We start from the raw sequence: 144,179 nt of genomic DNA on the forward strand, positions 1-144,179 counted from the left end.
AATAGTGATTTTAAATGGTAGAGGTTCAATCACAGTATTTCCTATGGTGTGGTCCACTTGAGCTTTGGATATGCTTCCTTTTTGTTCTTTAGACCTCAAATTATCTGTTAACATGGATGAATGGAGTGGATAAAATAAATAAATAACAATGGACCCCACAGAGTTTACTCTGGTAAGGGTAACGAGTAACTCACCTAAATGTAGTGGAGAAGGGTTTCCTTAAAACATTCATAATCATATATTGGGCCTGCCTAAATGTGATTCACATATCCAACCCACTCATTATGTGTGTCCCCTTTAGGTTATGAGATATCTCAAAAATCATCTGTATACGAAACTCAAGTGGGCCATACCATCCAATACTATGTGAAGACATCCTAAAAAATATAAAAGCACTTGGTGGGGCCCACATGAGTTTAAGGGCAATATCCATTTGGAGAGATCATTTTACGGCAATATCCAAAGAATGAGTTAAATCCAAATCTCCAGTGGACCCTAGCACAAAAAACAGTGGGACAGTGACGCCCACCATTAAAAACTTCTAAAGGTAACAAAAGTTTTATATCAAGATGATATTTGTGTTTTCCCATATTTCATGTATTTTTAACTTTTCAATAGGTTGGATTTCAAATAAACATTACGATGGCCCTTAAGATAGTTTCAACGGTGGGAATCACTCTCCTCGCTGTTTTCTGTGGTGGGGTTCACTACAGATTTTTATCTGCCTCATTCTTTGGCTCATGACTTAAAATGATATCTCAAAATGGATGGACGGTGTGGATATAATAAATAAATCATAGTGGGGCCCACAAAACTTGGTGTCGTCACCGTAGGGCGTTCAAGAGGGAAACGGATTGGCTACTCCCCCTGACACGAGCCCCGTGGCTGGTGGTCGGTACTCTATGGGTCCCACCATGATGTATGTGTTTTATCCATGCCGTCCATCCATTTTTACATATCATATTAGGGCTTGATACAAAAAATGAGAGGGATATAAATCTCAGGTGGACCACACCACATGAAAACAATAGTGATTGGATATCCGCGATTAAAACCCCCCTAAGGCCCACTGTACTTTTTATTTGACATCTAATCAGTTGATTAGGTCATATAGGCCCAGATAAAGGGAAAAAAATTATCAGATTGATCCAAAACTTTTATGGCCCCCCAAAATTTTTTAATGGCCAACGCTCATTCAACACTGTTTCCTATAATGTGGTCCAGTTGAGATTGGGATATACCTCATTTTTTATCTCATACCATAAAATGATATGGAAAAATAGATGGACGATAGGGATGAAACACATACATTATGGTGGGGCCCACAGAGCACTGACCACCAACCCTTGGCGCTGGTGTCAGGGCGAGTAGCCAATCTGTTTCCTAAGAGAGACTTGAAGTCTCTCTCTCTATCCTCTCTCACTCTCGCGCCCTCTCTGTCTCTCTATCTCTCAGTCCTCTCTCATTCTCGCGCACCCTCTCTCTCGCGCATCCTCTCTCTGTCTCTCTGTCTCTCTCGGTCCTCTCTCTCTCTCTCACGCACCCTCTCTCTCTGTCTCTCTTGGTCCTCTCTTTCTCTCACGCATCCTCTCCCTTCTCTTTGTCTCTCTCGCATCCTCTCTCTCTCTCTCTCTCTCTCTCTCTCTCTCTCTCTCCTCATAGCTCGGGAACCCTATTTTCAACTTGGACTCGTGATTGGGGCTCCAACTCAAACAGGAACTTGTTCTCTTCCTCTAAAGCTCGGTTGACCATGAGGTATCTCTCTCTCTCTCTCTCTCAATCTCTCTCAATCTCAATATCGATTGAAACGATTTGGGGATTTGGGGATTTAGGGATTTAGGGATTTGGGGATTTGAGGATTTAGGGATTTGGGGATTTAGGGCCATGATTGATCAGGCTAGAGACCCAAACACCAGCCAGCTAGCTGGTGTGAAAATTCTGTGGGACTCCATCCATCCATCCATTTTGTGGGCCTCCATCCATCCATTTTGTGTGCCCATGAATCAGAGGATAGGATTGTTCAACCAATCTAATTACAGGACAGTGATTTAGCAACTGTGGTCTACAATTTAGTTGGTTTAACTCCAATCATGCTAGTAAGACGAGTTTTGGTGAGTGCATTTACAGTATCATAAGCTGCATGAGTATTATATATGTTATCCATCAAAGAATATACATGTGGTATGCATTATCTCAAGTTAAACAGTCCAAATTGTGGGACCCACTGCAGACAGGTCAATATTATCCACCATGTGCGTATCATCCCTCAAAATCTATCAACATATATATACCCTTCTGTTTCATAATATGCATGTGGAATTAGCAAACCTTAATTTTTCTAACTATAGATGAGAGAAGCATATTTGGGTGGTGATCCCAAGTGCTAGGTGGCCCACCATGATGTGTGTGTTTTATCCTTGACATCAATCCATTTTGAAGCATATCAAGAGTTCAAATGGGCCACAAGATAAGAAAGGGCGCCCACCATTAAAAACTTCTTGGCCATAAAAGTTTTGCATCAAACTGATATTTGTGTTTTCTCTTTAATCTAGGTCTTTGTATCCAGGTTTGTGTGACCTTTTTAACAAGTTGGATGGCAAATAAAAATTATGGTGCGCCCTTGGAAGTTTTAAAGTTCGGGTGTCATTATCCCCACTGTTTCCTAGGTGGTCCACTTGAGCTTTTGATCTGTTTCATTTTTGTTTCTGATTGTTTATGCTATAATATATTTCTTTCTATTTAATAGCAATTTCAGTATAACCTATTTATTCCTTGATTGCTAAGTACACATTTGACTTTAAGATATTACATTCTAGAGTTTTTCTTTCAAGTAAAAGTTTGTTAGAAATGTTTGTTTACTTAGCATTGTATTTCTGTTCTCAGTATGGAGATAAAATGTGTATATTGTTTCATTGCCTTCTGTTGCCTAAAATTGTCCTTGCAATCCTTAATGAGCTTGTATATTATATTTTTTGTCTTAAATTATTATTGTGATTAGTTAGTTTATAGTTGTGACTTATAATTGTGATTTGTAAGTTAGATAATTAGTTACCCATTTGAGGATTTCTATAGGGTCATACATAGATATAGTGTATTTTTGGTGGCATAGAAATCGTTCAAATTGTCCCATTTTGGACAGTTCAAGGTTAAATGGATAGTATGCTTTTATATAATCTATTTAAATGCTCATGCCTGATCCGCGGTCCATCTCCTCGTTTCTCTCTGGATCTATTTCTTTCGTTCTGTATCCAATACCAAATATTTATACATTACTTTAGATATTTGACATCGGAACGTAACATAAGATCAACTTATCTAGAGAGGCATGGAGAGATGCTGCCGGATTTTCGGTGTGGACTAACAAATGGGAATATGAAAGTATTACAATCTATCCAATCTTGGATGGGTAACTAATTTAGGATTTAATTGAGTAGGGGTCCCTTGAAGGTGGGAACCACTGTTATGATCATAATGAGTAGCTGTCCATTTCCTATGGATAGCAATATGGGTGGCCTGGCCATTTGGACAGGCCCATGTTTATGTATTAGCTCAAAATTAATGGAGTAGACCCAGATGTGCGTCGGAGCTATCCAAATATTGAGCGAGGGTCCTTGAAAGGTAGGAACTGTTGTTATGACCATGATGAAGAAAACCATTTCCTATGAACAACATTGGAATGGCCTGGCTAGTTAAACAGGCCGTGTTTATGTATTAGCTCGAATTTGTTGGAGTAGGTCGAGTAATAAATAAATTTTAAGGCTTTATCCCAAAAATGAGTTAGATCTAAGTCGCAGGTGGACCACAAAATTCAAGAAAAAATAGTGATTGAATTTCCACCTATAACCTAAACTTAAAACTTAACCTAAACCTTAACCTAAACCTATATAACCTAAACCTAAACTTAAACCTATAACTTAAACCTAAACCTATAACCTAAACCTAAACCTAAACATATAACTTATAACCTAAACCTAAACCTAAACTTATAACCTATAACTTAAACTACCTATAACCTACACTTATAACCTAAACCTATAACCTACAACATTAATATAAACCTATAACCTACAAAATTAACCTAAACCTATACTTATAACCTATAACCTACAACATTAACCTAAACCTATACCTATAACCTAAACCTATTCTCAAATCCCAAAACCTATAACCTAAACCTAAACCTAAACCTTAACCTATAACCTATAACCTAAACACCTAAACCTATAACCTAAACTCGAACATAAACCTGAACCCAAACCTGAACCTGAATTCCTAAACCTAAACCTAAACATATAACCTATAACATAAGCCTATACCTAAACTTAAAACCTAAACCTAAACTTAAACCTATAACTTAAACCTAAACCTATAACCTAAACATAAACCTGAACCTAAACCTATAAAACCTAAACCTAAACCTATAACCTATAACCTAAACCTAAACCTAAACTTATAACCTATAACTTAAACCACCTATAACCTACACTTATAACCTAAATTTATAACCTATACTTATAACCTATAACCTATAGCATTAACCTAAACCTAAACCTATAACCTTAACCTATAACCTAAACTCAATTCCCTAAACCTTAACCTATAACCTAACCTAAACCTAAACCTATAACCTACACTTATAACCTACACCTAAACCTGTAACATAAACCTATAACCTTAACTTAAACATAAAACCTAAACATAAACCTAAAACATAAATGCATTCTCAATTCCCTACTATAACCTACAACATTAAACTAAACCTATACTTATAACCTAAACCTATTCTCAAATCCCAAAACCTATAACCTAAACCTAAACCTTAACCTAAACCTAAACCTATAACTTAAACCTATAACCTATAACCTAAACCTAAACCTAAAACCCAAAGAAATATCCGGTCTGGTCAATGAGTGTACCACGGAATATATCGACGATGACTCAGATGAAAGATTACACCATCTCAAACAAATTCCGGAGCTGATGGAGATATATAACCATGGAAAACTTGATATGGAAGATGTAGCTTTGTCACTTGCACATCTAAATGGAGTCCCGAGAGACCAGATTTCTCCTATTGTGACTGACATGTTGGCGATAACAATGTCGACTGCTTCACGCAACATGACATATGCTTCTGAAGCGTACAATAACTTACGCAGGGAGTACTTCGGATAGTTTACCTAAAAGTTGTTTCGTATTATAATGAAATAGGTGTATTTAATATAGAATAAAAATGTGTAATGGAATTTCCAAGGGTTATAGATTAAAGTTTACAGTTTTATTATATTCTGCTTGCATTATAGTATAATGGTCTAAGCATATTTTAATCATCTTTCTAAGCATAAGCACAACTGCATTGTACCATTAACACTACTTGTATAATGTTTTAGTATATTTCACTTGTATTGACATTGTTTAAATTTATAAGTTCGGAGCTCGCACATATTCAGTGATGGCACCAGGTGGGAGACTACGTCATTCACACACTAGATCTACCCCTTTTACCCATGATGTGACGGAGACAGCATCGCCGTCACATGTTGCATCATAGGCGTATGATCTCTCAGTCACGCATACACCGGGCATTGCATGTAAATCTAGACATATATTTCTTTTAATGACTTCTGTTTATGTTTAGACTTACATATTTCTTTTGCAACAGTATCGTCGACCAGCCGACGAGGACGTGGACCCATGCGTGGGTTGCTTTTAGAGCGACTTACGCGTGAGGTTAGGGTGATGGTAGAGTTCCCACAGGACTGTATGTAATACCCCGAAAATTGGGGTCAAGCTGAAGCTCAACTCCCAAGTTCCAACACATCACTTATGTAACATAGATAATGATGATTAAATATTATCCATATTAGTGCATTAAACATAAGTGAGATTATACTAAAGTAGCATATTATACTCCAGAGATAATTACGTTAAGCAAGCGGAAGACTGAGATAAGTATAAAATGTATAGAAGTGGTTATAAACCCCCAGAGTATGATCATGTCACCAGGCTGAATATATATACATGTTTATTCCAAAATATACAAAATGACAAAGTGTAATATCCAGGTAATTCGTATCCCTATAAACCCGTCGATCAGTACATGGTCTACATAAACCCGCCTAATAACTGCATATAGGAGAACTCCTCATCGTCGTAAAAGTCAGGCTCCGCTTTGTAAGCATTACTATTACCTGTAGCTAAAACAGAGTCTGGTTGATGTTTTAAAACACCGTCCCAGAGTGGGAGTGAGTGATCAACTCAGTGGTACTATAAGGCAAAGGTTAACATGTTATCAATTCAATCAAGCAGTAATGATAAAGCAGTACAATACTCATGTCCTAAGTACTCTTGTTAATGTAGGAATAATATGTTATAATGATGCATGCCCTCGCCTGCACTCCCTCAGTGACACCATCTCACGGTCGCACATGCTACTCCCTCTGTGCTCTTTCACGCCAAAGGCACATGCAATGCTGCGCATGCTCGTGTTAGTCAAGTTCTTGATTAAGCTTAGTCATACAGCAAATTCGAGAAGCTAAGGTACCTCCCTTTATATCATTTACCCAAACGATGATCAATCTAGGGTCGTCAATCCTAGTTAGTCACATACGATAGGCAAGTTATAAGGCAACATCACCCCTGATTTAAAAGCAGTGGATAGGTAAGTTCAGGTTGCTACAGGAGGCTCGTCACCTCAGCGTAAGCCTAGTTTATACTCGAGGTCACTACGAAAAGTCTCGTCACCTTAACGTAGGCTGACAGCTCGATTACAGTGTCCCATACACCACCATATTCAGCTTACGAGTTTAGATTGCTCACTGGTCACTATGTGGAGGCTCGTCACCCCAACGTAGGCCGACAGATCAACCATGGAGTACCATACACCACCATGTTTGACTCATGAGTCTTAGCGGATTGTAGTACCAAAGTTAAACGGGCTTTACATTGGTAAATGGTACCTTAGATTCAAGTAGTAGTGTCTATATATGGTCAACACACAATAGGCCAATCGGGTTATTTGACAAGTTTGATTAGTATAAGCGCATGCTAAATTAATCGACATGGAGCGCATACGCACTCCTCGTGGCCTAACCACTGCCGATAATCACCGTACGACTCAGATTCATCGAACGTATCCGTTGTGGTGAGGTCAGTTCGACCACTCAATCAGAAACCATTATCGATTGCCTGGACTACGTAGTAGTCCCAATCATACTCAAATACAATAGGCATTCATATATGATAGTCAAACAACATTTAACAACTAATTCAAATACAATTCTCATTCGGGCATGTTAACAACCATATTACACATGTTATCATACATAGGCGTTTCATTCATAAATCACGTAGTAGCAAGATAGATTACATGAAGAAAACTGTAACTATAGATAAGGTAATTGAGAATCCTATCTCCACACCCTCATTAATTATATTTCAACAAGCAATTTCTCAATCAGACATTTTATCAAACACTTAGACTACATATCACAACATACATGTAATAAATTAGTTATAACACATACTATGACAAATCCTTTCAAATAAGAGTTGTCATATGTACAATAAACATGAATCCTAGATTAATAGTCATGGGTAGCATAAATCATAATTTCCTATCCATTCAAACATTTCAACAAACACATGGAATGCATTTTAATATACAACTTAGTTTACATATACATGATATATCAAAAACTTCGTAACTAAGATCATATGGCAGCAATCAAGTTAGACATAAATTATTATCTGACATTGAAAGCCTTGAAAACCATAACCTAAATGTTTATAGTCCGCACCTTTTGTCAGTATGCTTGTTACGAACTCGATTCGTACACCACGTCCTTGTCTACGGCACTACAGCTACCTAAACATTGAAATAGGTTAGCTATTTTACTGGTTTCTCTATTTGGATTCCTAAAACAGATTAGGTTTAGGATTTCTTACCCAAAAATGGAGTTGGATTCGACGGTGTAGCGACGCTGGGGTGGTGATTCAATACGAGGAGCAGTGGGAATGAATCCCAGTAACGATCTCCTTCACTCACTCTCCTCCTCATTCCTTTCTCCTCTTTTCTCTTTTCTCTCTCCTAGGGTTAGAAAATTTCATATAAAATGAGAGAGGGGTGGATTAAGGCCCTTATATAATCCCAGAAGTGGTGTCAATGGCCCCAGGGCCATGGTATACTTAGGGTATAGCCAAAGGATGGCTGTTTTGGGTTAACGGAGCTCATCTAGAGGTCCATCACTCGCATACGGTCTAGAGAAAGTTCTCCGACCATGGATCTAAGCTAGGTTAAGATTTTGATCTGATCGGATTAGTGGATCGATCGTGGAGGACCTATTTCAATTCAACGGTCATCATCTCTCGATCAGGGCCATAAGTATACCAATGGGTGCAGATAAATTTTTCTGATCCAAGGGTGTAGTTGGGTCAGAATCTGACGGTCTGAAACTTTAAATTTGGCCTGCAAGCAAACGGCCCAATTCACTTAAGTTTAAGTTCATTTCCTGAAGATATTCGCGTTTCTTACACACTTCGCTTCAGGCTCAAGTTGTATGTTTCTAGATACTATTTGGACTCAGTTTTCATGATGGTTGTCAAGCCCAGTAAGGTGGTCATAACTTCACAGTTTCGCAGTCATCGGACTTTCAATGCGCGGTCCAGGCCCGATACGGAGTTTCAATGTGCTCCCGAGAGCAACTGGGTTTTGAGATTGATCCTAGGCTTCTAGGTAATGTTGGGTTCGCGATTCTATTAGTTTTGGGTCTTGTGGTTTATATAAATAGTGGTTCAAGATAATTCTCTGATTAATTTAACTTAGTACTTAACTAATTTTCGTCTAATTTCTAATGAATTCGATCATTAATGATTTCTGCCTGAGGTGATACTCAGGTTTTTGTACAGATTTTTTCAAGAATTTTTTCAGGACGTTACATTGTATTAGACCTGTTGGGAACAATGTCATATTGTTTATGTCGGAGGTTGGTGTCTTATGCCGATCTTTGATCCCCCCTCACCACCCCCGTTGGGCGGACGTGACAGATGATGTGCGGCAGCTCATCCGTCAATGACTTCAAGTAAATTATAGTAAATTAAAATTTATTTTATAAAAGTTCATTTACAATTAAGTTATTTTGTTAATAAGTTTATTGTCTTAATCTATTATTTACGAAACTGCAGGATAAATTTGACTTGAATTTGAGTGTTTCGTACATTTCCCATGCCGTCGACGACATGGTCAAGGAGCGGTTCAAGGAGTACCGCGGTGACTTACACAAGCAGTACAAGTGGTGCGTGAGCCACGAGGAGGGTATATAGTCTGCACCGCCGCATGTGACCCATGATACTGGCGGATTGTCTACGAGAGATTTTCGTCTGAGTCTTTAGATAATATTTATATATTTTCAATATCTTAAGGTAACAATTAAATTCACAAATAATAATAATGTATTATGAATAATGTGTTCAGAAGTGGAGCAAAATAAATTCTGACAACAGGGGAAAGTTAGAAGTGAACCACGTAGCTGGTTCAAAGTCATTTGTACGACTTCGTCACGACATGGTAAGAAATTACTGGTAATTAATAAGTTGATATATTCTTTTCATGCATTTATATTAACTCTATTATCCTTTCAATTACGCAGTGAGATTCCATCACTGACCAAGAGCTAGGACTAGTAGACCTCTACAGAGGGACTCACTGTCAACAGGCAACGGGATCATAGGTACATCCTACAGCTAGCTAAAATTGGGTAAAAATTCTTACATTAAAAAATTTAATTACATTAAATTATAATAATGTCATTTGTTATGAAAATTCATATGTTTTCATTATAGGTGGCGATAAACACCTTACGCAGTCAGCCTACTCCCAATGGTACTCAACGGAGTGAGCCAGAGATCCTGAGTGAAGTGTTTAGCACCCGTTCTGGATATGTGCGTGGGCTTGGCCATGGTGCCAAGCTCATGGCACCCGCTAAAGCTGCCTTCAGCCGATCTATCGTCATTGGCGACAACGCCGTACATCGAGCTGATATCGCAGAGAGAGAGGTTCAGCAGCTACAGGTCGTCGTCCAATGACATCAGAGAGCAGCTAGAGAGGCAGAGTGACCAGCTAGAGAGGAAGAGGGAGGAGCAGGCGACGCAGAGGGAGGAGCAGGAGAGGAGGATAGAGGAGTTGGCAAGGCAGAGGGAGGAGCAGGAGAGGAAGATGGAGGAGTTGATGAGGCAGAGGGAGAAGCAGGAGAGGAGGAGGATGGAGGAGCAGGCAAGGTAGAGGGAGGAGTAGGAGAGGATGATGGAGGAGATGCGGGTGGAGCATGAGCGACGGATGGCGAAAATGTTTCAGGCTCTCACTACACACTTACCCACCGATGCCCCACCACCTCCGCATTCATCTTTGTGATTTTTTGTATTTTTATTTATGATGTTAAACTTATATGTATTTATGCGTGAATGAATGTGATGTGGATAAGATTGTTTGTGTTTAGATGAATGTAGTTTATGCTTGGATGGATTTACTAGTTTGGGTTTAGATGGATTTGAATGTGAATGTGATGAAATATATTATATAACAGGTGTATATCAAGAAGAATATGATGAAATATATTGTAACATGTGTATATCAGGAATTTTGTGCTGGAATATTAAAAAAAAAAAGAGGAGATTTTTACCTACAAAACTTTTCGTAGGTAAAAGTTTTGTAAATATTTTTACCTACGAAGATTTGCGTAGGTAAAAGTATCGTGAAATATTTTTACCTACAAACATTTTCGTAGGTAAAAGTTTTTACTTATTTTTTACCAACGAAATAATTCGTCGGTATAAGTTTTTTAAATATTTTTTCCTACGAAAAAAACATCGATAAAAGTTTCTTACTTATTTTTACCGACGAAAAAATTCGTTGGTAAAAGTTTTGTAAATATTATAAGTTTTACACTTATTTTTTACCGACGAAAAATTCGTCGGTAAAAGTTTTGTAAATATTTTTACCTACGAAAAAAATCATCGGTAAAAGTTTTTTGCTTATTTTTTATTGACGAAAAAATTCGTCGGTAAAAATCTTGCCATTGCCGACGATGGAAATTTTCATCGGTAAAAACCTTTTGCATCGGTCTTTTACTGACGAATTTACTGACGAAATTTTTCGTCGGTAAAACTTTTTACCTACGCAAAAATCACTTTTAGCAACGAAAATTTTCGTCGGTAAAAGTGGGTTTTCTTGTAGTGACTACTCAAAAGCTCAAGGACTTACGTGCCCCAAGAGGGTCTCTACCTAGAGCACATTACGTCCATTATATAATATTTGAATCACTAGTTGTGATACATCTTATACATCACTTGCACTTATAGAGAATATAATTGAATCATATGAATATAACTGAATCTGAATCATAAAGAACATCAACTGAATTATGGAGGTTTTGGAATGGCAAGACACATGCCCAAGCCATAAAGATAGATAGCACGAGGCCAACGTAATAAAAAGAAGAGTGACAATGGTCAACTCAACAAAAGTGGCAATGGCCAACATAATAAGAAAAGAGTGACAATGGTCAACTCAATAATATGAAGAGTGGCAATGGCCAACTCAAATAAAGAGACGAGTGGCAGGGCCAACTCAATAAATTAACGAGGCAGGGGCAGGATTGTATTTATAGCCTCACATAAATTCAGAGAAATCCCTTGTAATTGACATAATGTTATAATCCCAACAAGGCCAATAATGATAATGATAATAACCAAATCAATTGATAGAATAATTCCTAAAAACATATAAATAAGAGAGGCAAGATAATTCACACATTAGAGGTATGAAAAGGCAAGATAATTCACATCATTGAAGGCAAGTTAATTCACATCATTAAAAGTATGAAAAGGCATGAAAAGACAGGAGAAATATAATAACTTAAATCAGTGTAAGCTTAAAGGATAAAACCCTCACCTATCAATCTTGACTTCTTCCTAACGTTGTTATATTAGTGCCCTTACGCTCCAAATTTCAATCCGGTCAAGCCTGTTTCTAAATAAACCTTTTATTACGTTATCTTGAATAATCCTAGTTCTTAAATTGTAAAGTCTAGAACCCTTACCTTTGATCTCTATGGGACTAGGGATTAGAGGATCTTACTGATGATCCCGAAATCTATGGTTGATGCGTCGTCTTGGATGAACTGAGCTCGCAACAACGATTTGGAAAGAAAGATCTCTGATTTCCCTTCTCTCTCTCCTTTTCTTCTTCCCCTTCCTTTCTCTCTCTCATTTTCTTCCCCTTCCTTTCTCTCCCATTTCTTTCTCCTTTTCCTTTCTTTCTTTCCTTCTTCTCTTTCTCTTTCTCTTCCTTTCTTTTCTCTTTGTTGCTAGACGGCTGACCAGGATCACTCCAACCGAACAGATCTAGACATTACCCTCATGCTAGATCCTCTCCTCTCTCTTTCTGGCTTCTTTTCCTCTTATTGTTTATTTTTATAGAGGTTTATAGTCGGTCATTGTAGGCTAAAGAGTCCCAGTCCTTCTAGACTGAGAGGTGCGCATGACGGGTTCGCACTTGGTGCGGTAGGACGTGGTTTGATTCATTCCAGCTTCCTACGTGATGGATCTTCTTCCGTTAGGTTCTTTTAATCTTGTGTTGATCCTAATGGCCTAGTGAGTGATCGTTTTGGATCTTAAGATTATGGCCAGCGAGGTGTGTATGATCAAGCTTCCAACGAGGAAGATGACTTTAGCTATAATGGCAAATTTCTTTCCATCCTTTCTCCCCTTGAACTATTTCTCCTGGATGGGTCGGATTGGTCCAAGGAAGCTTGGGACAGGTCGTGATCAAAGACCCAGATTGTTTCATGTGGTGGATCTAGTAAAAACGTGCAACTGCTCATTCCTTACGCGGTTTTCACAACCGGGAGCGTATCTTTTGGAATTCCTAGTGTTGCGGGGACTCACCAGGATTTCCGGTGGCTTGGGTTATAGTCGGATTCTCCTTTGGTGAGGGTTTAACGGTTTAGATTTGCTAACTTGAGCAAATACGTGGAGTTTTCGATGGAAGGAACCTTGGTGCGTACGCATCCTTCGGAAGCTATAACAACGTGTGAAACTTCCGTTTCCTGACTAATTTTAATGATCAAGTGGGGCCCAATATGTTGGGTTTTTGAAGAATCCACTTCGTCCATCATCTTTGCAAGGTCATGCCTAGCTATGGCGTCATATATGGGACAAATCTGAGTCTCAGGTAGGCCACAACACATTTCACAATCGGACCCTACCAAAACTCTAACGTGTCTGTTTAAGCAACGTAACATTTATACATATTGGTCATGGCATAAGGTGGGGTCCACTGTGATGCTTGGTGAGCAATCCACTCCGTTCACCGTCTTTGTCCCCTTATGCTAGGACAAGGGGTAAGAGATGGGGAAGTTTCTTAAACCAGGTGGGCCGCACCATCTAAATAAGTGGAGATTAATACTCACACCTTTGGTATCAGTTGAACAGTGTCATGCATGGTGTTAGTTTTATTTACAAAATTGTCATCAATTTCTCAATCACCTTCTGGCGTCAGTTATGTTAGATTGCACTATCCAAATGTCCTAAAACTTGGCGGGTATCCATTATTTTTTGTGCTCTTATTCATTGGTCCAGTTTAGGTCCCGATCTCCCAAGGATGTTCAGGATGTTCTTTTAAATGGCTAACACACTCCGTGCTTCAGGACCGAGGTTGTACACATCTAATTGAAATGTTACCCGGTGGTTTGAACATATAACCTAAGATCTTCAAAATGACTGGATCATCCTAATATTCTGATGGCCCGTTTGGGGGATCGAAACGCAATGGGCGGTCAAATGACATGTTAAAAATGTGGAAACTTAATGGTTGGTACTCTAACAATGTATATAGGTATATGTACGATCAGTTTCGTAAATGGATAGACATAATGTGGGTTTCTAGAGTGATTAGGGGTAAAGTATGTATATCATCAAATTAGAGTGTCTTATTCACATGTGTAGGTTTCTCAGATTGTAGTTTTGATGATGGGTTAAGCATATTCATAGGTGATGAATAAGATGAACGGATCAAAATCTTGATCTAATAAGTGCACGAATGGATGTAGAGGTAAAGTAGCTAATTTGCTACGATCTAAGGGCTGAAATTCGACGTATATGATTAATTTATGACAATTAGGGCTGGTATGAAATTTCACATGGAATGGATTGTGGGAACTAGGGGTGCACAAGGTTCGGTTCGGTCCGGTTTTGGGGTGAAACCGGAACAAACCGTTCCCTATGGTTCTAGGATTTTTGGAACTGGAACCGGACCGTGAAAACCGATTCGGTTCTAGATCGATTCCACAGTTCTGGGCTTTTTAAACTCCGGCCCAATTACAGTGGGACCTAGGAAGTTTTTAACAGTGGGTGTTCAATGAGAACTGTTTCCTGTGGACGGCGTGGATGTGCACCACATACATCAAAGTGGGCCCCACAATGAGGGAAACACCCACTAACGTGTTACTCGGGTGCCACCTAATTCGCTTCTTTATCAGGAAGAAACATCCCACCTTGATTTTAAAATAAGATCTTCCTACGTGAGAGCATCCTTGAAGGGATCCCATTGTCCGATCACCAAACATGGGCGCCACTCCTACAAACTCAAGGACTTGACTTCTAACGGAAAGGATCTTAGATTGAGAGAGAGAGAGAGAGGGACTGAGGGAGGGTGAGAGAGAGAGAGAGGGCAGGGCCGCAGGCAGGGGTTTAATGCTTAACGAGAGTGGCGAGAGGGGCGAGAGGGCAGGGTGCGCTAAAGCCTAAAGGAGTTAGGGAACTTAGGGTTTTTTATTTTTTATTTTAAACAAAAGCTCAGATCCACGGTTTGGATCCACGGTTCGGTTCAACAGTTTGGTTCGGTTCTGCAAGACCCTAAACCGGAACCGATCCGTAATCAACGGTTTTGGAAATTTTGGAACCGAAACCGGACCGTTAACACCCTAGAACCGGACCAAACTGGACCGATCCAATGGTTTCGGTCTGGTTACATGGTTCCAATGGTTAGATGTGCACCCCTAGTGAGAACTATGTGATCTAGAATTCAAGGGTCTAGGCCAATGGCATTTTCGTAATTATTATTGGTCGGTGAGTTTTGGAAGTCTAATTGTTCCACATGGTTGTAAACACGTTTCTAAGTAATTTTTATAGAAGAACTTATGTCAAAATAATTATGAATAGGGAGTTATTCGTCTATTCATTTAAGGGGAGACACATATGTTAAATCACATGATGGAGAGTCTTATTTTGAGATCGACGGTCAGATGGCTTAATTTATGAATGGAGATTATTCCTAACGATTAGGTTTGTATCAGGGTAAGGATGTAAGGCTAAAATAGTTGGGTTAGTATCGTGCACACGTATACGTTTTGTTGAATCTTATGTAACGCTTGAGAACTTTCAATACTCGGGTATTGAAAAGTTTAGGGCGTTACACAGCTAACCACTTTGACGATCAAATGGATCGAATACTCCTAGGCTGATTACGTAACAAAGGAACGACAGACTAGACAGTACGGGAATCCTCGTAAAGCCGCACCAATGCACAGAGGCCCTACTTTTCAGACTACCCTCCAGTGTTATTAACCTGACATGAAAGGGTTGTGATTGGTGACCATAATGCCGCACCAACACGTAAGGACAATCTCAACGTTTTCCTCAGCCCTCATGATATGTGCAAGTCATCTGTCAGCTGACAATGATACAATGGTAGACAATAGATTCAAATCACTATCCTTTTTTACCAGAAGGGTGGGGTGTTCACTTGCTTTGGCCTTCGATTGCTTGCAACTTCGGCCAAAGAGGGGCATCTGTAGACACCCCACCCAGGCTAACATCTTGAAAAGGCAAGGACAATCCAGACCATGATCAATAACCCAAACCCCAAGTCCTAATCAAAGCCCTAATCCGAATTCAAACCCTAACTCAAACCCAAAACCCCGCAACCTAACCCCTTAGAGCCAGATCAGCATGACATACGCCCAGTGAGCCAAAAAACCCGAACCAGCACACCACACAAGAACCACACGTTTGGGCCCAGCCCGGGCGGTAGTTTAACTACCGCTGGCGGTACTCCAATAACTTCTGCTCGCGGGGTGCGTGTGTCCTCCGAGCAACAGTTGTCACAACGTCCGAAAGTCGACTTTCTTTCAGAATTACCCCTCCAGCCGACCCTATGTACCCTTTTACCAACACCAAGGCTAATGAGAGTGTGCCACATGGTGTCCCTCTCTCATCAACCAATCTCAAACTGCCACATCAGCATTTACCTCTATCAAACCCAGCAATTACTACATTGCCATTGAAGAAAGTTATAAACAGCCCTTTCCTCTTCACATTTCAACAACAACTTCCACTTTCCAAGTGTGAGAGAGAGAGAGGGGGGAGAGAAGAAGAGAGTGAGAGTGAGGGTGAGAGAGAGCTCCCAAGCCTCCAAGATCAGATTTTTGTAGACATTTCTTAGCCTCATCCTAACATTCTCAATCCCAAGTCTAGTCCGGATTGATTATGGTGCAACCCATGTCTTACCCTACTCAAGTTCAAGCCAAAGATCTTTTCATTTTATATACAAGCATTCATCACGACATCTATTCCCTTCTCAACCCCCATGCTCCTCTAGATTGCTAGTGAATGTATGATCTTTGACTTGCCGTATATCAAATCCTGCCACATCAAAAACTCTTAGTAGTCTAGTCCATTTTTCTTACCTCTTTACATAAGCATCATCACATCCGCCTTCTAGACACACCATTGGACGTATGCTCTATGGCTTGTCAAAATCTCAGATCTTGCCGCATCAGAAATCCGCGTGTATGCCAAGTCCCATTTCGACCACAACATCCATCATCCCTTGGGATTATTTTTCCACGCCAAGTAGAGAACGTACCTTTATACGGGCAGAGAGGGTGCCTAACACCTTCCCTCTTTGTAACCGAGGTCCCTTACCCGGAATCCCGGATCGTAGACCAAGAGTCAATCTAAGATAGGGGAGTCTTCGGATTTCTCCAACCTTACATATTTCACAGGTTCTAACCGACTGCAGGATTCTGAGATTTATTGGCTAGTGGTGAATCCAACATTCACAAATGAGCCCACTAACTCCCACCTTTCACCCAAAAAAAATATTTAAATCAACGTGGGCACCGATTTCCAGCGTTCATAGTTTCCTAATCTCGATTAAGATGTGGCTTAGTATCGCATTTTCGATTTCTTTTCATTTAAACTGGGAATGAGTCGAGCCAAGTGTATCTCGGGAAGATCTTAAGGTCACGCTTCTCAACAATATTAGTAGGTAATTTGACACATAAGGTGATGATTTCTTTCCATTGAGCTTTTCGCTTTCCCATTAGCTTAACTGATAGTTTATGTTTTAATTTCAGCAGATAAATGATATCTCTATTTCATGATTAAGTGTGTTAGTTGTTGGGATTGATTTCCAAATTATATGCTCAACATTTATCTTGCATAAAAATTTTATGATACACTTGTAAATCTTCTCATGTTTGTGGATTGATTATGGATTACTTGTGGAACTTAAATTGGTACATCTATCAGTGGGAAACATACATACATACATATATGTATATATACATACATACATACATACATACCCACATACATACATACATACATATATATATATATGTATATATATATATATATATATATCTGTGTGTGTGTACATCCAGACTTGGGATGTAACTTGATTGATTGAGATTATAATGGACCATCGACTTAGTGACCATTTTGAATGATGGGTTAAATGGAATAATGATGTGGGCTTACCATACATGAATCATTATGTCGATGTGACTATTGGGGATGATTTTTTTATCACATCAATTTGATATTTGCCTCATGTGGCTTCGATCTGATATTTTCCTTATGTAGCTTCGATTTGATATTTGCCCTATGTGGCTTCGATTTGATGTTTTCTGTATGTAGCTTCGATTTGATATTTGCCCTATGTGGCTTCGACTTAGTAATTGCCCTAAGTGACTTGATGAATTATTTTTATATAATCATACGACAGTAAGTTCTACTTACTGAACTATGATTGGCCACTAGTCGATGAGGTTAACATTAAATATCCTAATGATGAAGTCTTTTGAGTCAGGGATAGTGGTATGAGACACTGTGCCCAAGTTGTCGGCCTATGTTGGGTGATGAGCCCCCCGTAGTAACCTTTGAGCTTTCTTAAATTAGCTATTTGCAGTTAGAATAATAACGGTTGGGCTAATCATTCATTCATAGCATATGGGTGATAACGAGTGGCTAATTTTGGATGTTATAGCACGTACCCTTAACGTGGTATCATTTCGCTACCTCCCAGATTATCGACTATCAACCCATGTATGTGATGTACTTTGAGCTTTGTCACTATACTTGTACATGATGTACGCACGTGATGTGCTTACGCTAGTGACTGGCCATATGCATGGGTAGAGGTGGGCATGTCGGGTCCGATCCGGTGGATCCGACCTGATCAGACCCGATCCGACCCGTTCCAAACCGAACCGATGGTCTGGATCGGTGCAGATCGAGTGCATTCATCCAGATCCGATTATTTTTGGGTCGGGTTCGGATAGGCCAATCTGAAAACCCAAACCGAAAGGATCCAGACCGACCCGACCCGACCCGATCCGGAGCAGGTAGTCGGGTGGTATAAGTGTTGTTTTTTTACCCTAAATCGTTTACTTCTCCCCTCTTTTCTTACCCTACCGAACGAACGAGCAGTACGTCGCTGCCTGCCCAATCTTCTTCATCTCCTCTTCTTCTTCAAAGTCCGAAGATCCCGATCTTCTTACTCTTCTCTGCTCGACGCCGATATCCCGCTCGTCCGGCCATCCATCCCTGGTCCAATCACCAAAAATCTCCAAAGTTGACTGATTCCACTCCTTTACCATCCACACGTTTGACGTTTGCCTCAAATCAAAAGGTCGAGATTATCCCTTCAAAGGGACCAGAGGCTACACTGAATCGGCTCTAAAGACTAACGCTGCATTGATCCATACCAAAACGGTCCCCACTAGTCAAAACAGAAAACGGATTACGTAATGAGTTACTCAGTACGCTCGTATCGTACTGAGTAAACTTAGTTGAGCCCACCGTGAATGTATGTGTTTAATCCACGCCATCCATACGATTTTTCAACTCATTTAAGGGGATGAACCCAAAATTTAAGAATATCCAAACCTCAAGTGTATCATACCACAGGAAACAGTGGTAGTAATGATTTTTCACCGTTGAAACCTTTCTGGGCCCCACAGTGATGTTTACTTGCCATCCAACCTGTTCATAAGATCTTACAGACATGGATGAAAGGAAAACACAAATATAAGCTTGATAAAAAACTTCTATGGCCCATAAGAATTTTTCAACGGTGGACGCTCAATTCACACTGTTTCCTATAGTGTGGTCAATTCAAGCTTGGGATATGATTCATCTTTTGGCTCAAGCACTAAAATTATCAGGTAAAATGGATGGAGAGAGTGGATTAAATATATAAATCATGGTGATCCTCGAAGAGTTTAGTCAGTACGCTAAGCGTACTGAGTTACTCAGTACGCAATCCACTTCCATTTGAAGGAGTAATTATAGCTGTGTACATTTCCTAACCATAGTTATTGTATAGTTGTTGTACGTGTCGTGTGAGGATGACTAGTGACACTCCTCGAGCTCTGAGTTGTACGAACGGTTCAAAGGATATCAAAGTTATATGGGCCCCACAGTGATGTATTTATTATATCTACACCGTTCATATATTTTTAGAGATCATCATAGAGCATTATCCAAAAAATGAATAATATCCAAAGATCATCTAGACCACACCAAAAATAAAAGAAGAGATAATGATTTTCACCGTTAAATAATTGGTGTGGTCCACTTGATAGTTAAATCTGTCTTATTTTTCGTCTCAAGCCCTAAGACAAGCTTGCCAAATGAATGGACAGTTTGGATATAACACATACCTCGTGATCAGACCCACCAATGCAAAGCCAATGTGCATGTAAACAATACACAGATGCACTTACGTGCCGTGCACGTTAACACCTATGCCTCGAGCACTGAGTTGTACGAACGGCTGAAATGAAATCAAAATTACATGGCCCACAATTATGTATTTAGTATATCCATACCATTTATCGATTTTTTGGGATCATTTTAGAGCATTTGAAAAAAAAATTAACCATATCTAGAGCTCAAATGGACCACACCGAAAATAATAGCGAGGATAATGATTTTCACCATTAAAAACATTCAATCTGAATCGCACCCAACCTGATCCAAATCAGTTTTTCTAACCGAGTCGGATTCGGTTCGGGTCAGGCTAACCATACATTGGATCTGTTCGAGTCAACTGCCTCGGACTTGGTTCCAGATCGGACCGAGTTCGGATCAGCTTATAAAGATTTCGGACCGAACCAAGTTGGACCGAATCCAATCCGACTCGGTCCGATGCCCAGCTCTATGCATGGGCTTCACCCAAATTTCGATTGGATGAGCATCCCCAGGTCGATGTGCACTCATGCATCCATGCATTTAAATGAGACTGCATCTTGTAATGTTTTGAATGCCTTATTGCTTAAAATTATGCTTGACTAATGCGACGGTGTGTAATCTTGAGGAGAATTCACACTAAGCTGACCACTCATTCATCGAATATATAACCGCACAAGTAGTGCATGCGACTTAAATGATATTCATATTCAGATTGATGAGGAGAATGGTACGATTATCAAGGATGCATGGATGTATCAGCCAAGAGAAGCTGCGCGATCTTGCGGCTCAAGTTTATATGCATTTTATTATTTCTCATGTTTTAAATTATGTATTTCTTATATTTGTTAACATAGAGACATTGGTTTGTATAAGTCATTTGGGCAACCGCTCGTAAATTCTGAATGTATATGCAATTTCCTCTATGCCTGAATTGTTAATCTTCCACTAAGTTACTAACTCTGAAAAAGATAAGAAAGGAAAAAAGAAAAATATTTGAAATTTGGCTATTTTTAAAGGTTATCATTCAGATTTTTTGGAAAACGAGTCATATACTTGGGTTTCAAAAATTGGGGCGTTACACATATATACATCCATGCCAATCGAACATACATGCAAGCATGCGTACAAGTAAGTCAGCCTCAATAGAAAATGGAATGCACATATGGAATTAAAAAATTGTTATATGAGTGCACTCTCATGCACTAGATATATGTGTTCTTAAGAAGTAAACCTTGTGTATAAAATTGTCATGGGATGACCGATTGTAGAATCGTGTACCCTTATCACGAATAGTTCGAAGGACTAATACAGTAAGAAGGCCAGTCGTGAATATGCAAATATTGGAAGTAGGTTTACGGATCAAAATGTGAAATATAATACTCACGATGTGGTCATAAATACTATGGATTTAATTTCTACAAAGAGCATATTGTTGAAACATAACATTTTCTTTATTGTTTGAAGCAGTATTGTATAGATTACACCGTTCATCTCTTACAATGGGCATGTATGCAATATATGGTCAGAGATATATCTCAGTAAATGCTTGAGGTATCATTGGTTCGAAATCATTGCATGCATATATAGTCACTACAAGGGTGGAATATTTGAAGGCTGCTCAATTTCATCCACTGACACTAACCCTTGGATCCTCCCAAAATAAATAGATGAATTATATATATATATATATATATATATATATATATATATATATATATATTAATTATATACTTGCCCGTGGATGGAGAAAAAAAGAGGAAGAGACCCTTACCCTCTTAAGCGAAGTTTGCAAGTCACCTTAAGCTTTTCGTATGTATGGATTTGTGATGTAGCCAATAGCTTTCAAAAAATTAGGGGTGGGATGTATGGCTGACAGTTTTTGGGATTTCAGAGGCCGGTTCTCATTTGGCCATAAAGATATAAATCGGTGACAAACAAGAAAAATGATGCTAGTTCGGTGGGGAGAAGGTGGAATGAATGATATAATAAATTAAAGAACACAGTTGACGCACTTTTGCATTAAAGGCGTTAGGAGTATGTAAGAAATACAACAGTCATATCGAATGACCAAGATATTCATTAAGAGAGCATGAGATACGACGAGATATCACCTCTTTATAGTAACGTGGCGGGATTGCATTCAACAACGCTTTTTACAATTTGTCGTCAATGTAAACCAAACAACCTCTTTCATGTAATAATTATTTGTATACAATGCTATACAACAATATATGGTGGATCCAAACATGCCCTAATATATATTCTCTTATATACATTGATCAATAAAATAATACGCATATAATTTTTCATAATGTGGTCCTAAAGTTCATATTGTATCAAAGCCTTGATTGAGACTATAAATCCTTCAATATATTTACCATTTGTGTCCTTATTAACTCACATTTTTTAACCAGTGTAAGTCATTCATCTTCTGATTACTACTATTCTGGGTTCATCTAATCTGCTTGGTGGAAACCATTTGCTTTGTCAAATCTACACAATGGAAGTCATCTCCTTTATTTAAACTACTTTGGCAGAGCGCATATGCTCTGATTTTCTTTACCGAATATGGCAAAACAATCTTTAATCAATGTATTCTGATGGTTTTTCATTCTACTACCATGTCTAACCACCATTGCCTGTGTTGTTTTTGTCTATGATTCCCAAGCTCATCAACAGATTTGTCCCCTTCATCTTCAATCACCTATGCCCAACTGTCATCTTTATTCTCCCTAAACACATCCATTGGAAAACCTTTGTCATTATTGCATATTCTTATGGTAAGATTCTTTTATGATAACCTCTGTTGCCGCCTTTTATATTTGTTTATAATTGTTTTCTATCATATTCATCTATGTGTTCTTCATCTCCGCCCTGCAATTATTGTGCCCTAAAAAGCCAACACTCATGTTATAGAGTCTATGTTCATCAATGTATATGGAACTTCATGTAATATATTGCTTGTGCAGGTATATTAAAGGGATTCCTTAGGTTGTCCATGAGAACTTGTGATTGAATACCATGAGCACATGCCGATTGATAATTGTGGGCATGAATATCATCACCCTATTTAACCATGACCACTAGAAGGTTGCAGGATTGCAGGACTAACTTGTATTTATTGATGACGTTGCTATATTGTGTGAAAGAATCGATGTCAAGTCTGGATGGAAGATATCTACCGTCAGGTGTAATAATGAGTTGGCATGCCATGACCCCAACATATGAGTGCCATAGCCTCGGCATAGGAGTGCAAATGTGCCATGAGAATAGACTCTTATTGGTGGACCTATTGGACACCTATATTGATGGATCATTTCGTCACTAGATAAATAAACCCATCACACCTGGACTAGAGTGACTTGTGAATGTACAAGCATTTGCAGATCCAATCCTTATTCCCAAGAATGTGTGAGGAGTTTAAGGTTTTAGTGGTGTGTGCTTTGATTCACTTCATGATGTTATACTAGTGGGTCACATGCATGTAGAGCTAGGTTCATGCATCAGGGTCCAATTGATGCTTGCATAATTCAACATGAGTTCCATTTGTTTATCCTAAACATGTTCATTCATAAATTGATTTTATGGTTTGGATCATCCATCAAGTTTTTTTAAAAAAAAATACAACTAACATATTTAGAATTTTTTAATGACTAAATGAGTATTTTCGACCATTGAAATTTAGCTATAACCATTAAATCAATATTAATGCGATATCCGATAGTTATAATATATAGATTAATCCTTTAAACTTGTCCCTAAGATACATTCTTTCGTATACATTGGTCAATAAAATAATACTCATGCAATTTTTTCACATTGTATCAGAGCCTTAGTTTAGATCATAAATCTTCCAATATATTTATTATTTGTGTCCCCATTAACTCACACTTTTAAACCTGTACGAGTCATTCATCTTCTGATTACTATTATTTTGGCTCAATTTTATCTATTTGGTAGAAACCATTTGCTTCATCAAATCTACACAATAGAAGCTACCTCCTTTATTTAAACTGCTTTGGCATAGCACATAAAGGTGTACACGAGTTGAACCAAGTCAAGCTTGGCACAGCTCGACTCAGCTCGGCCACTAGCTAACCCCAGCTCGAACTGGGCTCAGCTTAATCCTCGAGCCTAATTAGCCAACTCGGATCGGTTCAGTCAGCAGCTCAGGCCAGTTTGAGCCAAGTTTAAGCAAAGATCGAGCCTATGCCGCATTTTCACAAACACATGGAATGCACTTTCATTTTCTAACTGTACGTAAAATAACAACAACTGCTTACAGGTATTTCAGCAAACACCTTGCATACAACATCAAAATTAAGAAAAAATGGTATTTGTTTCATATACATACCTTCCTTGCCACCAGCCAACACTTTGTTGGGTCATTTCAACAAACAATTGGTGAGCAACATCAATATCAAAGTAATCGAGTCACTGAACTGTTCGATCCGAGTTCGATTCGAGTTGGGTTCGATTCTGAGTCAAGTCAAGCTTAGGCAAGCTTAAACTCGGTTCAAAATTTTTTCGAGCTCAAAAAATCAGCTCGACTCAACTTGAACTCAGTTTCGAACTATGTCGAATCGAGCTTTTTCGAGTCGAGTCGAGCGTGCTAACCGAGCTAACTCGGTTCGTGTACAACCCTAAGAGCGCATATGCTTTGACTTTCTTCATCGAATCTGGCAAAACAATATATGATCCATGTTTTCTAATGATTTTTCATTCCACCACCATTAGGGGTGTACATCGAGTCGAAGTGAGTCGAGCTGGCCTCAACTCGACTCGACTCGACAGTGGTTGACCTTAGCTCGAACTCGCCTTGGCTCGGTCCTCGAGCCTGACTAACCAGCTCAGTTGGGTTCAATTAGCAGCTCGAGCCGAGTTCGCCATTGAGGCATTTCCACAAACACCTGAACTACAACTTCAAAATCCCACTGTTTTACAAACAAAGGCAATAATTTTACAGGTATTTTCTCAAACACCTTCTAAGTAACATAAAAAGCAAAAAAAAAAAAAAAAAAAAGAGAAAAAGATATTTGTTTCATGTACATACCTTCCTTACCACCAGCCAAACCTTCCTTACCACCAATCACATTTCGTTGAGTCATTTTATCAAACAGTTGGTGAGCAACATCAATGACAAAGTAACCGAGTCACCGAACTTGTTCGATCCGAGTTCGATTCGAGCTGGATTCGATCCGAGTTGAGTTGAGCTGGGGCTTGCTCGAACTCATTTTCGAGCTTAAAAAATCATCTCGACTCGGCTCGAACTCAGCTTCGAACCGAGTCAAATCGAGCTTTTTTGAGTCGAGTCGAGCGAGCTAACCGAGCTAGCTCGGTTCATGTACACCCCTAACCATCATGCCCAACCACCATTGCCTCCATCGTTTTTGTCTTTGATCCCCTAAGCCCATCAATGGATCTATCATTGTCATCTTCGACCACCCATGTTCATCCGTCATCTCCATTCTCGTAAACACATTCATTGGAAATCTTTTGCCATCGCTCATCTTCTCGCGACAAGATCCTTTCATGATAACCTCTATTGTTGCCTTTTATATTTGTTCAAAACTGTTTCTATCACCTCCATTATTATGTCTGTTCTCTTCGCCTTGTCATTGTTGTGCCTTAAAAGGCCAATGCTCATGTTGTAGACCCTGTTTTTATTATATTGTGATTCTTTCATTCACCCAATAATATACATGAAACTTAACCTAATATATGAAATTGCACAGTAGTCTAACACAACACTACGTAATGTGCGGAAGCTTGACAGAGCTTGTAATTATAGCCAAGTCATAAGGGGGAGGGTGAATATAACCACTCAAAAATAATTAGCACTTAGTCTTCCAAGCCAAGTGGATCCAAATGCATAAACTATAAATGATATAACAAGTTGAGCCACTAGTCTATGTGCGATATAGATATATTGTGTGCATGTGCAATCAATTAAATTCCTAGCATACAATCCATTCAAATATTCATATAATTCAACCAATTAAGATCATAACCATCAATAAAAATGTGCACAAATCATAACCATAACACATAAGGATCTATAGTGGTTCTGCTACTTGCCTACTCAACTTTCAGTAGATGCACTCTCCTCGAGTACCGGATTTCACTATCCCAGGAGTTTTCGATAGGTTCACCCCTAACCTTTAGAGGCGTATACTCCCTCCAAAGGACTACGATGTCTTACAAAAGTGTACTCCCGTCATAGGCCTACACAAAGACTTAATAAAAGTACACTCCCGTCGAAGGCCTACACACCTACACAAGGACTTATGCATGTACACTTCCGTCGAAGGCCTACACAAGGACTTGATTGAGTTTGTGTCATAAATTTCATACTCAATCCCATACAACAAAAGAGTATACTATGGACTCCAGAATTGCCAACCTACTTGTTGGATCCATTGTAGTGTATTGCTTGAAATACGTCTTCACTTATTGTATCTGCTTCTGTCGTGCTGCCTCGATATTTAAAGTCAGTATTCTTCCGCTTCATTGAATCGACTATCTTGTACTTACTGCTCCAGTGAGGCTACCAATGTAAAAGTAGATATGCTGAATCTCCTACAACTATGAGATAGTTGGTTCCAAACGGGGATTCACCTAGATTGACATTCTACAGGATGTTTAAAATGGTTTACATATGGTTATGATGTCTACACTCTATAAAATGCAAGATGTCATATTCTTTATCAATGAAGCTTGGAACGATCATTAGAGTGATTAATCACAGTGATGAATACATAAATCTCTTTAGGTGATAACTTAAAAGTGTTGGGAAGTATTAGTATACACTAGGGTTTTTAATTTACTCAAAATAATCATTTGTATAAAGATCAACTTTTTAAGTTTATAAAGAAAATGCTCAAACGGATCTATAACAATTAGTATTGATCGATTGGACGACCCATTTGAATGATCAAACTTAATTCGATTAAGAGGCGGAGAGCTTGCTGGACAGTTTTGCGAACTTTCAATCGATCAAACTTAAAATGTCAATCGATGGAAGTTTCTATGAAACATATAAGAAAAGCTCGCTGGACTATTTCAGCCATATTCGATCAATTGAGGAAAGAGTCTTCGATCGTTCGACAAAGATCAAAGGTCTACTAGATTGATCAAAGATCAACTGAACTTAAAAATAAAAAATAAAAAAATAAATTTACACGTGCACACACACCCCACACACTCACACCATAGTGGAATTTCACCACTTATGGGTACTCGAACCCTTAACCGGGTGTTGAAACTCTTGAGAGTCTACCACCGAAGCAAGCGTAAGGACCCAAAGATCAACTGAACTTGTGCATGATGGTTATCTTTCCTTTGTGCATGACCTAGCCAGCATAAACCTGATGGCTAAGGGTTTTTATATATAGGGTTAGGATTACTAAGGCACCTCACTTTTACATGTGTCTTTAAATATTGATGCTTCAAGTATTTGAGTATTCATTATCTTCAAATGGAAGCTAAACTGACTAAAGACACCCCAACTCACGTTACTGACGAATTGAGGCACTACCCATATATTACTTGTATGGGTATATTAAAGGAATTACTCAAGTTATCCATGAGAACTTGTGATTCAATACCACAATCATGTGCCGATTGAGAGTTATGGGGCATGCATATCAACACCATGTTTAACCATAACCACTTGGTAGGTTCCAAGGCTAACTTGTGTTTATTGATGACATTGTCATCTTGTGTGAGGGGATTGATGACAAGTCAGGATGGAAGATCTCTACCATCGGGTGTAATAATGAGTTGACATGCCATAACCCTAGCATATGAATACCATGACTTGATCATAGGAGTGTATGTGTGCCATCAGAATAGGCTTTAAGTGATGGACCTATTAGACACTTGTGTTAATGGGTCATTTCATTACTAGATCGAGAGATCCATCATACCTAAACTGGAGTGACTCATGAATGTACTAGCATTTGCAAATCCAATCCTCAAACCCAATAATGTGTGAGGAGTTAAAAGTTTTGGTGGTGTATGCTTTGGTTTACTTTACAAGGTTATATTAGTGGGTGACATGTAGGTGATGCTGAGTTTATGCATCAAGGTCCAATTTAGGCTTTTATAATTCAACATGATTTCCACTTGTTTATTCAAAACATGTTCATGGACTTGTTTTATGGTTTGGATGGTCCATCAAGCATTTTTTGTTTTTTTTAAACTTTAATATGACCAACATATTTAGAAATATTTAATGACTGATAAAGCATTTTCAACCATTGAAATATAGCTACAACCATTAAATTAATATTAATGGGATATCCAATGGTTAAGATATGTCAATTCTTCCTTTAAATTTGCACAAGACATTGGGTTAGGGATGATGGCCATAAGAGTTGAAGGATTAAGTCAGTATGAGCAGGTGAATGGCCAAAATTACAATCTTTATAAGAAACAAGGCATAACAAAGTATATGAAACAAGGCATAACAAAGTATGTAGAATGGTGGAGATCATCATAAGTCATAACAATGTACGTAGAATGATGGATCATCATATTTGGGGTCTGACCCCTAAACCCTAGCTCTTTCCTCTATATTAATATCATCATCACCATAAAAAAGAGAAAAAATAAGAGAAAACACTACAAGAAAATAGGCCTTTAGCCTCAATTTTTTAGCCTCAGTTCAAAAAAAGGAGGCTAAATATGGTTTTTAGCCTCGGTTGTAAAGGAATTGAGGTTAAAAATTCACGTTTTGCCTCGGTTGATGAGAAACTGAGGCCAAAACTCTTCTCTATTGCCTTGGTTGGTGAGAAACTGAGGCTAAAAGTCTGCCCTTTTGCCTCAATTGGTGAGCAACTGAGGCTAAAAGTCTGCCCTTTTGCCTCGGTTGTTGAGAACTGAGGCCAAAAGTCTACCCTTTTGCCTCGGTTGGCAAGCAACTGAGGCCAAAAGTCTGCCCTTTTGTCTCGATTGGTGAGCAACTGAGGCTAAAAGTTTGCCCTTTTACCTTGGTTGTTGAGAACTGAGGCTAAAAGTTTGCCCTTTTGCCTCGATTGATGAGAAACTGAGGCCAAAAGTCTACCTTTTGCCTCGGTTGGTGAGAAACTGAGACCAAAAGTCTGCCCTTTTGCCTCGGTTGGTGAGCAAATGAGGCTAAAAGTCTGCCTTTTTGCCTCGGTTGTTGAGAAACTGAGGTTAAAAGTCTGCCCTTTTGCCTCGGTTGGTGAGAAACTGAGGCCAAAAGTCTGCCCTTTTGCCTCGGTTGGTGAGAAACTGAGGCCAAAAGTCTGCCCTTTTGCCTCGGTTGGTGAGCAACTGAGGCCAAAAGTCTGCCCTTTTACCTCTTATCTCGGTTATTAAAAACTGAGGCCAAAAGTCTACCCTTTTGTCTCGGTTGGTGAGCAATCGAGGCCAAAAATCTACCATTTTGCCTCGGTTATTGAAAACTAAGGCCAAAAGTCTGCCATTTTGCCTCGGTTGGTGAGAAACTGAGGCCAAAAGTTTGCCCTTTTGCCTCAGTTGGTGAGCAACCGAGGCTAAAAGTCTGCCCTTTTACCTTGGTTGGTGAACAACTGAGGCCAAATGTCTACCCTTTTGCCTCGGTTGGTGAGTAGCTGAGGCCAAAAGTCTGTCATTTTGCCTCGGTTGGTTAGTAACCGAGGTTAAAAGTCTGTCCATCATTTTTGGAAACTCATTTATGGAAGTGGGCCGAAAATTTATTTCTTGAAGACGTCTATCATTGAAGCCTTCTTGAGGCTACCGAACTCATCACGGTGGGCCACGGTAAGATTTCAAAGGTAAATGGTCTTATTATCACTGATCTATGTATTATGGCCCATTGGAGTGTTGAATCAGCCTACTATTTTGGGTCCCATTCTAAAATAATCTGTCATAAGAGATGGATGGAGCGGATGCCATGTTGGGCTCTACAGAGGTCTCTGGTTCAATGCCCTTTTTGCCTCCGTTATGGAAAACTGAGGCCAATATCGCCCCAGACACGTGCCGTTATACTGAGAAAGGAGCAAGGGTACTTTTGACGGTGCGTTTTCATTATTTCCCGTAAAGCCCAGCTACAAAAGCAAGCTACCATCTCTCACCCAGAGGCTTTTCGGGCAAAAGGTCTCTGCGAGTCCAAGCAAGTCTCCCAAAACCCTCATTTCTCTCGATTTCTGCTTGAAAATTGCCATTTCTTTCTTTAGTTCCAACCATTTCGTCGATTGATGGCGAAAGGAGCTTCGGAATTCTCATTTCTCGGACGTGCAGGTTGGTATTGCTCTTATTCTCGCATTTTCTTGTTAAATCTCGTCGAAGATCGGATGTTCTAGCTCTCAATTTCATTTTTCTTGATTTGTTTGGAATTTCTTTGTTGTTTTTCTATTTTTTTCTTGATCGAGAACCCTAGATCGTCTGGTTTAGAGAGGAATGTAGAGATTTTTTTTATTTTTTTTTATGGAATTCTGTCGGATTCCCATAAAGAAGACCTTTGCGATTTCCTTGTTTGCAAATTTTGATTCTTTTAGCATGTTTTCGAGTTTTTTCTAGTCGAAACCTTGGAAACGGAGATTTCACATGGAAATTTCGTCGATTTTTTAAAATGTTGGGAAAATTTTGCTTACTCTTGCTCTTGATTTCTCATTTTCTTTTTTCTTTTAATGATTTTTTTTGCTATTTTGAGTTTCTGTTGATTCGTGACTTTAGAAGTGGAAATTTAGAGAGTGGAACTTGAAATTTTGTGAATTTCTTTGGAAATACTTCTCATTGCTCTTATTTTTCATTTTCTTCATTTTGATGATCTTTTCTCTATCCTTTGTATACCTTTTTTCCTATACGAGACCCTAAATTTTCGAACTTGGCGAGAAGAATTTGGTTTCTGATGGCAGTTAGGTTTTAAAGACCAGTATATTAGCCCCCTTTTTCTTCTTTTCTGAAAGTTTTCACCATTTTCGATTGCTGCTTTGGATATCTTGGAAGAATTAGATGATACTTTGTATGACTTGCAGTAAATCCTGTCTAGTCTTGGATGATAATTTTTTTTTAAAATATATATATAATGGAATTGAGCTTTTGCATGCATTAGTTGGAGCATAGTTGGGACAACCATTAATTGAGAAGCTGCTCTATTTGCTTCTTGGAATGAGATCTTCTTTGCTGGTGTGTCCACTCGTACATATGTGCATATGTGTGCCTGTTTGGTCTTTTGGGATATATATCCATTTCAGAACTAATAATTCATGTTACTGTAATACATATGAAATTTCTTAGCTATTTTTCTGGTACAGAATCAGGTATTTCTTGGATTGAAGGTAAACTTTTGGTTTTCTGTCTCCTTGTCAACTAATATTCTTTTCATTGTTTTTTTTTTCCTTTTCTTTTGAACGAGTGAAAGTAAATTTTGTTCATGATGAAATGCTCTCTGGGTTATCAGCAAGGTGCATCACAATCCCAAATATGCCATATTGCCCCCTAAACTGGAGTTTCCTCATGCACATAGGAGATCTTTCCTATAGAGCACGGAGATGGAAAGTGTTCAGTATCATGGGGCTCCTTCTTTGTAAGCCCCACCTGATAGCATTCCCTGAAGTCATCATTGATATATGCATTTCAATGGTTTTGAAGTAACTGTGCCTCTGTAGCCCTCCCAATAAAAACATATTTTGTATTTTAAATCTTTTTTTGTTTAATTTTCAAAGCATGGAACCATTCAGTTTTTTGTCGAAATGTTCCCAATATGCATCTGGGAATGGATATCTGTGCAAACATGAAGTTGTAGTTATGGTCTTAGGTGTTGACCATTGACTTCGAATTTGTTTTATTTGCAGTCTTGAAAAAGTTGTGTTTCTGGAGTAGGTTTCTTTCTCTTCGTGTTTGACTTTTAGGAACACTTTTAACTCATCTCCTCCAATTTGGGAGGACGTTCTGTTTCTGGTGTTGCTCTCCAGTTCATATGTATATTTCTTTGTGGAAAGGATGGAAGCGTCCTAATCCTGAAGAATTCTTGATGTTTTGGTTGTTGTTGTCTTTTGTCATATTTCTAATATCTATAACTTAATAATCTTTGATTGTATAGTAGGACATCTTGTTGGTGGAGTGTTTTTATAATTGTGCTTGTTATTGATAGAGTTGAAAATGGTTCCTTTTATTGTCTGATTCTGTCGTTTTCATGATAATCATTTGTCTACATATATAATCATTTATATAGATATAAATTGATCGTTTGCGTTTGAAGTTCTTAACAAATGGTACCTGGTGACAGCCTTTGTTGATGGATGGCTGAAAATGTTCCTGTCCCTTGAGCTTGATCTTGACAGATTTGCATTCATTAGAAGGATTCAAGTTACGTAACTTGAATTTATTTCTAAGGATTCTCTTGGCTGCAGACGTTCCATTAAGTTGAAATAAGCAGATCTACTGTCTTAAGCTTTTCTTTTTAACGATCATGGTGTGATCCTCTGGTTTGCTTGTCTTTATTATTCATTTGAATGTAGATATAGTGTCATTCTAAAAAAACAGACAGGTATTCTACTATATGTATGTTTCCTGTCTCCATTTTCTAAAATTAGTCTCAAAAGGAATCGTACCAGACATATGATTCCTACTGTATGTATGATTCCTATAAGATGGAATGTTGCTTGTGTGAAATTTTTAAAAGAATCATAGTATATGTATGATTCATATGTTCTCTTCGCTATGTAAACAGAGAATTACAGTCCATGGCTGTTGTGGAGACCTTAATTTTGATATATATATATATATATATAGGTCTGAAAAGGGGAATTACATGGAATGTCTTGCTTATTTTAAAAGAATCTAATTATATGTATGATTCTACATTTCGTAAAACTAGTTGTAAGATCTTTCTCTTTGCTATGTAAATAGAGGATTATAGAGATTGCTGGCATTGTTCTCTCATTTGACTCAAAGCGTATCCAGGTAAATTTATTTTTGGATGCCATCTATCTTTCTTCTTTTTTTTCCCATTGTTTTACAACATCTTGTAGTTCTCTTTGTATTTTGATTCCAATACTTTCTTATGGGTATTCCTTCCACTTCATTCAATCCAAGACATGTTCTAAATACCAATGTCTGGAAAACGCATATTCATTTTGCTTATTGTGATTTGTGCAGGGAGTTTAACCGTGGTGCTTCTATTTGAGTCGGTCGAGACACAGAGAAAGCTGGCAAAGGTGAGGGTTCTTTTAAGCTTTAATCATCATCTCCTTTGCTGTTTTCCAAATTCCGCCATTTTGGTATGTTTTCCAAATTCCGCCATTTTGGATCGCTGATCAGTTTCTCTTGAACTGTTTTTTCTATTTCCTAATTGGACAATCTTAACCATCCCATATCAGCTGTTGTCCATTTATGGCCACCAATCGAATGTTTAGGACAATCGAATAAATGCAATCTTCGGGATATATTTCATCCAAAATGGCACCATCATTTGGATTGCTTGCCCTCACCATGGATGGATCTTGAGGATGTATTTTGTCTCTGGTCCATTTTGTTTTAATCTGAACTGTTGCTGTATTTTCTTCTTTGGCCATCCATTTCATTAAAACAATCAAAGGGTCATTAGTCAATTCTCCCATTTGGGTCAATGATTTGGATGGCCTGGATTTCCTATTACATGTACGCATGTGCGCTGCAGATGAGTTGTTGCCATCTAAGAAATTGTGGAAAGCCCATATCAGTGTAGTAGACCTTGTTTATCTATCAAATTCAATTCATCAATCGGCCTAAAATGATTCGGTCTTATGATTTTGTGTTTGTTGTGATTCTCTTCCATTTTATTCCATGGTGAAATTTTTGTTTCTTTCTTGGATATACAGTTTCTATTTACAGTGTTTGCTAGAAGTTCATGATTCAAAGTTCCTGGGCTGAGAATTTTGTGTTTGTTCATTGTAGTGTGGATTTCAGCTCATTCGTGTGTCATCCTTCCACGTTCACAAGTTGAGTGCTAAAATGTTTACTCTCTTGAGTTCAATTGGCGATCTAACGATAAAATAAAAATAAAAAATGCTCAAAAAAATAATAGAGAGAGAGAAGAAGAAGAAAATATGAATTTACTCACTAAAATATATAAGGATTCACTCACAGTACTTAAAAATGATCAAAAGATCTCACAAAAGGAGAAAAATATTATATTAACTCTTCTCAACTTATAAAATGATATTTATAAAAAGAAGGAAAGGAAGAGAGAAAAAGAGTAAATGGGGGAGCATGAAATTGGGAGGGGACAAGATGATTGGGTCCCTCTCCAAAACTATGTCAATTTTTCCATCATCAAAAAAATCCATCCGTGAGTTCACTTTATTGACGTCTTCATGAAATTCAAAAAGTCCACAACACTAAAAGTATGTGAGATATCTAAGCCTTTCTATAACTCAATACGATACACATTATCATCGATTTTTTTCAACACCCAACAAAGGCCAACTTTCTTTGGGTTCAACTTATTACAAGTGCCTATTGAAAATCATTTCTCACGCAAGTACACCATAACCAAATCGCTTTTAGCAAACACCGTGGAACACCTATGTATGTAGGCATCCTCTTTATATTTTTTATATCATTTTAGCACTCAACTTGTTAATAGACATTGCTAATTTCTTCTTCCGTTGCACCTGATTGGATATCAGATGAATGCTTCTAACCATGCATATTTGAGCACTTTACTACCATTACAATAACTCACATTTTAGAACTCGACATTTCAAATAGAAATAAGTCAGTGCTTTATGACTTGTCATTACTCATCAAAGTTACCAGTTATACATTTTTGTATCATAAATAAGTGCATCACATTACATCTTCATCTTATTTTCTGTAGTATAGACTGAAAGATTTGTGTAAAGTTTTTCTAGCCAAGTAGCTGACTTATTTTATTCGAACTTGCAATATCTTCTCAGGGAGCCAAGTGTATGGACTGATGTGCTCCAAGAAGCTGAAAAGAACGTGCTCGAATCGACAAAAGCTGTGAATGGTAACCAACTTTTAGTGAGCTATTTAAGTGATTGCAAGTATGTTCTGCAGATAAGGGACTTGGAAACAGGTCTATTTCAACATCCCATACCGCTAGACATAGGTACCGTTTACAGGATTTCTGGATCCCATCCCATGTCTAACAATAGACCTCTTCTACAAAATATCTTCATTTCTGGAACCTCACCGCTAGACATAGGTACCGCTAGACAGGTCTATTGAAACAGGTCTATTGCAACATCCATATTTTTTATTAGCTTCACTAGCTTCCTTACTCCTGACATTATTTATAGGTGTAACTTAGCAACTGTGGTTCTAGAAATGAAGATATTTTGTGAGATTGTTATATCTGGATTTGATTGCATAGAGTTCCAGGTTAATCAGGTAAGCTTATTACAAAAAAATTATGTTTTGTGCTGCAAACCTAAAGGCTTTCTTACTGTTATGGTATCTGTCTTTCAGATATACTCTTCTCCCAATGAGCCGTATATGCTTTTCAAGGTATTTTACTAAGTGAACAAAAGATCCTCCATAATCATTTAAATCCCATGGTTTTGTGGTTTTGATGTTGATTTGTTTATTTAGGACACTTGCAATAGTTCACAGACTATTGTGCCTACTATTGCTCCTGCAGTAGTTGGAGATCGGAGGATATCTTTAGGTCCTGGAGCAGGTTGTGCCGGCCTTACTACACAACTAGAACTAGGATATCGCCAAGCATGTCTTGCAGCCAGCGGGCCAGAGCTAGCTATTGAGGTTGTAGGGCCTGCTACGCATAATTCGAATGGAGAATGCTGGTAGAGGCAATGATGGCGTTGGCCTGGAAGCAACAGAAGATGGACGGGTAGTGTTATCTCAGGGTCTGCTAAGCATGATGGCACCGGTGATGACGGGCGCAACCATGACTTTGTATTATTTGTGGAACTTAATGTTGTGTAACAGTTTGATTGAGTTAAACTTTAAATAGACTGTTGTTAACTGTTTTGTTGATATTGTGATTTTCATGATTGATTGTTTCATAAGTGGATTGAATAAACATTAAAAAAAAAAACATTTTTAGCCTCAATTTGTAACCGAAGCTTGCATTTAGCCTTGGTTGTTGATAACCAAGGTTGAAATTCCCATGGCTAAAGACTTTAGCCTCGGTTGTTGAGAATCGAGGTTAAAAATAGATTTAGCTTCGGTTAGAGACAATTGAGGCTAAAATTTGGATTTAGTTTCAGTTAAAAACAACGGAAGCTAAAATTTTGATTTAATCTCATTTCGAAAAAATTGAAGCTAAAAAGGTTTTTAGCCTCATTTGAAGAACCGAGGCTATAAAAGTCATTTTAGCCTCGGTTGCTAAAACTGAGGCTAAAGCCTTTAGCACAGGAGTTTCAACCTTGGTTTGGATAACTGAGGCAAAACTGAGGCTAAAGGCTTTAGCCTCAGTTTTTAACCTTTTTAGCCTCAATTTTGAACTGAGACTAAAACTCGCTTTTCTTATAGTGAAAGAAAAATTGATGGGATTCTTCTTCTCATCCCTTCCATGTCTACACATGTGAGTTCACCCAGTTGATGTCTCTCATTGTGCATGGTTGGAATTTGGGGTAGGCCAGGCCAGGGCCAGGCCAGCCTTAATCAAGCCTAGCCCTGCCCATTGACACCCGTAAATAGTGACTACTCATCCTCCCAATGTATAATGCTGGACCACATCACAGGAAATAGTGGGGCGTAAAAGTTTGAATCAAGCTGTGATTCATGTTCTCCTTCCATACATGTTTATTTGACCTTACGAAGATGTTGGAAACATGGCAGCAGGCCTTAGGAAGTTTTCAATTGTAAGCTTTTAATACCCATTGCCTCGTGGGCCTACTTAAGCCTTCAATCTGCCTCTTTGTTGGGTTCGTGCTGTAAAATAATCCGTCAAGATGATGGACCGTATGTGACAGTTGGTCCCACAGATTCTCTGACCGGACCGTCCGTCTCTAGCTTAGTCCCGGTGGGGGTAGTACGGAATCCGCGCCGCCTCCTGCCGCAGTACAGGACGTGGGGGAGGCTAGGATTCAGCTGGGGCAACCGTCCGCAGGCGGTCTACACGTCCCCGGTTAGTTGCCACGGTTCTTGGCGAAGTATTGATTTTCTCTATTTGGCGTAAAATTTAAAGGATCCAAACCGTTTATTCGATGGGCCTCACCATGGACGGTGGATATCCAAACAAATCTTGTCAGATTTAAAAGATTCAACCCTTTTGAACTATTTTCCATTGAAAAAAGGACTCCGTACTATTTGACCGTTGATTCGCTATCCATTGATAAAATTGTCCAATCTTGATAATCTTTTCTGGAAATCGCGAATCCACGTGAGGTTAATTATATAAATTGTTTGGATCAGTTAAATATATACCGGATCCAACGCCTATATTCGCGATGTATAAGATAGCAATCCATCGGGATGTACTGTAACTAAACCTCTCAATCGTCACGCTCAATATCAGGCCAAAGATCCAAGCGCTGAGAAACTCTCCCTCTCTCCCTCTCTCTCATTTCTTTACATTCGTTCTCCTCTTCCCAAGGTTAAGCTGCTGCTTCTCGCTCCCAAACCCTAGAAAAACCCTAGATTTCGATTTTTACCCTTGAAAAATCCTAACTGCTGCAATTCTCTTTCCTTTTTTCACCCTTTTTATAATCTGTGTATGATAATATCACGGTAGATTTACATAAATTCGTATATATTTGCTCAGGGATTGCCTGATTTTGCATTTTTGGCATTTTTTTTTTCTGGATTTCTAGGTATGAAAATCCGAGAGAACGTTATTCCCCCCTTCCCTGTTGCTAGATATTATAATAATTCCCAATTTCCCCTTTTATTGACATTTTTGCTAGATTTTTTAAAATATTTTTCTTCCCAATTTTCTGTAATTTCTTGATTTCTTTTTGCAATATTTTTGGCAGATTTTTCTTTTTGTAATGTTTTTGGTAGATTTTTCTTTTTGTAATGTTTTTGGCAGATTTTGTGGTCTCTCTCTGTTTCCCGATTCTATCTTTTGATTAGGGTAATAAAATTAGTATTACTGATATTGATTCTATTTTTTTCTGGGTTTCAGGAGCTATGAGCAGCCGTTCCAGTCGAACCCTTTTCGTTGGGAATCTTCCTGGCAATATCCGCGAGAGAGAAGTCGAAGATCTCTTCTTCAAGGTCCATTTTAGTTTTCTTTTAATGTGTATATGATGTCTGCTGGATTAGATCCTTCAAAAAAAAGATATCTGCTAGATTAGAATTACGTTTTGGTGTCATTGGAGTATTTCTACTGTTTGGATCATATTCTGGCATTCTCGCTTTGAATTCGGATCCTCTGCTTGCCACAAACGGGAAAAAACCTGTTTGTTGCAATGTGATTGGGCCAAATTATCAAAGACTGCATTTAATGCAGCGGTGCTGATAACGTCAGTGATGATGTGGACCATTCACAATGCAGGAAAACAGGGAAAACCCGTTTGTGGCAAGCTGAGGATCCAGATTCTCTCTCTTTTCATGTTGTGTATGCGTAATTTTTACATTGTTACAAGGATCCGTAAGTAGGGTTTGGCAATGTGTCAGATCGGCTGTTCGCGAAATGGGCCCAGAAGGACCGACAATGACCATTGACACAAAATGGGATAACCAGGCCCAATGGTGAGCATATTCTTAAGTCCAAGGCCGGCCTGAACGATAATGAAACATGCGAAAGGGATTGAACCAAGACCACTTCAATCCATCCATACATCTCTAACACTGAAGGAAGCACATGCTGATGTGCAACACTTATCTGTTATGTGTAGAAAAAATATTTGGGTGAGTTGGCTGAGGCTAGGGTTAACCGGGCTGGACCTGATTGCTCAAATGGGCCACATTTTTTGGATCCAACCCAGCTCGAAACCTGATAAAGTCAACCCGCCAGGTTTTAAGTGCATTGGGTTTATTGACCCATGGGTTGACCTCTCTGACTGCCAGTTACTGGCAATGGGCCGGGCCAGGGCCAGGGCCAGGGAGAATAATCAATATTTTGAATGGGCCCGGCCCAACCAGTTGAAAATATGGGCCTAAACCAAACCCTGGCCTGCTCGTTGCCAGGCCTTATTGCCAGCCCTACCCAAAAGAGGAATTATATGACACCCTTGTGTGCCAAGTTAGTACATGAGGGGCCAATGATTTGATGATATAAATTTGTTGGTCTAATGGCTACTGCTGTCAATGGACGTGTAAGCATCTTCTATATGGGTTACTTCTAACCCTTGGTCAGTGACCTCTAAAATCCACCACATGTGGTGTGCTGGTGTCAAACCTTTACTCTATTGCATTCATGAGATCTAAACTTACGGGCCTCTTTCATTTCTTTAAAAAAAAAGGTCTCCTGTGTCAATTGGCGATTAAGAAAAATATTCTGCAGAGTTTTACATTCAGTGGAAGGAAGGCCACATTTTTGTGCTGCTAAGATCTTCCAATCTGCGAGTCAGAGAAGAGATCTTTGTGAGTGTTCCATCCATGGTGGAAACCACAGATCAATGATCTGGATATTCAAACCACAGATCCAATGGTACCATGGATATCCTCAGGTGTCATACGATTACTATCTACTGTAAGCCCAAGTAGTGGGTCCATGACTCACCCGATGGGATCCTACAAAGCTAGATGTATGAGAACGGATCAAGATGAGCATATTTTTGTCACTCCATGTCCTGGCCTGTTTTCGACTACCAAAGACGTCAAACATGGAATTAGACTTTTTTGTAAAGACACTATCAGGTTGCTTCATAAATGGCCCTAGATTTCACAACTCAGATAATAACTGGGCAAGTTATGAATGATTTATGCATAAGGTGGTGGCTATGATGGAGTGTTCTAAACAGGGTGTCCCATATCGGTTATGTATCGGCCATAACGGCCGATACGTAACGGTAATGGTGGGGTCCGTTACGCGATACGGGGACGTAACGGGCAATGCCTCGATTTTGCTACTGTAACGGCCGTTACGGGCCCATTACGGGCGAAATGGCCGTTACTAACCCGTAACGGCTGTTACGGGCTTTAAAAAATAGGAAAAAAAAAGAAAAAAAAATACTTACCTTTTTTTTTCTTTCTTTTTTTTTCTTCTTCTTCTTGGGAAGTTGCGGTTGCGGCTACGGCCGCGGTGGCCTGCTGCTGCTGCTGCTTCTTCTTCCTCCTCTCTCTCTCTCTCTCTCTCTCTCTCTTCTTTCCCTCTTTTTTCTTTTCTCTCTTCTTTACCTCTTTTTTCTTTTCGGTTTCCATCTCTCCCTTCTTTTTTTTTTTTGGAGGTTTACCGCGCACCAGCTGGAGGTACGTGTCATGCTAAGATGAGCGCTGACAGTCCTTGAGCTCTGAGTTGTACGAACGGTTCAAAGGAGAAAGTTACGAGGGCTCCACAGTGATGTATTTATTATATCTACACCGTTCATCTATTTTCAGAGATCATTTTAGAGCACCACCAAAAAAATGAATTATATCCAAAGATCGTCTGGACCACATAAAAAGTAGCAGCGAAGATAATGATTTTCACCGTTAAACAATTCGTAGGGCCCACCGTAACGTTTATTTTCCATCCAATCTGTTCAAGCCTTAAGACGAGCTCGTCAAATGAATAGACGGTTTAGATATAACACATGTTAGCTTGATCTAAAACTTTTGTAGCCCCCAATAAATTTTTAATAGTGACCTTTTAATTATTGTTGTTTCTTATGGTACAGTCCACCCGAGCTTTGGATGTGCCTCATTTTTGGGCTCATGCCCTAAAATTATTTGGCAAAATGGATGGACGGTGTGGATATAACACATTCATCACGGGTGGGCCCCAAAAAACTTTGACACGTGTGTACACTTCACAATCCGAGTCCCGCCTAATTCGGGCCCTTAAAAAATTGTACATGAGACATATATTAACTTAAAATTTACCAATTAAATTATGGACGGCAATTGCTAACTCACAATGCCAAAATCAAATTGTTTGAATAGTTTTAATTGTTAATTTGTGGACTTTTATTTTTTAAAATAGGGCCTTTTGATTTTTTTCATGATTCACTATCCAATAAATGTCCACCAATTCATAAGTGGGATAATGGCAATAAATTGCATGAATTTGAGGCTAATTTGGGGCATAGATTGGTCCTCCAAGTCAGTCTTTTAAAGAACTATTAGGAGAAATGATATCAAATTGTTAAGTATATAAATTAGATATTTAGAAAATTAAATATATGAATTTTGTAGTCAAATTTAGGTTACCTGGTTCAAAAATTAATTAGACAGCTTGATACAACTTCTCACTAAAGAGTGGACTGTTACACCACCATAAACATGTTCCAATTTATAAATGAATGCATATTTGGAATGCTTAGAATATTCTGGATTTAATCCACATTTTTTCATATTTTTTTGGAAAAAAAATTTGCACCGTTATGGGCCGTTACGCCCACGTATTGCCGTTACACCCCTGTATCCGTATCAGTTTCGGAGGGCACCGTTACGCCAACCGATACCGATACGGGATACATTGGTTCTGAAGTGGGGTTTGCAACTGACCTTGTTGCTTGTACTAGTGGTCTTTGGCTAGAGTTTACAAACTTACAACAATTTCTATGGTTGGCTAGAGCTTCGGGAATTTAGTTTGGTTAAGATAAGATACTTTTAGTTAGTTTTGAAAGATCTGAAAAGATTTTTAGACTCCCAAAGTGCAAGTCATATAGGGACTAGACTTAGCATGCTTTGTTTCATTGTTTAAGGGTGAGATTAGATATAGCAACAACTTAGGTTTAGTTTAAGGCTTGTTTTAAGTTCTTTTACAATGTGTATCTATACCTCCTTGTAGATGCTGTGGGGCCATTGGAAGTGATTAAACAAAAAACAAAAGTATAGTGTAGAGAGAATTCTTTCTTGCATCGGGTGAAAACCCTAGAAATATCTCAAATGTGGCGTGGAAGGTATGATTAGATCTCTTTTTTCTCTATGATTTCTTTTTGACCTTCTCCCTACAAATTACATATCTGACCCTATGTAAGAGGGTGAGTTCAAAATTCAAACTGAGTCCATGAACCCTGACTTGCGACCTTTATCTGCTAAGTTCTACCTTTTGCAATCACAATATTGGAAAATTCTAGTCTCATGTTAGTTTAAACAGTTTGAATCTGTCTGCCTCAGTGATTTCTGAATATTTCTGTTGTGTGTGCTCCAAATAACACAGGCACACCTACTGCGTAATTATGATTTCTGAAGAATATTTGTGGAAGCGTTATGTTGTCACATTTTTAAATTTTGTTTTTCCCCAATGAACACATGAAATGGAGGAAAATTTTGCCTGTTTCATTAATCACCTTATGCTTGGTTTATTCTTTTCCCATTGTGCTTACCTTGCAGTATGGGCCTATAGTTGTTATCGATCTGAAGATCCCTCCTAGACCTCCGGGCTATGCTTTTATTGAGGTAGGTAGTCTGATCTTCTCAAACCAATGCAACATGGTAGAAAGTCAATTCTAACCGTGGTGTTCATTGAGAGTGTTATTCATGTTCGTTGCAGTTTGAAGAGGCTCGTGACGCTGAGGATGCTATTCGTGGTCGTGATGGCTACAACTTTGATGGCCATAGGCTACGGGTTGGGCTTTTTCCTTGTCAAATCTTTTTGATGTTCTTTCTGCTTTTTTATTTTTATCAGTTGATGCCCTCATGCTCTCCCATATTTCTTATTTTTGTTCCCTCCCCCCCTCTCTCTCCCCCTTTCTGATATATTATAGGTGGAGCTTGCACATGGTGGGCGAGGCCAATCTTCATATGATCGTCATACTAGTAGTCGCAGTGGTGGTGGCGGCGGCCGTGGCGGAGTCTCTAGGCGCTCTGAGTATCGTGGTGAGTATTCCCATCAATAGCTGTATCCCTCTGATCCCTTATGACATCATCATATGCAGCTGCCTTGCTTACAAACTGGTCTAACATGTTTTTATCTTGCAGTGTTAGTTTCTGGATTACCTTCCTCTGCTTCATGGCAAGACCTAAAGGTTTGGGTTGCAATCTATCTATTTATTCAAATTAATTTCCCCTTCAGCTAGGGATCTTTGGAAGCTTGAAATTCATGCAATTCCACATTTAGGATCATATGCGTCGAGCCGGTGATGTTTGTTTCTCCCAAGTGTTCCGTGAAGGCGGCGGTGAGTTCCATTCAATTTTTATGTGATGGTGTTAGATTTTGTTTTCTATTAAAATTAACAGTAGTTATGAAAAAGGAGATGTTCAACCTAATTCAGGCGATAAATTGAGGGAATATGCCTACATGGAGATTTCCATTACTTCATCTTATGTTTTTATTTATTTTTTGTTGTTCAGTTTGCTGCCTGTTGGGTTTCTGTTTTTGCTTTTGTTTGTTTGTTTGTTTGTTTTTTTTTTTTTTTGAATAGTTCATTTCCTCAAGTGCATGCATACCCGAGTTCTTGATTCCCATTTTCTGCAAATTGTTGTATTGGAGGTGCTCTATTATTTGTGTTCTTTTTTCTTTTCTGTTGAAATCCTTTAGCTTTTGTATTCTTCAACTCTTCCATGCATGGACCGGACAAGCATGTTCCTGTCTATATTTATTTTCTTTCTATGTTTTCTTTGGATATTTTGCTATGTTGTCTTCAATGTCATCTTAAATTTAATTACTCAATTGTTTGGAAATGATGGCATGCACAAATCTTTAAAAATGAATAAGTCCTTCCAATTTGCAAATAAAACCCCAAATTTCAATTTTGAGATTTGGAGTTTTCCTATTTTCAAACAATTACATTTAAAAAAAAAAAACAAAAAAAACAAAAACAAAGATTAGATGTATACCTTGCAGTTGAGATAAGAGAAAGAAAGAGGACGAACTTAGAACGGCCGAATGGGCAAGTTCCGAGTTAGGCAGGTCGAGCTAAGCAATTCGGTCGAGTCGGCCTGAGAGAGAGAGAGAGAGAGAGAGAGAGAGAGAGAGAGAGAGAGAGAGAGAGAGAGAGAGAGAGAGAGAGAGAGAGAGAGAGAGAGAGAGAGAGAGAGAGAGAGAGAGAGTGGCTAAGTTGGGTGGACCCTCCACTCTTGGTCGTGTTGGGTGGGTGCGGCGGGGAGGAAGGGAGAGAGAGAGAGAGAGGAGCTCGGGTGGGCACGGTGCGGTGCGGTGGGTAAGGCGTATAAAGGAGAAAGGTAAAGAAAGGGACGGGCGGGTTGCTTTAGTTTTTTTTTTTTTTCTTTTCTTTTTATAACACACACACACACACATAATTTGAAATTATACTCGCCGAGCCGATCTCGGACTTGAGCTTTGAGCCGAGCCGAGCTGATCTTGGACTCAAGCTTCGAGCTGAGCTGAGCTCCACTCTACTCGACCTCGGTTCGTTTTCAAATGAGTTGAGTCGAGAGAAGCTTGGCTCGCCTTGAGTCATCGTTCAAGTCGAGTCAAACCGAGCTAGATTGAGCCAAGCCGAGCGAGCTTTTCGAGCTAGCTCGGCTCATGTACAGCTCTAGCTGCAGTTTTAAAGGATTTGGATCCTTTTGTCATTTTAGCCCTCTTGGGCTTTTAATTTCCTTTTTTTGGTTGCTTTTGTAGTATTCTTTTCTGCTATTTTGTGGCTTCTGATAGAGTTTCTGTTTACAAAAAAAAAGTCCAATCAAAATGGCAATTTGGGCCATGCGCATCAATAGTGGGTCCAATTATGTGGACTATTTGGATTATTAATTTGCCTACTACATACCTAGGACCCTTTGTTGATGGGGCATGGCAAATGGATGGTCAGTAGGAAAACGGTTCTTGGTCCAAATTCGAAGGGCAAAATCAGATTAGGTCATATTTTGCCGGAGAGAGACCAATCAACTTTGGTTCTGAAAGATGGTGATGGATGGGCTTGTGTCTGTATCTGAGGGAGAGGGACAATTTCCAATGGTTGAAGGATGGTGATAATTAGGTGTGAGGTTTGTGGGAGGCAGATGAAATAAGTACTAGTTAAAAAATAAACTACCTTTTTTTGGTTAAAAAACTTGACCAAAGTAATGGGCTTTTCTCACAATTTTAATCAAGTTGAAAACTGTTTTCTTCCCATTGGACTTCCAAACATGTTAATTAATGGATAATAGGGTAAATTTTTAACTGATCCTCTATCCATGTATCCAAAAAAATCCAAAGGCCTCATCATTTCTGTGGAATTCTGTACTCACCTCAACCTCAATGTTGTGTTTTTATTGTCTCAGTCCTTAACACGTAGTCCCTTCAGTTGCTGCTTCACTGATCTTTGATCCGCAATTATTGCAGTCTTTACCTGTTTGGTGAAAGTTGGATTTAGAACATAGTTTTAGTTTGGACTCTTTTGGTTACTTCCCCTCTCTCTCTCTCTCTCTAAAATTTCTTATTGGATATGTTGAAAAATGATACAGATTTGCCATTTGATTCTCTTGGAAAACTTGTTGGTTGATTCTTGTAAATATCTGCCTGTTGTTTTTTATAGGCACCACCGGCATTGTGGACTACACAAACTATGACGACATGAAATATGCAGTAAGTTGGCTGTGTCTTATTTGTTACTCAATTGGTAAACTATTGGGTGTCCATGGACACCAATGGATGTGGAAACTTGCTTCAATTCCTTAATAAAGTTCAATATATTATTGCTGCTGCTGCCATCATCATCATCATAGCCTTGTCCCAGCTTTTTTGGGTGGCATTGTGAAAACCTTCTTGGTCTATCATATTTGAAATAGGAATTCTCATCGATTGGCAAATGTTTTATGACCGGTGGCAGACCTGACATTAACCTACTTGATGCAGGGCAGATGAATGAAAGCAATATGCCAATGCCTGATTTGAACTTTTGATTTGAAATTACAAGAAACCTGTGACATGCAGTTGAATCACACCATTGATACACTCCAAAATAATCCAGTCGTAGGAATTACAGAAAAAAATAATCAAAGAAACTGTTCCATTCCCTATTCACCATTCAGCTTTACAGCATCTACAAATTGATGTAACACACGTGCCCACATGCACACACACACATCCCCACCTTCATGGTGACTTTAACAACTTCAAGGGGACGATGTGGACATTAACAATAGTCCCAAAAGTTTTTTTAATTGGTATGTGGGGCATCATTGATCCGTACCAAAGATTTAGAATATCAGTTAGGAGTGTGACTCATCCAAGTCCAGAACTGATATGTAAATGATGGAACTGGTATGACTTGTTTTGAACTGAACAAGTAACAAGTTGCATAAACAGAATTACAGAACCCAAAAATTATTAGGGCGTTTTTGTTTTATTTGGATAAAAGGCATTTTTTTTTAATTGTCTGTTTTAATAAATTGGGTGCTTTTGTGCAAACATGGGCGCATAAAACCATTCATTTTCATTTTCACTCTTCAGTATTCAATTCTCTCTCTCCTTCCACCCTCACCAAGCAAACCATGATCCTCCTCAACATCTCTCTCTCTCTCTGTGCAGTTGTGCCATGAGGGAGAAAAGTCTGTGTGTGCGTGTGCAGTTGTGTCATGAATGAGAAAAAGTCTGCGCGCGCGCATGTGTAATGCAGATCATTCATCTGTTGGGCCGTACAACGGACAGAGAAAAATCTCATTATTTGAATGATTCTGGCCTGCTGGTTTCAGAGCTTAGGTCCTCTCTCTCAATTTATTGTTTCTTGGTTAACTTTATTGAGGATGTCTCATGACTGGGACAAGTCCATTGGTGAAACTAACCCTGACTTGGATGAAACTGAATAGACTTGGTGCAGGTCATCCTAATATGGAACACGTTAGGCTGTGTCGGGACTGAATTGGGGGTATTTCTTGTAGTGGCTTTGTGAATCGGATTGATTGTCCAAATTCAGGAATGAGTCGCCAATGCCGAGTTGTATATCAGGCAGTATTTTTAACCATGATTCAGACTGTCCAATCATTCATACAGTTAGGAACAAGCCATGGTGCAAAAATCACATTGATCTAATGGATAGGCAACTAATGGACCGGAGACACAAGAGATCCAAACACTCTTGAAACGTGCATTCATAAGGCCTCAATATGACTTGTTTGTGATTCCAAAGAAGCACTTTGGTCCGATGATGCTAACCATCCGCTCTATGCCTCGTAAAAGATGGATGGTTGCACAAAAAAAGGGCCACCTTTATATCAGGTGGCACGATTCAGAAATTCTTCTATTCCCCAATGCACTTCTAGGTTGGGGGATCAAGCAGTATGGGGACCCTCCTTTAGAAGGAACCTACATGAAGAAGAGATCATTGAGTATACAAGGATGATAGAGTTACTCTATAACCTAGGAAATGTCTCTTGAAAGGGATGGATGGATATGGAAATCAAGCAATACCTGAGAATTTACGGTCAGATCTTTCTATTTGTCTCTGCAGAATCCCTCTGTACATCAGAATCTTGAGCCAATTTGGCATATATGTAAGCACCCATGCTCTCCTAGGTTGGTGGCTAGCTGGAAAAAAAATAACAAAAAGAAAAGAAAAGAAAAAAAGAAAAACAAGATTCTAACAGTTGCAACCAAAGGAAAAGGACGATCATCCCAATGGCTGCTCATTATGTCCTCGGGATGAGGACAATGTGGATCATCTCTTCTTACATTGTTCTTTCTCTAGAAAAGTGTGGAAAATTTTCTTGCCCTGTTGGAAGTCAATTGTGTCATGCCCTGTTAGCTTGAGGAATTGTTTTCTATGTGGCATTTCACTAAAAAAGGAAGTGAAGGGCGATATGGCTCTTGGTTCTATTGTCCCGATTTATGGCTGGTTTGGTTACAACGTAACAGTCAGACCTTCAACGATGAGTCTCTTTCTCCTAACCATGTATTTAACAAGGCTAGGAGGATGGTGGTAGAATGGGCTACCTCTGATAATGCTTTTGCGGGGTGCCGTTTTTAGGCTTTTCAAGGCTTTTTTTTTTTTTGAGGGGGGAGAGGATCTTCTTCTCTATATTAATGGGATGATCCTTCATCATTCTCTTTGTATCTCTCTCTCTCCCTCTAATAAAATCCCAGTTACCCTTAGGGGCTGTTTGATTTTTGGTTCCATTGGGAAATGACTGGGAAATAGGTAATACTTACTTCCCTATGCAATTCCCACACCAGTACCAATGCGCAAGTTGACAGCTAGTTTTTTAGCATTAAAACCGAGGAAAGGCAACCCCAAGTGTAGGGTCGCGATGTCGTAATAACTTGTGAGAACGAGGTCGAATCCATATGGACTAAACTTGTACGTATTCTGAAAAGAACTAGAACTAGAAGAAGATCTAAATATGAATTCTGGAATAAAAGAGAGTAATTGTGAATAATGTTTAAACTATTAATTAAAGGTGAGAACTAGGGTGCCAAGGATCCACTTGTAGCTATCAAGATGCTACCTTACTTGATTCAAGGAATACAATTGAAATTGGAGTCCTATCTTATCTAATTGGAAGATAAAACAATTTAAATCAAATTTGAACTTTTCATTGACCTAATTCTCATTGGAGGAGAATTGTGATGATTGGAAGGGATTCCATCACCCAATCATGCCCAAGAGACGATGGTGAACAATAGGATTTACTAATCTCATAATCTCAAACACAGGAAAAAAAGATATCCAAGGCTATCATAGCATCTATTGTAATTTGAGTCATAATAAATTATATAAAACTGAAAATACTCCTTTAATATCAAATTATAAATCAATGAGGTTTAATAAGAACAAGAATCAAAGCAAGATAATCATCCAAACACACGCTACAAGCTTCACCTCTTGGCCCTAGCTAAGAGGTTTAGCCAACTATAGACATGATTGAAACCAAATCTCTTAAACAAAGCATGAAAAATAAACTAGGGAAGAAGAAAAACTCTTTGGCGGCTGCTCCACCCTGTGCTATGCTCCTTAAGACTTTTCCAAACCCTAGAAGATGCTGTGGAGCATCTTAGGGAGTCCTATTTATAGTTGTGGAACTCCAACTTTCCCACTAAGTTGGAAAAATCTAGAAACCGCCTCAAATTTACGCGCTCTGCGCAGTTTCCAAAAATAGACTCGGAGTTTCAAAATATGCTTTTTCAGGACAATTTCAGGATTCCTTTTCTTCACTTCAAATCTTTGATTCTCTTTATTCCACACTTGGTTTTCTTGGATCTTTGGCTTGTGAATTCTTCATTAATGACTTCCAACATTTCAAATCTTTATTTAGTAATCTTTTGAGCATAAATCTTCCTTTTGGCACTAATTTCACCTTTAAGCTCTCAAAATCACCTCGCATATGAAAACATGCACAATTAAATCGATTAAGCACTATCATGTTTATAAAACCAAGGTATAAATATGGGGAAATATGCAATATTTCACACTTAACAACTCACTATGATGTATGTGGCTTATCCATACCGTCCATCCCTTATGCCAGTTGATTTTAAGGCATGAGCCCAAAAATCAAGTAGATCCAAAACTCCAGTGGACCACACCACATGAAATAGTTGAAATTGGATGCTTACCGTGTAAAAATTTGTGTGGCCCTCGGAAGTTTTGGATGAAGTTGATATTTGTGTTTACCCCTTATCAATGTTTTTATGACTTCATGAACAAGTTAGATGACAAATAAACATCAATGTAGGCCCAATGAACAAAATAACTTTCAATGGTGGACGTTTAAGACCATTGTTTCATGTATGGGCCACTTGAGCGTTGGATCTGTCTCAATTTTGGACTCAGGCCCTACAATCTTCTGATAAAACAGATGGACGTTGTGGATATGTCATACACATCACAGTGGGGTCCACAAATTTACGTAAGCTTTTTTGGACCAATTTTCGAGGTGAAAATACGCTTGAAATTTCAAACAGAGTTAAAAGGTAATAATGACCTTTTTACCAGGTATTTCCTTGATAAATGAAAAATCAAACAGCCCCTTATAGAAAAGGGCCATATTCAAAGGGTTAAGATCATTCAACTGGCATGGTTTTTTGTCACCATGTCTACCCTAGTCGTATGTATGATTGGCCGTCCCACTTGCCAATTAAAAGCTTTGGGATGTTGCTAACATCCCCATGAAGGTAGGGATGTTAGCATTTCCTTGCACAGTACACATTTGCATACACATGTACATAATAGTTAGCAATCCATTAAATCTGATCCTAACAATCTTTTTTAATAAAATATTAACAATGAGTAAAATATCTCTTAATCCTGTTGCAACTCGCGCAACTATATAACCCTTTTGTAATCATAACTCAATTGAGGTCATAGTCGCTTGATCTTGGACTTGTTTGAAAACTAACTCGATAAGCTTCAAATCGGACCATTATATTTCATCTAGTACCTGAACTGAAAAATAAGTGAAGAAAATAGGGTTTATTAACCTTTTTAATAACCAAGGGGTTTACAACTAATCCTTCTTTAGATAGGTTCTCGAGTCCCATATACCCATATAATTATGGACCATTTGGGTCCACTTCACTGATGGGATATATTGTGGAGCCCACTTCATTGACTGGGCTGAAAGTGGGGCCTACTCCTGAAATGCATTAATCTCTGTTGGTTGGGAGAACTTGCCCACAAACTTGAATATTCACATATTGCACCACCATTGTCTTCTAAGGTAGTTGATAATGAGCTTCAAATCGGACCAATTATATTTCATTTAGTACCTGAACTGAAAAATAAGTGAAGAAAATAGGGTTTATTAACCTTTTTAATAACCAAGGGGTTTACAACTAATCCTTCTTTAGATAGGTTCTCGAGTCCCATATACCCATATAATTATGGACCATTTGGGTCCACTTCACTGATGGGATATATTGTGGAGCCCACTTCATTGACTGGGCTGAAAGTGGGGCCTACTCCTGAAATGCATTAATCTCTGTTGGTTGGGAGAACGTGCCCACAAACTTGAATATTCACATATTGCACCACCATTGTCTTCTAAGGTAGTTGATAATGATGTGGTAGTTGTATTGGCCTATTTTCAATTTCTGAATCATCATTTTTGAATTGGCCTGATCATCATTATAATCTGCAACATGGTATGCAATCACTTTTTTAGTTTGATTGTGGACTTGAGTTGTTGCCATGGTCTCGATCTCACCCTTCAATTTTGAAAGAGATGTTTGAATTGTACTAACATGCTAACCCAAAAGAAAAAAAAGAAAAGAAAAGAAAAAAAGAAAGAGATGTTTGAATTGTTGGGGCAAGAGCAATGCATTCATACGTTTTGATTTAAGCTTTGACATACCCATTAGTTCTGTCATCAATCCAATTGTTGATCCGTCCATCCATTCGTCTCCTGATACATCTGCAGAATCCCTCCTTATCCTAACTTCAATCAATCAATAGATCCATCCAGCTTTTCTTTGGTCAATCCAATTGTTGTTGCATTTTTAGATCCATCCATGGATGCATTTGTAGATTCATCTGTTGACGCTTCCTTCGGTTCATCCTGATTGATTATTGTAGGTGAGCGGCTGCATATGTATGTGCTTTTGAGTGTTGGGATTTTATGTGTATGAAGTCTCATTTATAAAGGTGTGTGTATATATGCTTTGGTGTGCCCTCAGGCCACTATTCATTTATATTTGTTAGGGTGTGAAAGAGAGAATTCTCTAGACAACCCACTCCAAAGTTCTCCTGTTATTTTTTTCTTCTCCACGATGTGATTAATTACAATCATGTACCCCTTCTTTTGAATGATTTATGAGACTAACAGTCTTTCTAATAAATGGAAGAACTACTTTTCTTTTTTGAAAGATAAATGGGAGAGCTGCTTCCTATTTGTCTTGAGCAAATAAGTATTTTTCTCTATATCATGGATGATATATTTATCCTGTATCGACAGTCTTACAAGAATAGTGCAGTGGTCCATTTTGACAGCAAATTTTTTCTTTTCATTTTTTGAGTTTTGAGGCCTCAGTTCATCAGAAGCCTGCAGAGACTCGAACCAGGGTCATACCCGGGAGAGTAGGCAATCATAGCCTGCTGCCCTACTCCACCTAGTCCCTGGAGATTTGACGGTGCATCTTTAGAATACTTCTCTCCAAATGAATATGTTCTGAGGCATATTTGAGTTGTGTGGATGTTTTTCACACATTGGAAAAGATCCCAGTTCTGACAATTTCATTATTGCTTCCCTGGAGAAGTAAGTTCTCACACCTATTTCCACTCTCAATGACCTTTCTCTATGTTGAACATTTAGTCTCATTAGATCACCACATGAATCCATGTTATTTGCTGATATCAAATCTTTTCTAAGGAATTGAACTCGATACCAAAGTTGATGTATGACAGATGGATTAAAGTAATATTTAGTACACTTGAACACGTGATTGAAGTTTTTGTTTTGAAATCACATTAAACCTTGAGCTGCCATTTGCATTACACCACCAATGGTACAACCCTCGCACCCAAAATAATCCAATTTCAGGCTCAAGGTAATAAAAATCCAAGAGGCTGTTTCATTCACGATTCAACCATATGACATCTACAAATTGGATATGCATAAGACGAAGACTCTAACTAATCCTAGTCATTCATTAAATTTGATCATAACCATCTGTTAATAAGATATCAATGATGACTGAAATGTCGCTAAATGCCATCACAACCGTAAAGTGCTTCCGTAGTCGGTGTTTAATTAGTTCTGTCAAAATCATAAGATCTTATATGTAAAGACCCAAAACACTAATTGGATAATGGCAAGTTACTAAATCTATCCTAGTCATCTATTTTAATAAAATATTAATCATCATCATCCTCATCCTCATCCTCATCCTCATCATCATCTAAGCCTTATCCCAACTAATTGGGGTCAGCTACACGGATCCTATTTTGCCGTTCCACTCTATCAAGGAGTGTATCCTCATTTAAATAATAGGTCATCAAATCTTTTCTTGCTTCTTCCACCCACGTGACGTCCTTTTGGTCCTGCCCCTTGTACTTTTAGAGCCTTCAACTTGAACCAAAGTTTCTTGTGTTTATCAGCTACGCTCACTTATTAACCCAAAAAATTCCTAATTTCAGCTATGCCCATCATATGAATGTGTTGCTCCTTGACTATCCAACATTCTGTACATGGCTGGTTTTATATGTCTTGTAAAATTTCCCCTTCAGTTTCATGGGCATGCGGCAATCACATAAAACTCTTAAGGCACATCTCCCCTTCATCCACTTGGCTCTAATTCTATGAGCAACATCCGTCTCTATCTCTCCTCTCCTGAATTATTGACTCTAAGATATCAACTTCTTGGTCAACAATTTTAACTAATTCCTCCTTTCCACTTATATTGTTACTAAATTGCACTCGATAAGCTCTTGTTTTAGTCCCACTAACTTTTAAACCTTTAGATTCTAACGTGTCCCTTCATAGTTCTGGCTTTGCATTTATCCCCTTCACCGTCTCGTCAATAAAAAACTGTCATCCACAAACATCACACGCCATGGAACTTATTCCTGTAAATGCCTCCTCGTCCATAACCAATGCAAAAAGGTTTGGTTGACCCCTGGTGATGTAAGTCTACAATAATTGAAAACTCACTTGTAGTGGTCCTCATCTTTGTTGCCACTTCCTTGTAGATGTCGTTAACCATGCCAATACATCCTTTTGAGACTCCCCCCCCCCCCCCCCCACACACACACACACACACGCACGCAAACTCTCTAGGGACCCTATTATATGCTTGCAAATTTGGCATGGATGGCATGGGGCCGACCGGTATCAGCATTCATCTTAATCCTGATTTTGTGGGATCCCCACCCAAACACACTCAAAGGATTAATTAACTAATCCTTCTTGATCTTCCTTCTCTTTCCTTTACTTTTCTTCTCTTCTTTACTTCCTTTTCTTCTTTTTTATTCTCTGTTTGAGAGTCGTGGGTTTTTACTTTTCACTCACCGATTTGATTTGTGAGGGGAGACTTGTGGCTGAAGTTTTTTTGGAGATCCGGTGGAAGGTTTTGCTGGACATTCTATTTCGATCAAGGTTCTGGAGTGTTTTTCTTTCAGTTTTCTTTGAAGCTGGTTTGCGATGGTTGTGTTTTTACTGGAAGTTTATGTTCGTCAGATTTTTTTGGTGGCATTTTCCTTCGGATTTACTGAAATCTGTTTGCAGTGACAAGGGTTTGGTGACGATTGTTGTTTGGACTGATTTTTTGGTTCCCTTTTTCTTTAGATTTGCTGAAATCTATTCACAGTGATAAGGGTTTGGTGACGATTATTGTTTGGACAGATTTTTTGGTCTTCCATGTCCCATATTTGCTGGAATATGTAACCCTTATATTTCAAATTTGTTATCTTTTTTATAATACAGCTGTACGATCTTTTCCCTCTCTCTGTCTTACTTGGTTCTTCGTGAATAGTGATTTGACTAGTTTTGAGATTCGATTTGATTCATAATAGTTGGTTTAAATATAGCCTCTTCGTCAAGGTCTGAGACAGTCAATCCAATCAAATCTAAGATGACAAGGTTGATTGTTGATTCTGAAAATCCTAGGTTGCAGATTACAACCCATGAGCTAATTCTAGTAATTATCTTTAATGGTTGAAAGCAGTTGAGATGTTTTTTCAGAGGAAAATAGAAGTTGGGATATATGGATGACAATATACTAAAACCTATTATGTCAGATCATTCTCATGGAGATTGGAAATCAAATAGCTTGCTTTCCATGTCCTGGCTTCTGAATTATATGGAATTAGCAGTTAGTGAAGGGTCTTTTTCTGTTATCTATTGCCCATGAGATTTGGTTGGCTACTCATGAGTGTTCAATTTCTGATTATTATGCTAAGATGTGTGGTTTTTGTTAGGAATTGTCTTTCCTGGATGATCTCCAGTTTGCTTGTAGCATAGATACACAAGCATATAAATGAAGTATTGAGAAGAAAGGGAAATTTGAATTGTTGGCAGGTCTTAGTTCTAAATTTGAACCTGTGTGGATTCAAATTCTTGGTTGACTTATTCTATGTTCCCTAAATAGTGCGTATGTTTTGCTCTTACAAGATGAGATATGTCATACAACTATGAAACTGGCTGTGGTTGACAAATTTGCTTTTGTGGAGGATTAAAAAATTTGATAATGCTGGTATTAGAAGAGGTAGAACTAGTGGATGAGGTTGGGATGCTCGTGGTGGTCGTGGTGCAGACCGTCTATGTACTCATTGCGGTCGATATGGTTATACTATTGATTATTGCTGGGTGCTTCATGGTAAACTACCTTAGGCTGTTATGCTAATTTAACCACTACAGAAGATAAAGACTTCACAAGTGCTGCTAGTGAGATGGCTCCATTGGCAAAGTCACCCATGGTTCAACCAACTGGGGATGTCAGTCTCTCGAAAAGTGAGTATGATGCTTTACTAAGGGATGTCACACACAATAAGGGCTCTCCATTTACATCTTTGGCTAAAAAAAGTAATACCTTCACTGCCCTTCACACTGCTTCTATGTCTAGTCGTTGGATAATTGATTCGGGAGCTACTGATCATATGAAAGGCACGTCTATCTCTTTTTCTTTGTTTCCCTCAGATCCTCATTTGGGTTGTGTGAAATTAGTTGGTGGTACCTTGACACCTTTTGGGGGAAAGGGTATTGTTTCTGCTTCGCCATTGTTCACTTTGTCTTTTGTGTTATTGGTTCCTAATATCACTTCTAATTTGTTATCTATGAGTCAGATCATGACGGATGTAAATTGTAGTGTGCATTTTTTCCTGATCATTGTGTCGTTTAGGATTTGAAGTTGAAGAAGTTGCTTGGTGGTGGGCTTGAGAAGGATGGATTGTATGTTATTCATTTGAAAATTTCAATCAGTTTAGTAAGTGTCTTAGTTTAAAAAAGGAGGTTCTATCTTAAGCATTGTCATTTTGGTCATCCTTTTCTTATTTAGTCCCATAGTCTTTGCCACGTCAATCAGTTGAATCTAGTGATATCAAGAATTTCCAATGTGAGGCATGTGTTTTAGTTAAACATCATAAGTTCGTTTATTCCTCCATGGAAAGAAAGTCAAATAAAAAATTTTCATTAGTTCATTCTAATGTATGGGGGCCGGTTTTGATTAATTCTAATGGATTTAAATACTCTCCTTTATTGACGATGCTTCTTGTATGACATGGATTTATTCGATGAAAGATGGAGATGAGGTTGGTTCAATTTTCGAAGTATTTCATGCTTGGGGTTAAAAATGAGTTTAATCTACATATTGAAGCCCTTCCTATTGATGATGCAAGGAAATCCCATTCTATGTTGTCTTATCTTCAGGAGCATAATATAAACTCTCAAACCACTTGTATATATACCCAACAACAAAATGGTATTGTTAAAAGAAAGAATAGACATCTCTTAGAATTACTCGTACTCTTCTCATTGGTATGTCTATTCCCAAGTATTTTAGGTTGGATGCTGTCATTTTTTGATTAATCGTTTTCCTATTATGGTTCAGAGGGCTAGTCTCTCATTCAATATTTCTCAGCATCCTACTCTATTCTTGAAATTGCATTGCGAATCTTTGGGTATGTTTGTTATTTTTACAATATTGATCCTCGTCGAAATAAATTGTCAAATCGGGTTGTCAAATGTGTTTTCTTGGGATATCCAGCTTCTCGAAAAGGGTATAAGTGTTTTCGATCCGATCAGTAAAAAATTTAGTTGGGTTTTGATTGGTATTGGATTTACTCATACTTGGTCAAATGACTCGGATCGCTTCATGTTCATTAAGCGGTGTGTGTAGGCATTATCATTATCATTGTTAGTGTATATGTGGGTGATATTATTGTTATAGGTGATGATGCTAGTGGGATTTTTGAATTGAGGCTCTATCTGAGCAAAGTTTTTAACATAAAAAATTTGGGACTAACTAAAATAATTTCTTAGCATTGTAGTCTCTCGTTCTCAAGGGTGTTGTTTCGTCTCAGTGAAAACATTCTCTTGATCTTTTTTTTTTGTTCCAATTAGTAATCTTGGTGTCAAACCTCTCGATTTTTCATTAGAGCTTAATAAGAAGCTTCGGGCTGATGATGGGGAACTTCTTGATGATTCTCGCATGCATTAGCACTCAGTTGGTCAGTTGATATATTTGACTATTACTCATCCTGACTCATATCATGCAGTTAGTCTAGTGAGTCAAGTTATGCATGCTCCTCACTCCATTAATCTTGAAGTTGTTTGTCTCATTCTTCGCTACATCAAGTCTTCTTCAGGATGTGACAAACTATTTAATCGTCATAATAATTTGAATATTTAAAGTTATTCTGATGCAAACCAGGTAGGATCTTTTGGTGATTGTCGTTCTACGACAGGGTACTTTTTTCGGAAGAAATCTTGTTACACAAAAGACTAAGAAAGCAAACTGTTGTTGCGAGATCCAGTCCTAAGGCTAAGTAAAATACTTATGGTGAATACTGTATGTGAAATCTTGTGGTTGAAAAGCTTTGTCACAGAGTTAGGATTTCAAGTGACAACTCTTGTGCCCATGTATTGTGACAATAAGGCTGCAATTCATATTGCTTCCAATCCCCTTTTTCATTGAGTGCACAAAACATATTGAAGCCGATTGTCATTTTATTCGTGAGAAGGTTGTTGCTGGCATTATTGCTATTCCCTTCATCAAGTCTACTGAACAACTTGCTAATATCTTCATTAAGGATCTTTCAGTTGAAGTGGGGCTATGGATTCAAAGCAAGTTGGGCATGCTTGATATCTATGCCTTCGCTTGAGGGGGGAGGTTTGTAGCATATATGGGCTGTTGGCCTTTGGACTTGGGCCATGGGCCTCTAGAATTTTTAATTCTATTTTATTTTTTGTCCTCTTTCTCGTTCCTGTTTTGCCATTTAAGGGTATTTTATGTAATTGGACCCCTTGGTATTATAAATAAAGAGAGTTGGATGTCCAACCCTAGATATCTCTTTTTCTCTGACAAATGCTAGCTGGTTTTAGGGACAATATGGGTCCACTGTTTTGGATAGAGCGTGGAGCCCACTTCACTGACTGAACAAATCTTATTATTTGGGAGTGGGACCGGGCCAGTGGAGTTTCCAAATACAATTCAATGCATATATAACTAATTTGTAGACTTCACTATCATTATTTCGTTTTACTTTTTCGTATTTGACACAATGATTACTACTAATTTTTGAGACCTTGAGGCAGAATTTCCAGTATGTTTTCATTGTTACTTTTACTTACATTTGTATAGATGCATTGGCAAACTGGCCTCTGAAAGTTTCGTGTCTGATGCCCTGTATCTGTCTGAAACTGACACATGCTTGTGTCCAAGTTACATAGCTCTTCATTTACGTATGGTTTTCTTCTTTCAAATTTCATGTGAACGGAATCTTTGAATGTGAAACATTAGTTTTTTTTTTGTTTTTTGTTTTTTTTTTATTTTTTTTATTTTTTTTAATTGTTTGTTGATGTTTTTCTGTGTTGACTCTGCAGATCAGGAAACTTGATGACTCTGAGTTTCGGAATGCATTTTCTCGGGCATATATAAGGGTATATTTATCACCCCACTTTCTTCTCCTGTTTGCCTACATCTAGATCTGTTCTCAGTCTAATATTTATCCAACTCTATCTTTTTTCTTTTTGTTGCAGGTGAAGGCGTATGAATCGAGAGGGAGCTCATCTAGAAGTCGTAGTCGCAGCCGGTCCAACTCAAGAAGCAGAAGCCCTAAACACCGTCGCAGCTCCAGTAGAAGCAGGACCCAGAGGTTTGTAGCTCTAGTGGCTGTGCCTGTTCATCTTATTGTTCTCCTTGTGGTAGTTTTTGAAGTGTGATGCAATTGATTTGCAGCAAGTCTCCGAAGGCCAAGCCTTCACGCCGCCCTGCGTCGATATCTCGGTCTAGGTCTGTTTCTTCACGCTCTCGTTCAGGGTCAAAGCCACACTCTTTGTCCAGGTAAGATTTTCCTCGTCTCAACATTCTTTCCCCTTTTGTTTATGGTTTTTTCTTTATATGCTTGGTTAAATGTATCCTACCTCTACTTGCTTTTAAGTTGGCTGAATGAGATTCCTGTTTCACACTGGATTGAAGGCATTTTCTGAAGCACAAAATGCTTCATATTCTTCAACTTCATGTTCAGTTTCATATGATTTTAGTTACCCTCTTGGCCTCAGTCTCAGGGGTAGCTAGGGATTTTATGCATGAATATGGAAAATTTAATGTTGGGAAAACCTCACTTGTACACCAATGTTTCTCAATCTATTCAGTTTTCGCTTACAATTGATGCAGTATGAAGCAAAACATGGGCTAAAAATGGAAAAAATTCAAGTTGAATTGCACTTACCAGATTTGATAGTTGGATCTTTTCCAACATAGAAAAACCGTGCATAAGAACCAAGAAGTATAAAAAAATAGAGAAGAATAGACAGGAAAATAATCTAGGGCGTCACACCCCTAATTCAGCAGCACCACAACCCTCAACAAATTAACCAATCACATTCCATAGGCAGGCCTTTCATGCATCTACTTTCTTAATTAAAATATAACTCAAATCGTGTGGTTGCTAATCAAGTCTCACTTGAAAAAATGGAAACATGTATAAAAATTGGAGACTAACAAATAAGAAAGTAACTTCTTACTATGCTATTTAATTCACAAGTGTGATCATGGGGGCAAGTGGATGCCGTGTGTAGTTCAATCATTCAGTTGATTGGTCCCGTGGGCCTTACAGGTCAACCGGTTGTCCATATACATCCATCCAATTGACTGTAATTGTCCCTAAAGTCAGTTGGAGGTCTGGAGTGCGCCTTTTTATGGATCAACCAGCTCGGGGGGCTCAACTTCTGGTCCCATGTGTAGGTACAAGCGTGATGTGTGGCTTCGATGCATCAATTTCCCCCCTGCTCAGTAAGAACTGTCCCTTGAGTTTTGGCTCCTGTGCTGATCCAAGCCCTTGATTTGCCTTTTTATCGCGTCTTCTTTTGCTTAGGGGGAAGCTGGTGGTGGTTGAGACAGACTTGTCATTCTTACTAGATTTTCATGTAAGATTGCTTCGTTTGTCAAGTCTATGTGAACTAATTTTTTCTCAGCTGGATCATATCACTTTCGCCGAACCCTGTATTGCTTGTTCTGTTCTTTGCATCATTATCAACGAGTCCATAGCTTTCTTGTCCACTTCTTTGTGATTGTATCATCCATTACTCATGGAATGAATTTCCTTATTGTCTTTCCCTCTCTGGCGGATAATCCTTCATAGGCTTTAGAATGCTCTTCCCATTGTATGTGAACGTCTATGTATTCTCAACTCCTCTTTGATCAAATTTTCAGTCATATAACCCAAGGACATCCCAACAGGATGTGCTAAGTAACTTGGAATTGGCATTACACCAAATAGATTCAATGCAAAGTGGCCTCATCGAATTATCATAGACTCAAGAAGGTAAGAGTGAATTTTGAATTTCACCCAATTCTGACCCAATGCCCAAGGCAGTCTTTTGTTTGTGCTGAAAAATTATACCATTGTAAACGAACTCTTTTCTACCTTTTTTAATAATCTTTTTATGATGCATTCATATGTGTCTATATTCTATTTCTATTCATGTCTCTCACTGATTCTTACGTTGCCGTCGGAGCCATTTATCTATGTTACTGCATCACATGCATGTTCTGCATTTGAAGGTTTATTCAAACCATGGTTGAAGTCCAAATCCTTCTGTTCTTGTTTCTATGTCTGTTGATATATAAAGATCTTCAAATGAGATAATGAGTTTCATAATCAGCAGGTGGAGTTTTAGTTTGTTCTCTTGACTTTTTGGGCTAAGATAGCTTAGTTCATCATGCTTTATGTTTAAGTCATATAACTCTTTCCTTTTCTCATTTGTGTGCTTTTGTAACTATAAACATTCCTGAACTAAGCATACATTTCATATCTAAGGCTGCATTTGGATGCACAAATGAATTGGATTACGATTCAGTTTAGTCAAGAGGAAATGGAAAAATTAATGAGGAAGCAGCGCCAAATTGCAGATGCATTTATTTCAAGTCGAACTTGAAAGTAACGTAACCATGGATCTGGAACACAGACATCAATATGAATACCACCACTTTATTATTAGAGTTGCAATCAGTTCAGTTGTGCATCCAATTCAGTTCCACACCTATGTAAGTTGTGTTTGTATTCTTGTTCTCATTTTGTTTCATGTCAATGGCATTGACTAGGACAACACTATTGCCGTCATTCCTTAGTGTGTGATCACATTGTGGTGCATAAGTCTACATCTCGTTGCACTTTGAACTGACCTTAGGGCCTGTTTGAATAGTGGGGGAAACAAAGAAAATAAAATGAAGCACCTTTCCTTGTATGGGACATTTCACTATGTTTGGATAGCAAAGGAAATAGTGGATTCCACCATGTAATCATTAACCAAACACCACAGGTAATTTCTCAGGCATAAGATATGAGGTATTTTTTTTTGTGGGAGGAAAATGAGATTTCCACTTGCTATCCAAACACGACCCAAAAAATGAAATCCTTAGGGCCTGTTTGGTTCGCGGGATTAGATTGTATGGAATTGTATTAGATGGAATTAACACCATTATTGCACAATGATTGCATGTCTAGAAATACCATGGTATTTTGACCATCCAGTCCTACATTTGGAATTAAAATTTCTTTTGGGAAAAACACTGTATTAAGCGAAGCCAGTGTTTGGTAGACCATGGAATTGTAATCAGCGGACCAGATTCACCATTGATGTTGGTAACCTATATGTATATGCAACTTGATTGTCATGTGTAAAGGGCGCATATGGATGGATGGCGCGGATAAAACACATGCATCAATGTGGGGCCCACAGATGTAGTGGATTTCGAAACAGGGCCGGAATCCATGTTTCAATAGTGCTTTATGGAATCCATGGGATCCATCCTTAGGTAAATCATTGCACTCTTCTTTATTTTCTTTTCCTTTTTTCCCACTAACCAAACAGGCTCTTAACCTCTAGCCTTTCTAAAAGTGTCTTGATTTTGCTTTTGGCCAGAAAGCTGGTTAAAAGCTTTTAACAAAATTTTTTTTTCGAAGTGCTGAAATATGTATTATATTGATTTTGTCTTGAGCTTGGTCTGGTACTGGTAAATTGAATGGAGGATTTTAAAGTCAAGAAGCTTGACATGTGCATGCCGTGCTGTTCTTATTTAGTCCCCATGTGCTTTCTCCACATGAAATTTGCTTGCTCAAAAGTCGAAAGTGGATATGGGATTAATTAAGAAAGAGTGTACCAGGTTGTGCAAATATCATCCCTTGTTCATGAAAGTTGCCTTTTTTGTTTTCTAGATATGGGAATATGCGGCGATTTGGGGATTGCATATTAGGATCTTGATGGGATTTGGTGCAAATGCCTGGACTCCTTTTGGTTAGGAGGTATGCTGTTTCATGAATGAGCAGCTTTAAAAATCACAATGGTACTTTTAACATTTATGCGTTATCGCATAGCGGATGCCAGGCGGATGCCCGTTGCTGCTGAATGAGATGGAGAGGATGGGTGGCAATATTAAAGCTGGATTCTTTTTTAAGTGGAACTGGAACTCACCTATCAGCAGTGGAAACAATTGCATCGTTTTTTCTCTTCATGCTAGGAGTTGCTCTCAGGGATCTGGATTTGGATTTACGGTACAAGCGAGAATAAAATGTCCTCTCCAATATTCTAATATCATAAATATAGATTCATCTGGTCCTTGGCTGCATTTGTTATCTGGCATTGATTGGTCTGCTGTTTGCATGACCTGACGGGTGAAGTTTCTGCCTTACATATGGAATTGTTATATTGTTTTGAGTTGGTGCCTTTATATATAGAACTATCCTAAAATTTATGGTTTTTCTTTTTCCTCCTCTCCAAATATGGTAACTCTGACGTGGAGGAGGTGTCGAGGCTTTTGGATCAAGGTGTTAAAGCAACGTTGTGGATATTGAATTCAATTGTTTCTGGAACTTTTGCAGATCTCGATCCAGATCCAGATCCCCATCTCATTCTGTAAGTAAATCTCCTCAACTTCGACATTCCTTTTTCAGCATTCTTCTGACCTTCTCATTCTGCAGCCGCCTCCTCGCAACAAACGAGCAAGTCGAAGTCCAAGGAAGCAGAAGCCCAGCAGAAGCAGGAGCTTATCTCGGTCTGGCCCGCCTCTCATAAAAAGCATCGAGGATTGCTGATACTGTCTTGTATAATACAAATACACTGCAGCTCCTTCATTACGGTACACTCGGCGAGCATGTTTGGTGATAAGGATTGTTGATATGGTGGGCCTATTCACAGGCCATATAACAAAAGCAAGGGATTGGACTGTGTTGACCATCCAATAATCAGCCTACAGATAGAATTGTTACCTAAAAACAGAATGAGTGCCCACAACCAACCTACAAAACCCACAACAATGATGGTGCAATAAGTGCAAAATTTAACCTATATCACTATTACCTGGACACTACTTTCAAGGTTTTTCCTGCTCTGACACTTGGGGAAACTTGGACACTCCTATACAAAACATGATACTTCAAAATATGTACGGATAAAGTGCCCTAGTGAAGTGCTGTGTCCAATGTATTCTTCACAAAGCTTTCCTTTCTTTTTCTTGATTCTTTCTTATGTGAGTGTCTTTTGTTAAGACAAGGATCTCACTTCTAGCCTTAGAGTTTGGCTCCATTCCCAGGTTGAAGAAACCATTCACAAGGACTTCTCTCTAGACTTGGTCCATTTTTCCTCTCTCTCTCACTACACAGTCTCTATGAGCTCATCCAACGAGCAGGAGGCTTCTTGCTGCCCTTTGTTTTATTCTTCTGTTGGGGCCCTAGTTTTTTCACAAGACAATTATTTTTGTTTCTTGATGTTTGAAGAAACTACTCACAAAGACTTCATCTTTCTAAACTTAAGTCCATTTCATCTACCAAGCAGGAGACTTTCTTGCTCCTTTTGTTTTTCTTCCTCTGTTGGGGCCCTAGTTTTTTCACAAGACAGTTATTTGTGATTCTTGATGTTTTGTTAATTGATTACTTGTTTGTGACTTGTGAGATTACTAGTAATTGGTTTTTATTGGACTAAAATATGTTTTGGTTTTTATTGGACTAAAATATGTGTTTTTCGAATTTTTATTTTAAATGTTTCCTTGTTTTATTTTATTTATTAATTTTATAATTTAATTAAAATATTATGTGTGTAATGAAGTGCCCCATGCCTTGAAATTTTGGAGTTTGCCATGTTGAACACTTGGAACACTTAGATACTTTGGCACCCATGCCACATGTCCAAGTAACACCTGCCTGTAGCTGATCCATGAGGTTGCACTCTGATTAGTTGCTCTGTTTACCACACATTTGCACCTGTACCTTATATGACAGAGCTGCATATAAACATTTCTTTAAAAGAACTATTTTCTTTGTACTGTGAATGCTACTTTCAGCTTTTACCCTAACCCACTTGGATTCTTTTTGGGTTCTGATACGTGTAGTTTTCTTTGATAGGTGAGATGTGATCGTGGCCAGTCTATCGACCCCAGACATAGTTTCCAGTGACTTCTTACCACAGGCTTTGGATTATCAGCATTGCTTTGCTTGATGATTCCCTTGACAATCAGGTTGGCTTAAAACTTGTTTGGATTTGCCGGAGAAAGTTTAGAAACTCCGTTGTAGAAGAGTCAGATTTTGAAATTATTTGAATGGAACCACCCTTGTATGTCTGGCCACTGAAGATGCAGAGCATGATTGTTATGCTGATCATTGCAGATTCTTGCCTTCAATGCTGCAGACTTGCCATTGTTCAGACCCTTTATCCATATTTTGCATATTCTCTCGAGTTGTTTGGTGCTATTGTAGCTTGTGATCCCTCGGAAATTGTGCACATGGGGTCCAAATTGCAGACACAATGTCGATAGGTCATGATCCTACTGTAAGATTGATTTGAACAAACCCTGACATCTGATTGATGGACACTCGTGTGTTGACTTTGCAATGTTGACTAATTTTATTCCAATCCACCAATTGCAGAGTGAGAGATCTGACCTGTGTAATTTTTGGTTTATGGTCCACCATGATTGGAGCTCACTGTTTGGATGGTTTGAGCTTATAGCTTGTATGCTATATTCCGATTTGTGTGTGGAAGTAGAATCATCGCATATATCAAGCACAGTGCTCTCTTGGGTGTTGGAGGGCAGCAACTGTCCATTTCTTTCTAGGATCTGGTGCATGAGCTTTCCCAAGTCACTGAGGTGTGGATGTGCTTGTTATTGACAGTTGATTGGATGTACATGTGGGTTACATTGATTCCAATGGTGATTGAGATCAAATGATGACCATGAAATGTTTTACTTTGTTGTCTGCAAGATGTCATGCCTGAATTTGTTTGATGAATTGTTTCAGCAATGGATATGAATTCCAGGTAGGGATGTTTGTGTTTTTGAAGTACTCTTTGGGGATTAGGGCAGCTCAGATAACGGAAATTACATTAAGTCAGCTCCTGGTTGTCAATTCTAGTACAATGAAGAGGTACTGTTCTTCTGAAATTAGGACCATCCAAACAGCAAGCACCGAAATGTCTGAGGCTTGGGGACAAGATTGTATTTGGAGTGTGAGATGGATGAAGATAATGTCTCGTTCTTGTGGCAGACATGATGATGTTTTCCTCCAAAGAAGGATGTTCTGCTATAGAAAAAAAAAAAAAAATGCACATGCCCCGATTGTCAGAGCTCATTGCGGTTTCTCGTCATGAATGCAAGTGTATGATAGGAAGGGCCTCACGCTGGATGGGGGTAGAAGGCCTGGTGTTTCAGGTGAACATGAGCCAGTACTGAGTACCAATTTATATGGTCAGTTGCATGGATCTGGATGATACATGGCCTGCTCTAATTTATACTGTCAACACGGATTCCACATGGTCCTAATTTCCATCCTGATGGCTGCTACCATTTTTACACGATGTAGTTGTGTTCATTAACCATTCATGGTTAATTATGGATGATGTGCAAATTCAGCGGACCGTGCCTAGTGTAAGGCGTTGATATTATATGATCTGGTCAGGTGTATAGTAGCTGCCTGGTTAGTGATCCAAGCCATTAACATTATGAGCCAACTGAAGATTGTTCACGAACATTGTCACCCTTCATTTTGTCACCAGGCAACAGTCAAGAGGGAAAACAGCACTCCACATCCATCTATAGAACAGACATTCCATGCTAAGTTCTAATCTAATTATTTGGATGCATGGTCCATCATATGAACAGTTTGGATCGCCGAACATGGATTGGCCTGTTCAATCTAAAAACCTGTTGGTAGCTTACAAACTCTTCGACTGAGCATTATATTAAACTAACACCAAAAGTGGGTCCTTACTCATTCCCCAGTGTAGACTCAGAAGAGTTTCAACAGGTAGTCATGGGTTCCGAGTACCCACTGTGGTGTGAATGTGCGTGTAATAATAATAATAATAAAAACTAGCACCATTGCGTTTTGTGCTGTTTTTTGGGGTAAACTACGTCATGGGTGACAAGCACTAAATCTTACACTTGCCATATGCTTTAAATCAGACTTGCTCAAAGAGTGGGCCCCACTTAGCCGGTTATGTACTCAAAATTAGCTTAACCAGACAATCCAGACCTCTAATTAATTCCTGTCTGTCCAATTTGGACTTGTTTGATGCTTTTCATTTTAGCAGCCCATTAGACGTCAGCTAATCCGCCAGTTTGGACCATATTTCCAGCATCTATAGTGGACCCCACCATCAGCCACGTTTGAGATTGACATAGATGCAGCATGTACCATAGTAATCATTACCTGTATCATAGCTACAGCAAATTAAACTGGATCCCAATGACAATAAGGGAGAATGCCCATTATTAAACCAATTCACATGAAAGACTTCTAAGGGAGAAACCCACGTGCAGGAGATTGGGGGCAAAAGCACTCGGAACCACAGCATTGACAACTTACCCTTTTTGTAAGGAGACTGGTTATAGCTATATGCATGACTCTCGCCTCTCACCGGTCTGGCCACTGGAACACGGAGAGCATCATATCAATGGCAAAGCTAAGTAACAGTCAGCCCACTTTCCCCCTTTTCCCAGCCTCTTAAAATGAAACAACTACGAGGAGTTTGTGGTCAATCCACACCTTTCTTGACTGAGTTTCATGTTTTATAATTTATTTTTATCACAACAAAAATCCGCAAGAAGGATTGCATGCAACAGAGAAGAAAACAACTGGATTCCCATCAGACGGTTAGCAACTGACTCGGCTTAGTGGCTTTCCTTTCATCTTTTTCTATTTCTTTTTTTTTTTTGGCCTCACCATTCTATGAGGAACAATCTTATTCTCCTTGAGCCGAAGTCAATCACGTGACTGCTAGATGATCATTCCAGTTTTCAAGGCCACCTGACGAATATAAGTTACTTGAATTTACAGACTCGGAGCATATATCGTTTCATATGTTCAATCTGTCTGTGTCCATGAAAATGCTTCAAATGAACCGATGGATCCGCATGTGATGAACAGACTGGTAAGAAGAGTTATCTGTCCGACCCTGTGATGGTGGCCTCTCTGAGCCATGCCTGTGCCAAAAGCCTGTTCCACTGCTAGAATCTGATCCACCAGCAGCCTGATGGAATGGACCCCACCAGCTTGACTCTCTGTCAACGGGAACCAATGGGTAAGGTGCAAAGCGATCTCTCTCCCATGCATAGAAATGATTTCCTGCAGAATTGTCTGCATCTTGAAGATTACGGCCGGATGATCCTGAAGAAGGGAAGAGATAGAAACTGGAGTGTTCTGCTGAGGAGGGGGGTGGCCCTGCAGGAGTTAAGCCCCTTGGACCACCAGATCTCCTGACGCCTGAAAATATCGGGGCCCGTACGCCTGACGAATTGGGATGTTGATGGTATGCATGGGCGCCATGGGCACGGGAGTGGGCCCTAGCATTGCCAAGATACGATGGGACCATTGAGGGGATCGCTGAACTAGTTCTAGAACTGGACCTGCGAAAAAAGCAATGGGGAAACATCAGATGAACATGACCAAATGACCCATGCATGTTGCAAGCCAGCACCCATGTTATAAACTTAACAGACTCACCCATGACTGAGAAGAAGCGGATGCACGAAAGACCCCACTCTTGGTAAACCATCAGAATCAGCCCTCGTGGACCTCAATGTTGCAGAAGAAACTGAAGTCTGATCTGCACCACTAAAGCGGCTTCCAGTTGGTGAAAATGGGGGAGAATGCTCCCAACTATGATAATGAAGATCGGCGGCAGGGAAAGCATGTGAGGTCGAGATATCACTGGGTCCAGAAAGGGCACCCCAGTGGTGATGGAAAGTAGGGCCATCAGCAACGCTTTCGGCAGAATTCGAGGACGATGATGGTTGGAGTGGTTGAAAGTAAGCAACATATGGGCATGAATGAGCAGCTGAGGAAGCAGCTGCTGCTGCATGTTCAGCAAAGATGGCATGATGTCCTAACAGATCATGATCTGCATGGTGGAATACCACGGCAAAGTTAAATCAGAGCCCTTACAAGGAACTAAATGGAAAGTCAAAAGCTCAGCAAAACAAAAGTAACTTACAAGCAGTTGATGGTGATTCCCCTTCCCTGCATGATTTTGTAAAACATCAAAATGTTAGTGGATCATGCAGAACTGTTATATGGTGCAAGCAATTAGCATTTTTACAGAATACAAAGTGATAATAAATGTTGAATTTGGTGGATACGATACCACGTGGTTTATAATAATTACATTGTAAACTTTTTTTTTAATGGTAAAGAAATTTTATGTAGACAAAACCCGCAAAGGCACCCAGGGCAAGGAAACTGCTCCTGATTATATTACAAAGGAAACTCCCCAGTTCCTGCCGCACTCCCAATTCAGCTGTACAACATTCCCCAACTTCTCTTGAGGACTTGGCCCGGAAAACCATACAAGATCGAACTCAATCAATGACTCTGTCAACTGATTCCTACCTATGAATAAATCTTTTATTGTTCCTTTTCCTCACAATAAACTTCATTCTCACCAAAACTTCCTAGGAATTCATGGAGTATTGGAGGGGGAAAATGTGGCCGTGAGGAACCTATCCTATTTTAGAGGCTGTCCGGAAATGGTTGTTCGGAATTTCTTACTACATTTTGCAGTACGTGGGATATGGCACATCAATCTAAACTGGCATGCGGTTTTCTAACTTTTACTGGGGTAAGGGTTGTTTGATAGAAATTGAATTCTAAATTAGGATAGAAATTCCTATTATAGAATATGCATAATAAATAACTGTGATTTGTTGGTGCCATACCTTTATTCTAGTTGTGATTTGTTGTTGGGTTCATAATAGCTGGTACAGTGTAGGAACGATCACTCTTAATCAGTCCATTTATTTGGTGAGACCCAAAGAGCCAGTGAGAAAACCGCATGGAATGGACAATAGCTTGAAACATTATTAAGAATTTTTATTTTTTTTAAAATTTATTTCATTTTAACCATTCTGCAGCTTGCTAGAAATTGGATTGTTCGGATGTGTGTACAAATAAATGGTTTTGAACATCAAGATGGATTCATGCATGGTGGAGAAAAAATCAGAAGTAGGCAAGAATGGGAATATGAACTAATACAGATGGGCAACGGCACTTACTCAAATGACGATGGAAATCGTGTCAGTCCACTAAATGGGCACCAGTGAACTCCAATTGGCTGCAAAAAGGAATTGAGAAGAAACAAAGGGAAATTAGAAAGCTTTTCCAGACAATAGACAAGTATGCACCTGCCTATGCATGAACATGTCAACAACTGCATTAAGGCAGTGTTTGAATGCGCAAATGTGTTTGTTACGAATCAATTTAGCCAAAATAAAACGACATAAACTTAATGATGTTTCCTACTTCCTAGTATTCAGAATGAATGCGTAGACCTCAAATTGCAATTACATTTCAAGTCCAGCTTGAAAGTAACATCATGCAATTCAGGACTCCAAACCGCATTTTGTTAACGCCATACTAACCTTTTGCTGGTGATTTCCTCAATCCTCAGACATCTAACAGTAGAGAGATACACAGTAGCATTAAGAGGGATTTTACCTATACCAGTTTGAGCATTTCGAGTAGTTTGAGATTAACCAATTCTACCCTCTGCTCATGAGGGATTAATATTTTCTGGATAGGGGACAAAGCAACCTAGATATGAACACCAAGGAACCCCAATGAATGATATTGAGAAACCAAGGTCTCTTGTCTACCTTGCCTTCGTCACAAGGTCATACTGTCCTAGTTTAGATGAAGCTAAGAAATAATACTTCAGTTATTCCACTTAATTAGACTAGTAATTGCAATTCAATTTGATAGTGCATCCAAACACCCCTTGGGTGATATATCTCATGAGCCCAACTTCAAATATATGATAGTTGTGAGAGAGGAATGATCACATGGAGATGACTAAACCTGAGGATCTGGGGAAAATCGACCTCTATGCAGATCACGTGATATGTCCACAATATCCATTCCATACATCTAAAGCTTCCCTACAGGGGCCCGAAAATCAGGCTGATCCAAAACTCATGTGGGCCACATGAGCGAACACTTGGGAGGGGAAAGCCAATGTAGATTATTTAGAGATGAAATATAGAAGGAATGAGAAAAGACGCGAGAGACGGAAGAAAGATGAGAGGAAAAGGTTGGGTTAGGGTTGCATGTTCCTACCTCCTTTTCTTTATATTTAAGTATTAAAAAGCAAAAATGGCAAAATTGCCCCTATTAGATCAAATACAATGACTAGCATATCCAAAGACCAAAAAGACTAAGATATAAGTGGGTCGTAGACCCACAACCATAACCTTTAACAGCCTCATTGGTTGTGTTATGGCCCACCTAACAATTAGAATGGCTTGATTTTGGGGTGTTAGGTCATCTAGGGTGGATGTGCCAAATGAGTGGATTGGATGGCACATAAACAGCATGGTGTGCCCCACACACAATCAATGTTGGGCAATAACTCTCTATTGTTCCCTCTAGTGTGGTGGCTCGCTATAGTTTTGGGCTCAAGGCACAACATGGGACGGGGCACCTTCCAGATGGAGTGGATGTCATGCACACATCACATGAGATGGTCTATCATTAATCTTATACTATCCATTCCCTCCATAGAAGTAGGGGCATGCAATATTGGCCATTTGGTTAATTACTGTCCAACTTTTACTAGCCATATATCTTACGGCTAACATACGCCGCTTTGGTATTACAAGCAATCTATGGTGGACCTATTAATAGATGTTTCGACTTTCAGATAATCACTGGACCTATTTTGTTTCTCCTTCAATCTTGACTGTTCATTTTTCACGCTATGTTGGTCAAATAGTAAATTAGTATCCAGCCAGTGGAAGTGCCAACCTGTCCACTTCGTGACATCCAGCTCATCTAACTAGTGGAATTGTCCATGGGAACCTTCCTACATACCTAGTTGCATTTTGGACACGTGGACAGTCCATACATTGATCTAGATTGGCTATTTTGTCCAACCTGCTCCTTATAACCTCGAAAAATCACATTGACCAGTACTCCAGCCATCCGACAAACAATCCATGGCCTCTCAAACTAAATCAACTGGTTCTTGGAGGGTTCCACCATCCCACCAAATTAATCATTAGGATTTGTTTTCATAGAATCTTTTGCAGTCCCAGGTCCATTGTTCCCAAAGCCTATCCGTTAATGGCTACACCAGAACTCGCGTAAAGAAATGGAGAGAAAAAATCATCTGCTAGAATAGATCCAACCGTTATGAATTTTCAATAACCCACTCAAGCATTTCTCATCCATTTGGTGACTTGCCTTAGATTGCTTAGAGTTTTAAAGAATCGCTTTGGTGGAGATGATGACAACCGTCCAACTTGTGAGTTAGAAAACAGAGTTATATGTTAAAGGACATTCATATGGATGGTGGGGGTCAACCGATCAATTTGATTTCTACTGAAGTGGCCTGTGAAAAGTTGGTTGGAGAGAATGTATGCTCCAGGTAAATGATATTTGGTGCCAAAGTGTTGAAATACAATGACATGCATGGGAAGGTTCCAATTCACTAGCCAACTGGAGCATTTCCTTAATAATATAATAACTCGCACATGCGTGTGACACGAATGTGGAGATCGAAAGACGAGAGACATGTATGTTTGTATCCTATACTTCAATCCTTCACAAGTACAGGTAAATTTCATGTATCAACAAATATCATAATCTTCATAGACATGGAAAAGCATGCATACAAGACAGTGAAACTGCTAAAATAATCCATTTACTAACAAATAGTAGATCATGAAAAAGGATCATAATGAATAAATAAGCTTTAAAATGTCTTTTACCATTTCAGAGTAACTTAGATCATATAGATCCTCATCATGTGTCCAGTCATCCATGCTAAACTCTTGAAATGAGCGATAACCATTTGCATAAAGCCATTGGCCTTTCTCAATCTTTCGGCAATTAGGACACTGCATGAGTCCCTTGGCATTGAATGCCGAACCAATACAATCTGAAAAAAATGATGAGAAATTAATATTGGATCATAACCAAACAATAACAAGCACAACTTACTTTCACAAACAACACATCGTAAAAAAGACGTATTATAGAATGCTTGGGCTGAAAGGCGGTACGGTACCTTTGGGGTTGCCAATTTGTACAAGCAAAATAAAGTGCGGCCCACAGTTCAGAGATCCAAAGGGTTAATATAATGGGCCCAATGAGCCCCATTTGGTTTGCTTATGTACCAAAAACTCCTGAGATAGGATGAATCCTGATCCTTCATTAGGTGGTCAACAAATGGATGGTTAAGAAAAAATACAGCAACAGTTCATATATATCGAAGAAGGCCATATCCAATCTGGGTGTTTTTTGGTGCACAGGCCATCCACAGTGAAACTGGCCATATCAAAGCTTTGATCATTGACCCATGAGCGCCACTTGCACAAAACTGAAAAGTGAAAACCCGATAAGCATTGTACAACCTTTTTGGCCCAAGCATCACATTATACCTCTGTAAAAGCGCCCCCATTTTGGATTGCCATTACTCAAGATCAGACAAATCCCAACCCTTTGATAGGCGGTCAACAAATAAACATTCAAGGTTGAAAATACAGCAAAAGTTCAGTCAACCAAGAACAAGGCCAATTTACAAAAAGCTATGATCTTCCCATTCTGGATGTTTTTAATGCATGGACTATCCACAATGAGGCCAGTCAAATCAATGGTTTGGATCATCGCACAATGGGCTCCCATGGTACAATCTGAAAACCCAAACTGTCTTGTACAACCACTGGCCCCCACTTGTATGAACTGAAAATGCAAACAGTATTGGATCATTGAACCATGGGCCTGAGAATTATGTAATACCTGTATACAGAAGCCCTATGCACAAAAAAACGAGGGGGGAATCATGGGCAGGCGCAATAGGACCATAAGACTACTATACACAATTAAACTACCAAATGGCATAACCATAGAAAAAGATGTCCAGAGGCACAAAAACTGTGAATTGAAGCTTCTTATCGAAGCATGAGAAGGGTAATCTAAAGAAAGCTATTATGAAAAGAAATCACCATAAAGAAGTGCGAATTTGAATTTTACTTCAACAACTAAAGGCATAGTCTCTGTAAGCGCACCACTACCCACAAATATTACACAAGCACTTGATAACAAATACCTAATACTAGTTGAAGATTCAATAATATATGGACCAGTTGACTTGCAACAGATTTGGCATAAATTAATAAATCACAATAATTTTTGGACAAAACTTGCTCCTCAATTCAATACAGAACCATCAAATCACTTGCAAGGCTCTTTTTAACATTTCAAAAGGTTATTCAGGTACACTATACAAATGGACATTTTCTTTTCGTAATTATTTGATACATGGATTTCGAATTGAGCCAAAAGCGTGCATCTAAGGAAGCTTGGTGAAATTATACTCTTGTCCTTGAAAAATTTTTATTTTTATTTTTTTGGAAGAGATGATTGATATTATTAAAGCAAAAAACAGAGAAGTAGAAAGTAGCTAAGGGACCCCTATAGCAAGTGACCCTCTTGTCACTCCAGAACAATCTGTTGGATAGAACAGTAGTGGACACACACACACACACACACACACACACACACACACATGCACGCACAAAAATCTATTCAACGAGCAAAAGGAGAGAGGGATTCGAACCCTAGATAGTTCTTTCGTTCAGAACTATACAAGTTTTCAAGACCGGACTGTCAACCACTTGCTCATCTCTCCAAGAGACAATCTTTATTTTATTCCCCCGAATAGAACATGGCCGTATGAGTTGATCCCATAACTATCTGTAGAAACATCCCATGTGCAAATCCATATTTCGATAATGATTTAGAATATAGTCAGTAGTCAAATGTAGTAGAATGTTTAGGGATTTCCATCTCGTTATGGTATATTCTACTCGGTCGGTGTTCGTGTATTCTTTTCATTAAGAAATGGATAGAAGATCATTGCTTCGATTGATTCGATACGGATACAAAAACAAAATGCATCCACCAATTAGATTCTCTCTCCTTGTCCCAGATTTATCCTTAATTGATTTTATTCAATTGAATTATGAGGAACCCTTACATATAAGTTACTATACCCAAATTAGACTACATCTTTTAGTATAAATGTGTGTGTGTGTGTGTGTGTGTGTAATTCTCTCCTAGTCCTAGTTTTATACTTAATTGATTTTATTAAATTGAATTCTGAGGCACCCTTGCGTATATGTTCCTATACCCAAATTAGATTGCATCTTTTGGTGTGTGTGTGTGTGTGTGTGTGTCCTCCCCATCAATCAGATGCACCCTTCCAAGGTGGGCAATGGGCCTCAAAATAGGCCAATCAATGACTTAGGTGGGACGCACACCACAAACAACAGTTGAGAGTAGATACCCACCCATTGAAACCTTCATGATTGTTTATAAGGCCCACTAAGATGTGGTTCAGACATCCAGCCCATGCATTGTGTGTCCCACTTAGATGAGGGATCACACTAAGTTTCAGCCATATCAAAAAATCAGACCCCACCAAGTGGTTTTAGATGTTTTAGGCACAATTTCACATGGTTTCAGATGGTATGGCCCAGAATGGTACACACACACACACACACACACACACACACACACACCCCACACACACACACATGTAAGGGTTCCTCAAAATTCAATTTAGAGCACCTCAAAATTCAATTTAGAGCAAGAAGCTTTGACTGGTGTTAAAGGAGAGATATAGGATTTGGGAAGACACACACACACACACACAGAGGGAGAGAAAAGCAAGTTAAGGTTGGAGTTCCAACCTTCTCCTTATTTATAATAAGTGAATGGCAAAAGACCCTAAATACCCATAGTGTAAAGGAGAAAATAGGCATAAACAGAGAAATAAAAGGGAAAAAAAATTACTACAAGGACCATGGGCCCAACTCATCATGTATACAATGACACTCCCCCTTAAGCAAAGGCATAGATATCGATCATGCCCTGCTTGCCTCAAACAATCATCCCATGTCAAGAGGAAGAGCCTTTGTAAAGATATCAACAAGTTGTGCAACAAATGGGACAAAGAGAGTAGAAATAATGCCACCAACAACCTTCTTGCGAATAAAATGACAATCAGCTTCTATATGTTTCGTCTGCTCGTGCAAAACAGAATTTGAGGCCCTGTTTGGAATGCAAGATTAAATGGTATGGAATTGCATTAGATGGAATTAACACCATTATTACACAATGATTGCATGTCTCACCATTATCGCACAATGAAATACAATGGTATTTCCATGGTTCAATCCCACATTTGGGATCAAATTCCTCCTTTAAGAGAAACATGGTATTAAGCAAAGCCTACATTTACTGGACCATGGAATTGTAATCAACGGACTATATTTCACAACCGATGCCAGTCATTTGGACACATGCAACTCAAATGTCACGTGTAAAGAGTGCATATGGATGGGTGGCGTGGATAAAACACATGCATCAACATGGGGACAAAGATTAAATGGATTTTGAAATCCACCAAAAATCCCATAATATCTACTGTTGGGACGAGATGATATGATACATGGATTAATCCAATCATTTCCATCATTTCCAAATGGCGGATGGAATTTGCATGGGACCAAATCCAATTCCATACCACCTAATCCCACATGATCCCACGTTCCAAACAGGCCCTAAAGTGATATGAATTGCAGCCTGATTGTCATAATACATGGCTACAGATGTCTTCACTGGAAATCCTAACTCAGCGAAAAAGCTTTTCAACCACAAGATTTCACATGTAGTATTCACCATAGCACAGCATTCAACCATAACATTGGTTCATGCAACAACAGTTTGCTTTTTAGTCTTCCATATAACTATACTGGCTTCGAAAAATACTGTCATAGAATGACGATCGTCAGGAGAGCTTGCTAAATCCGCATCAAAATAGCCTTCGATATTCAAACTAATAAAATAACTAAATAGGATTCCTCGTCTTGGAGAAGACTTGACATACCGCAGGGTGAGATAAACAACTTCAAGATAACTAGAGCGAGAAGCTTACATAAACTAACTCACTAGATTCATTGCATGAGATATGTTAGGATGAGTAATAGTCAAATGTATCAATTGACCAACCAAGCGCTGATAGATGCGATGATCAACAGGAAGCTCCTCATCATCAGCCTTAAGCTTCTTATTAATCTCTAACGGGGAAGCAATCGGTTTGACACTAAGAAACTAGTTGAAGTCAACAAATCAAGAGCACATTTTCTTTAAGACAAAATAATGCCCTTCTTGGAACAAGAGACTTCAATGCTCAAAAAATATTTTAACAATCCCAATGTTTGATGTCAAACACCTTATTCAAGTAAAGCTTTAATTTAGAAATTGCATTAGCATCATCACCTGTAAAAATAATACCATTCACATACACACTGACAATGATAATACTATATACCTGTTGCTTCACAAATACAGAATTATCTAAGAGAACACGTGTAAATCCAATATGAATCAAGACCCCACTAAATTTCTCAAACCAGATTTGAAGAGCCTACTTCAAATCATATATTGCCTTTTTAAGATGGCATACGTTCTTTTTCTTCCCCTTGTAAGTAAAACGAGGAGGAGGAACCATATAAATTTTCTCTATCAAATCAACATTCAAGAAAGAAATTTAAACATCTAACTAATGCAACAACCAATTTAAATTAGGAGCAAGAGAGATGATCACTCGAATGAATTCATCTTAGAAACAAGAGCAAAAGTTTCTGAATAATCCTCATTATATGTCTGAGTAAAACCCTTTAATAACTAGACGAGCTTTATATCGAGTTATACTACCATCCAGGTTGTACTTTCCAATAAGTAAAGCGGCCATCTCCCATGTATGATTTTTCTCAAGAGCAATTATCTCCATTGATTGATGCCATAGAGGGGAATTAAGAGTCTCTTTAAGATTTTTAGGAATAGTAGAAGATGAATGCTCAAAGAACTGAAACAAAAGACTTGTGTGCTGGAAATAAAGAATAATAGGAAACAAAACAGTTAATAGGATGAGAAGTAAATTGCCTTTTGGCTTTTCTAACAATAACAATTAAATCCAACGATGAACCTCAATATGGATCAATATAAATAGGCAAACTAGCAGGAAGACTATCAGTACCCGATATCGAAGGAGTATGCTTCGTGGTGGTCCATGGGAAGAATCCAATATTGACATTCCTTCTTTCATACACTTTCAAAGCTAGTCTAGGTGATTGTGAATAAGAAACAACCTTATTTGTACCATCATCAGATATAGAAAATGCCTTTGGAATAGAAGAAACAGAAACAACCGGATTGAACTCGAGATCGAGAACATGAAGAATGATAGAATGATGCTCCCCTGATCCTTAGTAAAATAAGAAGCATCTTTAAGAGATTTAACATCCATGGAGACATTATCTTTTAGTGACCGGATCAAAGCACTTATACCCTTTCTGAGAAGAAGAATATCCCATGAAACCACATTTGTCAGCCGATTTGACAATTTATTTCGATAAAAATCTGTATTATAAACATAACAAATTCACAGAAAACTCGCAATGGAATTGCAGGAATAGAATAGAATGTAGAACAAAATAAGAAGCATCTTTAAGAGATTTAACATCCATGGAGACATTATCTTTTAGTGACCGGATCAAAGCACTTATACCCTTTCTGAGAAGAAGAATATCCCATGAAACCACATTTGTCAGCCGATTTGACAATTTATTTCGATAAAAATCTGTACTATAAACATAACAAATTCACCGAAAACTCGCAATGGAATTGCAGGAATAGAATAGAATGTAGAACAATATTGAATAGGAGACAAAGAACCTAGTCGGTAGACAATTAATAAAATAAGCAGTAAGATCAACATTTGACAAAAAAGACACAGGAACAAAGCAATGAGAAGAGTACAGATTATTTCTAAAAGACGTTGATTCTTTCTTTAAGCAATATCACTCTGTTGCAGGGTATATACACAATTAGTTTGAGAATTAATATCATGCTCCTGAAGATAAGAGAACATAGAATTGGAAGGATATTCCTTTGACATTATTAGTATGAAGAGTGAAAATATTTATATTAAACTGATTTTTAACACAAACATGAAATACTTTAAAGATCGAATGAACATCGTCGCTATTTTTCATCAAATAAATCCATGTCATCCAAGAAGTATCATTAATAAAGGAGACAAACTATTTAACGACATTAGAAGTGATGGGAATCAGCCCACATATATCATAATGAACTAATGAAAATAATTTGTTAGATTCTCTCTATAAAAGGATAAACAAACTTTTTTTAATCCACAAAAGGATATAGAGTCTTACGATGTTTAGCTAAAACCAATGTTAGCAAATGGCATAAGTGATCCCATGCGACCTAAGGGAGTTGCGCGCTTATGTGATGGCACAACCCCCCAAACATTTAAAAAAAAAAAAAAATCAAGGAAAATTGAAAAAAAGAATATGAAAAATTACATAAAGGGATCATAAGTGTAGGGATTTTTTTGAAATATAGTTTTATTAGACTATTAGACTCATAAGTCAACTAACAACTACTCAAATGAATGTATATACTAAAAAATGTGAAAAAACAACATATGAACTCTGCATGTTCATTTGGTATTGAGAAAGGTTTGGTAGAGTCAACTTAAGGACAAGATCTATGTCATGCTAAATGTCCCGCATGGGTGGAAGCTCATCAGATAGGTCTTTAGGGAAAACATCGCTAAACTCCTCCAACACTGGAATCATTTTTAGGTGGCAACTCTATGCTAACCTCGGCTGTGACCTCTCTTGCCATGAGGGCATACACCATTAAATCAGCCTTAGTTTCCCTTTCAAACTCTTTGGCATTTATTATGTAGAGAGACTTAGGTTGGAACTTCCTCTCATCTTTTGAATCACCCTTTCTTGACGTCCTCCCTCTCTGGGGTGCTTTTGGGCGGAAGAGGATGTAGCTTTATCCCCTTACCTTCATGAATAAATGAACATGTATTCAAATGGCCAAATAGTGTCACATCACGGTTATAAAGCCAAGGTGTACCCAAAATAATGTGGCCTATGTTCATAGGCAAAATATCACACCACAACGTGTCTTTGTAGGAAGCAACCTAAACAGGAATAAGACACCTTTGAGAAACCAGTATTGAGGATGCATCAACCCATGAAACTCGATAGGGTTGAGGGTTGATGGTGAGGGACCCAAGCAAGATACGTGCTAGCAAAGACCACATTGGTGCAACTGCCACTATCAATTATCAGCTAGCAGTTTTTGTCATCACACTTGACGTAAGTGTAGAAAATTGAATTCTTGCGCTAATCATCACTCTTTTTAGCCTGGGCTAAGGCGCATCTGACAACTACAAGTGGCATGGCCTCAACTCCTTCAACTTCTTCATCACTAACACCAATTTCGGGCTAAGATTCTTCTTCTTTGCAATCACCCTGATCATTTGCATCCTCATCAAACTCACCAATCACGAAGGCCTTATTTCACTCTTTCGTAGGGCACTAGTGTGCGAAATGACCATATCCTTGGTAGTTTGTAACACCACATTTGCTCACCTACTCTCAAGCTGGTACTAGCTAAACATTTTCCCTTAACATCCTTATTAATGGACTGAGTACCAGTAAGGGCTTTGGATTGACTCCCAAAATTAGGCTTAGCTCCCTGGGGAGTGGCCCTCACATTAGATTCCCGAATAGTCGAATCACGTCATAAATTACAGTTTCAGATATTGCTCTAGCTCTTGCACTACTTGATAGGCATGCTCTAGGGTGCTAACGTCGTGAGGGAGGAGCTCACGCTGAAGCTCGGGATGGACGCCCATTCTGAAACGGGAAAAGGTCGCTAACGGTTCCTCCTCGATGTTACAACGCATCATGAATTCATCAAACTTGGCAATGTAATCAGCCACAGAAATTGATCTCTGATGAAGGGATTGCCACTTATCCAAAAGCTTCTAGCGGTAAGAGAGGACAATACTTTTCTTTTAAGATCTCTTTCATCTAAACCCATAGTGAAACTGAGTCATCTCCAGACCTCTCCATCTTCCGCTCGACATTCGTCCAAAACAACTTGGCTTGGCCCACCAACTTCATATTGGCGAACCCCACCCGACGACGATCAGACATATTCTACCACTTAAAATAATGATCCATGTTTACAAGCCAATCGAGGAAGGCCTTGGGGTCTAAGCGACCATCATAACTCGGTGCCTCAACTTTCACACTTTTCATTACTCACTCATCGGGATCATTGTGGTCTTAATACTAACCAAGGGGTGGCTGAGTACACACCCCACCACGGCCAACACGTCGGCCATGTCCTCTTCCACGTCCTCCAACTTGATCTCTTGCTTGAGATTAGTCATCTTCCCCATCGTCGGGATTTGCCTGGAGGGAAGTTTCCAACTGGGTTACGTGAGTGTTGGTCACCGCCAGTTGGTTGTTGGTGGCTCTGCTTTGGGCCTTAAGAGACGCAAGATGGTTACTCATGGCATTGATAGCCTCGATAAGCTATTTCAAACTCATTGTGGGGTGTAGACCAAAACCACGCCCAATACGAGTGGGCATAACCTAGGGATTTAATGTGGAACCTAAAAACTAAAGACTCTAGACGCAATGTGAAGAGAATGGGATGACTGCTAATCCTAGACATTGCAACATGACAAAACCTACTCTAAATGCAACATGAAAATCATATGCTAATTAGAGGACCATAATAAGCCCTATGCTAAAGCTAGGCTATGATACCAAAATTTGATAGCGAACAACCGACAAGCACAACAAAAGCACCAAAGTTGACAAGGAAGGACTAGTTTATCCCTATATGCAGGTCCTCCTAGGCAAACCCAAACGAAACCTCCCCTTGGGCAATCCCCACTTTGCACAGGTCCCCGAATCACAGGTCCGACAGTGGGCCCCACCTCGTGGGCCACCCCACCCCAACATGGAGATACAGTGCATCCTTAGAATTACACCAAGACGCCCCCGCATCACACTTCAACATATTTAGCCAAGATAAGTAGTTCTCCCATTTAGTTTCATAGATGTAATTGATGCTTTAAATGAAGAATTGGTATTCTCACCGAATGATGAAGAACCAAAAACCATATTTTAGGCTCCATAATCTATTTTTAAGTATTTTGATTCAACTTGTGTTGAAAAAACGCTAAACTATAATTAGATCCACATTCGACTACATCCCATGACAGCAATGAATATCACTTTCCAACTCATCATTATCTAGGGTTCACCCAAATATCAACTATTAATCTCACAATTAGGTCATGAATAACAAAGATTGGCTCAAAAACTACATTTTGCTGCAAAATAATAGAGGAATAATAATTACAACATCACCTGTATATAGAAATCAACAAGTTTCCATCTTCTAGGCCCGATTTCTGCACTCCCTTTGCAAATGGTTGCTCTCACTTTAGAACAATTTCAAAAAACACAATGTTTTCTGCGAAAAGCAAAGATAGATCCTCTTTTCTAGGGTTCAATTAGCACTTCAGGGTTTTAGAATCCCCTGAGATTTGATTAATATGTTTAGAGTTTTGAGTAGAAGAAGCCCTACTTTGAATCACCCACCGACTTGCTCTAATACCATGTGAAACTATGAGATGGATAAAGAGTAATGAGAAGAAAAGAGGAGAAGAGAGGAGAAAGGAGGGAGAAAGGCTCTGCATCACTCTCATGCCCACACCCCTCTTATTTAGAGTAAAATTATGAAAGTACCGCCCATAAACTTAAACATACATAAGCAAAGCTCATGGGCCTAAACTCTATCCCAAAACATAATTTGGCCCAACAATTACAAGAGACCACATGTGGTATCAAACTGGTCCACAAGTGGGACCACAACGGTCCATTTAACATAAATAGAAAACCAACTGCCAAAAAATGGTTCCAAATTATTCAAATACCCAATTCGTAAGGAACAACCCTCCAACAACTCCACTAATATTCATCCGCAACAGTCCATCATCATCACTAAGCCTTATCTCAATTAATTGGGGTTGGCTACACGAATCTTGCTCCCCACCATTCCACTCTATCAAGGGCTTTGTCTGCAACACCAAAATGAAATTAAAAAAGAAAAGCACCAAGTTGATGAAGCAAAAAACAATGTTTTCCATAATGCATACAATAAGCTTATGAGTTATGACAAACTCACACTTATGGCATAACATGCAAATAAATTGGGATCAAATGCCCAAAATCTTGAAGATGATCTCCAACAAGTATCTTACACAACAACATTTCCATAAAATACTTAAAACTCCTAGAGGTGCCACGGAAGTCTACACCTTTGTTTAACATTTTAAACAAATGGTATCAAAATATCCAATTCCAAACGCGTGGAACCCACCTTGCCATAGGACGGGGCCCATAATGCATAGAATAAGCTTATGACAAACTCCTGCTTATGGCATAACATGCAAATAAATTGGGATCAAATGCCCAAAATCTTGAAGATGATCTCTAACAAGTATCTTACACAACGATATTTCCATAAAATACTTAAAACTCCTAGAGGTGCCACGGAAGTCTACACCTTTGTTTAACATTTTAAACAAATGGTATCAAAATATCCAATTCCAAAAGCGTGGAACCCACCTTGCCATAGGAAGGGGTCCATATAACAAACTGAATGGGAAAACTAATATTGTCAGTTTCCCATCCTTTGCATATTTATTTTAAAGATGATGCAATTTATTTTGAAAAGCATTTTTTTTAAGAGAGAGAGAGAGAGAGAGAGAGAGAGAGAGAGACAGAGAGAGAGAGAGTGGTGTAATTTATTAGGGACAAAGGCCAAGAAAAGAAAGACAGGCAAGAAAATAGAAAAACAAAACAAATGGCCCATAGACTCTTCAGCGCTCAGACAAAGGAGACAAGCATTAGGCAACACCAAAGCTCTTACACAAATTATCAATGGTCATAATTCTATTTCTTCGGGCAAGCCACACAAAGGCAATTAGTTTCGCAGAGCCCCGTAAGATCCCCCGGCCAGATTGAGACAACAATGAATAAAATGATTGCACTGAGAATATGTTAGATTTGTTATGGCGCTAGACAAGCAAGTCCTCCACACCTAGAGAAGGCGAAATCCCCTATAAGTGAGAAAGAAGAGAAACCAGATCACCATTTTCCAAATCACTAAAATCCCTGCAGCATGGAGGAAACCACGCTCCCCCTGAATCCTAGATCCAAAAACAACTAACTATAAAAATATCAACCACGGGGCTAAGGCTGGTCGGGGAGGGGAAAGATGATCGAAGCAAAGAGTCTCTGCACCCAACTTTCTCCCAAAATTGATCCTAGACACCTTACCAATAGCAAAACTCAAGTCCACAACCAACAATGGAACAATTTGAGCAATAGACTTCCAAAGGAGATTCGATACAAAGACGATTCTCTGATCCACCAGCCCGTGGGGGAGGAGCCATACTTGCAGCAATGTCTCTCCTCCACAGATTGGACTCCTCAACACCAGAACCCCAAACCCACTTTCCCAATAGGGCCGAGTTAACTACATCAAGGAGCCTAATGCCAACACTCCCTTCTGCAATAGGCCAGTAGACATCTTTCCAAGTAAGCAAATGGAATTTCCTGGAAGAGGCGCCTGCTTGCCAAAGAAAATCCCTCCTTAACTTGTCAATCTGGGCAAGGATTGACTTGGAACAACGAAATTGAAACGTAAAGTAAAGGGGGAGATGGGAGAGGGCGGCTTTGATGAAGGTAATCCTGCCCATAAGACAGTAACTTGCTTTTCTAAGGAGAAAACTTCCTCTCCATTCTCTCAACCACCCTATCCCAGAGGTGCAACATAGGCTTCCCATAGCACAAAGGAAGGCCCATATAAGATGAGGGAAAGAAGCCAGCCCGACAGCCAAAGATATAGGTTAACCGGGACACCTCTTTCTGAGAAATATTAATACTTAGAATTTTACTCTTAGCTAGAATTATATTAATGCAAGAGACAACTTCAAACCACTTGATAGGAATCTGCAAATTGGCCACTGTTGTGGGTAAAAACGAACTAGCCAATGAGATAAGATCAGGTCGGACATCTGTGCACACCCCAAAGTTACTCAACGGCGGTTATGATGAAGACCCCAGCCTGAGCAGGGAAGGAGCTCGAACTTGGCTATGATAAAGATCTCGGCCCCATCCCCGAACTGAGCAAGGAAGCAGTTCGGTCTCAATAGTTTAGTGCAGGTCGGCAGATTGGCCATCCACTTAACATCAAAGGAAAACATGACCATGATTCACTAGAGAATTCAGGTCGGCAAACCGTTCCACAAAGCGCTCATATAAACTCCCTCGGGCTATCCACCTCGGTCCTATGTCATGCGCCTCCACAGGTTCCGACCTGGTCCCGACCAACTTCATCCGAAATCCTAGCCGAGGATCTTGGAAGTCGAATGCAACACGAATCCCCTCCGGGATTTCAACAGAGGATCTTGGCTGAAATCCTTGCATTCCCATATACGAATTCCACTAGAACTTGGGACCCGAATCCTACCACAATACACTCTTACTAAATAGGGAATATCCATCTATGCCACCACCTCTCCTCACCTATAAATAGGAGCACCCTTAATGGTGAAAGGTATGCACAATCTTAAGCCTAAAACCCTGTTTACAACCAGACCCAGATTCCCTACCTGACTTAGGCATTGGAGGGTCCCCTGCTGAAGCCAGGGTCTCCTTTGCCTGCTCTTTGTGCAGGTACTTGAAGATCCAGGGAAGGCTATCTAGATTTCTGCATCAACAGTTTGGCGCCGTTTGTGGAAACGACATCAAAGCCGTTTTCCTCTTCTGCAGTGCTCCAGCAATGGCAAAAGGGAGGAAGAAGGCCCAAACCGCCACTGTTGTACCTGACCTTGCGTCGCTAGAGCAGTCTGTAGACCTCCGGGATTTATCTTCCCAACTTCAGGTTTACTTTGCACCTGCGGGACCAGTGCAGCGGTCTTGAAACCGGGGAGGTCGTCTAGTCTGTCTAGAGCAACAAGTTGAAGCGTTGACCATCAATATCGACCTAATAAAACGAATGCTAGAGTGATGGAATCCTCCCCCTGTCTAGGGGGTTGAGGAAGTGGTAGCTCGAGCAGCCACAAAAGTTCAACCACCATCCGGAGCACCCGCCGGCTCCCGAAGGAGTAGACAGGTCGACAAACTGCCAAGTCAAGCGCCCTCCCACGTTAACTGCCTCCGACTTATGCCATGAGTTGGAGAAGATGAGGCGTGGTAAAGCTTTAGAGACCGCAGCTGAGGCAGTTGCCGAGAGCGAAGATCCCTGGAAAGCCAAGCTCATGAATTGCGAGGCCAGATCAGCGACATATGGGAAGCCTACTGTGCGCACGCTCCGACCTCGATCGAAGCGATGTTAGAAGAGAGATCGAATCGCTGTTTACTCCTGACATCATGTATGCTCAGCTCCCGCCCAGATTCCGGGGCCACCGACTTGGCCGAGCATTTGAAATCCTTCAAGGTGCGGATGGAGCTTCATGGTGCATCGACAACAATAATGTGCTGAGCATTCTCCTTGACCCTGACAGGAGTAGCTCGGAAGTGGTTTCGGCAGCTAAAACCACAATCCATCAGTTCGTTCACGCAACTCGGCAAAGCCTTCATCACCAACTTCATCAGAGGAAAAAAAAGGCTGAAACCAACGACTCACCTCCTCACCATCATATAGAAGGAGGACGAGTTGTTAAAAGATTATATCGAGCGCTCCGACCTCGATCGAAGCGATGTTAGAAGAGAGATCGAGCCACTATTTACTCCTGACATCATGCATGCTCAGCTCCCGCCTAGATTCCAAGGCCACCGACTTGGCCGAGCATCTGGAATCTTTCAAGGCGTGGATGGAGCTTCATGGTGCATCAACAACAATAATGTGCTGAGCACTCTCCTTGACCCTGACAGGAGTAGCTCGGAAGTGGTTCTAGCAACTAAAACCACAATCCATCAGTTTGTTCACGCAACTCAGCAAAGCCTTCATCACCAACTTCATCAGAGGAAAAGAAAGGCTGAAACCAACGACTCACCTCCTCACCATCATCTAGGAGGAGGACGAGTTGTTAAAAGATTATATCAACCGCTTCAACCTAGAAGCGATGCAAGTGGAGAGATATTCAGACTCGATCACCTTGGCCGCCCTAAGGGCCAGCCTAAGGGAGGGGATATTCCTCTTCTCGCTCGGCAAGAACCCTCCAATGACACTGGCCAATCTCCTCAGCCGAGCCCAGAAATACTCAAACGTCGAGGAGCTTTTCAGCTCGCGAAAGGCTACTCAGAATAGAGGAAACACGACAAAGGAGAAGCGACCCAAGGAAGAACAAGCATCGGCTCACAACAAACGACGAAGAGACGACGATCCGATTAGAGGCCAGCATCTGAACAAATGACCTGAGAGCAGGTTAGCTCGTATACTCCCCTCAATGCGACGCCCGAGCAGGTTCTCATTGAAGTTCAGGACAAATGGATCCTCAAATGGCCGAACCGGATGAAGACCGATGACGACGAGCGAGACAAACGGAAGTACTGCCACTTCCATCGTGACCATGTTCACTTCACTAGCAACTGTTTCGACCTCAAAGAAGAAATTGAGGCCCTTATCTGCAACGGGCATTTGCAAGAATATGTCAACAGGATGGAAGACCGGTCAGATCGGAAGAACGAGCAGCCCATCAATAATAACGAGGTTACTGGAGAAATCTGCACCATCTTCAGCAGACTTGCTAGGGGAGGAGATTCAAACAGAGCACACAGAGCCCATGTTCGGAGTATCAGTCACAGCAGCTCGAAGCATCAAATCTAAATTACCATCCGGCCCCCGAAAGAGCAGAAAATAACCTCCTGCGAGCTGACCTTCTCCGAAGAGGACGCCCGAGGTGTCCATCACCCTCATGATGATGCACTGGTGGTAGCCATGACTATAACTAACCGCAAGGTCTTTCAAATTCTGGTGGACACCGGTAGCTCGGCCAATATCCTCTTCGTCGATGCCTTCGACAAGATGGGGTTTGGAAGGGCTTGACTTCGACCCGTCAAAACTCCTCTCCTCAAGTTCGCGGGAGAAAGTTACGTTCGAAGGATCCATACTACTCCTAGTTATAGCCGGGGAAGGGCCGAATCAAACGACAGTAATGATAGATTTTCTCGTGGTCGACTGCCCTTTCGTCTACAACGTCATCCTTGGGTGGCCTTCTCTCAACACCCTACGCGCAGTGGTATCTACATATCGCCTTACAATGAAATTCCCGACCGAGCACGGGGTCGGGCTCGTCAGAGGAGACCAATAGGAAGCACGTCAGTGCTATTCTACCACCTTGAGGACACAACACCAGACAATGGCCATCACCTCACTCGATCCCTGGGAGGAGTCGGTCGAGAGAGGGTCCCCAGTCGAGGATCTCGTAGTTGTCCCCCTCGACAATTTCAACCCGACCCGAACTGTTCAGGTCAGCTCATCACTAGCTCCGGCTCTGCGCGACGAGCTCATGGACCTCCTCCGACAACATGCCGACGTATTCACCTGGTCCCATCGGGACATGCCTGGCATCGACCTAAAAGTCATGGTCCACAAACTGAATGTGGACCCTGACCACCGACCAGTGAGGCAAAAGTGACGAGCTTTCGAACTAGAACATTAAGCCATCATCGGAGAGGAGGTCGGCAAGCTCCTCGAACCAGGCTTCATCGAAGAGACATACTACCCTGACTGGATCGCAAATGTTGTCTTAGTGAAAAAGTCCAATGGGAAGTGGCAGGTCTGTGTTGATTACACCGACTTGAACAAATCCTGCCCCAAGGACAGTCTTCCCGTCCCACAGATCGACTGGCTCATCGATAGCACGGCCGGGCACGAGCTTCTAAGTTTTATGGATGCCAACTCAGGCAACAACCAAATCGCCATACACCCCTACGACAAGCAGAAGACGACCTTTGTCAGTCCTTTGTCACTGACAAAGAGCTATATCGCTACAAGGTCATGCCCTTCGGGTTGAAGAACGTCGAGGCCACGTACCAACGACTAGTCAATAAAATGTTCGCCCAACAATCGAACGATCCATGGAAGTCTACGTCGCTCGTCAAAAGCACCAAGGCAGCAGGCCACACCACCGACCTCGAGAGATGTTCGCAATCCTATGAAAGTACAAGATGAAATTAAACCCGAGCAAGTGCGCCTTCGGCGTCAGCTCGGGAAAGTTCCTCGGCTTTATGGTCAGCCAGAGGTGGATAGAGGCAAACCCCAACAAAATCCGAGCTTTGCTGGACATGAGCTCACCCAGGACAACGAAGGAAATTCAACGCCTCACTGGCAGGATCGCTACCCTCAACTGATTCGTCTCCCGAGCCACGGACAAGTGCCTGCCGTTCTTCAAACAGTTGAAAGGAAAGCAGAAGGTAGAATGGACCGAGGACTGTGAGCTAGCCTTCCAACAACTTAAACAGTACCTAGGCTCACCCCAACTACTCTCCAAGCGCGAGTAAGGAGAGCCACTACTACTGTACTTGGCTGTGTTAGCCGCGGCGGTCAGCTCGGCCCTCATCCGAGAAGATAAAGGAAAACAACTGCCCGTGTACTATGTTAGTAAGGCCCTGGTCCCAACCGAAACAAGATATCCAAACATCGAGAGGCTCGCACTGGCTCTGGTCATTTCATCCCATCATCTCCGACCTTACTTCCAAGGCCATACTATAATAGTCCCAACCAACCAACCTCTTCGCCAGGTACTTCAGAGGTCCGAGGTATCGGGGAGACAATGGGCAATCGAGCTCAGCAAGTTTGACATCATATACTAGGCATGGACCGCCATCAAAGGCCAAGCAGTGGCCGATTTCATTGTTGAGTTCGCTGTCGAGCAAAACACGGAAGTTGAACCGAGCAACGAAGCCGATCAGCCAACCAAGGATAGACAAGTGGTCGGACTCGATTCACTGACCTGGACACTATACGTCGATGGCTCATCCAATTCTAAAGGCAGCGGGGCCGGGATAGTCCATGAGGCTCTTGATCGAACCTGCACGTAGTATGCCTTAAGATTTGAATTTCAAACATCGAACAACGTGGCAGAATACGAAGCATTGCTTGCTGGACTTAGGTTGGCAGCGGCAATGGGAGTTCAGAACCTGAAAATCTATAGTGACTCACAGCTCGTCGTCAACCAGATTGCCAGTGAGTAGCAGGCCAAGGAAGAAAGAATGATCGCCTACTTACGGAAGGTCCAAGAACTCATAAGCAAATTCCCAAAGTGCAACATCAGCCTAATCCCTAGGTCTCCAAAGCTGACATGCTAGCAAAGCTAGTCACCGCGACCGAGGATGACATCCCTAGGTCAATCCCGGTCGAGTTCCTTGCCGAGCCAAGCATTGGCAGGCCCGATCCAAACGCAATCCTTTCAGTGAAGTTGGTCCCAAGCTGGATGAACCTAATAGTCAACTACCTTCGGGAGGGTAAGCTGCCCGAAGATCGACTCGAGGCGCACAGACTCCGATCCAGGTCGGCTCGATACACCATGGCCGGGGACACCTTGTATAAAACAGGATTTTCTCTTCCCTATCTCAGGTGCCTCCGACTTGACGAGATTGAGTACGTCCTAAGAGAAATTCACGTGGGTATTTGTGACAACCACTCCAGCAGTCGCGCACTCGCCCACAAAGTCATCCAGCAAGGATATTTTTGGCCAACCATCCAGAAAGACGCCAAGCAATACACCCGGAGGTGCAACAAATGTCAGCGATTCGCAACAATACCTCATCAGCCACTTGAGTAGCCAACTCCCATGACTGGGCCATGGCCCTTCGCCCAGTGGGGGATCAACATCATCAACCCTCTACCAACTGGCAAAGGACAGACCAAGTTTGTAGTCATTGTAGTCGACTACTTCATTAAGTGGGCCGAGCCCGAGCCCTTGGCCAAGATCATCGAGCAGAAAATTACCGACTTCGTCTGGAAAAGCATCATATATCGGTACGGAATCCCACACACAATTGTCTCGAACAACAGGAAACAATTCGACAACGACCGATTCCGAGGAATGTGTGAGAACCACAGAATTTGAAATGTCTACTCGTCACCCAGCACCCCCAAGCTAACGGTCAGGTCGAGGCAGTCAATAAGATCATTAAGAACCACCTCCGAACCAAGCTCGAGAAGGTTAAAGGGGCCTGGGCAAAGGAGTTTCCCCATGTTCTCTGGGCATACCAGACCACTGCCGAAACGGCCACGGGAGAAACACCCTTCTCCCTGGCCTTCAGATCTGAGGTTGTTGTCTCGGTCGAGATCAGGCTCCCAATTGCTCGGACCTGCTCCTATGACGAACATCAAAATGTCGAGCATATGGCACCGAACCTTGACTCGATCGAAGAAAAAAGGGAGCAAGCCCAACTCAAGGTTGCAACTCGACAACAGCAAGTCACCCGTTTCTACAACTCTAGGGTGAAAACGAGAAGGTTCCGAGCCGAGGACCTAGTTTTACGCAGAACATTCCAGAACACTAAGGAGCATGGCTTAGGAACTCTGGGGCCGAACTGGGAAGGGCCTTACAAGGTGACAGGCACAACCCGACCAGGAGCCTATCAACTCAAAGACATGGAGGGGCGACCTTTACCTCATCCATGGAACGCCGAGCACCTGAAGATCTACTACCTGTAAATGCCGACTAGGCCTAAGGTCAAAATCTACATGCCTACTGTTTAGAATCCACAATAAGTGACTGACCAAGTCGAAATCCACATGTTTCTTCAGAATCTACAATAAAAATCCTGAGGTCAGGAAATTTTACTTTCTACTCTTTATCTACAAACGTTCGGCCCATTAAGGGCTTCCCTAAGTGCAAGCGAAAAACAACCCTCATTAAAGTGTGACCCTTAGAGAGGAGGTCGAACCGTTGATCAAATCTAATACGTGGCCTATTGGGGACTTACCTTAGTGCAAAGGAGGAACAGTCCCCGACCAGTCGCCCGACGCTTAAAGAAGATGTCGGACCACAAACTAATAACACTACTCAGACTACATGATCTACAACAAGGACCCCTTGATGCGAGGGGGAACGATACTCCTAAAGCAAGCTGCTCAACCCTTTATAAGGGAATTAATGCAACTCGCCCATCTACTCTACGAAAACAAGAATCATTGAAAGGGCCTAAGCATTGACCCATGAGCTCCTGCACGGCCTAAAGGCTTGACCTACTAACAAGTACTAGATCGACCTAATAAGCTTACTCAGAAAATTCACTCACAACAATCGTTAAAACAAAAGCACATTCTCTTTGTTAATCACCTTATTTTCATTAATAACAAAAGGGGGTGCATATAAGGGTGAAACCAAAAAATCATTACAAAGAGGAAAACAGATCAGTGCCCCTCCGAGGTCGGCTGCTCGGCTTCTGGAGGAGCGAGCTCTTCCACAGGGCTATCCTCGAGGGAGGTCAGGTCGAGCTCGGGATACAACTCCTTAACATCCTCGAGGCACTTGTCATACCCGAGGCCGAAGAGTGCGACTCTTATCTTCCTCAAACTCCTTGGAGGCCTTGAACTCCTCCATGGCCACCAACCTAGCCCCCAGAATAGTTGCCTGGGCTTCCTTCAGCTACACCCCGAAGTTGTGCCTCGTCTCGTTCAGCTCGCTCTTCCACCTTGCACCGCTCTCTTGAGCCTCCCTAAGAAGTGACTTCAATGCTTCTAGCTCGGTCTCCACCCCCTCCGCATGGGCTTTCAAAGCATTGGCCTCCGAGCGGAACTGCTCGGACTCGACGGTCTTCCGCACAAGAGCTGCCTCCACCTCTTTGCACTCCGTCTAAGCGCACAGTATCTCGCGATGAGCGTTCAAGAAGACATGGCAAAACTAAAAAAGAGATCCACGTCAAAATAGGAGAATAAATCCCTAAGTAATGAAGAGGACTATAGAAAAGAAAAATGCTCTACCTTGTAGTAGAGTGCTACCATCTGGCCCAACCGGCTGTCGAAGGCAACTTCATCACCCTGGTAAACTCTGCGTCAGGAACGTGTCGAGATATCTAGGGCAGAATGCCCTCTGTTGTAGCTAAGACAAATCGAAGGGATCTCCGATCCTTAGCAACTCGACCGCCAGAGGGATTGCCCGCCCGAGCCTCAAAACCGATAGCAGCCCGAACCTCGAAAGGTTGGGCCTCAGCGACAGGGGATGCCTCCGCAGCAGTCCTGACCACCCCAGAGACCGTTGGCAGGTCTGAAGGAGTGGTAGCAGGAACAATGGTAGGGTCAGCGTCCACACCCGCCCAACCGATAAAGGACGAAGAGGCAGCAACCCCCTTCTTCGGAACCGGCCTCTGCTTCTTCTAGGCCACCTCGGTCATAGAAGGGGCTTTGCGCTTTGAGCAGTTCTAATCAGGCATTTCTACACAGCAAAAGGAAACGATCAGCAAGCAAACAAGAATAAAATAAATTCGACTATCTCCTAAGAGTATACCTAATATGGACAAGGTGAGACCTGATTTGAAAAGTAGTTCGGGCGTAATCAACCTCTTCCAAGACCTCGGCTTGGCGTCCACCGACCTCGCCCTGGCTATCCGAGCACGCTCTGCCTCGCCCACTCCAGCGAGTACTTGGGCAGAACTGCCGAAAACGATCACAATCAGAGGGAGAGAGAGAGAGAGAGAGAGAGAGAGAGAGAGAGAGAAGTCAAGGAAAATGCAGTTCGGATATACCGACCTAGTTTAGTGAAACGTGTTAGGACTCAAGGACGCAGCCCGAGAGCTACTGGAGCCTCCCAATCTCCTGACACCCAGAACTACTTACTCTTCCAGTTCTTATTCGAGGTCAGGGCATCTATGATTATGGCCTTGCCAGTCCTTGACCAAGTAGAAAAATAATACCAACCCTCATGATAAGGGTTAGACTTCACTTGGTATAGGTGGAGAAACTCACTCACGGTCAGCTCGGGTTGGTCGAGCTCAAACCAGAGAGTGAATGACCCCACCAACGCCCTCCAGGCGTTTGGGATTATCTGCCTAGGGGCTAACTCTAGGTGCAAGAGGACTTTCCTCACCATACATTGGAGAGGAAGCTTCAAGCCGCACCGGAGGGCGACCAGGAATATGGCCACCTCGTCGGCCCGGGGCTCGTTTGGAAGCTCGCCAAGTACGAGAGCTCGGAGTACCACAAAGTTTGGAATGTGATACCCCGACCTGATCCGTACCGGGTCGGCCTCCGTCAGCATCAACTCGACTGGCCCCTTTTCTTCCGCCCCTGACGAGGATCCACTGGCCTCCTCCGTAGCCAGGACAGCCCCCTTGACGTCCTCTGGTTGCTCTACCGAGGACCGAGTAGCCATCCTTGACTCATGGGACACTTGGAAGTCCCTATCACTCATCATCATCAGCGGTGAGGGTGGATTCGACATAAGGTGAAGATCATCCGGCTCACCATCACGCTCGGATGACTCCCCCCGCTAGTCCGATGATCTCAACATTCCCTTTTCAAGCGGACGGCCACCGGAAGCCAAAACTCGGAAGAAAAAGAAAAATGAAAAGGAGAGGGGGAGGACAGGAACAGAGCTCAATGGAGAAGAAGGAAGAGGCTGGAAGTCGCCAGAAATTGCCTGAGTATGGGGAGAGCAGAGAGAGAAGCAGAGAGACGACATAGCAAATATCTCGAAACGGTGTTAGGGCACCCCCTTTATAGACAGCTCGACTATGCAGCATTTAATGCCCGCACTCATTACGCAGCCAAATCAATGCCCCAATAATCGCGCTCGAACATGTGAAGCTCTCCCACTCGTCGATTGCCATGTCTCTCCAGAAGACACCACGCGTCGACACCCCGTAGACCAGAAGCCGAGCAGGCGTGCCGCCAGCTCACGTCACCTCGAGTGGCGCGCGTTATCTCGAGCATGTTGTACCATGATTACAGATACACCCTGATTCTCGTGCACGCCACCTTATCCAACATTAATGATAAGCTGACTCGACACCCAAGGCACAGAATAGTCCGACCTCACTATTACCGACCTGCTCCACGAGCCCTCTGTGCAAGCTCGAAAGTAAGGGGGCTTATTGTTGTGGGTAAAAACAGACTAGCCAATGAGATAAGGTCAGGTCGGACATCTGTATGCACCCCAAAGTTACTCAACAACAGTTACGATGAAGACCCTAGCCCAAGCAGGAAAGGAGCTCAAGCTCGGCCATGATAAAAACCTCACATCCTCGAACTAAGCAAGGAAGCAGTTCGGTTTCAATAGTTTAGGGCAGGTTGGCAGATTGGTCGTCCACTTAACATTGAAGGAAAACATGACCATAATTCACCAAAGAATTCAAGTCGGCAAACCATTCTATGAAGCCATCATAAAAAACTCCCTTGGGCTCTCCACCTCAGTCCTATGTCATGCACCTCCACTGGTTCCGACATAGTCTCAACCGACTTTATCCAAAATCCCAGCCGAGGATCTTGGAAGTTGAAAGCAACATGGATCCCCTTCGAGATTTTAGCTGAGAATCTCGGCTGAAATCCTGGCATTCCCATATACGAATTCCATTTGATCTGAATCCTACTACAATACGCTCTTACTAAACAGAGAATATCCCTATACGCCACCGCCTCTCTTCACCTATAAATAGGAGCACCCTTAATGGTGAAAGGTACGCACAATCTTAAGGCTAAAACCCTATTTACGACCAGACCCAGATTCCCTACCTGACTTACGCATCGGAGGGTCCCCCGCCGAAGCCAAGGTCTCCTTTGTCCGCTCTTTGTGCAGGTACTTGAAGGTCCAAGGAAGGCTACCCAGATTTCTGCATCAACAGCCACCATGGACTCGAATGCTTCACAGAACAAAAGGGCATCGTTTGCGAATTGGAGATGGTTGATCAATTGAGGCAAATTTGCAACCACAAAACCCTAAAAAAGACCCTCGACCTAACCTTTGGATAACATTTTACTCGGGGCTTCAACCACTGCTACGAACAGGAAGGGAGGCAGAGGATCCCCCCGACGAAGGCACTGAGAGGTTCTAGAAAAAAAACCAAACAGAGAACCATTGACAAGCACAAACAATCTTACAGAAGAAACACAATAATGAATTCAATTTCTCCACTTAACCCTAAAACCCATAAGTGCTAACATGTAACACAAAAAGGACCAATCGACATAATCATAGGCTTTTTTGAGGTCCAATTTGGAAATCACTTTGCCTTCCTACCTTGTGGCACAAATCTAGGAATTCATATGGAATCAGGGCACTAACAAGGGTTTGCCTCTCAAAGATAATGCACTATAGACAAGTGAAATAACCTTTAGGAGCACCAAACTCACCCTCTAACAAGGCATGTCGTAACAATAATGATGGTCATAATGAACACCATCGCTACTGTTACGATATAGGTCATAACGGCCATAATGGTCTCTCTCTATTAAAAAAGCCTATATCGGCCCTGTATTGGATCAATTTTCCCATTATGGTCGTTATGCCCGTTACAACCCCATAAAGCGCAACAGTTGGCACTGTTACTGTTACATAATGGCTATTACGACACACCATGGCCTCTAACTTAGAATTTTAGCAATAATTTTATAAGGATGGCTGAGGAGGCTAATGGGCCTCATTCATAAGACAGTCCACACCTTCGTGCTTCAAGATAAGGGCCATGAAGGAAAACCCCAACTCAGCCATAATATGAGCAAAAGTCAAAGAATTCCTCATGCAAATCCAGCTTAACCAAATCCAAAAAGGATTGGAAAAGGGGAAAGGAAAGCCATCCGGACCCAAGGCTTTATCCCTCCCCATGTCCCAAACAACCTCCTTAATCTCCTCAACCCGGATGGGCACCTCAAGAGCATCTACCTCCTTGAGGGAGAGAGAATCGAAAGCAAGATTATCGAGATTCGGCCTCATGTGTCCGTCATCTGAAAGCAAGACTTCATAAAACTTGACACTGGCCTCGGAGATACAACCTTTGTCAACAAGCATATCACCATCAACCACAAGAAAGGAAATACAATTGGCCCAAGCTCTAGCACTAGCTATCCCATGAAAGAGTTTGGTGTTTTTATCGCCTTCTTTAAACTAGACTGCCCACGAGCATTGAAGCCATTTGATCTCCTCCTCTTTTAACATAAAACAATAATAAGAGGATAACTTATCTTTGGCAACTCACTTGGCTTCCATAAGCAGGCTTCCCACTTTTAGGAGATAAGCATAGCTTTCAATAATTCAGCTTCTTAAATAACTTGAAGCCCACGCAACCAATGTTGTCGAATCACATATGCGATCATGTGCGATCGCATATGCCACAATCACATATGCAACCGCTTTTTTAAAATTTTTAAAAATGGAAAATATGGAAATTTTAAAAAATTGTAAAAGATATAAGAAATTAAGGGCAACTTTCCCAAGTTAATAGATAACTAATTTTACATTTTTAAAATATATTTGATAGAAATAAAATCAATTAAACAATGAATTAAATATCAAGTGCTTGAATCTTAATCTCTCAACTTCTAAGAGAGGGAATGTAGGGGAGAGAGAGAGAGAGAGAGAGGACCACTTGAAAGTAAGAAACATAGGAGAGAAATTAAGACCACTTGGAATTAAGAAATGTAAGAGAAGAAGAGGGTAAGAGAGTTTTGGCGTGAGAATATTGTAAATGGGGGAAGTTCGGAAGCCTTTTTATAGACCAAAAAGTTGTTTTTTTACACCAAAAAACAATAAAAAATCAATGTGCCAACCGCTGGCCAATATGCGATCGCATATGTTTTATGCGATCACATACATTATACATCGCATATTTTCGCATATGCCACATGTGATCGCATGTGTCAGATCACATATGCAATCTACATATGGATATGTGCATATGCGATCACGGTCGCACATCACAACAATGCATGCGACCCTTGATATCAAAAGAAGTCTAGCACTCGGAGACCAAGGAACGAAAACCCTGGACCTTGAGCTAGGCTAGCTCAAATCTGAAAGGCCTGGGCCCCAATTTAATTTCCTACACCTCCAACAAGAGGGGACAATGCTCAGACACTGGCTGAGGGAAACCATTTTTACAAGACAGGTGAAACCTTTGCGCCCACCTAGGGGAAACCAAAAATCTGCCCAGCAAGGACATGGTAGGGGAAGCCTAACCAAGTAAACATGCCATCTATTAGAAATAGAAGACAACTCCCAAAAAGGGGGGCAAAGAGGAGGACGGTTTGGAGCATAGACTCCGAAAAACACCCATTTAAACCTAGAGGACAACTCTTGAAAGATCACATTAACAGAGAAGGTCCCCAACCATCTTCTTTACAATAGAGATAAGGGTTCCACATAACAACAATACCCTCGGCCAACCCTACAAAAATCAAGGCCACCCAGTCCACACCCTTACGACCCCATGTTGACTCCACTAAGCCACAATCAACATACTAATGCTTAGACTCTTGAATACAAATAATATTAGCTTTGGACCCTTACAAATATCATTGACCAAGACATGCTTCTGGGGGCAACCAAGCCCGCTGACATTCCAACTTAAAATCTTCATTGGACAACTACTCCCCCCCAAGATCAATCCCCACGTTAATGAGTCCCTACATCCCTTGCTAGACTTTAGAGACCACCTCCGAACATCCACCACAAACAACCAAATGCCAAGGTGTCCCAAAACGGTTACGTATCGGCGGTAACGGCCAATACATAACGGTAACAATGGGAACCGTTACGCGTTTCAGGGTCGTATCAGCCGATACCCGATTTTGTATATGTATCGGCCATCATGGGCCCGAAATGGCTAGCCCGCAACGGTCATGTAACGGTAACCTTTTTTTTTTTCATTTTAAGCTGTTTTTGCTGTTTTTTTGAAACATCTTGCTTCCAAACTATTTCTCACTCCTACTAATAATTTCGACCAACCTTAGCTAGGTATTTAAGATAAAAACACATTATATTACGGATTTTGTTGAATCAAAGCTTGGTGGCCCATTTTTCAGAAATTCGTCAAAAATATGTATTTATACTTTTTTTAATATGTTTTGCTGTTTTAATCATGCCATATGATGTGTTAATCATAGTATAACATGTTAATGTGCATTTTACAGATTTGGGGTGCCATTTAATATTTTTTTTATATTTTTTTTATTTACGCATGAATTTTGGCCCTTTTTTTAAAAATTCGAAAAATCAAATTTTAATGGTTGTTTTGCTGTTTTAATCATGCCATATGATGTGTTAATCATAGTAGAACATGTTAATGTGCATTTTACAGATTTGGGGTGCCATTTAATATTTTTTTAATATTTTTTTCTATTTACGCATGAATTTTGGCCCTTTTTTTTAAAATTCAAAAAATCAATTTTTAATGGTTGTTTTGATGTTTTAATAATGTCATATGATGTGTTAATCATAGTAGAACATGTTAATGTACATTTTACAAATTTGGGGTGCCATTTTATATTTTTTTAAATATTTTTTTCTATTTACGCATTAATTTTGGCCTTTTTTTTTAAATTCAAAAAATCATTTTTTAATGAATAGTTTGCTAATTTAATCATAGAATTTGACATGTTAATTATAGTAGAACATGTTAATGTGCATTTTACAGATTTGTAGTGTTATTTTATAATTTTTTTCTCTTTTCGAATTAGTGACTTTATATTTTTATTTGCTTATATTGGACGAGTTTTGCCTTGGAGCTTCTTAGGGTTTAGTTAGAACATAAAATCATCTTTGTTAGCATAGGTCATACACTCATACTCATATCTAATTATCTAGTATCTACCTAAACCTAGAGAAATGTCTGGGTCTGGCCAACAACAAGTGAGGATATTGGATGACAACATTGTGAGAGGATTGGTGGTACTAGGCACCAAACGAAGTGCAAGTATTATGATAAACTAGTGACTGGTGGAATTACCCGTCTCAAACAACATTTGGCACATCGAAAGGGTCAAGTTGCGCCATGTAGTAGAGTACCGAAAGAGATAATATTTTTAATGTAAGCTAGTCTGGATGAGTCGAAGGGTAGACATGCTGCTGTACAAAAGAAGAAAGAAGATATTTTGGATGCAGCTCGACAAGAGGTGTTTGGTCCTGAATATATGGACGTTTGTGATGAAGATATTATTGATTCTGATGAAGATTCAGATCGAGAAGTAACTATAGTTAGGAGAGAGAGTTTGCGTCTAGCTCGTGAAGAGGAAGAACGTCGCCGCATGGGTCAGTGCGTGATACCAGGGGGGGTTAGGTTTGGTGGGTTACGACGTGTGTTTGGGAGCCGACGACAGACATATTCACGTGATGCCCCTATACGTTTGAATGAAGAAATAAATGAGCCTAGGAGACCCTCTATTGATCCAATCATGTTTAGGAAAGAATCAACTAAACAAAAGAAGATAAAACAAATGTGGAGTAGAACTTCCGTTGAGAAATTAGGTAGAGCAGCAGCAAAGTTATTTATACATGCCAACATACCTCCTAACACAGCCAATTCTTCATATTGGCAGGTGGTAATTGATGCAGCAGCAGAAGCAGGTGAATGAATAAAAGCTCCCACAGCTAAGGAGATTAGAGGGAAATGGACAGATGAGAGTATGCGGATGTGAAAGCATACGTGCCTACCTTTAAACCTGTATGGCAAGCCAGAGGATGCACGATCATGTGTGATGGTTGGACTGGCCCAACCAGACGCAGCATGATCAACTTCATGGTGTATTGCCACTTAGGAACTATATACCATAAGTCAATTGATGCCTCAGAGGCAACAAAAAATTCTACTTATATTAATGGATTAATGGATAAAGTTGTGGACAAGATTGGAGAGGAGAACATAGTGCAGATTGTGACAGATAATGAAGCAACATATAAGCTTGCAGGACATATGTTGATGGATAAGAGAAAACATCTTTTTTTATCACCATGTGCTGCCCATTGTATTGATCTTATATTGGAAGATATTAGAAAGAAGAAGAATGTGAAGGAAATGGTCGAAAGGGCAAGAGAACTGACGACGTTTATTTACAACCATAATCAAGTAGTCGCAATAATGAGAAAGTTCACGAAAGGACGAGAGTTGTTGAGGCCTGCGGCGACTAGATTCGCAACAAACTTTATAGCATTAGAGAGTTTATTCTAGCATAGGGGAGAGTTGAGTAAGATGTTCGCTTCCCGAGAATAGTTCAACACAAAACATGGGAAGAAGGCATCAAAGACACCGGTTGAAGTTGCAAACACCATACGGGACAACAAATATTAGAAGAAGGTCAAGTCGATCCTAAAGGTGATGGAGCCACTAATGAGGGTACTCCGTCTTGTTGAAACCGACAAAGCACCTACCATGGGATTCCTATACGATGCCATGGATAAGGCAAAGTTGGCAATTCAACGTGATTGTAGAAGCTGGGAGTCTTATTGGAAGATGATCGACAGGAGATGGACAAGACAACTCCATCATGATCTTCATGCAGCAGGTTACTATCTAAATCCTAGGTATCGATATGCCCAATCATTTGTTGAGGATGATGAAGTTCGTGTCGGGCTAAAAAATGTGATAAAGAGATTAGAGCCTGACTTAGATATGCAAATAAAGGCGTTGAATGAATTAGATACATTTGGAAATTGCCTTGGTAGCTTTGGAGATGCTCTTGCACAGCATGCATTGTCTAGGTTGCAACCGGCCGAATGGTGGATTAATTTCCGAGAGAGTACGAAAGCTCTCCAAAAAATTGCAGTAAAAGTTTTAAGCCAGACAAAATCTTCATCTAGCTGCGAAAGGAATTGGAGTTGTTTTGCGCTTATTCATTCAAAGAATAGGAATAGATTGCAGACTAGAACATTAGATGGACTTGTCTTCATGCACTACAATATAAAACTAAGAATGCGGCGACATCATAGGAGCATTACAGCTGTCGATGACGGAGACTACTGTCCAATAAACTTGGACAATATTTATGATGAGGATGACCCGCTTCTACCTTGTTTGGAAACAAAGGAAAAGCAAATTGAAGAGGATAGTGAAGAATTGGAAATTAATGACCCAGAAATACGTACAGCGTAACAAGAAAGTCGTGCAGATGTGTTGGACCCAGTAAGAGGGGCGGTGTTTATGCCAAGTATGAGTACGGCTCAAGATCAACAAAAGAGTATGAGCAGTGGTAGCGTGACCGTGTCGAATGATGGTGACGATGACTCCCCTGCCCCTGGTGCTGGCACTTCTGGTGTTGCTCAGCGCCCTATACAGCCGTCTAGAGATAGCGATGCCGATGAACATCGACGAGGTGGTACACGAGGTCGGACTTATGAGTGTACCGAGTCACAATACAGCCAGCAGGAGGAGGGTACATCTAGTGGTGCACCGGGTCCGGGAGGTCCGGAACATCAGCAGGCTCATGGTCTTGGTTATTATGATATATTCTTATGGTCAATTGAATTATGATTATGATGGTTATACTGAGCTTGTTCCATCACATTCATGTTGGAGTAGCCCTCCCGATCAATATCCATATGATTATAGATATCCAGATCCAAATCCAAGTTACTCATCACAGTAGACGCACTCTCAATCTCAAGATTCTCAACAGCCTGAGTATGGGCAGCAGTATGGCTATTCGACAGGCACTGGTGGATATCCTTACTCGGGGTCAGAGTCGTTGCCTAGTCAGGATCAATCATCATCTGGTTTCGTTGATCTAGTATTTCCTTCTGGCACTGGATATTATGGATATACAGCACCTACACCTATTGGACAGCCTCAGCCTGATGGTGACGATGATGATGATGTGGAGGTCGAGCAACCACAAAAAAGCAGATTTTCATTTTGGTGGTGACTTGTGATTGTGAGTATATATTTGTATTAAGGTAAGTATTTGCAGCAGACAGCTCACAGCAGTATTATTGCAAGAAGCCATGCAGTCATGCACACACTTGACATTGCCGAACTTGTATTTAAAATAGCTGTAATCCTTAATCAAGTTGCAGGGGAGTATATCAGACACTACTAATTATTATTTTTTTAATATTCTTGACTTGAGGATGACAGGTTATAGACAGGAATCACAGTCACGTGCACAGGTATGTTCGAGAAATTCCTCAAAAATAATTGCAAACACCTAATGTAAGATATTTTCATATTATATTCATTCTAATATATCTATCATTAATAGTAGATAGTTAGAAAATTAAATATATGAATTTTGTAGTCAAATTCAGGTTATCTGGTTCATAAATTCATTAGACAGTCCGATGCAACTTCTCACCAAAGAGTGGACCGTTACACCACCATAAACATGCTCCAATTTATAAATGAATGCTGCATATTTGGAATGCTTAGAATATTCCGGATTTAATCCATATTTTTTCATATTTTTTTGGCCAAAAAAAAAAAATGAATCTGAATGTCATCCAAGCAAAAGGTTGACTGGAGAGGACAAATATCCAAAGTGTTATCACAAACTCCAGGACTGAGAGACTTGAAACCAACTGGCACAAGCCCATCGCATTGACTCTAATCCAAAGAAGGGGCATCAAAAGAGAAAGGGAATAAGGCAAGAGCCTCGAAAACCTCCGATTACTGACCACCCTTAGACACTCCTAAACGAACCCGAGGATGGGACCCTGAATAAAGCAGAAAAGCAGAGGAGGGCAGGGTATGGAATGACTCTAAATGAATAGGGGAAAAGTTGAGGAGCCGCACATGGGAAATAAGGTAGACTCCTCCACACGAGTAGACCAACTTGGACCTTCCACATGTATCAGTGATGCCACACGAGATGACAAAAAAATATTAAAATAACCACCATAAGAAATCTCTCGAGACCCCTTGCTAGCTGGTGAAGAAGTAGGAGAGCCCATACACGTGTAGAGAGCATCACTAGAGCACATCTCTCGAGACCCACCAACCATCATTATAACAAGGTTGTCATCATCCCTCTGCAACATGTCGTGCTCAACAAGCCCAAGGGGGCATGTGGAGGGCACTCATCAACTAACAGAGTGGTGACCCAACATTCGTCATCAAACGAATAAAAGTAAAAATCTTTTAGCATCAACAAACCATCATCTAAACGGCCACACATCAAGGCTAGAGGAACCTTATAGGAAAAAGATGCCGAGAACTCCCTCTTGAGTCTACACGTGGACATCCCGCTACTCAAAGCTGCTATTGGGCAAAGAGAATGGCAGGCTTTGAAAAAGGCCAAAAGATCTTACGATCTCCCCAAGTCCAGCTGACCACACATCAAAGCACTTATAACAAAGAGGGGTCATGAATTCTCCCTACTCACAACAGGCAAACGTCAGAGGAGAGCCATCAATAGGAAATATGTAGCAAGCCCACCACTGGCAAATGCCGTCTCAAGTCAAGAAGTCATAATGGCAACCCTCTAAAGGCGAGAAGTCATAATGGCACGACTAGTAGGAGGTTGAGAAGGAGGCGACATCCGTCTCTCGTTTAAATCTCTAAAAAGAGCAAAAGCCACACATGTCCTCCCCATCGGAACACCTGGAGTCACATGGGGCGGGAACTCGGATCTCACCTCACACGAGCGGCCGACAGGACCCGGTGGACCGCAGGACCACCAAAGTCCACAAGTAACACCACTAGGGACGACGCCCTCCCTGACCCACTGTCTTGAATTCCAAAAGACCAAGCCATTGTCACGAATAGCCTTCACCGAAAATTTCACATCCCCGACCATGACCATAATGGAACAAGGAGTCGATCCAGCATTTTTTTGCAAAACATATATTCTGGCCCACCGGAGCTCCTCCCACCTCAAGGTGGCATCGTCAATGGCGACCACCTCACAACCTATTACCACCCATGCTTCTTCAAACCAAAGCTCCAAAGGGAGGTCATAGAGATGGAACCAGATGTCTATCCATCCATCCAAATACTGACCAATCGGCTCACTTACGAAACGACAAAATCGGACCATCCTGATAAAACTGACAGACAAGAACCACTCCATCGATATTCTCCGTTGGTTGAAGGGAAACCCAAAATGCAAACCCATGAAGTTGTCGGAGAGGAAAGTCCTTCAATAAATTATAGGAATGGACGAGCCAGCCAACCAAGTCAAATACAGAAAAAGCAACTTTCAATGTCACTACAAGATTCCATTAGAGAGCTTACCAAGCTTTTTCAATGACTTGGGGGAGAAACCTTAGAACCAACGAGATAGACATAGAAACAGGAAAAGGAACAAGAGTAGACTCCTTTAGGGAGGAAGGCCCCATATGAACATCAACGGGGATGGTAGAATTACCCAGTGAGGGGAAATCCCCCATAAGAGTTTCTTTAAAGGATGACGGACCCCCACCCTATACACCACCTTCCTCGAACAACCTCAACAAAAGAGGAGTTTGGGGGTTCTCTCTCACCCCAGAATGACCCTAATTCGAACTATTCCCCCTAAAGTGAACATAATCACCTTCCCATTGAAACTTTTACCCCCAATACCCTCAATAGCCTTTTGAAGGTCATCTTCGCTTTCCATTCTAACAAAAGCAAACTCCTGGATGGAAACAGACCCTTTGACCCTAGGGATGATTACCTCCCTCACCTTAGCAAAACGCCCGAAAACCTGGGAAAATTAATCTCCATCCACTACACAAGGAATTAGTCAACACTCAACATAGATAGTCGGTGGTTCCTTCAAAAGGCTCCCCTTCTTCCCTCTGACTTCTTATCTAACTTCTTTTTCTCCCCTTACCCATCGGGATCCCACCCCTCTATCTTCATCATGGTCAAAGTCATAAGCTTCATCTGACTGAGATGCAGCAATCCCTTTCCCTTTTGAAAGGCCCTTGCTTTCTCCTCTCCCGTCTACTTCTCCTCACCACTACCCTTAGACTGGGAAACTCACCTACGATACGAAGATCTCCCACGGTTCCTGATCAATAGGTATCTACTCTCTCGCCCCCTCCCATTTGCCCGACTTTGGACTCTAGAGGAACCCACATCTCCTCCTCTTTCAGCAGCCTTCAAAACACCTCTGGAAATCCTTCCTGAATCAACCCTTGATCTATCTTTAGACTCACCTCTCTAAGCACCCTTAGAAACTTCTCTGGAATCGTCTCTAAGATCGCCTCTCGAAGCATCCCTCCGATCGCTTCTCAACTAACCTCTTCGATTGACTCTAAAATTGCCTCTCGAAACACCTCTAGCATACATCAAAACACCTCTAGCAAGAGAGAGTAACAGCAAAAGACTTCACTCGTGAAACGACATCACAATTCTATGTGGAAACACAGGCCCTACCCGTTGCTTGAGATATTATTCTTGGGGATTTCATGCGAAATGAATCCTTCATCTTGGAACGCACGTATTTTCCCAAGTCAAATCAAGAAAGGACCCAAGTCTATGCTTAACCAAAAATGCAAGAGCATGAACTTCAAATAAATCTAAGAAGAGCTCATTAAAGACTTCCAACAAATAAGACTCATAATCCCTTATCATAGGACCAAGCTAAATTAGAATTTGTTAGAGGGGGTTGGTTACCTCATTTCACTCATGAATTCAAGAATATCCTCATACTTGAAATGTGCTTAATTGCCTTCTCTTTCCTATAATGAGAATTGAATAATGTTAAAATTTGTCTCACACGCTATGTCAACTCCCAAGAAAGCTATCCTAGATGCTTGTTATAAGTATCCAACAAAAGCATCTCCATGCTCCTAAAGTCCAAAGAAATCAAAATTGTTTGATAACACATTTCAATACCAAATAATAAAAATACATGGCAAAACCTTCTCTCGAGGTGGTGATTGAAGATGCAATCATCCCCCGAAGTCGAATTATCAACCTACATGCATGATCTTCATAACACACAACTCAACACAACAACCTCATGTTTTTGCAAAATTCGCTAACTACCACCTACACAAAATTCTATATAAACCCAAAGCCCCAGCATTTAAAGCAATATTTTTCATTACAAAATGACGATAAAAGAAAAAATATTTCCATCAGAAAACTTGCTAACATTCCTTTTTCCTGACCCCTCCCAGCCTGTAGGATCCTCCACTGCCCTTCTATCATATTTCATAGAAGAAAAAAGAATCTGCAATCCCTGAATCACCATCTCTTTAGGCTTAAGACCTTTATAATTGCCATTCTTGCAACCAGGCATCTCATTATTTGCAGTTTTCAACTTTCCATCAACATGCCACTTGAAAGACAACCAAAAATTTTGTAATTCCTTCCATTTAAGAGTTTATAGTGACTCTCAATACATTTTTGGCAGAATGGAATTTTATCTGATGTATTCCAGTAAATCTTTAAATGTCCTGATCACATACCTTTACAAAATTAGTATGCTAACAACAATGTTCTAACTTCACAAAACTCTCTATCCATAGTCTCAAATGGGTTGCAAGGACTGAAAGAATTTCTGATCAATCACATGTTGCAGGGAAACATACCCTCGAGTTCAATCCCAAGAGGCTTGGGTCCACAAACATAACCTGAATCCACTCAAACGATCAGGACTCTATTCTCCATTCCAAGAACTGTATTATAGTTCCATTTCTCAGTGCACCAAACAACAGAAATGTTACTAAGAAAACAGACCCAAATCCCAATTCTCTCAGAAACCCAAGGGTGTGTTGAGATGCTCAACTGAAATGAATCACAGCAACCCTGGTCAACCAGGAGGCAACGACAAGTGCTGGGCCAGCATGGCCCCCATTTCATTCATAACAAGGGGCACCCCAAATCACCATTACAATCATCTCAAGTCCAATTTGAATCACATGCCATTGCAAATAAGGGGTGTGATCGTCATTACGAAAATGTAACTATGTTACGCATTCCCTTTCTATTACATTGATTTATCGGAATTGATTGAGCTCCCAACCACACCATAAATACTCATCGAATTGAACCGCGAAAAAACAAATGCAATGAGCATAATCGCAACAAGAACCAAAACCGCCATTCAAATCCTTTCTTAATCCTGCAGCACCCACCAAAAGTCCGAATCTCATATCACAAAAACTAAAAACACAACCATCTTTAAAAAATAATAATAATAATCTTGACAAAAATATCAAATTTTACTCACCAAGATGAAATTCGTGCCCACATTGCAGCTTTGCCGTTGATCGGTCCCTATTATCGGTCACCGCATCAAGGCAGATAGAGCAGGAAACCACGGATGTGACAAACGACATCCCGCCGTTGTTGCCATGGTCTTCCTCTAACAGATCTGTCTCTCCCAAACCCATGCCTTCATAACAAATCCCTCAATCTCACCAAATCGCCAAAATTTGGGCGAAAATCTCAATCAATTCCCCTCAAATTGACACCAAAAAACCCCTTCCGAAAAACAATTCCAGGATCGAATCAGAGGTTATAGAAATTCAGAAATCGGAGCTGTTCATGAATGGCAAAGAAATGGGAATCTCTCTCTCGTTATCTCTCTCGTTTTTCCGACCTGTAAAAATGCGACTTTCATTTCGGGGTCTGACCGCTTTTATAGTCAGCTGTGTCGAGAGAGCAGATTAGGTGCGGACCCAGTCTCACCCGATTCGGTGCGGCACTTATCCTGGGGCCCACCTTGATAAATGTATTCTATATCCACACCGTCCATTCATTTTTCCAGATTTCTTTATTTCATAATCCAAAAATATAAATATTTAAATTCTCAGTTTGACCATATCCTAGAAAATAGTGATGTTTGACCGGTATTGGGACATAAAAGTTTTGGATCAAGCTTATATTTGTTTCTTCCCTTCATTTAGGTTTATCTGATCTTATCAAATGGTTGGATTGAAAATAAGTATTACGAAAACATTTATGTGGGCACCAAGAACCTTTTAATTGTGAAGCGTTCAATCTCTGCTGTTTCCTATGTTATGGTCCACCTGAGATTTAGATCTTCTACGTTTGCGGTCTCATGCAATAAAATGATCTTTTAAAACGGATGGACGGCCTTGATTTAGAATATATACGTCAAGATGGACCCCAAAGTAAGGGTTGGACTGGCTTGGGTGAGGTCGAGCCGCACCAAATCCGCTCTGGATTGGAATAGTGGCGATCGAACGGTCGAGATGATGCTTCGGTTTTCGGAAATTTGTGGTTTTTTTCAGCCTCCAACTCAGCTATCTGGTTTGACTCGATGAATGTGAGTCTAAGTGCCATCGCTCGAGTACACTTCCAAAGTGCATTACCTCACATACGGAGACGAAGAACACGTGTGAAAATCAAGTCCGCTCATCAACAGATCCCCACCGTGTAAACACCAAATCTCGGAATCAGGCTGGTATGATCATTAAACTCGTCATACTTGCTGATACGATTAATGCCATCGTTATTTTATTTTAACCGTTCATTTGGTCTGATAGGTGCGGCCCACCTGATTATCATCCACCACTTGATAATCATATAATCAGACTAGCATGATGATTGGCTCCACTATCACACGTGTGCCTCATTTTGAAGTGCGAGCACATGTTTTGAAAGTGCACTCGAGCGAGTGTTTAGCATTTCTCGGATTAAAAAGGAAAGGGAAATTTGCGACCGAGGACCCCACCTTTTATCCAATGGTTGTTTAGGAGCAATACAAACTTAACTTGCAAAATTAGACATCTACGGCCTGCCAGTAAAATTCAGGACGAAAATACCCCTCCTTTTTCCATACTCTTTTCACTGCGTTGCTTTCACTCCCCTTGGCGAAAAAACAGGTGCTTCCTGCCCTATACTCTCTTGGAACAAACAACCGAGGTACAAAGGGTTTTCTTCTCATTTTCTTGACTGGAATATCTATGAATCATCTAGATATCCATCTAGATATTATCATTCTACATATGTCATTTTTCATCTTGGCTAGGGTTATGTGAAATCCCACGAACTGGTTGCATCTCCTTGAAAAGATTCAAAATATTCCCCCACTCCAAAGCACCTCTCTTCAAACTACATTTGACCGGTACTGGGGTAGTCGGAGGTACAGATCTTTAAAAAAAAACACTACGCTCATACAATTGCATTGCATGCGAAGTTTGGTTAATTTCATGTGTTAGGCTTAGTCAATTTCATGCGTTAGGCTTAGTTAATTTTATGTGTTGATCGATCAAATCCATGTCAAACTCGCTCAATTCAATTTGAAGCTAACTCAATTCTATGTTAGGGCTCACTTGATCTCATGCTAAGCTCGCTGAATTTCATGTTTACCCTGCTCAATTTCATGCTAGGATCGCTCAATTTAATGTTTGCCCAGCTTAATTTCATGGTAGATAAGGTCAATTTAATGTTTGCCTCAATATATATCATGCTAGGATCGCTCAATTCAATGTTTGCCCAGCTTAATTTCATGGTAGATAACGTCAATTTAATGTTTGCCTCGATAAATATCATGCTAGGATCACTCAATGTAATGTTTACCCAACTTAATTTCATGGTAGATAAGGTCAATTTAATGTTTGTCTCGCTAAATTTCATGCTAGGATCACTCAAATTAATGTTTGCCTAGCTTAATTTCATGGTAGATAAGGTCAATTTAATGTTTGACCAACTTAATATCATGTTATGCCCGCTCGATTTAATGTTTGCCCAGCTCAATATTATCCTATGCTCGCTCAATTTACAGTTCGCCCATTCAATATCTATGCAAGGCTTGCTCGATTTAATGATTGTCCCGCTCAATATCATGATATACTCACTCGATTTAATTTTTGCCCAGCTTAATATCACGTCATGTTCGCTTGAAATATCGTTTGCCCACATCAATATTATGCTATGCTCGCTCGATCTATCGTTTACCCAGCTCAATATCATGCTATACTCACTCGATTTAATGTTTGCTTGCATAGCTGAATTTATAGTTTGTCTCGCTCAATTTTCAATTTGCACCGTTCAATTTCATGCTTGCCCCACTGATGTTTCGGATTTTTCTGCTGAATTTTTTAGTTTGCCCCACTCAATTTCATGTTTGCCCCGCTCAGTTTTCATGTTTGTCGCGCATAATTTCATGTTTGCCCCGCTGAATTTCATGTTTCCCCGTTCAATTTCAGGTTTTCCCTGCTCAATTTCTAGTTTGCCCCTCTCAATTTCATTTTCGCCCCGCTGAGTCTGATGTTTCCTCGCTGAATTTCATGTTTGCCCCGCTCAATTTTCAGTTTGCCCCGCTGATTTTCTTGTTTGGCCCGCTCAATTTCATGTTTGCCCCGCTTATTCTTCAGTTTGCCTCGTTGAATTTCATGTCTACCCCGCTGAATTTCATGTTTGCCCCACTTAATTTCTAGTTTGCCCCGCTTAATTTCTAGTTTGCCCCGCTCAATTTCATGTTTGCCTCGCTGATTTTTTAGTTTGCCCAGCTGAATTTTATGTTTGCCCCGCTCAATTTCCAATTTGCCCCGCTGATTTTCATGTTTGCCCCGCCGAAGTTCTAGTTTGCCCCGCTGAATTTCATGTTACTCCTGCTGAATTTCTTGTTTGCCCCGCTCAATTTTAACTTTGCCCTACTGAATTTCATGTGTACCCCGCTCAAACTGATAATGTTTCCCTCGCTCAATGGCATGATAGATAGTGTCACAAAATTAAACTAGCACCTCTTAAAACCATTCGTTAACGACGAAGGCCTAATCCGTATAAGATCTGGTTGTTTATTTGAAATATAAACACGTAGCTTACTATTTATTTCCTTACGCTCTTTATCATCCTCATCTATAATAGAAACTGAGTTGTCGGTCCTTCATTATTTAATCGAGTTTTGTCTTATGGCAAGCTTCCATTATTTACAATTCACTGTTAATATGTCATTGTATTGGTTTTTAGATAATAGCTGCAAGAATCATGTGCTCTTTTGGTGCGGAGTTAGAATTTGAAAACCAGCAATACTCATACACAGGTGGAACTTCAAAACAAATTACGCTACGTCTCGAGACTACGTACGAGGAGCTTCGATCTAGAATTTACAAGATTATTAAGAGCAGATCAGAAGATTGTGATATTAGGATGAAAATTTTGAATCATTGTACTAACGAATTAATGTCTCCAATCGAAATCGAAGATGACGATGATGTCAGAGAGTTCTTGTGTTACCAGTTTGAGCATTCGGATAAATTCACCCCGTTATTCATCGAGACAATGCAACACATCAATACCACAATATATGTGGACAGTGTGGCTGAGGAGTATGGTGTGGAATTCAAATGCAATCCGTCTCCATTAGAAGTGGTAGTAAGCAATGATCAATTGCCCGACCCACCGCAAACATCAAACGTTGTGACTAACCAAGTCAGTGGTGCACGTGACATTAACAATAATTATGAATACATGACACTGCCTTTAGCATCAACAACAGATCTGCCATCATCATCCACCATCCCATCTACGTGTGTAAGCGACATTCCACTTCGAGACCTTCCCAAAACATCAAACCTCATTAGTCGTCAAGTTCTCACGTCGTTTGATGATGCTGCATTCACCAATGCAAAAATGCTGGAATATACTGATTCATTATGTGAACCGATCAATATAGTTGTTGGGCAAACGTTTAAGGATAAGAGTCAGTGCCAGTATGCTTTGAGCCAATTTGCAAGTAGCAATAATTTCCAGTATAGAGTAATATACTCAAATGCTAGGAGATTTACTGTGGTGTGCTTGAAAGATACATGTGAATGGAGAGTTCATGCATCTCGAGTGAATGATACAGGGATATTCAAAATACGGAGTTATACGTCAAAACACACGTGCGGCATAACATTGATGAAGAGCGATCACTGGTAAGCCAGCAGTAAGTTAGCGTGTGATCGAGTTATTAGCCGCATTGAGCAATGCCTAGGGTTGAGGCCACGTGATATTATCTTTGCCATGCAAGAGAAATATAACATTCTTATTAGTTATAGCAAGGCATGGAGAGCTTGGGAGCTTGCACTTAATCACGTGATGGGGTCTTACGAAGACTCCTACAATCAACTCCCTTTGTATTTGCATGAGTTGAGGACAGCCAACCCAGGGATAGTTACTGTCGTGCTTGTTAACCAACAGACTTGCAGGTTCGAGAGATGTTTTATAGCTCGGACAATGCATTTGAAGTTTTCAAAAATCATTGCGAAGGGTATTGGCCATTGACGGGACACACTTAAAGGGCAAATACAAGGGTGTTCTATTCATCGCCACGGCCTTAGATGGGGACAATCGTATATTTCCAGTTGCATTTGACATCGGCGAATCAGAGAACAACAGTAGTTGGAATTGGTTACTTACCTACCTTAACGATGTGTTAGGGTCTGTGGAGGGTCTTGTAATTATATTCAACCGACATAAAGGTCTAATGAAAGAGGTTCCCCAAGTCTTCCCGTGTGCAATACATGGGTATTATGAGTACCACATCTACAGAAACTTGGTGGACACTTTTAAGGACAAGTCATTGGAGATGTATTACTGGAGGGCTGTGAAGACTTGCAGGAGTACCGAATTTGAAAAATTAATGCATGATATCAAAATGACCAATCCCCCAGTACATGCATGGCTAACAGAAATTGGGTTCGAGAGATGGGCATCTTCGCATGTAAGACCCGTATCCAAGCCCGTACCGTCCCATAGGCTTTCGCGGTCCTCCCGGTAGAATTTCGGCGACTCGCGATCTTTTATCTGCAGTTGTGCACGACCCTGAGTCGTATCCCGTATTCCAGAGTCGGCTCGATCCGAAACTTGTACCCTAGCGACCGCGCCGTTGTAGCGATTCCAATGCCGCGTCTCGCCCGCCAAGGCAATACCCAGGCCAGGAGATGTGGGCCCACGTTCAGTTAGAGAAAACGCCGCGCATTTGTAAAATCCCAAGGGAATCTTTACAACCTTTCAAATCAATCCCATCAATCATGTCAAATGTCAAGTACTCACATCACCTCACACCCCATCCCCAAGTACAACCATCCCTCCCCTAAAGTCAACACTCTCTTACAACCAAGTACACCTACCCATCACTCAGTATCCCTCTCTCCCATCACTCCTCTCCCATCATCTCTCTCTCTCTCTCTCTCTCTCATTCTCTCTCATTCTCCCAAGCAACTCCAAAGAAAAAATCGTCCATGGTTTCCATGGAGAAGCCATGTGTGGCCCACCTTCCTATCTCCCATCCCCACGCTCCAAAACCAATCTTAACCGTTGAAGTTCGTCCTTTGGAGCTCTAGATCGTGTTGGCGGAAGAAGGAATAGGCGATCAAAGGTGGGTGCTTCTACAGGCTAGTTTTCATGTTTTTTTTTTTTAATGATGGGTCAAGTGAGGCATACCGATCGATGGTATGGATCTCACTTTGGACCCTAAGGTATGGCCGCTGGCCCATCTTGATCCTCATGATCATTCCATGACAGGGCCATTCTCCATGGACCCCATTATGATGTTTAACTTCCTTGCTTAAATAGGGTCATCTAGACCGTACATTTTAGTGGAGAAAGGGTCTCCACCGTTGATTTTGATCGGTGGGCCTATATGTATTGGGATCCACCTTGATGTATGTTTTAAATTATGGAAGGGAGGGCCCATAGTGTCGGGGTCCCTCCATCACCAGATCTCTTTCCTTCTCTCTCTCCATTTCTTTTAATTTTGGCCCCTTAATGTATGCATCTTATCCAAGCCATCCACCTTTGTGGGACCCACTTGATGGACGTGTAAGATCTACACCGTCCAAACCATGTGGCCCTACCTTAGGGTGATGGGAAGACACGAATATCTAATGGATCCTATCAGGTGGGCAACGTATACGTGGGACCCACCTTGAAGAATTTGTATGTTAATGTTGTCCGTCCAGCGTCCAGGGATGCTGGACGTGGTTCTCACAGCAACAAAAGAAGAACAAGAAGAAGAGATTTTTAAGGTTTTTGGGTAGGCCGTTCACACAGGCCCTACCCTGATGCATTGATCCAATCCACGCCATCTATTCCGTTCCCCAGCTCATTTTAGGCGTTGAGCCGAAAAGTGAAGCTGATCCAATTTTCTGGCGGGCCATAGTATAGCAAACAGTGTGTCTACCATTGAAATTCACCCTGATATTGTGATACGCCAAAATACCTTGAATATTGGGCTCGTTTGGACTGTCGTGAGCCATGAAATCCAATGGCTGGGGTGGATTTTGCTGATGCGGGCCCCACGTATGAAAAACCTTGAGAAAACACATTTTATATATATATATATATAAGCAGGCAACGCCTGACGCAGCAGTAGCGGAACGATGCTGCATTTTAGCGGGCGAACAGCAAGGACGTGGGTCCCATACGTGGGCCCCACTGTGATGCATTTTGAGTATCCACACCCCTCATTTTGTAGGCCACCTCAGGGAAGTGAGCCACCCCAAGAATGAGCCATAGTTGGAGCTCGGGTGGCCCACATCACAGGAAACATTGTGGATGAACGTCTGCCATTGAAGCCCTTTTTTGGGTCACAGAAGTTTTGGAATATTAATAAAATTTGTTTTTCCTATTCATCCGGGTCCATGTGACCTTATCAGCAGATTGGATGGAAAGTAAACGTTATGGTGGGCCCCACGTGGGACCCACACTGATGTATGTGTTTTATTCACACCGTCCACGGCTGTGGACGGTTGGAACCACCAATGGCGTATGTGTTTTATCTATGCCGTCCAGCCATTTCCTAGGTTGCTGGACGGTCAGTGGACCCCCCACTCTTGATGTATGATGTATGGTTTACATCCAAACCGTTCATTCAAATGGTGGGCTAGCCTTAAGGCTTGATACTAATGAGGCAGATCTGCCTATCAAGTGGACCACACAGCAAGAAGCAGTGGAGGATGGAACGTCTGCCATTGGAACCTCCTTGGTTCCACAAGTTTTAGATAAATATAATATTTATTTGTTATTTATTTTTAGTCTGTGTGACCTTATTAAATAGATTGGATACATGTTATGGTGGGCCCCACGTGGGACCACTGATGTGTGTTTTGTAATCCACACCTTCCATTAGTGTGGACTCCACCATGAGGTGTGTACTTCATCTATGCCGTCCATCCCTATGGGACCCACCATGATGCATGGGTTGTATCCTAACCTTCCAACCATTTTCAGAGATCATTTTATGGCTGGAGACTAAGAATGAGTCAGATCTAAGGCTCAAGTGGACCCCACCATTGAAAATAGTGGGGACAGTGACATCCACCGTTTAAACTTCTTAGGGGCCACATTAGCTTCCAATTAAGCGTATATTTTGCTTTCACTTCATTTACCTCTATGTTAACTTATGAATAGGTTGGATCTCAAAAAAAAAATAAAATACATAAGGGTGGGCCCGATTAATATACATGAAGTCATTTGATTCGGCCTGTTGATATGACTCATTGTGATATTTGGGGCCCGTGGGTTGAGGCCCATTGTGATGTATTTAAGGCCCGTTATTGAGGCCCACCTTGATGTGTATGAGGACCATATGATGAGGCCCATTTGATGTATTTGAGGCCCATGGGTCGAAGCCCAATGGGATGTATACAAGGTCTATTGCATTGTGAGATTCCACCATGATGTATGTGATGATGTTTTTTACGGTCATGCCTTGGGAGCAATGATGGTTTGACGTCCACATTGATGGGCAATGATGGTTAGATGTTCTCATTGTGACCTTCCCTTAGGCCTTGTTAGGCCCATTCTCTTCATAGGTTAACCCAAATAAGTGGACCCCATTCGCCGTAGACGGATGGCTCCGTGCTTTCGGATTTGATATAAACACGGCCGAGTACCGATCTTTATACTATGGTTGATCGGCTGATCATTTATGGACCCCGCTTTGTTTATCTGTTAATTATCGGTGCGATTGCCGTGACCGATTTGCCGATTCTGATTATCGATCGATCCGATTATCGTGACCGATTTGCTGACTCTGATTATCGATAGATCCTGATTGTCGAGACCAATTACCGACTCCAATTGTCGTGACCGATTTGTCGATTCTGATTATCAATCGATCCGATTGTCGTGACCAATTTACCGACTCTGATTATCGATCGATCCTGATTGTCAAGACCGATTACCGATTCCGATTGCCGTGATCGATTTGCCGATTCTGATTATCGATCGATCTGATTGTCGTGACCAATTTACCGACTCTGATTATTGATCGATCCCGATTGTCGAGACCGATTACTGACTTCGATTGTTGTGACCGATTTGCCGATTCTGATTATCGATTGATCCGATTATCGTGACCGATTTGCCGACTCTGATTATCGATCCACCCCGATTGTCGTGGCCGATTGCCGATTCCGATTGACGTGACCGATTTGCCGACTCTGATTATCGATCGATTCCAATTGACTGATTGTCGTTCTCGATTGACAAGACCGATTTACCAATTTTGATTATCGATTAATTCCGATTGTCGTAACCGATTGCCGATTTTGATTGATGAGACCAATTTGTCGATTCTGATTATCGATCGATTCCGATTGTCGTGGCCGATTACTGATTCCGATTGACTTGGTCGATTTGCCAATTCCAATTGTCAGGGCTGATTATCGATGTCAATTCTGATTATGATTATCGATGCTGATTCTGATTTGTCGAGGCCGATTGTGTAGGCCGATTCCAATTGTCGAGGCCGATTCTGAGTGTCGATTCTGATTGTTGAGGCCGACCTCGATTGTCGAGGCCGATTTCGATTGCCAAGGCCGATTGTCATGACCTATATGATGTACATGCGACCTATAGTTGAGGCATATTGTGACACGTATTAGGCCCATGATGCATGGCCCATTTGATGTATTCAAGACCCATGTGTAGGGCCCACATGTCCTGTATTTGAGGCTCATGGGCAAGGCCCATTGTGATGTATTCATGGCCTATGGGCAAGGTCTATTGTGATATGTATTAGGCCCATGAGCAGGGTTTACCTGTTGCATATATGTGGCCCTTGAGTAAGACCTATTGTGTTGTATATTAAGCCTTTGTGTGAGGCGGTGGGCCCATTATATGTTTGACTCTATGTGGCCATTCCATGGGGGCAATGTTGGTTAAATGTCCACATTGTCGAGGCCGATTGTTGATGCTGGTTATTGATACCGATTATGAGTATGTGACAACATAGTATCATAATACATGCCCATACGCATCATCTGCATGTTTGTTATGAGATGTGATTGACCATTGCATATGTCATAGGGCAGGTTGTTCATGGGGCTTCCTGATAGGCGGAGTTGCCCCACATGAGAGCACGACATGTGCAGGATTGATGCATGATTGGACTGTGTGACTCATGCATCTAGCATTTGTGTGACATGACCACCGTACACCCTAGCGACATCAGGGCCATAGCCTCCACAGGTATTTCATGGATGGCCAGATGGGACACCGAAAATATATTCTACATGGGGTGCTATAGATATTCCTGGGTGAAAGTCCCTAAACCCTCTTGGTTCTAGAGGTTGCTCCAACGTCTAGACTGAGTGGATGCATGAGCGCATGAGGGCCGTATACCGTTAGGCCGCGTCTCCCACTGTGTCGTGGTCGGTTGGAAGGGGGTACGGCCTTACCTGCCCGAGAGGAGGGGGCAATGCTAGGCTGAGTCTGACTAGCTCGAGGAATAGGTCCGCTATCGACAAGCCGGGCCCGATATTAGCAGGCGGATAGTGATGTCTCTTCCACTTACCTTATTGCGCGTGATGGGGCGGCAACCTGGTTTGGAGTGTAATAGACCCCGGTGATTTCCCAGAGAGGAACCGTATTGATTATGGACTTATTGAGTAGGAGTTATATACTCATGCATTCATTTCATTTACTATCCACTCAGGTTGGTGGTACGCAACTAATTGTTGTGTACCTTCGCATGGCAAGGATTTTGGTTGGGCACGCGACTAACCTGAGATCAGGAGTTTACCACATTGAGTCTGACTATCCAAATTTAGGTATGAGACTGGTTTGGATAGAAGTCCCTTGTGATGGACCCCGTAGCCTGCAATACTACTTGCTATCGTCCCGAATTCACACTTCAGCTTGGTCATTTCCTTCGTATCGCATATTGCATTACATCCTCAGCACATAATATTTGGCTTACTATCTTCGCATTGCATAGCTGATCTACATTGCTTCCTCAATATATGATATTGGTTTATTATATTTTTGCATCGCATAGCCTAGAAGGCTGATGGTATTTATGGGCCTATCAGCATGTTTTCTCATTACTCTGATATCGTATGATTCATTATCTTGTTAGTATTTCCGCTTATTTCTGACATGTTATGATTATGACATTGCGTTGAATACTTGGCACTTACCTTGTGCACACACTTACACCACCCTCTAAGCTTTCTATAAGCTTATGCACGATAGATGCGTGCAAGTGATATTAGGTGGCAGCAGTGTTGAGCTTGGAGCGTGCAGCGATCTTCTGGAGCTTGATTTTTGATTTATGTATTTCTCTTTCAGCATTGTACTCAAATGATTATATTAGTGGATATGTGATGGTGATGTTGCTTCTATGATTTGGGTATACTTGTGGTTATGCTTATTACGAGGTAAATGTACACTGAAAAAAATCCTCCTTGTAGGATCCCAGGATCGGAATCTGATGTATCGACGCTGGGAACTGAGAATGGGGTACTACAGAGGCTGTCAACACCGGATTCGGTGATCGGGGTTCTTGTAAGTCCGATCTCCGGGTTTGGGGCGTGACATCGCACTTTTCAGGAAAGAAGATTCAACTTGGTCACGACAAACATATCTGAGTGCATTAATGCCATTTTCAAAGAAGCACGCGAATACGCCGTTACGAAATTGATAGAGGTTGTAATATTCAAGATACACGAATTATTTTATAAGAAAAGAGAATCTGCAGCATCATTTGTGGGTCCATTGACACCATGGGTGGAGAAACAGTTAAAGGATCTCATGCAGAAGGCGGGAGATGTTCGCCGTGATACTATTTTTCGAGATGAGTACTATGTCGAGATTATAACGATACAGTGAAGCTCGATGAGTTTTCGTGTACATGTCATGAGTTTGGCGTAAAGGGATACCCTTGTATGCATGTCCTGTCAGCATACATAAACTACAATCTTCTTCACTACTCATACTACTCCCCATTATACATGGCGCATAATTACCTAGCCACGTATAGCGAATCAGTGTATGCAGTACGCGACGATAGCGAGTGGGAACTTTCAGCGGGGATGAAGGAGTATTGTGCGCAGATTAAACCCCCAAGACAAAGGAGGTCAACTGGAAGACCCAAAAAGCTTAGAATTTCATCGCATGGAGAGGAATCGAAAACAGTAAAGTGTGGGCGATGCAAATAAACAGGGCATAATCGCCGAACGTGCAAGTTTCCTATACCCAGTGTATAGCATACTATGTAGTTTATGTACTTTGTATGATACATCGTTTGTAATTATGCCACATATTCAATTTACGAGTAATTTCTAACGACTTGCGTACCAAAGTACTTGTAGCTATGGCGGCCCACTTGATAAAGCAATAGAAGCTGTCCAACGAATAGCAAATAAAGCATGTATCCACCAAAAGTGAGGAATGATGTGAAAAAGCATATAAAAGAATGAACTATTAAATCCACCCCTCTTTTGACAAATTCAACAAAAGCACTATCTTTGATGTATTATGAAAACAACATGAGCTATGCACAATAGCCCAAAATGATGTGTTGTTGTCGTGGGCCCTACTATGTTTTGATTTTTTGTTTCTTATCCAAAATTCAAAGATTTTCAAGGTCCCATCATGTTTGGATTTTTAAAATAACCCCCAGTTTAAAGATTTTTCAATGACAAAACTGTCTAATCAAATCATAATGTAAAAGCTTGAAAAAACTCAATCAATCAGGTATCATCATCATTTCATATTGCTCAATATGGGAGCGAGATTGTTGTGGTTTAATGTACACCATTGAAATCCATCAACATTTGAAAGGTAAATGAAATTGAGAACATACAAAATAACATGAAGTGCATAAATAACATGAAGTGCGTGAATAAATTTCATTATAACACCACATACTGTAATCAAAATAAGTACCCCATGTTTGGGTACTAAAATGAATGTCCCCTGCATCAGTCAAAGTAAAATTCACGTCATTATCTAAAGAAACAGTTTGAAAATAATATCTGATAGGCTTGGCATCCTAAAAAGATATTTGATGCACAAGCCAACAGACATGACTAAATCAAGTCTAGCTGGACGGATCGCCATCCGGTGGAGCGACATCATCACACTTGTAGGTGATTGTGGCAATAATGGTGTCAATTTTACGCTTGACCCGCTCGATACCCTTCTGGATGGCCTCAGAAAGCCACTCCAATCGCGTAAGTCGTCTGGTCTGCTCATCCATGTGCCTAATAATGAATTTCCAGCAGTTACAGTGTGGCATCCTTCGACTGGTATGACCATATGAGGGTCGTGGCACCTCACGCTGCTCTCCCTCTGTAGGATAGTCGGTGTTGGCTGTCTCTGTCTCAGCTGCGTCCGTCTCTACAGCCTCTGTCTCCGCTACCTCTGCTTCTGTCTCTCCCATAAAATCTTCACTGCGCCTTACTGATGTCAATGCCCCTTTCATCCCCAGTTTCATGCGCTTGATGTTGTTTTGTGTAAACATTTTCACGGGTCTGGGTCGGTCAGTGGTGGGCATCAGGCCAACATGACGGGAGAGTAAACATAATAGGTGTGGGAATGGAATGGCCGTGCTTCTCGTGCTCGCTATGCAGTCGGCAATTAAGTGAGTAATGATGGTGGGAAGACACAGAGGAATACTATGACAAATGCTGTATAAAATATCTAACATATACGGAGTAATGTCAGACTTATTCGAGTCCCTCGGATAAACATTCGAGCAAAAGATACTGTGTAGCACTTTGTACTTGTCTTCTATGTTCGTTGCTCTCAGTGCATTACCCTGGTGCCACGGAACATTCTGTCCGTTACAAAAATACATGGTCATTTTTATCTGTATATATGGGGAATCAATGTCGTGATCAGTTAAGCCTCGATTTGAGGCTAGAATCCCTAAAAGTTGTGCAACTACCCTAGGATTAATGGTGGTGGAGGTCTCTCCAATGGTCATCACAAATGAAGCAGGGTGCAATACCGGCGAGTGGCAGTATGATAGAAATCTAATCACTTGCTCATTTCTAACTGTCCCTCCAAAATCTAGGAGGTTACTCCACCCAACTTTCTCCAAAATTTGTGGAATCCTAAATTGCTGGATGCACGCTCGATTGACCTTTTTCTCGTATACTATTTTTCGGACACGATATTTGTCGTACATGTTTGCAGGAGGAGGAGGAACCCGTGGGATCAATTGTTCTGGTTGGATTGGTGGAGGAGGATCCTGAATGGGAGAACTCCTTTGAGAACGAGCTTGCCTAGCCGGCGATTCGGTCGGGGAAGTCTGTTCCTCTGCCCGTTCCGATCTAGGTCTTGATAAGAGTTTTGTGCGATCTCCCCTGGAGGACTCTCCAACCGTAACCCTTTTTCCTTTATCCTTAGGCATTATGACTGTTGAGATGATAGTGCCTGTTTCAAACAAAGGAAATGATAACATAAACTCAAAAAATCTATATATCTGGCCAATTCATGATTTATCATTGAACAGTGAACTGATGTATCTATATAAATCATCTAGTAATTGGCTGAAGAACTCCGTATGGGCAAGGTAGCACAACTTGTGGTACCATACCATACTTCCTACGAACATACCACTTCTATATGAAATCAGCTCCATTCACATCTATTCACACAACCAAAAAATGATTCTGGCAGTCTCATTGAAAATTCTTAAGAGTCATGCATGTTAGAGTAGTTTTCCCTTCTTCATCAGTAACTGTGGGAAGGTGTATTCGGATGTCATGTAGTGCTTGGGAATTAAATCAGATGTGTTTTTGTTAGGATTTTCAATTTCACTGGAAGTGCTTGATGCATGTCCCCTTTTTTCAAGCTCAGTAGCTCATTTTCTTCTGTCCATGCACATTACAATTCAAAAGGCATCTTTTAGTACGAAACAGGAAAGGGCATATCAAAAATGTAACCTTAATAAGACTTTAGTGATGGAAATGTTCTGATTTCTAATTTCTAGTTCCTTTAGAAGGGTTTACAATGCCTTATTTATTATGGATTTCTAATTCTAACAATTTTTTAGTAATGACCTGCAGTAATTACACGTATCAAAAGAACTAAAAGAATTATAGAAATAAGTTCAAATGGAAGATAAAATTCTGTTGATAAACAATTTCCAATTTGTTGAACGTAACGTGTTAGATCCTGCTCTATGGTCTGGTTTGATCTTGCAGTCCAAATAATCTTGTACCATGACATTTCAGAGATAGTCGTACTTGGTGAGAAAATTTTGTTATACTTTTCCATGTTATCTTGAAATGTTTGACACGGGTGCAACACCAATGTTCCGGTCCAATGTGCTCAACCTATATGAAGCAAGACACATGCTTCATTATTCTTGACTTTAGATTTGACGGGTCCCATTGTGGATGGAATATGCTAAAAAAGCCAAAAGATTGGATGGCTATTATCCAATATGGAAGATTAATGTGGCAGCTCCATCCACGGCAGGTCCCATCAAACCATGATCTAGATCACAGAACCATGGGCCTTACTTAGACAGACTATGCCCGACAGGACCCTGCAACTCACCTGTGTTAATTGAGCATACATTATTAAAATCCATCATCTATAGATATTCCATGTGGAAGTAAAATAAGATTTGAAACTAGCCAAACAGAACAAAAAGGATCAGGTAAGCCACACTCGCAGTTTAAAGGCATTGTTTGCGTTTAAGATACCCTTGGCGATGTGGTTACATCATAGCTGAATATTGAGGGTTATTTTTCCTTTATGATGATCCAAACTTTGTGGGGCATGGAAAATCCTTCAAGTGGTATCCAAACTGCGGAAAAATGGAAGGATCATTTACTTCAACATCTCTATTTTTTTCTAACAATGTGTAGGATCATTGTTAGGCTCGTTTCTAACAGTGTGTAGGATCATTTACTTCAACATCTCTATTTTCCATTTTCAACTTAAAAAAAGAAGCTTAACTACTGTTGACAGTTTGAAAAATGGAAGAAAGGAAGGTGAAAAGGGATTTCCATCATCGACAAACCCAACATTTCATATTCATTACAATGCAAACAAACTTACCAAGATCATTTTAGAAGAAATCCTTCAAAGAATAAGCTTGCTAATGTGGAGAAATCTGTTGAAGATGAAGAGGAGAGATCGTCTTAGAAGGAGTGCAAAGAAAAGGGAAATCGAGTGTAATAAAGGACGTTTGGTGAAAGCAGTAAATGCAAGATTGGAAGCTATTTTTGAAAACCGAGATCGTTTGGTAATATCTATAGGTCATCGATATATCGAGATGTGACATTTCGATATTATCGAGATCTGGGCAATATATCGAGTTTTCATGGAAAATCCAAGCACCGTTGCTGGACAGTTTGAAGGCATCATCGATATTATCTACACATCGTCGATATATCGATGTTTGTTCTACGATATTATCGACACGTTATAGATATATCGAGAATATAGGATTTTGAAGGGTCAGCTTGCTGGACAGTTTACATGTATCATCGATATTATCGAGTGTTACTCGATATATTGAGACATATGGTGTCTATAGTATTGAATTACCGTCGATATACTTCGATATGACTTTTCAAATTTCCATATTCATAAGTCATAGATATTATCGATGATATCTAGATAATATCGACAATACGTCGATAATATCGACTACATATATGATTGTTTTCTAAGTACATATCATCGACATGTCTTCGATGTATCCATCTTCATCGTCGATATTATCGAGAACTCCTCGATATATCGAGAAAATATGAAATTTTTAGTGTTTGGTTGCTGGACACTTCTAGCCATATCTCGATATTATCTATAATATGTCGATATATCGATCTTTGAAGATCGATATTATCTATATTATCTCGATTTATCGAGAATATATGCAAATTGAGGTTTGCTTACTGGACACTTTGCTACCATAGTCGATATTATTGAGCGATTATCGATTTATCGAAGCGTGAACTTCAATAATATCTAGAGTTTCTCGATATATCAAAAAATATGAAAAATGGAGCAAAGCTTGCTGGACAATGTCATCCATAGTCGATATTATCGACTTATCGTCGATATTATCGATGACTTGCGTCGATATTATCTACGATTTGTCGATAATATTGACGGTTGCATCTTTTATTTAGTGTATTGTATGTGCTCGATTCAGTTTCGATATTGAGGTAAATAACCTGTACATTATGGCATTTCTAGAAGTGACATCTGGGGATGTGTTTCGGTGGGACATTATTCTTAACTGGTTTGCTGTGCTTTGGAAAGCATCCTAGCTTATTCGCTTGGGGCTGCATGCCTCCAGAATGCCAAGAATATCTCCTGATTGCTGGGAAATCAGTTCTGAATGGTCTCTCATGTAAATTGTGCTATCATTTATCTTCGAAGATGTATAAATGGCCCATTTCATGTGGTGCCATTGATTGCGTCAAGTACAGCAGCACCAACTGTTTCATTTGGAGAAAAAAAGGGAATGGTTTCAATAAAGATGGCCCTTCAATGAATTTCTAGTTTGGTGCTGGATGTCTTGGATGGACCAAACATCCAACCTTTTCTGATTCAAATCCTTTCGGATAGAAAATCAGAAAAATATTGGGATACTCCATTATAAACTAACCCTATTGGTTCATCCAAAAATCCGTGACAACATATTTGTTATTTGTGTAGTGAATTGGTTGTAGCATTACCCGTGGAGGATTATTTTATATACATTGACGATCTCCCATGTCTTAATAAGACTCCTCAGCTCATTTGTCAGTGTTGTTTCAGCCATTTTCTTAGGATTATACATCATATGTTGTAGGAAGAATTTCAATCCTTCTATGAATAAATTCCATCCTTGTTGGGAGTATTTAAATTTTTATTAGGGTGAGAAGTTGGGGTTCTCCGTCTTCGAATTGGTTGTATGAATAAAAGTACAGTACCTTGTTTGCTGTTGTATGATCCAATTCACAAAGTTACCAGTTGATTTACCTCAATCAACTCGTTTATGCTCTAGCTAATGTATCCTTGCAAAAACATAAATATCAACCCGATTAAAAAACTTTTGGAGCCCCAAGAAGTCTCAATTGAGCGGGGCAAGCATAAAATTAAGCGGGGCAAACTGGAAATTGAGAGAGGCAAACTGGGAATTGAGTGGGACAAGCATAAAATTGAGCGGGGCAGAATGAAATTGAGTGGAGCAAACTGAAAATTGAGCAGGGCAAACATGAAATTGAGCGGGGCAAACATGAAATTGAGTGAAGCAAACTGGAAATTGAGCGGGGAAAGCATGAAATTGAGTGGGGCAAATTGGAAATTGAGCGGGGCAAACTGGAAATTGAGCAGGGCAAGCATGAAATTCAGCGGGGCAAACTGGAAAATGAGCAGGGCAAACTGGAAATTGAGTAGGGCAAACATGAAATTGAGCAGGGCAAAATGAACTTTAGCGGGGCAAACTGGAAATTGAGAGGGGCAAACATGAAATTGAGCGGGGCAAACATTAAATTCACCGAGGCAAACTGAAATATGAGCAGGGGGAAATTTTGAGCCTTTTTAGGAATTGCAAATGCAACCAATATGTGAGATTTCACATAACCCTACCGAAGATGGAAAATGGCAATTGTACAATGTATATTCAACATGTATACAACAGGAAATGGTACATGAGTGGGACAACAATGTATAATGTATATTCAATAATGTATATAATACAATGTATATAGTACAACATCTCAACAAAATTCCTCCCATGCCCTTGACAAATATCATCTTCAGAGTAGAGACAAGCAATTATATGTTATTGACCTCCTCCAATCGGCGGTGAATTTTTGCATGTCTGTTCCCGCCAAGGTGAGACCGTTACATAAAATGTCGACGTATTTCATTACGAATATGCCGCAGTCATAACCATTGTCCTGCTTCGGCGCCGATTCATCGACTCTGACGGTCCATTTCTTCCCTTCAAGTACAGTGTTGTCCCCAGTGACATGGAAGAGAATGGGCAGTGCATCAGTCATCTTCTTTATTGTATCCTTGTACTTTTTTTAAGGATTTGTGCTTAAGCTATCGACAATAACGATTTCACTTTCTCTTGGATAGATGACCAGGAAAAACCAATGTGAATTTTCATAGTTTATGGGCGCATACACCTGTCCATCATTCAAACAATAATATATTAGTAAAAAATGAATAGAACACATAACAGTCAGAGATGATGTTTTGGGACGAGTGCATTACCCGTTCATAACACCAAATCGCTTTGGCGTATGGTTTATCTCACTGCTTGGCAATTACGTAGGCCGTGCTCAGCTCACCTATTAACGAGGCCCGTTCTGACGCCGATGTGGAGCCCCAGTATGCTATCAAAACCGACAAACACCTCTCAAGCATTGGTTGTTACAGACATGATCAAAGATCAATACATGTAAGAAAATGAAAAAGTAAAAACATATTAAGTATTGTCCGAATTAAACAGTTACCATAAAAAACGTGAGACAGAACTTGCAATCCTGCGAATATGCTATTGCCAGGTTGGTCCGCCTTTTCTTAAGGAAATCGATGTATTTGTCGATAGCCTAATCAATAGAATAGTATGATTCAGCCATATATTAATATAACAAATAATTTAATGTCAATCAATGCATATAGAGAATAAATTAGTAATGCCTACCACGCTATCAACCCACGCATCCTTCACCCATATTGTACCAAACCATAACCCCGCTGTCGTGGCCTTGTTCGCTTCATATCAGTCCTCTACCTCTTTCAATTGCTACATGGATAGTACATTGAATGGATCCATATGTAGAGGAAATGATATCGGAGCAGTGACAAAAGTTGTTGCAGCCTCGGGTTCGGGAACCAAACTAGGGGTTGTATCAATTGCAGATAGGGACAAGTACGGAGAAACCTTATAAATTGATGGCTTCAGTACCCTTTTGGGTCTCCTCTGATAGATGGGATGAGAAGTGAATGCATCCAATACATTACCCTTGGCGATACCAAATGAGTGCACATCTAATTCCCCATGTCCGAGTTCTTTCTCTTCAATATCATTTCCTTTCCCTCTCTTCTTCAACTCCTCACCCTCCTCCTCCATCATACAATCTTCCTTCTGCTTATTAAACTCCTCTCTCCCCTTCGCTAACTTCTCCTTCTCTTCAAAAAACAAATCCTTCTCCCTCTTCAAAGCTTCTTTCTCTTTCAGTAACGCTTCCCTCTCATCAACCCTCTCTTCTTTCCTTCTCAACTCTTCCTTCTCTTTCCTCAATTCTTCCCTCTCCTTCTTCAATTCCTCTCTCCTTCTTCAACTCTTCCTTCTCAACCCGGAATTCCTCCATAAGAATAATAACCCCCCTCGGTCCCTCTCCCTCCACACTGTTCTCAATATTTTTATCTGATTCGTCTGATTCGTCTTCCTCCTCATGATCATTCTCATTACACTCTTCCTCATCTTCTTGGGTCTCAGTGAGCTACAAAATATAACGATGGATATATAAGAGGAATGATACATTTACAAAAGCAGAAAAAATATAGTTCATTTTTCATAACATCTCACCTGGAAACTTTCACGAACCAAGCGAACTGCATCCGTTTCCCATTCTCGTAAGGTCGATTCTAAATTCATTATTACTAATGTTTGCAACAGAACAAAGAGTATTGTTAAATATAGAAGCGTATACCTGTTAGAATTAAGCAAAGTAAATGCCGGAGAAATATATTAACTTACAGCTTTATTATCGAGAATAGCATGTATTTTATTGTACCTCTAACCCTTCCAGCCTCGATATTGAATGAAGTGTGGAATTTGATGGGGAACATATAAAACAACACACTCTTGTAGGGCCAGTAGTATCTTTACTGTCCATACCTATTAGAATGAAATTGCACCAGGTTAAAAATCCACGGTTGACTATAGAGGGTAAACATATAGAAAATAAAAGGTGTTCTTACTTGTAGAGGAAAGAGGCAACCACATACAGTGTACCGAGGGGCACTTAATGCGGCGACGCCAGATTCTATTCCTTGCGACATTGTATAGTATCTCAAACTACCCCATGGATAGCTGTAGAAATCATCTAGTGAGTCCACTAGGTGAATATAATCTATGTTGCACATGGTTTTCAGTTCGGTTCCCCTGAGAAAGAACTCTACAACCAGGAGTAGGGCAACCTTCACGACATCCTTATGCTTATTGGTGTGAACTAATCTATCAAATACGTCCATTAGGTCCTTTTTTAATACTGGATGTTGCTTGAAGTATTTGTCTCTTAATATACTTGTAGTGCAACAATTTTTCGGTACAGTAAGATCTCCAGTCTTAAGGCCCGTAATGAGGGCGAAGTCCTTCTCGGTAAACTACACTCGTATCCCCCTGATCTTAAATACTAGATCACCTTTATATCGTTGAAAAAGAAGGTGAAATAGAGGCCCTAAAAATCTAAAGGCTGTAACATGTAATAGAAATGAAAATGAGAATTGGCTAAACAAATTTAGCCGACTATCGTACTTTTCCAATCCACCCTTCACCTTCTCAAACCACCATTTCAATGTACACTTAGAGATTGGGTTGGGGATTACAACAGAATATTCGTCACCTGCAAAGATGAAATTGAAAAGCATATCAAACATAAAATTCACAACATAAACATAGTGTATAAAATCAGATATAATTGAAAACAATGTAGCATTTCATGAATTTGAACAAGGTTCATATGAAATCGAGATAGAAATTGAGTGAGGAAATATCAGAAATTGTGCCGAGTCCTCGACCAAAATAAGCGAGGCAAACATGAAATTGAGCAGGGCAAACTAGAAAATTGAGCGGGGCAAAGTAGATATTCAGCGGGGCAAATTGACAATTCAGCGGGGGACACTAGAAAAATAGCGGGGCAAACTGGAAATTGAGTGGGGCAAACTAAAAATTAAGGCAAACATGAAATTGAGCGGGGCAAACTAGAAATTAAGTGGGGCAAACTGAAAATTCATTAGGGCAAACATTGTATAGAGCGGGGTAAACTTGAATTTCAGTGGGGCAAACTAGAAATTCAGCGAGGCAAATTAGATAATTGAGCAGGGCAAACTAGAAAATTGAGCGGGGCAAACTAGATATTCAGGGAGGCAAATTGACAATTCAGCGGGGGACACTAGAAAAACAGCGGGACAAATTGGAAATTGAGTGGGGCAAACTGATAATTGAGCGGGGCAGCTCTACTCATTTAGGCCTGGCTCATCCTTAGTCTCAAGTGTTTTCTCCTTTTTCTGGTAATGTAGCAGCTGTGAAATGCCATAATATATACTAACCATCGTATGTCTTTGGCATTATTATATTATTTAGCCTGCAAAAGTTTACAACAATATAGCAATGGCTATAAGCATGCTCAGGCAATGGCGGTAAGCAGGCTCGGAGTGGTTCTTGGTCTCTGTTGCACGACCAAACCATCTAAGTCTACTTTTCCCCATCTTATTACCTATTGGTGCTACTCATAAGTTCACTTCAATATATTCATTTCTAATTCTATTATTGCCTGTCTTGCCAATCATCCATCTCAACATCCTTATTTCAGCTACACTCTTCCCATGAATACGTTGTTTCTTAACTCGTTGATTAATCAACATATGTAATAGACTATTAGATAACGCTTAATTGTAATCAACATATGTAATAGCTTGTCAAATTGCACTTGTGGGAGTTTTGCACTATCATTGCGGATCCCTAGCCTAGATAAAGGAGGGTTGCATCAAGTTGTTGGCCAGCATCAAACCTGCGCCACAACATTCATCAACAAATTGTGATTGTATGGAAAAAAAATCAACTAAATTGAACTATATGCTCACTTCAACCTCAAATTCACATAATCTGGTGATATTTTCATGTGCTGTTGTTTTTGCCCCGCTCAATTTTTTTTTTCTTTTAATATGTATGCCTTACAAAGATGATCTGAGTCCTATCTACAAAGCAACCCAAAACTTTCATGCATAGGTCTTTAGGGATGATTTATGGGATCTGTCATAGGGTACCCAATCACACAATCATAAAATTGATAATTTCTTTATTGTCGAATTCTAGTATCATGATCTATTAGCTATAATTTCAAAGCCATTAGCAAACATGAAATTCAGCAGGGGAAACATGAAATTGAGTGGGGCAAACATGAAATTGAGCGGGAAAAACATGAAATTGAGCGGAGGAAACTGAAAATTGAGCGGGGCAAACTAGAAATTGAGCTGGGCAAACATGAAATTCAGCAGGGCAAATAGAAAATTCAGCAGGGCAAACATGAAGTTCAACAGGGCAAACATGAAATTCAGCGGGGCAAACTTGAATTTTAGTAGGGCAAATAAGAAATTGAGCGAGGCAAACATGAAGTTCAGTAGGGCAAACATGAAATTCAGCAGGGCAAACTTGAATTTCAGCGGGGCAAACAGGAAATTGAGCGGGACAAACATGAAATTCAGCAGGGCAAACTTGAATTTCAACCGGGCAAATAGGAAATTGAGCGGGACAAGCATGAAATTTAGCGGGGCAAACATTAAATTCAGCGGGGTAAGCTACAAATTGAGTGGTGTAAACATGAAATTCAGCAGGGCAAAGTGGCAATTGAGCAAGGTAAACTAGAAATTCAGCGGGGCAAACATGAAATTCAGCGAGGCAAAGTAGTATTTGAGCGGAGAGAACTAGAAATTGAGCGGGGCAAACATGAAATTGAGCAGGGCAAACTTGAAATTCAATGGGGCAAACATGAAAATCAGTGGGGCAAACATAAAATTGAGCAGGGCAAACTGAAAATTGAGCGGGGCAAACATGAAAATCAGCGTGGCAAACATGAAATTCAGCGGGGCATGCAAGCATGAAATTCAGCGGGGCAAGCTTGAAATTCAACGGGGCAAGCTTGAAATTCAGCGGTGCAAATATGAAATTGAGAGGGGTAAACTAAAAAATCAGCGAGGTAAACTTAACCAATAATTTCATGGCTTGAACTCAAAAATCTAAACGTATCCAATGTTCAAATGAACCACACCACATGATAATTTTGAATTGAACTTCTACTGTTGATCATTTCTTAGGGGCCATAGAAGTTTTAGATCAAGCTTATAATTGTGTTTTCTATTAATCCAGGTCTGTATGATCTTATGAACAGGTTTCATAACAAAAAAACATCACTGTTGGGCCTATTGTGCTTTCAACGGTGGAAATCATTATCCACACTGTTTCCCGTGGTATGATCCACTTTGATCTTTTCATATGCTTCAATTTGGGGCTCAACTCCTTAAATTAGATAGATAAACGGATGGACGGCGTGGATATACTACATACATTCAAGGTGGGCCCAATAGAGTTTAAAATATACCTGTGGTGCATGCTTTCTTCACTGGACCCACCATTTTTGGAAGAGGGTGTGATTGTTGATGTACAGAAAGGATGCACTCCAATGCTGTTCAGAAACCGGTAGTGAAACCAGCAGGAAACCAACAGTGGAACTGGGTGAAAGCAATGGAAGCAGCTGTGGAAAGGGGAGGGAAAGCGACGCAGTGAAAAGGGCAGTGAAAAGAGGGGTATTTTCGTCCTCTTTTTTTGGTGTCCGTACATGGAGGTCTAATCTTGCAAGTTAAGTTTGTATTGTTTCAAAAAAACCATTGGATAAAAGGTGGGGTACACAGTCGCAAATTTTCCAGAAGGATGCAGTGCATTTGTTTGGGTCGCGGGGGAAACGTAGGATACTCCGCGGGAGGATATGAAGACGTACTCGGTTTTCTAGTTTGGATAAGTAGGACCCACGGATATTTGGGCCCACGGAGAAAAATATCTAATCCATGGGAAATATTATCCTTACAAATTGGTCCTTCAAATGGATGGATAGTAACAAATATGCATTAGGAATTTACATTTAAAATGAACGAAAGGCTTACATTATTTTGCCATTTTGTTCTGATTTTGGAGATTTTTAGGTAATTGATTATCCACCATGGACCTCAACAAAACAATGGTCTTGATCATTGAACCACTGGTCTATTTATACAGACTGAAAGATAGAGTGTTGGGTACATATCTTTGTTGAGAATTATACAATTTTTCTTCAATCATGCTAGTCACGTGGACAATAAATTAGATAGAGCTGCTAAATATTTAAGGCTTCCAATGACATTTGGCGGTGAGAGTTTACCGCCAGCTTCTACGGTGTGGAATTGAATTTCCACCTCTTACTTAAAAACAGAGAGGTGTAGGTACGAACAGCAAAAAGCTAATTGGAAGCACTGTAACGTAGGTATTAGTGGGGGTGTCCATGAGTTTAACCAGGTCGAGCTGAGGCCAACTCGACTCGGCTTGAACAATGGCTTACCTCAGCTCAAATTTGGCTCGGCTCAGTCCTCGAGCTTGACTAGCCAGCTCAGCTCGGTTTGGTCAGCAGCTCGGGTCCACTCGAGCGAGATTGAGCTGAATTCGTCATTGAGGCATATCCACAAATACCTGAACTATAACTTCAAAATCCCACCGTTTTACAAACAGTGGCAATAGTTTTAAAATAACTTTTAAGTAACATTAAAAAAAAAAAGAAAAAAAAAGAGAGAATAATGGTATTTGTTTTGTTTACGTACCTTTCCTGTCACCAGCTAAACCTTCCTTGTCACCAGCTAAACCTTCCTTGCCACCAACCAAACCTTCCTTGCCACCAGCCACATTTTGTTGAGTCATTTTATCAAATAGTTGGTGAGCAACATCAATGGCAAAATAACCAAGTCACCGAACTAGTTCGATCCAAGTTTGATTCGAGTTGGATTCGATCCGAGTCGAGTCGAGTTGGGCCTACTCGAACTAATTTTCGAGCTCAAAAAATGAGTCGACTCGGCTCGAACTCAGCTTCGAACCGAGTTAAATTGAACTTTTTCGAGTCAAGTCGAGCGAGCTAACCGAGCTAGCTCAATTCGTGTACACCCCTAGGTATCACATACACTTTTCCTATCATTAGTTGAGTCATGTTAGAATGCAAGCTAAAATTTGGGCAGATCTAAAATTCAAGTGGGCCACATAGCAGGGAACAATGGGGCCATAAAAACCTTCTTGGCCCATCAACATCCAATCTGTTTCTAAGGTGATTATCAAGTGAGGTGGATTATGTGGAAACATGTCACCGGGGATAGGGCTTTTCATAGTTTATGGTATATGCGTTTTATTCATGTTGTTTATTCATTTTGTTAAATCATTTTAAGATATAAGTTCAAAAATAAAGTAAATCCTAAACTCAAATCAAGTGGATCACATCACACAAAGAAGTAAAGATGAAATAGCTATAGTTGAAAACTTCTTTAGGGCTATAAAAGCTGTCTTAAGTTGATATTTTTGTTTTCTCGTTGTTTAAATTTGTCTGACCTTGTGAGTGGATGGCAAATAAAATCATATGGGCCTTAGAAAGGTGTCACTGATGGGTGTCATTGCTATGCAAGAGAGCCGACGCAATGGGGGCAAAAAAATCGCTGTCCATTGTTTACCATACGTGCAACATGCAAATGCAACAATCTGTGCCGTCCAAATCTTATCCCCATCGTGGATGGACAAGAGTTCAACAGTCACCCTGGTCAATCAATCTTAACCGTCTGATTTCACTCAGCTAAGCTAAATAGCTGGCTATTCTATTTTGAACCTTCCATTTGATGCCTATGTTGAGTGGTTGGAATTTTATGGGTCCTTAGTGACTGGGATTAGGGTTGTCAATGGGCCATGTTGGCCCGACAGGGTTTTGGGGCCTTTCCTGCCTTGGGTCAGGCTAAAGCTAGAGTATCAGGCCCGACGGTTGGATTTAAGCTTAAACCTAGAACATGTTTATCAAATGAGCTAGGCTTAGACTCAGGTGTCAAAAAGCGCATGAGCCCAACTCAACCAGCAACATTTTCAAAACCTTTAAAAATAGTTTTAAAAAATTCCCTCACAAGTTCTCATCTTTCCTTTCATTAATCAAACTTGATAAATGACGATTATTTCTTAAAATCATACTGAATACGTCCCTCGAAATGACAGTTATAAAAGAGTTCTCTCTCTCTCTCTCTCACACACACACACACACACGCATATCAGCATCCCAAAGCATGTGAACATCTCTCCCCATCTCTCTGCATGCACACCACCCTCCATCTGCTAATGCGTCATGCCAACCCAACCACAGAAGATAAGGAAAAAGAGCCCTATCAAGAATGGGAACCGACGTTTCATGGTGGTAGTGAAGGGTTAGTTCGACCGAAACTATCATGGTTTGGTCATTTCTGAAAATTGTAAGTTTGAGCTTAGGTCAAATCGAGGTTTAGGTTCGGTCGCACTGAAACCAATCGAAGGTTGGCTCGGCCAGTCGAAGGTTGGTTCGGTGGGACTGAATTACCATGTTTTTCTGTCTTAGCTCGTTGACCTGTTTTATTCAATTTCAGTTGGACTGAAGATTCATTAGGTCAAACTGAAGGTTGTTGAAATTTGTCTTAAGTTTAGCTAAACATGTTCAAAAGAATTTCTAAGTCTTTGAATGATCAAACGAGATTTTCCTATTATGAATGGATCATGCACTTGGCAGTATTTTATTTTGGACCTAAATGGGTATAAGGTTATGATACACCAAGGTACGTCATGTTTACCTGTTTCTTCACTCATTGATGTTCATGTCATCTTGTGTCTTCATTCCTCAACTTAAGGGATTAACCGAATCCCTGACACATGGACTCACGTGATTGACAAATTAGGTGCACAACTAAGTGCACTAACACGTTTCACCTAAAAACGGATCTGACCATATTAACTAGAAACAGTCCTAGCAAGATCGTTATTTGAGTAGGATGGGTGTCTACAAATGCCTCTCTTTAGTAGAGATTGGAGTACAATTGAATGCCACATCGAGTGGACACCCCACCTCTAGATTAGACATAGACACGATCAGTTTTATTCATTACCAAAGTATCGTTGTTAAGATGCTCGCTTGGTAAGACCTCAACCCGGACATCTCACGAGCATTGGGAAAAATGTTGCAACTTGTTCCCACGTATTTTGTGGCTTTATGGGGCATTAAATTACAACCCCTTTACACTGTGATCGACATGTGTACATCGAAGGAGTTTGCGAGTTTAGATTGTGGGTGGTTAGAGTCCCTACACTTTTGTGCCTTTATGATATAACACACTTTGATATAGAAAGGTAATTTTCAATATTACATGATCCCCTAGGATTGCTTGTGAGACAAGTCCTTTGTAATGGACAATTGCATGTGCATTTTGTGACTTTACTAATCTCCTACATTACAATGTGTTAGGTTATAAGTGTCCCAAACTACCACCATCTAGGTTATTCTTTTGCCATTCGAGGTCTTGCTTTTGTCACTTTAGTTGTAATAGACTTTTTCGCAATTAGAGGTGTGGTTGCTCTAATTCAAAAGTAAGCATTCCGTATTTTGAGATGATCGAGCTAACATTAAGAATTCAGGTCGGTCGCCCCATATTCTGCGTATGATCGTGGAGAAAATCGACAAATCGAAGAAAACCAAAACAAATTATTAGTGTTGCATCAACACCCACTAGGAGTTAATGGAAGACCGCCTAGTTCCTTGGATAGCATGCATGTTGTATTTTTACAATTTTTAAAAAATGATCCTCACTTGTAAAACATTACTCTATTGGGTTTTTATTGCACAACATTTTTGAAAGATTTTTCTAGGCCATTTATTATGAAAATATCCCCTCGATCTTGTATGAAGTCATCATCGGACAAGTTTTTCTTTGACTTTTTTTTTTTTTTTTTTTGGACTTTCGAATAATTCCGACTTGCACTCATTTTCATTAGGGATTACAATGGTTATGATCAGAGTAAGTTTTTATTGCAACTTATTTTTTAGATTTTTTGAAAATAAATTTGACTCATCGTCTCACGACCCAGTTGAAGTGAGCAAGATCAGCTTTTATTGAGATAGTTTCTCTACTTGATGTCAATTTCAAATGTGTCGTTAGTTAACACAGCGATCGTTTATTTATTATCGAAAGTTATTCCGTACCAGGAAAGAAAAAGAGATCATTTTAATTGGAAGGTTGAAGAGTTGGAGTAAAGGGAGTGAGACTCACCTAGGCAGTGTGCTGAGGTTGTTTTCTGATTGGACGATCCGGAGTGATGCTCATGACTTGAGTGATGCAACCTGTAGAGATGGATTTTTTGGTTGGTGTTTATTTGTATACATATATGTGCACTTATTTTATTTTATTTTTTAAAGGCAAATATAACTTTCGATTGAAAAACTGAAACATAAAACTTTTTGTGTAACTTGTCAGTACAATCCGTGAATTTTAGTGCTTTGGATTGGACACTTAATTGTTCCTACATCCATCCTCTAAGAGCTATGAGCTTATTCCTGAGCATTTTGAAAAGCCCTTAAAACTATGTTTTAGAAGCTCCTTCTTAAATTTGGGTTGAATTGATAGTTCACGAAACATCACGATTTTCACGTTTTGCCTTCAAGATATGAATCCGACTAGGGTCATGGAACACCATGTTCTCTTTTCTTTTGTTTTTTCCTTTCTTATTTTTGTTACCATTCTTACCCCTTAATGTTCTTTCGGGTTTTCGCTACACCCGATTTTGCCCATGATGCCCATTTAGGTTTCCACTATATCTCGGATATTTGTTCTTGCCTGCCCTTAGGTTTTCACCAGGTACACTATGCATCAGTTGTTTTTACTCAAAGAGCCCATGTGGGTTTTCACCTTACTCATTTTTACTTGATGCACATCTCTCTCTCTCTCTCTCTCTCTCTCTCTCTCTCTCTCTCTCTCTCTCTCTGCGGTCGAGAATTTCGTCATTGCACTCTTTATCTCTTACTGCGGTCGAGAATTTCGTCATTGCAAGGTGACGAGAGCTTTAAGGGTAGTGGGAGGTTTTGAAATGCACTGCCCAAGATCGGGATCTTTTCAAGGGGTGGAGAAGTTTTGTAAGGTTTTGTCCCCAGGGACGCTTTTTTGTATCATTTTTTCTTTTTCTATTAATTTTTTTGTTTTTTTATATGCCCTTATTGTTTTTCAAAAAAATTTGGGATACTATTTTCTCTTTTTTTATATACACATTTTTTTTACTTTTTTTTTCGGGGGCATGTTAGTATAGAGGGATGAAGTTAGGCCTCAAGTGGCTTCTCATAACCATCCTACTACCTGTGGTGAATTTTGACATGGTTGGCGTTGATTGGCTTAAGAAGATCTTCACCCTCTATATCAGTGATGTGAAGCGCGCCTCAAGGGAGTACTTTTTGAATGATGAGCGAGCCTTCTCAAGTGGGCTTAATTTTACCCATTGGATTGGGCAAGTGAAGAGGTAGGATTTTTTTGATTACCATGTCTCCTACTCTAAATGTTCTTGTATGGGCCTGCTTGTTGTATGCTTATGCAATCCTCTTTTGGTAAGTTTGTGAATGGAATAATGCTCACAATACACTTTTTATCCGCTAGATGTAATTGATCGTACCGAGCCTCTATCTATTCTCCATCTTCAAGTTCACTTTCCAACAATTTGTGTGGCAAGGGAATCTCCACTTCAACTGGTAGAACAACCTTCATTCCATATGTAAGTTCGTATGGATTAACACCTGTCGTGATGCGTATAGAAATTCGATAAGCCCATAGTGCATATGGAAGCATCTTTGACCAGTTGTGGTACGTTTTCACCACTTTCTTGAGGATGTGAATGAGCATTTTGTCAGCAGCTTTAACCCTCCCATTCATTTACGGTTGATAAAGGCTTGATCGGTGCCTATTGACTTTAAATTATTTGAGAAAGTTATCCACCTTCTAGTTTACGAAGGGTGTCCAATACTGTGATGATAACCTGTGGGACTCTATAGTTGTCGATGATGTTGTTCTTTAGGAATTGTACCACATGTAATGCTATTATGGTGGTATAACATGCTGCCTCCACCCATTTGGCAAAGTAATTGACTGCCACTAAGATGTACTTGTAGCCATTGGATGCCTTGAGGTTGATTTTGCGGATGGTGTCGATACCACACATTGAGAAGGGCCAAGGTGTTGTATAATTCAGAAGCAAGTACATGGATCCGATTCGTGTGCTCCTAACATTTAAAGCATGTCCTGATGTATTGACATCAGTCGGTTTCCACAGTTAACCAGTAATATCCTAGTTGCAGGATCTTCTTGGCAATCATGTGCTTGTTCATATGTGGACCACGAATTCCATCGTGGACTTCGAACATGATTTTTGCAGCTCCCGTCTCGTCCACACATCGTAACAAGACCCGGTTAAAGGACTGTTTATATACGATATCGTTATTAACAATGAACTGCGCGGCTAATCTCTGAATTGTACAATGATTCGTCAGTGTGGTGTTTTTCGGGTATACTCAATCTTCCAGATATTTCTTATTGTAATTATACCGAGGATGTCCGTCAAATGGTGTTTTAGCTTCTTTAATTTGTAGGCAAAACGTCAGGTCTTCTTGTAGTTTGACTATGAGTTCCCATTGGGTTATGCCTTTTGACATTTATAGCATGGATGTCAATGTAGCCAAAGTGTTTACAAATTAATTTTTGTCACGCAACATGTATGTGAAGGTGATTTTGTGGAATTCATCAATGAGGTTTTCAAGATAGATGTGATATGTAATCATCTTTTCGTCCTTCGTTTTTAAATCATCATTTGTTTAATTGACGATGAGCTGCGAATCACCGAAGACCCTCAACTTTTCCACTCTCAAGATGATTGCTTCTTTTAAACTTGCTATACATGCTTCATACTCAACTACATTGTTCAGGCATCTGAAAGCCAATCTTCTTGAGATAGGTATAGGGATGTCATCTAGAGAGTAGGGGATTGTCCCTACTTTACTTCATTTACTATTAGCTGCACCATCAAAATACAAAGTTCATTCATCTGCTTATAATCCTTCTTATCCTTCGAGGAATAGGATATCTTCATTGGGGAAGAAGGTCTTCAATGGTTGGTAGTCAGGCAGAGAATGTATTACGAGATGACCGACTAGTGCTTGCCCCTTGATCACTTTCTGAGTGAAATAGGTAATGTTGAACTTGGAAAGAAGCAACTCCCACTTTACTATTATGTCAGTCAATGCCAGTTTCTCAAATATGTACTTCAATTGGTCCATACGTATGAGCAGAAAGATAGGATAAGAGATCATGTATTGATGCAAGTGTTGAGTGACCCAAATAAAGGCAAGGCATATCTTTTCAACTGAGGAGTATCTAGACTCGTAATCTGTGAATGAATGGTTGATATAGTAAATCGTTTGCTCTTTTCTTTCTGTGAATCAAAAGAGCTCTACAATGCTAAAGTACGATGCTTCTTCAAATGATTCTTCTCACACTCCTTCCAGTTCTTCTAGTCCACCACCATCTGTTGGTGTACATACACATAAAGAGTGAGTGATCATCTCAATGAGAATTCCTCTAAGATTTTTCATTCATCATCCTAGGTAAGTATAATGAACAAAAACAAGCAAAACAATCACAACGATTATAGTAGGATAAAATCTTGATGCACATCTAGTTGAAAATGTGAGTAAAATCCATTATACAAGTGAACGACCAAACAATGACCTAAAAATCACAAGGTGACATACAACAGTGTCATTCCATGAGTTCTATGAAATAACATGGAAGTCACAAAATGATGTACAACAACGTCATAAATGCATGATACAAGATTAAACAATCATATGTGGATCACATGGGATATACATCGACCCCACTAATCAGGAATCACTAAAGACATACATGGGCCTCATGGTTCGGGAATCCTAAGTGATCGTATAACGAAATCAAATGTTTCATGGATGCATATGTTATACCTTTATTAATCCAGTTTACAAACAATCAATTATGAATCTCCATTTTCTCAATGATAAATGTAATAATCATTTGACAAGGATACCACATAAAGGACCAACCCATGACATATAAACCTAACCCGGCATGATCCCGATACCAACAAAGTGACGTACATCGACTATCATGCGGGTACCGTGAACAAAGGTACAAGAATCACAAGAGACGTGCATCGACCCCACTAGTTGGAAATCACTAGGGACATACTTCAACCTCGTGGTTCAGAAATCTCACGCAATTCAAATATTAAGCATTGAAATGTCAAACTACAACCAAGTAGGAGAAACTATAGTTCAAATGGGCGTGATTCCATTCATTCAACATGTACATTTAAGAATTATATTTCACACTTTCATCCCACAAGGTTGGTTAGGTCCTTTTTATGAGTAATCCCACAAATGCCACACTACTTCCACACAGGTGCCACATTCATTCCACATAAATGCCACACTACTCACACACAAATGACCAACTGCTTGCACACAAATGCCACACTACTTTCATACACATGCCACATTCATTCCACACAAATGCCATATTATTTCATAAACATAATAACTCTATCCCACCCCCCATTTGTGAACGAAATCAATACAACATTAGACAGTTTCCAACACAGCCACTCTAACAAGAAAATTCCCAATCCAAATAGGAATAAATGAACCATTCTAATCATGTAGTAAACAATGAATGCCACTACCAACTTTAAATAGATCAGTTGGACAACATAAGAAATGATTTCACAAGAGATTGAGTCTAGGCATGGCATTAGAGATATTAGAATCAAAATAGATCTTAACATGGCATTCTAGATTACCCACAGAACATTACTAGCACATTAGAAACGTTAGCATTACAAAAACTATACTAACATAGATTCTACGCAAGTAAGAGAGGAATTCTAACAAAAATGGAAGAATTGCGTAACTATGAAAAAACTACGACTTAGGTTGGGAATCTTGTTTCCAACAAAAACAGGAAGAAATGTGTAACTATGAGAAAACTAGAACTTATGTTAGGAATCTTGAAGGGTTCTCCTCACCTTGTGAGGCGATATTTGATCCAGAGTTGTATACGGGAAGTAGATGCATATGAAGGGCATATCTTACCTTAGAATGGGGAAATTCACACCATTAGATTGTATTTAAGACATCTTTCAATGGGGTTTAGGCTAGAAGCTTGATTGCTCAATAATCTACATCCAGGTTCGTAGAAGAATGGAGTAGGTCTCCATGAATGGTCTAGATTACACACTAGAATGGGTTTTAGAGGCCTACCTCTTTCGTTGTCAACGAAAATTGATTGAGAAAAGGCTAGACTCGGCGAAGGGTCGAAATCCGTTTCTAGCAAGCTTGATACATCCAACGCTTTGAGACGAATAAGGGTAGCAACAACCCTCCCTAACGCAATAACAGCCCATCCGCACTTGGCTCTAGTGAGCCGAGTCAGTTCAACTCGGTGGAAGGAAAGCCCACTCCCTTCTGTTGGAACGTGCAAACCAGATGCATCCTCCCTGCTATTTGCAGATTCATCCAACAAATGCATCCTCCCTATTATTTGCAGATTCATCCAACAGATGCATCCTCCCTGTCTAATACAGATTCATCTAGACTCATCCAGATTCAATCTCCCTAGATGCTAAGAATGAAATCAATTGGTTTCTCCATAGAATTGTTTGGTTGCCCAGCGCCATTTACTCTTGGTGAATGTACTAGACAGGGGCAGTAATGTCTTTTGTAAACACTAGCTAATCTTATAAATAGCTATGTTCTGAAGTATAAAAATCAGAAAAACAAGTCATTCTTTTTATAGCAGTAGCTTGTTTTTAAGAAAAATAATATAGTATATTTACTCTCTCCCTTGCAAGTGGAGCTGCACTTGTCACCATTTGGGCTTTGTAAAGCCAACAAACTGGTATCACAGCGCCAGGTTTCTGGTTGAAGTCGGCAACAATTTTCAGCCAACAAAAAGTTTTTTGAAAAAATATGTTTGAGAAATTTTATTTAAAAAAAAAAAAAAAAACCCCATAATTCTATTCCATCCTTGTCTCCTTCTCCTAGAAAAAACATATTGTCTAAGTCGTCTTGAGGCTTAGTAAAGCCAATTTGCTTGGCCCATAAACAACTTGTTCATATAAAAATGGCCAACACAATCCAGCCGCAAATTCCAAAGTTGTCTAAGGATAACTACGAAAACTGGTGCATCCAAATGAAGGCTCTATTCGGGTCACAAGATCTATGGGAGATCGTCATCGATGGGTACATAGAGCCCACTACGGAGTAAGAAGCCGCCTAATCTACTGAACAAAAGGCCGCCCTCAAAGATCAAAGGAAAAAAGACAAGAAAGTATTGTTTATTGTCTATTAAGGTTTGGATGAATCCATCTTTAAAAGGATCGCTAAAGCAACATCAAGCAAGCAAGTATAGGAGATACTAAGTACCATCTTCAAGAGTGTGGATCGTGTAAAGAGAATCCGGCTACAAACTCTTAAAGCCGAGTTCGAGGCCGCTCATATGAAGGAAGGTAAGAGTATCTTAGATTATTTTTCACGATTACTCGCTATTGTTAATAACTTGAAAAGAAATAGTGAAAAGATCGAAGACATTCGTATGATTGAAAAGGTGCTTCGATCCCTCACAACTAAGTTTGAACATGTGGTTGTGGCAATTGAAGAATCAAAAGATTTCGAAAAGCTCTCCATTGAGGAACTAATGATATCATTGTAAGTTCATGAACAAAGAATACAAAAGAATGCTAATTCCACAAGTTTGGAGCAAGCATTGTAGTCAAGATTAACACTAAATGAACAAAAAACCGATCGTGGTCATGGAAGCTCCCATTTTCGAGGGGGCCGCACCAATAGCAATTGTGCAAGAGGCAGAGGGCGTCAATATCATCAAAGTCACTCAAAATCAACAAAAGTTTACCAACGTCTATGGAAGAGGAAATGGTAGTGGCCGGTCCATGCGTGGTCATTGAAACACAAAGAACGTTCAATGCTACAATTGCAACAAGTTCGACCATTATGCATCAGATTTTTGGAGCAAGCCGGTGGATCAAGATGAACAATCCAACTATGCCAAAGCATTAAGTCATGAAGAGGAAAAAACCACACTCTTACATAAGAGAAAGGTTGTGATCAGTCAGATGTGTGGTATTTTGACACGGGTGCAAGCAATCACATGTGCGGCGACAAAAAGCTCTTTATGGAACTCACAGAAGGAGTTCATGGCGATGTGACGTTCGAAGACTCATCAAAAACTCCGGTAAAATGTAAAGGTAAAATCAAAATTTACTAGAAAAATGGTGAGCCACAATTCATCTCTAATGTATATTACGTACTCAACATGAAAAGTAACATCCTCAGTATCAACCAACTACTTGAAAAGAGATATGTGATACACATGGAGAACTCAGTTATGTCATTAAAAGATGCATGTGGTAGACATGTAGCACGGGTCCAAATGGCAAAAAGTCGAATGTTCTCACTCCATATAAACACAAGACTCGAGAAGTGTCTTTGTGGACGTGTCAATAATGAATTTTGGAAGTGGCATCTTCGCTTTGGCCATATGAACTTTAGTGGTCTTAAGCTCTTGTCCTCATCAAGTATGGTGCATGGCTTGCCTGCTATTGAAGCTCCAGAACATGTATGTGAGGGGTGCACACTTGGCAAGCAACAAATGAACTCCTTCCCAGTTGGAGTATCCCGAAGAGTAAAGGAGTCATTGCAATTGGTTCACATTGATATCTATGTACCAATGGAGACACCATCTCTTGGAGGTAACAAATATATCATTACCTTCATTGATGATT

At 40.3% G+C, this 144,179-nt stretch overlaps 4 protein-coding genes and 1 long non-coding RNA gene across 13 annotated transcripts; 3 read left to right on the forward strand and 2 right to left on the reverse strand.

Annotated features, from left to right (window-relative positions):
• Positions 1-35,169: 35,169 nt before the first annotated feature.
• Positions 35,170-35,993, forward strand: LOC131225547 (uncharacterized). Its single transcript, XM_058221084.1, has 4 exons — positions 35,170-35,200; positions 35,295-35,385; positions 35,464-35,502; positions 35,587-35,993. Exons 2-4 carry the CDS (start codon positions 35,323-35,325, stop codon positions 35,800-35,802), a joined length of 318 nt encoding a protein of 105 aa, XP_058077067.1. The 5' UTR covers positions 35,170-35,200; positions 35,295-35,322; the 3' UTR covers positions 35,803-35,993.
• A 2,029-nt stretch (positions 35,994-38,022) lies between these two features.
• Positions 38,023-64,763, forward strand: LOC131225553 (serine/arginine-rich-splicing factor SR34-like). Of its 8 annotated transcripts, none has more exons than XM_058221090.1 (13): positions 38,024-38,178; positions 42,385-42,450; positions 42,545-42,619; positions 42,759-42,870; positions 42,973-43,019; positions 43,112-43,169; positions 45,471-45,520; positions 58,405-58,461; positions 58,561-58,676; positions 58,760-58,864; positions 62,904-62,937; positions 63,003-63,160; positions 64,422-64,763. In XM_058221090.1, the coding sequence occupies exons 1-12, from the start codon at positions 38,092-38,094 to the stop codon at positions 63,114-63,116; spliced, it is 921 nt and encodes a 306-aa protein (XP_058077073.1). In that variant the 5' UTR covers positions 38,024-38,091; the 3' UTR covers positions 63,117-63,160; positions 64,422-64,763. The 8 variants fall into 8 exon arrangements, with proteins under 8 accessions (XP_058077081.1, XP_058077073.1, XP_058077074.1 ...); XM_058221091.1 differs by having other exon boundaries at positions 63,003-63,125; XM_058221092.1 differs by having other exon boundaries at positions 63,003-63,076.
• Positions 64,764-67,043: 2,280 nt separating this feature from the next.
• Positions 67,044-107,930, reverse strand: LOC131225551 (E3 ubiquitin-protein ligase IPI1-like). The gene is made up of 6 exons (XM_058221089.1): positions 107,538-107,930; positions 72,278-72,447; positions 69,566-69,624; positions 68,509-68,534; positions 68,019-68,415; positions 67,044-67,921 (listed from the first exon to the last, which is right to left on the reverse strand). Exons 1-6 carry the CDS (start codon positions 107,698-107,700, stop codon positions 67,408-67,410), a joined length of 1,329 nt encoding a protein of 442 aa, XP_058077072.1. The 5' UTR covers positions 107,701-107,930; the 3' UTR covers positions 67,044-67,407.
• On the reverse strand, positions 88,649-98,030 carry LOC131225554 (uncharacterized). 2 transcript variants are annotated; one of them, XR_009161396.1, is made up of 3 exons: positions 93,204-98,030; positions 92,962-93,107; positions 88,649-92,889 (listed from the first exon to the last, which is right to left on the reverse strand). It is a non-coding gene; the product is annotated as an uncharacterized LOC131225554 (long non-coding RNA). The 2 variants fall into 2 exon arrangements; XR_009161395.1 differs by having other exon boundaries at positions 88,650-92,889; positions 92,983-93,107.
• Positions 107,931-111,460: 3,530 nt separating the features above from the next.
• Positions 111,461-119,380, forward strand: LOC131224894 (uncharacterized). The gene is made up of 4 exons (XM_058220339.1): positions 111,461-112,197; positions 112,315-112,532; positions 112,627-112,985; positions 119,102-119,380. The coding sequence occupies exons 1-4, from the start codon at positions 111,461-111,463 to the stop codon at positions 119,378-119,380; spliced, it is 1,593 nt and encodes a 530-aa protein (XP_058076322.1).
• Positions 119,381-144,179: the final 24,799 nt, after the last annotated feature.

This window comes from Magnolia sinica, chromosome 14 (assembly GCF_029962835.1).
Source record: "Magnolia sinica isolate HGM2019 chromosome 14, MsV1, whole genome shotgun sequence".
Lineage (NCBI taxonomy): Eukaryota > Viridiplantae > Streptophyta > Magnoliopsida > Magnoliales > Magnoliaceae > Magnolia > Magnolia sinica.

Excerpts from the sequence above, each read along its gene's own strand:
- LOC131225547 (XM_058221084.1), top strand. The coding sequence starts at position 35,323 with ATGAAGATATTTTGTGAGATTGTTATATCTGGATTTGATTGCATAGAG. Across the intron at positions 35,386-35,463 it reads TAGAGTTCCAGGTTAATCAG|ATATACTCTTCTCCCAATGA; the intron begins GTAAGCTTATTA and ends TCTGTCTTTCAG. Across the intron at positions 35,503-35,586 it reads AGCCGTATATGCTTTTCAAG|GACACTTGCAATAGTTCACA; the intron begins GTATTTTACTAA and ends TTGTTTATTTAG.
- LOC131225553 (XM_058221090.1), top strand. The coding sequence starts at position 38,092 with ATGAGCAGCCGTTCCAGTCGAACCCTTTTCGTTGGGAATCTTCCTGGC. Across the intron at positions 43,020-43,111 it reads CTTCATGGCAAGACCTAAAG|GATCATATGCGTCGAGCCGG; the intron begins GTTTGGGTTGCA and ends TTCCACATTTAG. Across the intron at positions 58,865-62,903 it reads AAGCCACACTCTTTGTCCAG|ATCTCGATCCAGATCCAGAT; the intron begins GTAAGATTTTCC and ends GAACTTTTGCAG.
- LOC131225551 (XM_058221089.1), bottom strand. The coding sequence starts at position 107,700 with ATGGGTTTGGGAGAGACAGATCTGTTAGAGGAAGACCATGGCAACAAC. Across the intron at positions 68,535-69,565 it reads CGATTTCCATCGTCATTTGA|GGAAGGGGAATCACCATCAA; the intron begins GTAAGTGCCGTT and ends AAAATCATGCAG. Across the intron at positions 67,922-68,018 it reads CCGCTTCTTCTCAGTCATGG|GTCCAGTTCTAGAACTAGTT; the intron begins GTGAGTCTGTTA and ends CTTTTTTCGCAG.
- LOC131224894 (XM_058220339.1), top strand. The coding sequence starts at position 111,461 with ATGTCTCCAATCGAAATCGAAGATGACGATGATGTCAGAGAGTTCTTG. Across the intron at positions 112,198-112,314 it reads TTGATGAAGAGCGATCACTG|TTATAGCAAGGCATGGAGAG; the intron begins GTAAGCCAGCAG and ends CATTCTTATTAG. Across the intron at positions 112,533-112,626 it reads TTCAAAAATCATTGCGAAGG|TTGCATTTGACATCGGCGAA; the intron begins GTATTGGCCATT and ends GTATATTTCCAG.